At 34.1% G+C, this 144,179-nt stretch overlaps 8 protein-coding genes, 1 long non-coding RNA gene and 1 other non-coding gene across 28 annotated transcripts; 5 read left to right on the plus strand and 5 right to left on the minus strand.

The window, feature by feature from the left end:
• Nucleotides 1–29,536: 29,536 nt before the first annotated feature.
• LOC141661992 (ethylene-responsive transcription factor ERF113-like) lies at nt 29,537–31,561 on the minus strand. Its single transcript, XM_074469032.1, has 2 exons — nt 31,041–31,561; nt 29,537–30,226 (listed from the first exon to the last, which is right to left on the minus strand). The coding sequence occupies exons 1-2, from the start codon at nt 31,162–31,164 to the stop codon at nt 29,619–29,621; spliced, it is 732 nt and encodes a 243-aa protein (XP_074325133.1). The 5' UTR covers nt 31,165–31,561; the 3' UTR covers nt 29,537–29,618.
• A 1,310-nt stretch (nt 31,562–32,871) lies between these two features.
• LOC141661993 (uncharacterized) lies at nt 32,872–36,770 on the plus strand. Of its 9 annotated transcripts, none has more exons than XR_012550199.1 (7): nt 32,873–33,174; nt 33,978–34,209; nt 34,353–34,399; nt 34,492–34,553; nt 34,650–34,720; nt 34,835–34,968; nt 36,525–36,770. It is a non-coding gene; the product is annotated as an uncharacterized LOC141661993 (long non-coding RNA). The 9 variants fall into 9 exon arrangements; XR_012550198.1 differs by having other exon boundaries at nt 34,492–34,548; XR_012550194.1 differs by having other exon boundaries at nt 34,492–34,720.
• A 4,073-nt stretch (nt 36,771–40,843) lies between these two features.
• LOC141661994 (protein BONZAI 1-like) lies at nt 40,844–46,827 on the minus strand. Of its 4 annotated transcripts, none has more exons than XR_012550202.1 (16): nt 46,585–46,827; nt 45,916–45,963; nt 45,082–45,230; nt 44,948–44,996; nt 44,400–44,456; nt 43,812–44,000; nt 43,584–43,718; nt 43,289–43,350; nt 43,106–43,208; nt 42,911–43,025; nt 42,467–42,543; nt 42,231–42,368; nt 41,967–42,131; nt 41,657–41,770; nt 41,450–41,533; nt 40,844–41,339 (listed from the first exon to the last, which is right to left on the minus strand). XR_012550202.1 is itself a non-coding variant. In XM_074469035.1 (16 exons), the coding sequence occupies exons 1-16, from the start codon at nt 46,714–46,716 to the stop codon at nt 41,245–41,247; spliced, it is 1,725 nt and encodes a 574-aa protein (XP_074325136.1). In that variant the 5' UTR covers nt 46,717–46,825; the 3' UTR covers nt 40,844–41,244. The 4 variants fall into 4 exon arrangements, 2 of the variants coding, with proteins under 2 accessions (XP_074325136.1, XP_074325135.1); XR_012550201.1 differs by having other exon boundaries at nt 40,844–41,342; XM_074469035.1 differs by having other exon boundaries at nt 41,450–41,546; nt 46,585–46,825.
• Nucleotides 46,828–51,002: 4,175 nt separating this feature from the next.
• Nucleotides 51,003–51,075, plus strand: TRNAE-CUC (transfer RNA glutamic acid (anticodon CUC)). The gene has a single exon. It is a non-coding gene; the product is annotated as a tRNA-Glu (tRNA).
• An 88-nt stretch (nt 51,076–51,163) lies between these two features.
• Nucleotides 51,164–53,258, minus strand: LOC141661570 (protein MHF1 homolog). Its single transcript, XM_074468580.1, has 4 exons — nt 53,067–53,258; nt 52,911–52,982; nt 52,476–52,556; nt 51,164–51,433 (listed from the first exon to the last, which is right to left on the minus strand). The coding sequence occupies exons 1-4, from the start codon at nt 53,155–53,157 to the stop codon at nt 51,282–51,284; spliced, it is 396 nt and encodes a 131-aa protein (XP_074324681.1). The 5' UTR covers nt 53,158–53,258; the 3' UTR covers nt 51,164–51,281.
• Nucleotides 53,259–54,032: 774 nt separating this feature from the next.
• On the minus strand, nt 54,033–56,042 carry LOC141661995 (magnesium protoporphyrin IX methyltransferase, chloroplastic). The gene is made up of 2 exons (XM_074469036.1): nt 55,409–56,042; nt 54,033–54,710 (listed from the first exon to the last, which is right to left on the minus strand). The coding sequence occupies exons 1-2, from the start codon at nt 55,946–55,948 to the stop codon at nt 54,303–54,305; spliced, it is 948 nt and encodes a 315-aa protein (XP_074325137.1). The 5' UTR covers nt 55,949–56,042; the 3' UTR covers nt 54,033–54,302.
• A 689-nt stretch (nt 56,043–56,731) lies between these two features.
• LOC141659176 (uncharacterized) lies at nt 56,732–58,434 on the plus strand. The gene is made up of 2 exons (XM_074465946.1): nt 56,732–56,856; nt 57,969–58,434. Exons 1-2 carry the CDS (start codon nt 56,732–56,734, stop codon nt 58,432–58,434), a joined length of 591 nt encoding a protein of 196 aa, XP_074322047.1.
• A 10,310-nt stretch (nt 58,435–68,744) lies between these two features.
• LOC141661996 (uncharacterized) lies at nt 68,745–73,658 on the plus strand. Of its 7 annotated transcripts, XR_012550205.1 has the most exons (4): nt 68,745–71,341; nt 72,204–72,308; nt 72,459–72,522; nt 72,641–73,658. XR_012550205.1 is itself a non-coding variant. In XM_074469038.1 (2 exons), exon 1 carries the CDS (start codon nt 68,922–68,924, stop codon nt 71,298–71,300), a length of 2,379 nt encoding a protein of 792 aa, XP_074325139.1. In that variant the 5' UTR covers nt 68,745–68,921; the 3' UTR covers nt 71,301–71,341; nt 72,429–73,658. The 7 variants fall into 7 exon arrangements, 4 of the variants coding, with proteins under 4 accessions (XP_074325139.1, XP_074325140.1, XP_074325138.1 ...); XR_012550203.1 differs by having other exon boundaries at nt 72,459–73,658; XR_012550204.1 differs by lacking the exon at nt 72,204–72,308.
• Nucleotides 73,659–89,801: 16,143 nt separating this feature from the next.
• Nucleotides 89,802–95,057, plus strand: LOC141661999 (auxin response factor 2B-like). 2 transcript variants are annotated; one of them, XM_074469043.1, is made up of 15 exons: nt 89,802–90,267; nt 90,345–90,460; nt 90,748–90,843; nt 90,982–91,038; nt 91,134–91,289; nt 91,379–91,463; nt 91,546–91,636; nt 91,726–91,890; nt 92,126–92,245; nt 92,345–92,420; nt 92,500–92,671; nt 92,767–93,707; nt 93,793–93,983; nt 94,098–94,290; nt 94,399–95,057. In XM_074469043.1, exons 1-14 carry the CDS (start codon nt 90,162–90,164, stop codon nt 94,276–94,278), a joined length of 2,553 nt encoding a protein of 850 aa, XP_074325144.1. In that variant the 5' UTR covers nt 89,802–90,161; the 3' UTR covers nt 94,279–94,290; nt 94,399–95,057. The 2 variants fall into 2 exon arrangements, with proteins under 2 accessions (XP_074325144.1, XP_074325143.1); XM_074469042.1 differs by having other exon boundaries at nt 94,098–95,057.
• Nucleotides 95,058–96,652: 1,595 nt separating this feature from the next.
• Nucleotides 96,653–99,788, minus strand: LOC141662001 (transcription factor ICE1-like). Its single transcript, XM_074469046.1, has 4 exons — nt 98,451–99,788; nt 97,451–97,675; nt 97,150–97,320; nt 96,653–97,056 (listed from the first exon to the last, which is right to left on the minus strand). The coding sequence occupies exons 1-4, from the start codon at nt 99,549–99,551 to the stop codon at nt 96,973–96,975; spliced, it is 1,581 nt and encodes a 526-aa protein (XP_074325147.1). The 5' UTR covers nt 99,552–99,788; the 3' UTR covers nt 96,653–96,972.
• Nucleotides 99,789–144,179: the final 44,391 nt, after the last annotated feature.

A 144,179-nucleotide genomic window follows, 5' to 3' on the forward strand; every position in this document is an offset into this window, starting at 1 on the left:
TTCATCAGCTTTTAAATCAAATTTGGATAGCTGTTCAGGGTGAGTCTTAAGAACAAAACACTTGCATTCAGATACATGAAAATACTTCAGATTTGGCTTCTTTTTCTTCACCATCTCATATGGTGTCTTTCCATGCTTGTTAATGAGTGTTGCATTCTGAGTAAAACAAGCAGTCTGCACAGCTTCAGCCCAAAAATAGGTTGGTAGCTTTGCTTCATCAAGCATAGTTCGTGCAACTTCAATGAGAGTTCTATTCTTTCTTTCAACAACTCCATTTTGCTGTGGAGTTCCAGGAGCAGAAAATTCTTGCTTGATTCCATGGTCTTTGCAGAACTCTTCCATTGTCAAATTCTTGAACTCGGTGCCATTATCACTTCTTATGATCTTCACAGAATCTTTGACCAATTTATCCAGTTGCTTGACATGATCAATCCAGATAGATGCAGTTTCACTTTTTGTGTGCAAGAAATACACCCATGCGTATCTGGTGAACTCATCCACTATGACCATAGCATATTTCTTTTTTGCAATAGACATGACATTCACTGGACCAAATAGATCTACATGTAGTAGGTGATAAGGCTCAAGAATTGATGATTCAGTCTTGCTCTTGAATGAGGATTTTCTTTGTTTAGCCTTCTGACATGAATCACAAAGGCCATCAGGAGCAAATACTGATTTTGGCAGTCCTCTCACAAGATATTTCTTGACTAGTTCATTTATATTGTTGAAATTTAAATGAGGGAGTTTCTTGTGCCAACTCCAGCTTTCTTCAATTGATGCTCTACTCATCAGACAGATTGCAGAACTATCAGAAGTTGTTGAAATCTTGACTTCATAAATGTTACCATGCCTGTATCCTTTCAGAACAATTTTGCCTGTAGATTTGCTAACAACTTCACAATGTTCTTCAAAGAAATCCACATGATAACCTCTGTCACAGATTTGACTAACACTCAGCAGATTGTGTTTAAGTCCTGAGACCAGAGCTACTTCTTTAATGATGACATTCCCAATATTGATATTGCCATATCCCAGTGTTTTTCCAATGTTGCCATCTCCATAAGAAACACTTGGGACCAGCTTTCTCCACAAAGTCTGATAGTAGGGATTTATTTTCAGTCATATGTCCTGAGCATCCACTGTCCAGAACTAGGATGTTTTTCCTGCTGCCCTGCAATCACAAAGATCACTAATGATTAGTTTTAAGGACCCAGACTTGCTTGAATCATTTGGCCTTATTAAGTTTGTTAACATTTGCAGCGAATTTAGCATCAGAGTTTATGTTAACATTTTTCTTATCAGCAATTACACTAACAGACTTTGTATCAGAACTTACACTAGAAGGAATAATGTTAACTTTCCTTAAATAAGGTTTTATTTGATAATAACCACAGTACAAACTATGATATTCTTTACAAGTATAAATGGAATGCCATAAACTACCACAATGAAAACAAGGATTTTGTGGCCTATATTTAACAGACTAACTCTTAACTTCTGACTTTGAAGGTAAGGAGTTATGTTCTTATTCTTCCTGCAAAAAGAAACCAGATGGTTAGAACTTCCACAGTTTTGACATGTTTTTCTAGGAGCATTAGGAACAGGCTTATAATCATTGCTTTTATTTACACCTTTCTTTCCATTCCTATTTTTCCTAGGTGACTTTACCTTGTTTACATTCTTAACTTCTTTCAGCTTATGTTTAAGCTGCATCTTTGTCATTAAGCCTACGTTTACTTCAGTTGTCTTTTCCTGTTTTAGTTTATCAGAAGTTAATTCCTCTTTAACTTCTGATTTCTCAGTATCTGACTTTACAGTTACAAACTTAACAGGTTTTAGCTTTGGCTTTTGTTTAACAACTATAGGCTTAATTTCTACAGTTCCTTTATCATTCTTATCATCTCCATAACCTAAGCCCTCTTTCCAGTTTCCACTACTTAACAAATTCTGAGTTGTTCTGCCAGAGTTAGTCCAAGTCCTGATAATCTCTCTTTCCTTTTCTAACTCAGTTTTTAGAGATTCATTCATTTTAAGTACTTCATCCCTAACATAGAAAGCATCATCTCTATCTTTCTGAGTTTGATGGAACATGACTAACTCTTTTTCTAAATAATCATTCCTCTTTTTACAAGCAATATTTTCAGAAGTTAATCTTTCACATGTTAAAGTTTGATCTCTATAACTAATGAACATGGTTTTAAGATATCTTCTCAACTCATTAATATCATCAGTATGAAAGGCATAAGTAGTTTGAGGTACTTTTAACTCAGCAGCTTCAAAACTGCTATCAACATTTGCCATCAAGGCATAGTTCTCCTCACTTTCAGAATTTGAAGTGTCTGTCCAGCTTTTCTTCTTTGTGACAAGAGCCTTGCCTTTGTCACTCTTCACTTTCTTGCAATCAGAAGATATGTGGCCTTTCTCACCACAGTTGTAGCATTTGATATTTGTGTAATCTCCTCTGTCAGACTTCCCTCCTTTGCCTTCAGATTTTCTGAAACTCTTCTTATCAGAACTTGCACCTTTCCTGGAAAACCTCTTTCCCTTTCTGAATTTACTGTATGCAATCCTTGTGTTTCCTTTCACCATAAGAGCACACAGCTTCATCATCTCTTCATCAACATCCATCTCAGGCAAGCTTTCAGTTTCTGAGTCATCATCACTATCAGAACTTGATGACTCAGTATCAGAATTTGTGATGAGCGCTTTTCCCTTGCCTTTCCTTGAGGTAGCTGCTTTGGGGGATTCTTCTTCAGCCTTAAGAGCAACTGTCCTTGACTTTCCTCCTTTCCTCTTGCTTCTTTATTCCATCTCAAGTTCATGAGTCTTGAGCATCCCATAAATTTAATCAAGAGTTATTTCATCAAGATTATAGTTGTCTCTTATAATTATTGCCTTCAAATCCCAACTTTCAGGAAGAGCTAACAGGAATTTAAGGTTTGAATCTTCAAGATCATACTCCTTATCAACTAGTGACAAATCATTCAAGAGTTTGACAAATCTGTCATATAAATCAGTCAATGACTCATTAGGCTTTGAGTCAAAGTGTTCATACTCTTGAGTGAGTATTGTCTTCCTGTTCTTCTTAATTGAATCAGTTCCCTGGCACCTTATTTCCAAGGCATCCCATATCTCCTTTGCAGTCTTGCATTTAATTATCTTGTTTGACATTACATTACCAATGGCACTATGCAGCAAGTGTCGTACCTTAGCATCCTTAGCAATTGATGCGATATCTTCAGCAGTGTAATCACTCTTCTCCTTTGGTACAGTCTTTGCTGCTTCACCTGCAACTACAACAGCGAGTTTTGTTGGCTTGTGAGGTCCTTCATTGATTCTGTCAAGATATTCTGGATCTGTAGCTTCAAGAAACATAGTCATCCTCACCTTCCATATGGGATATTCAGATGGTTTTAGTATGGGAACTCTAATAGACTCATATCGACTATGGATTTGAGTCTTTGGGGGTTCTTCAGTTTTGGTGGGCTTGGTTGGAGTTTCTGCTTCAGACATGATTGTTTTTGGATCTTAAACTGTTTGTGTGTTAACAGATAGGCTCTGATACCACTTGTTAGGTCACACACACTGTAGAAGGGGGTTGAATACAGTGTTTATCACAATCAAATCGAATTAAAGAACTCAAGTAACAGAAAACAGACTTTATTAAACTCTGTTACGATGTAGAACTGTCCTCTCTCAGTGATGAACAAGTATCACGAGAGCTGCTAGGGTTACAATGAATAATATTTTTGATAATGATAACACTTATAGTGTAAACCCTATGTATGTGTTTATATACTACACAATTACAAGATAATTGCTAATTGATATAAAATATAATTCTGCTTCCTAAAATATATCAATCAGATATGTTTTCTTCCAAGTATTCTATTCTTCATAGAATTCCTTCTTCATGCATATCTCTTCTTACGTTTGTCTTGATCTTCTTTCCTTTCAATCAGCCGCCTTCCTTATCTGAAAGTTTCCTTTAAGTCCTGATATTATCTCCTGATAAATATCTCCTAAATCTTAAGTACTGATCACTTAAGTTCTGACATCAGTATAAGTGCTGATTTCAGTTAAGTACTGATTTGTCATGTTTAAGTAAGATCTGAAAACTAAACATAAATCATATTAGACATGACATGATCAAATATATCTAACAATAACAATATATATAATGTATATAAAATAAAAATAATATTATTTATTATCAGCGCTATTCGGTCTAGACCAGATTTTTTTTGAAAGGACCGGACCGAATCGATTTTTAATTGGCTCTATTTGGTCTGGACCGAATAGACTGAATTTACACAATTCGGTTTGACTTTTTTGGTTTCAGTTTGAATTTTCTCGGCCCTGGACATTGGAGCAGTAAATGGTTCAAACTAGGGTGTAAATTAGTCAAACCGTTGGTGAGCTACTCGAGTTCGACTCATAAAATATTCGAATTCGGCTCGGTAACAATCGAGTCGCACTCGAGCTCGAACTTTTCGAGTTGAGCTCGAGTTTCAAATTACTCGACTCGTAAGGTTCGCAAACTTTATCGAGCCTCTATTATTTTTCAAAATTTTAAATTACAATTATTTTTCTTATATAAATATTTAGTATTTTATTTATATTTTATATATTTAATCGAATCTAACTTGAGTCGAACCTATCATATTCTACGCTTTTGTTAATATTTCGTGAAATCTATTCGAGTTTTCGAGCCAAACTTAAGCGTATCAAACTTTTTATGAGCCGAGTTTTGAGCTTGAAATTAAAATTTCGGTCGAACTCGAGCTCATGCTCGAACTTTCTTAATCGAGCTCGAGCCGAGCCTAACTGTTTTCGACTCTACTCCTCGATTACAAACTCGGAAGAATCTTGTGGATATATCATTTGTTGACTGATAATCTTGAATATTTAACTTGTCTGTATTCTGTATTTGAGAGGCATATCGAGATCTCCCATTTGTTATGTAGAGAAGTGACATCTCGATAAGTATAATGACTTATCGAGGTCTCTGAGTTCTATAGGTATAATTGACTTGTCGAGATCTCTTGATATTTACATTTTACATGACTTGTCGATATGTCTGAGATCTCTACATGTAGAATTGACTTATTGATATCTCTAAGATCTCTATATACATTTGACTTGTCGATATCTCTGAGATTTCTAACGAGAAATTGACTTGTCGATATCTCCAATTCTTCACATTTTCATTTTGACTTGTCGATATCTATGAGTTCTCTACATGCGGAAATAACTTGTCAATATCTCCAATCTTCACATCTTCATTTGACTTGTCGATATCTCTGTTTGGTTTGAGATGGAGGGTTGAGAGGTGGTAGGTAACCCTGTGATTGGAATCACAGTTGAACTCACAGTAGAAACTGTGGTTGTGACAATGTGTTGTTCACTAAGAGTGGGAACCTCCATTTAAATAGGAGGGGATTTGACCAGGTTATTGTCATGTACCATGGCCTCAAACCTTTTTTCTTCTTTCAAAGAACTGGCACTTGAATGTGCTATACTTCTCTCCTCAATAGATGGATCATTAACAATTGGACTCCTAGCTTCAATTGACAAAGCAATTTTAGCCAGGGTTTTGAGGGAAGTTGTCCCTACTTGAGGAACCTCCAATTGAATTGGAGAGGATTTAGATAGCTCCCCCTCAGGAGTACTACCCTCAAACCTTTCAATATGTGAATATTGATTTGCACATGAAGTTGCATGTGGTACTACCACAGGGTGTTCAGTTAAAACTGATGAAACCCCTGTGTTTTTGTTGGTTTTATCAAGGTCTACCCCAGCTTGTATCCTTTCACCAACTAAAAGTGGTTTATGGGTGGTGAGCACAGTCTCTTGAACTATGTCACTTGATTTTGACAACACTTGAGATGTGGATTCAAGTGTTTCACTATAGGTAGGAGAAATTTGAGAAATAAGATTAGTGATTTGAGAATTGAGTATTGGCAGCTCCCGCTGCATAGATGAGGGAGTTTCAATAGATGTGATCTCAGTGAGTGTGCCAACCAAACTTCTACTTTCACCAACTTGAGAGTGCTCAAGTTGTGGGGCAGACTCTTTACAAGATGCACTAGGGAGTGTGCTTTGTTCAATAGAGACACCCTGTTGAGAGGATGCCCCTAGAGTATGTTTAGACCCCTCTTTTACAACTGCATCCTTTTGGGAGGATACAGAGGTAGCTAATTGAGTGGTCGACTCAAATTTTTTTTACATTCTTTGGCTTTTTGACCAAGGTAGACTCTGGTTGTGTTTGGTCATCACCTCTCTCATTCACAACAGTTAAGGGTGCCTGCTTTCTCTTCTTTTTGACAAGATTGAGTAGGGTGACTTGTCAAGATTTTTGTTGATGAGATATCTGTTTTGAGTGTAGCATGCAATGTTGACAACTTCTTCCCAAAAACCTGTTAGCAAATTGGCATCTTGCAGCATTGTTCTAGCAGCCTCAACTAGAGTTCTATTATTTCTTTCAACTACCCCATTTTGTTGAGGTGTCCTTGCTGCTGAGAATTCTTGAACAATACCCTTGTCTTTGCAGAATTCAGTCAAGATTGCATTTCTTAATTTTGTGCCATTGTCACTCCTCAATATTTTCACACAATTCTGATCTTCATCCTGCTTCTTAATTTTCTTGATGTGTTCAATAATGATGTGTGGAGTTCATCCTTTGAATACATAAACTCTACCCATGTATACCTTGAGTAGTCATCCACCATCACAAGTGCATATTTCTTTCTTGAAATTGATAAGACAATAACTGGTCCAAACAGGTCCATGTGAATAAGTTGCAAAGATGCACTTATGGAATTCATAGCTTTGCTTTTGTGACTACACCTTTTCATTTTGCCTCTTTGACAAGCCTCACAAACTTCATCTTGAGCAAACTCCGGATTTGGCATGTCTCTCACTAACTCCTTTTTCACTAGGGTATTAATAGCTTTGTAATTCAGGTGAGAGAGCTTCTTGTGCCACAACTTGCTTTTCTCAATACATGCCTTGGTGTAGAAGTAACATATTCCATCCTTATTTGCTGAGTATAAATATGGAGCAAACAAACTTCCCTTTCTTGCTCCTTTCAAAGCAACTTCACCAGTATTTTTGCTAATAATTGAGCATTCTCCTTTGTTAAATGAAACCTTAAATCCTCTATCTGTGAATTGACTGAGACTCAGGAGATTCACCTCAAGACCAGCTACCAGTGTTACATCTTTAATGACAACATTTCCAGAAACTAACTTGCCATATCCCATTGTGAATCCTTTGTTGTTGTCTCGAAAAGTCACTAATGGGTCAGCCATCTCCTCAAATTATTATAGCAGAGCCTTATCACCTGTCATATGCCTGGAGCATCCACTGTCTATGATACATATAATCTTCTTCACCTTTCCCTGCACACATGAGGATTAAGTGTGTTTAGCTACCCAAACAGTGTTGGGTACTTTTTTCATTTTAACAGAAGTTGTAGAAGTAGAATTTGATGATTCAGAAAGAACAGTGTTCAGTGACTGTATTTGCATTTTCCTTTTTAGTTGTAGATCCAATTTTAACTTCTTTGAGATCTACTCTCTGTTTATAACAGCTTGTCATCACTTTTATATTGCAAGGAATGCAATCAAATTTGTCACAGAAGGAATATGGATCTTCAGCCTTTGCTTCATTGTATTTGCATGCTCCTACTTTTGGCTCACTAACAACCTTTTTACAAAGGTGAGTATGATGACTTTTAGATCCACACTTTTGACATTGTTTCCCGGGAGCATCTGCAACAAATACAAAGTTTTTGCTCTTGTTTACTCCAATCTTCTTATTCATGTTCTTCTTTTTCTTTCCTGTATTCTCAGTCTTGATTTCTTTGATTAGTGTTTTAGAAACTTGGTTGACCATGGGCTTCTTCTTGATTTCAGCAGTAGGAGTGGTTTCTCCATTTTTCTTTTCAGTATCTTCATATGCAAGTTCTTGCTTGATGACCAACTCTTCTTCACTGAAATTGACTTCACATGCCTTAAACAAAGGTGCATCAACTTTTCTCAGCATAACCGAGATATCTTGATTTGCAATTGCTTTACCTTTGTTGCCTTCATTTTTCTTATTGTTGTTCAAGGCATCATATTCCAAACCAATAGCTATGTTAGCGCATGGTTTTTTCTCATGGTATTGTCCAACCAACTGAGATGCATTTCTGAAAGACTTCAGCTTCACCTCATTCTTCTCCAACTTTTCCCTCAATACAGCTTCTATTTCACTTGCACACTTGAGCTTGTTCTTCAAATATTCATTTTCTTGCTTGACAGTTTCAAGCTCAACAAGCTACACTTCCAAATCTTGCTTCTCAATCTCAAGCTTCTCATTTATCTTTGACAACCTACTCACTTCCTCAGTAGCTGCCACCATGCTTGTGTGGATATGAAACATCTCTATACTCATCTTTTCAACAGTTTCTTTTTATTGGCTTGTATTTAAATCAATGATAGTTAGAGTTGGTACCTCTGATTTTGATGAGGATGATTCTCCTTGCTCAAGAGTCATAAGTGCATAGTTTCCAAACTCTTCATTCTCATCTTCTTCATCAGTATCATCCCAACTCTTGCCTTCAGCTATGTAAGCATTTCCTTGCTGTTTCTTCAAGAGATCTTCATACTTTGCCTCCAATTCCAAATAGGCTTTATCCTTCTTCAATTTCTTTGGCTTCCTGCTCTCAGTAGCAAAGTGACCCAACTCATCACAGTTGAAGCACCTTAACTTTGATTTGTCAATAGATCCAGTCTTGTAACCACTTTTGCTAGCTGAGTTATATTGAGCTTTTGGTTTCCAATTATTGTTGTTGGAACACTGTCCCTTGTTCTTGAAAAATCTTGGCTTTTTGATCCTTATGTTAGAAAATTTTCTAGACAAATAAGCCATAGATTGGTCCATATCATCTAGCTCTTCAAGGGTGTAGAATTCATCTTCCCCCCCATCTCCAAAACAACTTGTTTATGAGGTCCTTTATTCTTTTGCTCCACAACATGAATAACTGGAGCTTGACCATCTTGTTCATTTTCACTTGCTTCACTGTCATTAACAACTAAGACATTGAAACCATCAACCATATGTCCTTGGTTTGCCTTTAATGACTTTATTTGCAATATTTCAAATTCATAAGTTTTCAAGATCCCATACAACACTTCCAGTGTCATTTTGCTCAAGTCTCTTCCTTCTCTAATAGCTGATATTTTCTGTTCAAGGTGGTCAAGAAGAGCTAACAAGAACTTTAGGTTAACCTCCTCACCTTCATAATATTTATCATGAAGTTGCAAGTCATTTATCAGTTTGTTAAACCTTTCAAAAACTTCGGTAATTCCTTCTTTAGGCTTTGCCATGAAACCCTCATACTGAGATACCAATATTCTCCTTTGATTTGATCTTAGTTCCTCTGTAACCTCACATAGAATCTCAATTTTTTCCCAGATCTGTTTGGCTGTGTCACAATTGACAATATTGTTGTACATAACATTGTCAAGTGACTCTATCAGAATTAGTTGCAGGCCACTATCCAGGGAGACTTTTTCCTTTTCAGATTCAGTATATTTTGAGGGGTCTTTAGGAGCATAATGAGTTGGGATGACCATGTCTCCATCAGTAGATTCCTCAACCCTTTCCATGAGAGTAAAAGGGCCATTCTTAAGAATACGAATATACAGTGGGTTTGTCATCCTTATGAACAACATCGTTTTCTTTTTCCAAAGTGTCAAGCAGGCCGCGTGGATTGGCCAGATCAAAGGCTGGTATCTTGATACTGCTTATCTTTTGTGCACTCATAGTTCCAAGATCTTTATCTGTTTACTTTCAGAATTTGCTCTAATACCACTTGTTAGCTATTGAGTACAACACAAAGGGGGGGGTGAATGTGTTTTATGGATTATTAGCCTTTTTAAACAATTTGGATATTAGGTGAACAAAACAGTTTCTAATTTGCAGAGATATTGTGTTAAACATAAACAAAACAACAAGCATAATATTTCAAAACATACTTAATTTGTATTAATTAAGTTTATCTTGCTACAAATTCCGTGTTCTTAAAAATATAAGAACTCAGCTTCTTCTTGAGAGAATACAAGAAATTGTGAATCTGTTTGTTAATCCTAAACTAAGGACCAGCGCATGCTTTGTACACTAGCAACACGGGTTTACAAGACTTACACTAAAATGTACTAAACTATTTGCTAAAGCAACCTTTTTCTATTTTCATTTCTAGCTTAGCAAATCTGTGCAGAATCTTGCAGGTCTGTGACCATCCTTTATCTAGTTAATCTTGGCCCTTGATCTTATGTTCTCCCAGCTACTTTGTAGACTTTTCAATCTAGTTGATAGATCATTTGTTGACTGATAATCTTGAATATTTAACTTGTCTGCATTCTGTATTTGAGAGGCATATCGAGATCTCCATTTTGTTTTGTAGATAAGTGACATCTCGATAAGTATAATGAACTATCGATATCTCTGAGTTCTCTATAGGTATAACTGACTTGTCGAGGTCTCTTGATCTTTACATGTTACATGACTTGTCGATATGTCTGAGATCTCTACATGTAGAATTGACTTGTCGATATCTCTGAGATCTCTATATACACTTGATTTGTCGATATCTCTGAGATCTCTAACAATAAATTGACTTGTCGATATCTCCAATTCTTCACGTCTTCATTTTGACTTGTCGATATCTCTGAGTTTTCTACATGAGAAAATGACTTGTCGATATCTCCAATCTTCACATCTTCATTTGACTTGTCGATATCTCTGAGACTTCTCTGTAAGCCATTTCGGACTTCTCGATAAGTCATTCTGGACTTCTCAAATTACTTCTCGATATTGTTTGATCTGTGACTTGGAACATTTTTCATAAAACAGTTTTATTCAACTCCAAGCTTCTTCACTTTTCTCTGAGGCATGATCATGGCTTGATCTTTTTCCAGAGTTTATTCCTTAGCTTGAATCTGTTTATGAAAAATACTCCAGTCTAATCTTCTAACCTTTTTACAGACTCAAGTAATACAATACAAAAAAAGATTTGATTATTAAACAACTAAATCTCAGGGTTGTCAATGTGACTTAGTTTTGTTATTGTATAGGCATGTCTTGTACAACAATTTGTCACTGAAATATTAGCTTATAAATCTTAGAACAAGTTCAATGGTGCCTTAAATTATTATGGTAAACTATAATTTGAGGTATTTTGAATAATTAGGTTATAGCAAGCTCAGTAGTGCCTTAAATTATTGGGTTAAACTGTGACGACTGAGAATTTTGTGATGTAATTAAGTGAATAAAGTATGTGTTATGTGATGTGATTATAATTATGTGACTAAGTGATGATTATTTGTCTAATCTGTATACTAGAGTTTATGAGCGTGGATAAAAAAACGTTCCAATTTAAAGAGTCAGCTTAAAAGATAAGCTGTGGTGTCGGGCCGTCAGGTAGAACGGAACCCGCCCTAATATGGAGTTAAAGAGTATAAAATGTGAATTATGTGTACTTGAATGAAATGAATGAGTAAATAAAGTATTTTGTCCTAAGTGACGTGTTGATTGGTAAAGACGTTGAGAAGCGTAATCGAAACGCTGAGCGTCGGGCCGTCAGGCTGAACGTGACCCGGTACGCGTAAAAGAGGATAAAGATTAAAGAGGGATAGATTCTATGATCAAACCTGAGTCGTTATGTGACTGTATATGTGTGATTGCTTGATTGAGTGCATGACTATGTGTTCTGTGTCAATTTTGTGAATTTTAAAGAAATTATGTGATTTAAATAAAGGTTTAATTAACCTTCGCGCATTTTTATAAAATCATTCGAGTAAGATAAAAATATGGGATTTGTTTTGTTATCTTCGTAATGGTCCTAGAGACTTGTGAGTCATATGTCATAGCCTATTTGTATATTCGAGGATTCAACTCAACTCAAATAAGAATGTAATAAGTAAATAGTGGATCGACCGTTAGAGAGATCTCGCAAAGTAATATCTGTCAAAGGATTTAGAAACAAGGTTCATCTACAGACTTGAGGAGTTAATTCACTGGAAGAAGTTCAAGAATTTGATCATGCCTCAGTGATATAAATCAAGATCGTGGATTTAATCAAGTGACAGAGATCTCGTCAGGGTATCATTAATTACAAGGATTTAATCTGAAGAAAATCAAAGCGTCAAAGTCAAGACATGAAGAAACGTCACGGAAGTTAGTCACTCATGAACCAGACAGTACATCGAGTGTCAACGTTGAAGTGGCAGAATTGATTCATAATTCTCAGTGATTTTCAGAAGATTGTCAGAAGAATGGATGTTGCTCAGGGTTAGTATTAATTCTCTATTAATTAATTAAGTCATATAATTTAATTAAGAAAATAAATTATATCTGCAAAGATTAATTTATTGATTAATTAAATTAATTGATTAATTAATTTAGAATTAATATTAAGGTTTTCAGAATTTTTATTTGGTTAAAATCTGTTTTAATTCTAAAAAGACAACTGATTGTACTAGTATGACAATCGGTATGACAATTGATAGTCATACCGAAAGTCATGCTAATTCAGTTGAGTGTCTTGATAGAATTATTACTTAGATTAAAATCACTTATTAATTCAGCAAGACAATTCATTTGAATTAATATGACAATCGGTATGACAATCAATAGTCATACCGAAAGTCTTGCTAGTTCATTTTGATTGTCTTGCTAGCTCTAAAGATTGTCACACCGAAAGTCTTACTGAGCAAAGGATTGTCATACCAGATCAATTTTCCATTCGGCTGTTTGATAAAAGAAGCAGAAGACCAAGTCATGAAACAGACACAGAAAACATCCAAGAACAAAAAGAAAGCAGCCGCCTTGAAACATTTTATTCTTCATCTGCAAATCATCAAGATTAAATTCTAGTTTGTTAATGTTAAATTCAACCACTAGAATTATTTATCTTGTTCTTGTGTAACAATCTAGCGGATCAAAATCCCTAGAACTTAATCTCAAATCGCGTTTAGCATTTGATTCTAATTATTGCAAAAATAGAAAAAGTTCATGTCTAATTTATTCTAGATTTCTGATAATTGATTTGAGATTAATACCTTGTAAATACAGTTGTTGTAACACCTTTCAAGTTTAATAATATTTTTATTTAACTTGAATTTTGTTTCACATTTTTTATTCCGCATTTAATTCGATTATTCGGTGTTGTTTGTATTCAACCCCCCCTTCTACAAACACATTGGGACCCAACAATTGGTATCAGAGCCTTCTGATTAACGAACAAATCAAGATCCTAGACTTTTGTGATTTTTCAACTCCTTGAATTTGTATTTATTCAAAAATTCATAATGACTTCACATAAAGTTGGAACCGTTAAAATTCCACAATTTGATAAAGAGAATTATATCATGTGGAAGAAGAAGATGCTATTATTTTTACAAGTTGCAAATCCCAAATATTCAAACTTGTTAAAGAAGGGTATAAAAACTCCGATGGTTATTGAACCGGAGGTAATAATAGATGGTGTGGTGACTACTAAAGCTAGAACCTATCCAAAAGAGCCCGAAGATTTTACTCCTGCTGAGAAGGAAGAAGCCTCCTTGGATGTCAGCCTTCAATTAATATTAATTGATTCCCTTGATCCCTTGATGAACAGACATGTGATGAACTGTAAAAATTCCAAACACATGTGGGAAACTATTGAGGTGATTAATGAAGGCACAGAGGAAGTTAGGGAGAACAAGTTGGAAATCCTAACCTCTGAATATGAACATTTCAAATCAAATCCAGGAGAAGGAATTACTGAAGTGTTTGAGAGGTACAATGCGTTGATCAACAACCTGAACATCAATGGAAAGTATTATTCAATCAGGGAGGTCAACAAAAAGTTCCTTTTAACACTGCCAGCTCATCTTGAACATAGAATCACTGCCATTAGAGAAGCTAGAGATCTGAGTGAGATTTCTTTGGACAGGCTCTATGGAGTGTTAAAAACCTATGAGTTGGAGCAGATTCAATAGAAGGAAGTCTACGGGAAGGATAGAATGGTCAGCACATCTACTGCACTTGTAGCTGAAGGTCAACAACAACAACAATCTCAACAGTTAGAAAGAATGGTACAGTTTTCCAAGGGTGAGGAAAATGAGTTAGTAGCAGAATATGATCCTCCTAGTACAAATCAATCAAGTGATGATTTTTATTCCTTGGAAGAGCTGGAGCAATTGGAAGATGAATCAATGGCCCAAATTGTCAAGAGATTCTCTAATGTCAGATTCAGGAGGAATCCCAAGCTTAAGTACAAGTCCAACTACAACAAATTCCAGAAAGGTGGATCTTCATCCTCTAACACCAGCAGTGGTGGGTACAAAACAGGGATGGTTGATCGAAGCACCATTAGATGCTATAACTGCAATGAGTTGGGACACTTTGCCACAGAATGTAGGAAGCCAAAGCAAGTAAGAAAGAACTCTGAAAGGGCTTATCTGGCAAAGGGAAGAAGCTGGGATGATACTGACAGTGAAGATGAAGATGAAGGAAATCTTGCTCTTATGGCTATTGATGGAAAAGCTTCATCGTCAAGAATAGAGGTAAAACTTTCTGATGCTGAAATGGTTTATCATCTAAGAGGTAACTTAGATTGTGCACGTCGTGATAATGAACTGTTAAGTTTACAGATCACAGACCTTGAGAAAGAGGTCAATGAATTAAGACTTGTGCACATTAATCAAGACAAATTAAAAGAACAAGTATCTTTTCTAGAGAATAGAGTTGACTGTTATAGAAAACTCGAAACTATTCTCAAAGACAAGATCACCGGTCTTGAGACTAAGGTTAGAGCCTACTTCAATTCTTGTTCGAAGGCTAAAGAGTTCTACAGTAAGCAAGCTGTTAATCAAACATCTGGAATAGGTTATGATTATAATGCTGCTATTGGAGAATTAGGCATAAACTCCCCTCCTCATGTCTGTGCTAAAGGGAGGGAAGTACCACATGTGCTTAAGGGTGTTGATGAACCCCTCTATAAAGCATCAATTGCTGAACCAGTTGATGCGACCTCTTCTGTTATTTAAGAAGAAATACGTGTTGAGGATCATGCTTATGAGAAGATTGTTTCCAAGTCAAGTGAGTCGAAAGTTCCAGTCAAAGTTGTGAAAGCAACTGAGACTAACTCAGACACACATGAGTTGGAAAACAACAATGCCATGTCTACCATGCATAAATTACCTGCTGTTAATCACTCTCATAAAGCATGTAGTGTTGCTAATTGTATGTCTTGTGCTTTTAATATGATGTATGCTTATTTTAATGGTAAGCATGTGTCTAATGATAAGACTACTCCTCGTCAGCATGTGAATAACAAGAAGCATGATAGGTCTAAGACTGCTAGTCCTTCTAAGGCTAGAAAGGAGACATTTGTGCCTAAGCTTAAACAGAAATTTGTTAAGGCTATTTACAAGGTCAAATGATCAGTCATTGAGGATGTTGAGACCATTAAAATTAAAAATGTTGTTTTGCCTGACAAAGGACAGTTCTACAAATATGCCGGGCCCAACCAAGTTTGGGTTCCGAAGAAGGTCTAATCCATTTGTAGTGCAGGGCATTAAACAGGTGTAACCGGTAGTGTGGATTCTTGACAGTGGATCATCAAGACATATGACCGGAGATAGAGCCCTGCTATCAAATGTGGATTGAGAAAGCTGGCCCCCTGGTTACCTTTGGAGATAACAGCAAAGGTTTATCCGAGGGATATGGCTGTTTGCAAGCTGGGAATGTTATCATTATAATTTTGTATATTGTGCTAGGTTATTATCAGAAAGCAGTATCTAACATATAGCACCAGTGACGAGACTTGAGAATATTACGACATATCAGACACCTGCTGCACATTACACTTGAAATTGTACTCTAGTAAGATGTGTACAAGTGTACTCCTGGTTGGTAAGTCAAAAGAGGAAGTCAATGCACCACAGTTCATGGACTTTGCAGCTGCAGATCTATTGGACTATGCAATTTCTTCTTCACAATCTCACTTCAGGTTGGTATGAACTAGTATACTGCTCAAGCAATCGTCAAGGACATGGTATGGCACTTTAACAGAAGTTATAATTTTATATGAATAAGTAGAGTCGTCATATTAATAACTATCTTATCACTAAGCACAATCATATTGTTTTATATGTGCAGTGGTATATTGTTAATGCAACATAACAATTAGTATCTAAAGTACTTGACAAGTATCGGTCAATGATATGTTGTTAACATTATGTTGCAGATATTTATAAGCTTTGGACATGAATGAGAATTACTTAGACTTTACCCTAAGTGATCAATGTTTTATCAAAAACTCATTCATATTGAAAAACAAAATCAAACTTCTTTCTACATTAGTGATTTCTTATTTCATGTAAAATCTTTTGAAATCACTATTGTAAATCATTTTCTCTCTATTACCATATGTTCTGTGTTACAGGTTCAGTCTCCAATGACTTTCTTTCATTGACAGTCATGAGGTTGAAAACCCATAACGTCTATCCCAGACTGTAAAGACAAACACAAAAACAGAACCAACCAACACTCTTTTACCACTAAAAAAGTAGTATGAATGAGCGTGAGGGAGATAGTGCCTAGTGCACCACATAAGGAAGGTTCTGTAGTCAACCCAGTAGCTCTGTCTCCTACATAGATGAGTAGTATTTAAACCGAGACAACTGCTAGCCCCCATACATCTTCTCAAAAAGATGTAATGGCTGAAAAGGCACAAAAACAGTTACTAGATTCATTCTCTCAACAGGGTGCGTCTATTGAATTTTGCCTGTCGGCCAAGGTATCCGATGTAGTGTCACCACTTCAAACATAATCAATTCTTGATGCACAAGGAGAGGTTACACACACAAAGGATGAGTTGACGGAAACAAGAGTTTCGACCATTTTAAGGTCAGATTCGATTGTTCAAGGTTCGTTAGTGGACCAATTGCCTTTACAGGTGTTAGGAGAGGATACTGATCCAAAAGCCATATGTCAGTGGTCAGTGTCTACCTCCCCAGGCTTAAATCCCCTGGATGCATCTGCGGATAGTGGATCTGACATAGGCGCAGATCGACAACTTGTTGACAATGATTCAGATATTACCTGATGAGTCACAAGGAAATGTCTTCACAGACATTAGAAGGGAACTTTGATCTTTATGCTAAATTCTTTGGATCATTGTTTACCTTCCCAGAATTCAAATCTGGAACCCTAAAAGGGAAACTAGCAACTTGTAGATTATGACTCAGATTCATCTGACGAGTTTAACAAGGATGGGGATTTGCGAACTCCCATTGCACCACCTGTGACCTCCTTAAGGATGGCTAAGGTGATTTTCCTTGCAGGTACAGCTGGATTATGGAGCTATGAGAGAAGAGTGATACACTTGTGAGAATGAGTGTAAACACGAGTGGAGAGAAGAGTGAAACTCATGTGAGGTACACTAAACACAATCACACACTCACAGTGAGGAAGAAAGAGAAACTACTTGTTATTTCTTTTCCAACCAAGTGAAATATGAGAACTCCTTCAGACGACGGCATACATTCCTTCTTTAAGGGGGAGATAAAAGCTTAAGTAATAGTGTGGAGGATTCCTCAACTAAGGGGGAGAAATAGCAGGGAGGAAGAAAAAGATCCTAAAAATGTACACTATACCACACCATTGTTGTTTGTAACTGCGGATCCTATTGTACGGGAGAGGTGGTAAACACAATGTGATTTTCTGATAAGGGAAGAAGCTGTTAAGGGAGTACCATTGGTTTTATCTGCGGATCCTATTGTACGGGAGAGGTGGTAAACGAAGGTGATCTTCTTTAATAAGTTGATTCTCATAGGGGGAGAAGCAAGAGAGATATGGGCTTCTCAACAGGAAATGTGGTTGTACAAATGAAGATGGAACTACTTGAAGATATGTTCAGTCTAGAGGAACATCTACTTGGAATCTGGAAAATGTTAAATCTAGTCCAGAACTTTTCTACTATTTACTTTGCATGTATGTTTATATCTTTTTCTTATTTGTTAGTTGAGTTATCCTCTAGGTATTTGTGTGTTATTGTCTAACAAACAAATAGGGGGAGATTGTAAGTCATATGTCATAGCCTATTTGTATATTCGAGGATTCAACTCAACTCAAATAAGAATGTAAAAAGTAAATAGTGGATCGACCGTCAGAGAGATCTCGCAAAGTAATATCTGTCAAAGGATTAATAAACAAGGTTCATCTACAGACTTGAGGAGTTAATTCACTGGAAGAAGTTCAAGAATTTGATCATGCCTCAGTGATATAAATCAAGATCGTGGATTTAATCAAGTGACAGAGATCTCGTCAGGGTATCATTAATTACAAGGATTTAATCTGAAGAAAATCAAAGCGTCAAAGTCAAGACATGAAGAAACGTCACGGAAGTTAGTCACTCATGAACCAGACAGTACATCGAGTGTCAACGTTGAAGTGGCGGAATTGATTCATAATTCTCAGTGATTTTCAGAAGATTGTCAGAAGAATGGATGTTGCTCAGGGTTAGTATTAATTCTCTATTAATTAATTAAGTCATATAATTTAATTAAGAAAATAAATTATATCTGCAAAGATTAATTTATTGATTAATTGAATTAATTGATTAATTAATTCAGAATTAATATTAAGGTTTTCAGAATTTTTATTTGGTTAAAATCTGTTTTAATTCTAAAAAGACAACTGATTGTACTAGTATGACAATCGGTATGACAATTGATAGTCATACCGAAAGTCATGCTAATTCAGTTGAGTGTCTTGATAGAATTATTACTTAGATAAAAACCACTTATTAATTCAGCAAGACAATTCATTTGAATTAATATGACAATCGGTATGACAATCAATAGTCATACCGAAAGTCTTGCTAGTTCATTTTGATTGTCTTGCTAGCTCTAAAGATTGTCACACCGAAAGTCTTACTGAGCAAATGATTGTCATACCAGATCAATTTTCCATTCGGTTGTTTGATAAAAGAAGCAGAAGACCAAGTCATTAAACAGACACAGAAAACATCCAAGAACAAAAAGAAAGCAGCCGCCTTGAAACATTTTATTCTTCATCTGCAAATCATCAAGATTAAATTCTAGTTTGTTAATGTTAAATTCAACCACTAGAATTATTTATCTTGTTCTTGTGTAACAATCTAGCGGATCAAAATCCCTAGAACTTAATCTCAAATCGCGTTTAGCATTTGATTCTAATTATTGCAAAAATAGAAAAAGTTCATGTCGAATTTATTCTAGATTTGTGATAATTGATTTGAGATTAATACCTTGTAATCGATACAGTTGTTGTAACACCTTTCAAGTTTAATAATATTTTTATTTAACTTGAATTTTGTTTCACATTTTTTATTCCGCATTTAATTCGATTATTCGGTGCTGTTTGTATTCAACCCCCCCCCCTTCTACAAACACATTGGGACCCAACAAGACTTTTTAAAAATGATGAGTGAATTTGATAGTTGATCTTTGCATTTTTAAATTGATTTTATGTGAAAAATGTATTTATTAAAGCAAATTTGCGAAATTCATATAAAATCAACCGTTCGCTCAAATTCTTATTATGAGTAATGGATAAAAACCTAATTTCGAGACCTACGTGTTAAAATTGTCATTTTCGATAATTCTCGACTTTCCGAGAGAGATATATTTTATATTTGAATTTTGTTGCATTTGAGTAAAAAGAGAAAGAATGTGTGAGCCAAAAAGGAATTAATAGATTACCATTTTGCCCTTGCTTTGGTGGAGTATAAAATCACCCCTCCCTCCCCCATTTTCTTTTTCTTTCCCGTGCACTCACTCTTTCCTCTCTTCTCTTTTCTTTCCTCTCTCTCTCGAACACTCTCTCTCACTCTCTCTTGGCTCTCTCATCTCTCACCTCTCTCACTTGCATGCAACCATCAAAACATACTCAAACACAAAGATATTGCTACCTTTAGTTGTTATTTTCGGTATACACTTCAATTCCTATTTGCATGTAAGTAATTATAAAAGTTTTGTTGATTAATCACTATGGTAGTGTTCAAGAAAAACCATTTCTTGATGCATAACCATGAGAGTGAATTCAAGCATGTTTGGAGGTCATAAACTCGAGAAGAGACCCGTTATGGGCTCTCTCAAGTTCGGCCACCACCGACCATGATTCGAAGGAGAGCCGGTGGCTTTTCCATGGTGTGATCATTTGATTTTAGCTTTGCATGTTATGATTTCTTGAAGATTTGAAAAAGGGTTTTGTTTCTTTGATGAAAATCGAGTGTGTGCTTGATAAAATGATTCCATTGATTGTGTTAGGAAGTAAATGAATATGTGCAAATGATTGTTGCTTAGAAAATCAAAAATTAAGGTTTGCATGTGGATTTTTGCTTCGGCTTTTTGCTAATTAAGAAGAGGAATTTGATTTTTGTGAGATAATCTTGGTAAATACTAAGTTTATATGGCATAAAAGTGATTGCATGTTAGTATTAAAGAAGATCAAGATATGCATGCCATTGATTTGTCCTTGAGATGTAAATTTGAGTTTTTGCCGAATGGGAATTTAGTTAAAAAGGGATTAATTTGATGAATAAGTGGATGCATGTTGTGATTTAGGTGAAATTCGATTGAGTTAAGGAATTTAGTTGGTGTACTTGATGAAAATGAAGTGTTTGATATAATGATGAGTTGAAATTGAATTGCATGCAAGCATGTATGTATGATTTGGTTCGAATTATTGTTGATAAAATGAGATGCTAGTTTAATTGTTGGATTATGCTATGATTAAGGATGCATGGTGTAATTTTGAGAAATTTGATTGTATATATATAATTATGGTTCGAATTTTTATGATTAAAAGAAAGGGGAATGATTCTTTAATGGTTTTTGAATGAGTTATGTGGTTATATGATTTAAAGTACGTATTTGATTGATTTTGTGTGATAAGGCCGAATAGGCCATAGGGATTAAGAGTCAAAAACTTGATTTTGATGATCACAAGGATGATTGAAAGTGTATAAATGAATATCTATGAATTTGTTTGCTTAATTGTAGTATGTGGTTCGAATTAAGGAACAAAGGAAAAAGGGAACTAAGTTGAATGATTTTAAAAGATATAAGTGATAGTTATGGACGTAAATGTTTGGTTGTGAATAAATCTTGTACTAGTACGAGTTATATTAGTGTGATTTGAGAAATAGCCAAGGTTAAGTGAGTATGCTTTGATTGTTAAGTATATAAGGGTATAAAAGCTACGAGAAAGGGATATGTTATATGCTATGTGCTTATAAGTATAAGTTATATTCGTATACTCGAGTCAAAGATATAATCGAGTTATCGTATAGAGTGATCGTTCCGGGAACGAGAGTTGAGAATCTGATTAAGATTTTGGTTTTATTGTAGATTCGGAGCATGAGGGCATTCAGGCTAGGAAAGGAAAGGATTTACTAGGTGGCAGTAGTTCAACCTTCAGGAAAGCAAATTCAGGCAAGTAACTCTGATTACTTGTGTAATTGGTTATAAAGAGAATGTTGTTCATACCATGTAGAGTATTGAACTGTTTAAGTATGAAACCCTCATTTTATGAAACCCTGATATTGATTTGAAGTACCCTTGTTCTTGATAACCTGTTATTGATAAGCCTATTGATTTCACCCTTTGATAATCTGTCTTTTCTGTTCAAGTTACCTATTAAGCCATGAATTATATTGAACCTTTTAATTATCTTTGTTAACCCTGTTTAATGATATCCTGTTTCTCTTGATCACCCTATTGATCCCTAAATCAATGTTGATCCTTCTAATTTAGTGCTTTGTTATCCTTGATACAGAATTCTTATGAATTGTTCCTTGCGTATCTTTGAATCACTCCCTGAACTTTGTTTCCTTAAAATCTGAATTAAAAATGAGTTTTGACTTGAAAAGTCCGAATGATTTCAAATGCTTGGTAATGATAAAATGAATTTTAGAAAACCTAATTATTTTTCCAACTCAAGGTTTTCCAAATGAATTCCTGATGGATTGGATTGGGACGTAAGAGGCTAGTGGGACTAGTCCAGTCATGGTAAGAGGCTAGCGGGGCTAGTCCAACTTAAGGCTGAAATTATGCCGATTGGTACCTTAAAGACCGGAATGGAGGTCGATACGGGCTGATCACCCGTATATAATGAAATGGAAAGATAAAGTGTTCCAATCAAGGGTTCTAATTGATTATTTAAAAGGGAACTGAAACTTTTGTTCAGTAAATTGATTTTGAAAATGAAAATGGTTTATATTGCCTTGAAAAGAGTTGATTATGTTATTGTGGAGCTTAAAGCTCGAAAACCCTGATTCTTGAAATTGTTGATCATATGATTGATTCAATATCTTAAAATACCGTTGCTTTCCTCTATCAAAAGATCTATTTTGATCCTGTAATGATTTGTGATGAATGTCAGCTTTCATCCTGCTTTGAGCCTTGTACCTTGAAAGCCCCATACTATTCTTCAGAAACTTTTCCTTAACCCAAAAAGATGGAAATCTGCCACCTAGATTAAATAAAGTAGAATGCCCTAGTTTGTTAAAGCATATTGTGATTCGATATTGTAGAACTGCTATATAGTTACTTGCTGAGTTTTATACTCATTTGTTTTGTCTTAATCTAACCATGACAATTAAGCAAGAAGATGGTCAGGCTTAGGCGCACTGCTCGTAAGAGCGTACCTGGTGGTCCCTACCGTGTTGAGGGCTTCCGGTTGCCAGAGCAGGTAGTGGTAATCATGAGTGAGCTCGCGCCTAGAAAGAAGTGTATAAAGATACAATGGGTTATCTGTCGGTTCCCAGCCGGAATCGATGTTGGTTATCTAATAATATTTTGGGTTTGTAAGTTATATTTTATGATTGGTAGTTGTGATCTTGTCTCATACTTTATCCTGTTGATTCTGTTAGTAGTTAATCGGGGTTTATGCATATTTAATTATTAGACTAGAGGTGTGTTGGTCCTCATTTTCAAACCCCGAGATTGAGGGCGTCACATAAACTATAATTTGAGTTTGAATAATTAGGTGCTCCAACAATGTCCTATACTCCTGGTGGTGCCTTAAAATACTAGAACATCCATCACATGGCTCATTTTTAAGGCACCACCCGGCATGCCTTATTTTAATTTTTTTAATAAAAAATTTACTTCCCTCTTTTTTACGCATATCTTCTCTTTCATCTTTTCCATTCCCTCCAAATATAATTTAAATATAATATTCTTTTAATGATAAGACACCACTATAAGCATTGTTGTTGGAGTGCATACATGAAAATATTGTTCTAAACTATTAGGACATCATATTTTATAATATTTTTAAGACATCTTTTAGGATAATCTTGAATTTGCTGTTGGTGGTAATTATCTTACCTTTAGTTAAGCCCGGCCCAGAACTGAAAAGCATAAAACATGCATGTCCAGGCCCAGCTGCTCGTACGAATTAAAATTTTATAAGGTTTGATCTCAGAATGTGTACCTACAAGTTTTTTTTATTTATTTTAATAGGTGAGTACCTACCAGTTGGTGTAAACGAACTTCATTTCACCAAATTTCGAATGATGCTAAAGATGAGCAGTGACGGATCTAGGAAGTTTTATGTCGGGGCACAAATTTTTTTATATACTCCCTCAGTATTAATTTATATGTCTAGTTTGACTTTTGCACGTAGTTTAAGGTGCATTGACCACATAATTCCGTTGATTATTTTTTAAATTTTCTTTTTGTGAATAAAAATTTAAGATTTTAATATTTATTTACAGAAAAAAGTTTAAAAAATAATCAACGGAACTATGCGGTCAATGCACCTTAAATTACGTGTAAAAGTCAAACTGGACAGATAAATTGGGACGAGAGTACAAATGTAAGAAGATGAAATCAAATGCACCCTCTTATTAACAAAGAAGCAGTTAATGTTTTAAATATACAATCATCACAATGAGACACTTCTAATATGGATTAACTCATCTACAGATATTGGGTCAAGGGGTATATGCAGATATTTATATTAAAAAAGGTAAAAAAAATAATAATAATATGGGATCATGTGCCCCAAGTGTCTTAAGGTAGATGCCTCTGAAGATGAGTACTTAAATTTTCATACAAATACTCGAATTTGAGAGATTCAGTCGATTTCTTACTTCCGCAAAATTGTATAAGATTTTACTTGTACTATATTTATATAAAAATAATTCTTAAACTCCCTTTCAAATTTCAGTAAATTAGGTAAAAGATAAGCATAATTTAAACGCTACGTCTAATAAAAATGACGTGATACACAATTGTCTACCACTCTAACAATATAATCTTGTAAATGTAGTTTTAATTATTCAACGGTATACCGTAACCAAATGCGTTCTTTTACTCCGCTTTATTAACTACTGTGTGAAAACACATGTCAAGAAACCATTTATTCTAAAATCTTAAGTTGTTAGTTGTTATTGTTAGAGAATGACACTATCCAGGATGTTATATTATTCTAACACTCCCCCTCACTCGAAAGCCTATTTATGGCTCGAAGAGTGGAACGCTTGGGAATCGAACCTTAGTTCTCCCGTCAGACTAAACTCTAATACCATATTGAGGAACCAGTTACTCCAAAATCTCAAAATGCTTGAGAATGACCCTATCCAGGATCTTATATTATTCTAAATGTGTACACAAGAGTCAAATTACATATAAAAAAATACAGAAATATGATTTATGGGTGTGGTGACTGGTGATACATTCTAGTTCCAACAAATATATACATGTTGCAGCCTGCATATCATGTATCGATAAACGATAAACTTAATGAGAAACTGAATACTTTTGAGGTGCATGTCGTCCTCTACTCTCTCTTTTTTTTCAACTGACGTGACCAGAACACGAGGACCGGAGACTCAACGAGTGCCGCAAAGATTGACATACAATTTTGACTTTGGGCAACCCCCTATAATGTTAGCTAACAGATAGCAGACTGTGAAAATAATTGAGGGGCCTAATTCAAGTAATTCAACTGCTACTTGCGACTACACCACCCTCGATCGCTTCTACAGATGAATCTGTTCTGTGCACACATATATAAACATATAGGAGTATATTATAATGCATAAGTATCTTAAGTTTGTTTGAATGTACTGAGATGGATATATAGACTCCCCAACCTAACATGTAGAGAGGGGGGCGACGCTGGGGTAGTGCGGGGACTCATCAATTTGATCTAGCTAGCCTGGCCTTTCTCATGCCATATATTAAATCACTAACCATATACTTCACTATATTACATATAGGGTTATATATTAAGTAGATAATAACCGTGTCTAACCAACTCAACAACTCAAGTAGGTTATTTATTCCAAATTTTATTTAAAGTGATTATCAATTAATTTAATTTGATCATTTTGATAAAGTCGAAAATTGAAATTACCCCAAATTGAAAAATGATAATATAGGATAATAGATCTCGTTTTGGGTTTCAATATGTTTACTAAAACTTTTTATTTGGTTCATGAAATTTGATAAAATAATGCTTTAATACTCCCTACTTAATTATTTTTGAGATTTTAAAGATTAAAAACGAGATTTCATTATGATTACGTGAGTAAATAACAAATTTTAATAATCATATTGACCCGGCCTCCCGTGTTAATATTTTCTGATTTTGGCTAATTTCAGTTTTCGACTTTAACATAATGGTCAAATTAAAAATAATTGATGATCACTTTAAATCAAATTTATAATGAGTGATCAATTTAATTTTTTTGAACACAATCAATCAACGACTCACAATCAATCAACGACTTGATATTTAACTCATTACATATATCACCTACATGCTACATTGCTGCACGCCGTCTAGAGTCTAGTCGTACCTGCATTGCTAGTAAATCAAATATTGAGATTTAATAATATAGTCTGCAATTCACATTTTATACTCGTTTATTTATAGTACCATATTCAATAATGGGATACATAAAAGAGGTTGATATCTTATTTTATCAATTTTTATCATCACAAATTAGTATGGCATGCCACCTCATTCGATTTCTTAATGACATTTTAACAATTTCGAACGGAATGCTAATAAATTAATTAAGTCAGGGTCAAATCACGGCGTTACACATGACGTAGCATCCCTCTTGACACCCTTCGTTTATATAAAATTTTTGTCATGTGGCACATAGATAATTTAGCTAAATATTTATTACATCATAGATATTCTAGCGAATGTGCAATATCTAACAGTAAGTCATATATAAAATGTTTTGCTAAGATGTTAATCAAATAATTGTAGTGTAACCCTATATTTCACATTAATATCATTATAATGATAGGGACTGACCCCTAAAATTGTCAAGTCTCTAGGTGGCCTCTCAAGTCTCAAGTAAACGAATTTGCGGGTGGACTTGACTAGGTCTATCAATTTTGAAGTTGTTGATAGTGAAACAAAGCATTTTTTGTTTGACTTTTGCAAAAACTTTAAACAACAAGAGGACGACCCATTCAAAACTTGTCTGTAAGTTGTTTTCAGTGCTTCTCTGCTTCATACAAATCGGCTGCTATTGCCTTACACTGTACGCATTCATAACAAAGGAGGATCATCCATAAATTACAAGATTTTATGTGCCCCTTCGTCCATTTCTATACAGTTTCTTTTTTGAGTAATGCTAGAGGCTAAAAAGAAAGTTACAAAAAATTGTCACAAAATGACATGGCATGGGTGATGTGACACAATGAAAAAATTCAATTGATCTATTAATGGCAGTCCATTTATATTTAGCCAACCAACATGTGACATGTGGTATTTGTAACTATTTTAATAACTCATTTTATACCTCTAACATTTTCCTTCTTTTTTTCACGTCACTCTCAATTTTATACATTTTAAAAATAGTAAAGTTTATAATATAAAATTTAACTACATTCACTTACGATCAATATTTTTTTCCAATATACTCATTTTATACATTAAATATTAATTGATTCTACCACTTCACTCATTTTCTTACTTTTTCAGTAAATTATATTTTTTCTAAATTTTCGTGTCAAACCCCTTGTACATCTTATACTGGCCCGCTAAACATATATATCGAATATGTTTGATTTGTTTGATTGATTTACGAGAGATATAGTGATATATCGGTATGTTTGGTTTGCATATACGGGGTATGTTTGGTTTGTTATGATTTGGACAATAACACAATATGAACTTTCGGAAAAATCATGCTAGAGCCAACCGACCAGCAAACTGCAGCCAACCAAATATTAATAAGGAGTCAAGTTCATGCATGTTTGTCACAGCCAAAATTTGTGACCCTTGAGTTCTTCTGTCCCTTATAAGCTTCGTCTGTCCTAAGCTTTTGATCCCCCTGCTAAACGCGCAAGTGTTAGAACGTGTTACATACACTGAAAACTATATATGTTTATCAAGTGTGAGATCCATAGAGATAGAGTATGTCCTGGTTTCAATATCTAGGCTCCAATAATTCACATATAAATAATCAGGTTAGTTTCAATTTTTTTTTTTCCTAATCAAAAGAATTCTAGATGTTTTATATACTAGCATAAATCGTGTGCGATGTACGGGTTCCCATTAATATTTTAAATTTTTATTTATTCAGTTATATTATATTTTTAAAATATTTATATAAATATATAATGATTATAAATTTATAATAAAAATAATAGAATAACATGTGGTCGTAATTTAGTAGAATAAATAGACTATTTCTAGTAGGTTAACAATTTAGTAGTTTAGCAGATATATAACACTATTATTTATATCTTTTTATAATAGGATAAGTTGTATTCGTAGTTTAGTAGGATAAGTATACTATATTTAGTAGTAGTTTAATAATTTAGTAGTTTATTAGATATATAACACTATTTATCTATTTTTGTAATAATCAAAATTAGGGAATTATCGTTGAACCAAATTATCTCTATTCCGGCTATTATAGTATAGTACAAATATATATATATAGGCCTTTACTCCATGAAGAACAATCTTATATGAAAAATCGTGGAGAACCATTGATTTTATTATAGAATTTCATCACAAATTGCAAAATTTTATTTCAAAAAATATAAAATTCGATGCTAATCTAGAATAATAATTATATTTGAATATAATAAAAAATTTAACAATTAAAATTAGATAAAATTACTTAATTTTAAATTTGATTTTACACTGGAATAATTTTTAATAAGTGTGATTCTACTGTGATTCTACTATATAACCAATTTAAACTTTTTCATTAATTTCAATGATTTTTTAAATAAAAAAATTGCGTAACTTCGATTTTTAACTTGATAATTAAAATATATAACTATATATGATGAAAAATAAAATAAAATATATATATATATATATCTATATAAGACAGTACTTCATAGAGTGCTATCCTATATATACATACATACATATATATATATGTATATGTACGTATATATAGCTAATATCTAGCTAGTAGGTCACTTCTATATGTTATAGCTCGCTCCGACACGCTTTGGCTCGTCATTTTAATCGTCTCAAAACGGCTCGTATCGGACTCGCAAAACTCAGCACAAACGGGTATGAGAGACTAGGCGTGCACGAGTTCAAGTTTCTGGAATCGTAGATCGGCACGGCTCGGCTCGCATGGACAGTACGGCACGACACGAACTCGTTCTGTCATATGGGTCGTTCACGAGTTCACACTTAGACGAACCGGCCCGCCAAAAACTCGGCACGACACACACGACACGCTCATGTGGCCACCTCAAGTTATAGCTACTATTACTTATATGGACCGGCCTTGATACACCCCATAGTCATAGCTATATAGATGTAGTTATTATCTCCGAGTACAACAATTAAAATGGAATTAACTTCACCATATATATATATATATATATACTAGTATATAACCTGTGCGATGCACGGTTGTTTTTATCATTATATATTTTAAATTCTAATTTTAATATGTTGTTGCCAGAATTCGAACCTAATACCTCTTAAATAATACTATTTTTTTTATAATTTTAATACGTTGCTGGAAGAATTTGAACCTTATACCTCTTAAATAATACTAATTTTTAAGAATAAATCTAACGGTTCTTGTCGATTTGATCTAACGACTCTAGATTGAGTGATCAATGACCAACAACCACCGACAACCAAACTTTTAATGTTTCGTCTTTAATATAATAGTATAAATATATGGTCATGATGTTAATCATATATATTACATGTAGAGTGCATGGTTACAGATTTTCCGTAATCTCAAATAATTGGTTGAAATACCGACTTATTATTTGTCGGCGAGTTTTTAAAAAATTGAATGATTTAATTTATGGGCGATTCATCGAATCTGTCTAATATTTTTGAAGAATTTATTGGTAATTTTTGAAAAATAGGTCGATTTCTATAACCATGCTAGAGTGCACAAAATATTATGAATAATCGTCTATCACACTCGAACCCATATTGAAAAAGGTGAAAAAATTGAAATACAAAACATGATCACCTGTTGAACATCGTTTAGCAAGGCAAATCTCTTAATAAATCTTTAATAAATAGGCCTGATTACACTCACGAATACCTTGATATGATTAAGGCGCAGAAGTTCCGGATCCAACAAACTGAAAATCATCCTCTTGTGATACAGAAGAAGCTGCATTGTTGGTAGTAGTAGTAGTAGTACTCGAGGAGCCAGTAGTACTACTAGTACTACTCGATGATGAAGAACATATAAAATTACCGTATGCGCGATCCTGATCATACACATTGCCATCATAAGGGTAATTAATAAAATTACTACTCAAAGGAGGAGGACCAAATGATAATATTGATGAGTTGTGCAGAGCTGGAGTAGGAGGATCTTCAGTTATTTGGAAACTATCATTTGTTAAATGGCTGAAATGTGTAGTTGTAGTTAGGGGAGGATGAGGAAGTAAAGTGAATTGGTGAGGTTCAACTCTTTCAGGGAAGTTGAGTTTAGCTTTGTTTCCTTTAAATCTGAGTGCAGCTTCATCATAAGCCATGGCTGCAGCTTCTGCAGTCTCGAAAGTCCCCAGCCAGACCCTAGCTGCCTTCACCGGATCACGTATCTCGGCTGCCCATTTTCCCCATGGTCTCTGTCTCACTCCTCTATAGTGTCTAATTCTCCTTTCTGTTTCCACCACCTGCTGCTTATCTCCATCTTCATAAGTAAGGATACCTAAAATGATATTGTTTACCAAGATCAATTATTTATTCTCTCTTTTTTTCGGATATAAGGCTTATGTTCTTCCAAACAAATCTGGAGTGTGGTAACTCAAGAGTATGGATCATATACCAAATATGTAAATTTTTGGAGACAGGAGGCAAACTTCTACATATATTGCCAATCAAGAACATCCTTTAAAGATCCAAAACTCAAACTTCATCAAGACTTAAATTAATAATGGTACTGTAAAAAAAACTTAAAATAATGAAGTGTATTAACTAGAAAGAATGTAAACAAATGTTTATATATATAGACTTTGAAAGGAACAATATATACAGTTGGAAAATGTTGAAGTCCATAGTTTATTCAAATAGATGAGATAACCCAAAATATTCAGAATCTTTGACTGGGTACTAATCACATAAAATAGCATTTGTCAGATACCCTTAATATTTTAATTAGGAGCTGTAAATTAACCCTCCCAGGACATCCGATAAAAAAGGAACGAAAAAACGAGAAGATTTAGGAAATAAGAGGCTATAATATCCAAATCTGAGCAAGATGGCATGCACAAATCTGAGAGGAGATGGAAACCCTAATTAGCTTTTGCTTCATCTGGAGTAAATATATGTATAACTTCTTATTACATCATATTTGTCTGCATTTATTATAACCTACATGTTCAATCTAAAAGATTGTGCTCGTTAAGATATCTGATAAATAAATTGTAAGTTGAAAAATGTATGTGCTTATGACTTCTGAGCAACTTATTATAAGTTGCAGGCTAAGATCACAACAACAAAAAAAGGAATTCACAATATTATACCTTGTTCATGCTCAAGTACTGGCTGATATTGTTGAATTTGTTGGGGGGACTCATCAGATAAGGCTGATGAGGAGTTACTTTGATCCTCTTTGTTTCCAATAACAGTGGAAAGAGCTGAAACCATGGCTGCAAGATCTTGTTGGGATCGAGATGAGTAGACAGGCAATATATGTTGATGAACATCATCATCTTTAGTCTTTTCAGACGATTCGTCATCTGAGGGAAGGGGCCTCTTGGGCCTCTTCCCATGCCTCGGATCCACCTTTTTAGATCTTTAATATATAGTATAACGATCAATGATTCAATCCAGCTAAATTAATATTATGGAGCAAGAGCTTTGTTAGCATTACAGGAGAAGAAGATAAGAAAATATATAAATGTCTAGATATATAGTCTTTAAGGTAGACCAGTTCAAAGGATCAGAATTTAGGGTTTACTACATCAAGTACTTTTTAAAATGGAGTGTCCGACTAAATTTAGTGAAATGTGAAGAGGATATAGTTCTATGAAGACTTTTTAGAGAGTTGCTTTAATAGCGATCGCAATTTGGTGAGCTGATTTTGGGTAATCTCACCCATCCTCCCATGCCATGTATCGTGTATAGCCTGCTGCCAGGACTTTTAAGACTTTAACTAAAATAACTATTTTTATTAGTTAAACATACTCCTCATATTCTCGCAAGACTTTAACTAAAATAACTAATTTTATTAGTTAAACATACCCGGTCAACATTATCTTTGACAAGATTCGAACTCTAGAGTTATACCTCTACATCAACAGTATCGCGTATTTTAGTTATATTTTCTAGCGTGCAGCTACTTTCTGCCAAAATTAAAAAGATAAAAAGGTGAGATGAGCGAGAGCTTACAAAATTCTGATATTTTAACGTAATGCACCGCTAAGGCTGTGATGCCCTCAATCTCGGGGTTAGAAAATGAGAACCCACACACCAATATACTAATACCATAATAGCAGAAAAATAATAAACCCCGATACTAACATGATCTAAACAAGATAAAGTATGAGACAAGATTACAACTATCAACCAGAATATAAATATTACAACCCAAATTATACTAAGTTCAATTTATTCGATCCCGACTTGGAATCGACAAATAACCCAAAAGTATCTGATTCAACTATTACATTTCCCACCATCGCTTGCTCACACAGCAACTACCTGATCTTGCATTTGAAATCCCTCAACTCGGTACGGACCGCCAGGAACACTCTTGCGAGCGGTGCGCCTAAGACTGACCATCTTCTCGCTTAACTGTCATGGTTAGATCAAAGCAAATAAATGAGCAAAAACGCTCAGTAAGTACCTATATAGCAGTTTTATATATTAACATAAACAACATTAAATGAGACATTCTATTTCTGGATAAAACTGAACTAGGTGGCGGTATTATTTTAACGACTAGGTAAAAGCATTGAAAAAGGTTCTGGGCTTTCAAGTTTCGAAGTTTGGGAGAAAGCTGACATTCATCACAAATCAATAACAGGGTTTTCAAGGAGTTTCTCATTTAGAAGGAAGCAATCATTCAGGTTTCGAGAGTCAATAACAACGTAAAGTGACAGGGTTCTCGATCGAATTACTTTAAGAAAGTTACTACTCATACTACCACATAAATGGTGTTTATCAACACTCAAAAATGATGTTGCCATCTAAAATTTTGCCTTATGTGGCCAAAAATTGAATAACGGAGTGTAAGGCAATATTAAAATCGAATGTTGGTCGTATGTGTTGCCTTAGATTTTCAATGCCAACACCTAAGTCGGTGTTGGCTTAGGCAAATGAAAAAATGTTAAAAAAAAAGAAGGGGAAAAAGCCCGCTCGAAGTGAAAAACAAAAGCCCACACAAATTAAAACTAAAAATGAAACCCAAACTCAATCCCCAGACAAAATTAATTTCGTTAATCATCTCTTACATCTATCTTCTCATCTCTTTCGCTGACACGCCCTTTAGTTCATCTCTCCGTTTAGCACAACTCCGCTCTAGTCGTCTCTCTTCCTCTCACACTCCGATCATCTTCTTACATATCTCCGGTCATATCTCCGGCCCTATCTGTTTACAGCTCTTGTCCTCTCTTTTTGTTGCTCCAGTCCTTTCCGTTCTACTACTAATTAAAGGTATGTTTGTTTCTCCGTCTAGTTAGTTCGTGGTAGTTTACAAGCCCTAATTATTTATTAAATTTGGGGGTTTTACAAACCCTGGCAATTGTGGGTGGGGGGGGGGGTTTCTAGTAATTAAGGATTTATGTATTTCCGATAATATTTAGATTATTTTTGACTTGTTGTGATTGCTGCCCAAAATTTCATGAAGAATTTTATTTTATTGGATGTATGATTTATTAGATAAATCTGTTTAGATATGTGTAATCGTGTTTTTTCTTGGTGTTTATGTTTAATTAAGATGGAATTAATATAGTTGAATGGGTGTATTCTGAGAAAGTGGAAGATAGTGATTTAGAGGGAAGTGGGAAGTTAGAGTACGGAAACTGTTAATTCTTTGTTTTGAGGTTTACAAGTAGATGAGTAGGAAGTATTACGATCAGTCATCTTTATAGCTGTAGGATTCAACTTTGTTGAATTTGTATGAGATGGATGTAGGAAGGAATGAATGTTATGAATATTTACACTCTGACCCCACAAATTTCATTACTTTCTTACCTAATTTTGTCCCATTCAACTGTATTAAAGCATTAGTTCTGGCATCGACCAGATTGAGTTCAACCGCTTGCTTGATGAAGTATATTTTGAGTTCGTTGCTTGGTTTTATGTGTGATGAAGTTAAATGTCTTGCCTTAAATAAATTTCAATGTTAATTTTTTTTATTGGGGCCATTCTTATCTTATTCCTCTGGTACTGATAACAATATTAACATTATTTTGGCGTGAAATTGTATCACTTATATTTGGTTTGTTAATATACAGAGCTAAGGACCGCACACTCATGACAACTGCAACTATAGCCACTGCGGCGGGTGCAGCTGCTCTCCTATATTATACTTTAAACAAGAAAGTTGAGACAATTATTGAAACAGAAGATGATGATGGCAATAGTATCCAAAGATGGAGAAATGCACGTTTAGGAATTGATAGAGTTTCCCGTAGACTTATTCAAGCCCCTGATTAGTTGAGTCCTTTCCGTTCTACTACTAATTTGGTATTTTTTTATCCTCATTTTATGCCATATATTTTATGCTATTTCTTCTTAGGCCTCCTTTTTTTGCCCTGTTTTTGTAATCAGCTATCTGAGATAGATGATAAATCTAGTTATAATAATAATTCAAGCCATCTTGTTTCAAGGTAATTTATAAGCCTGAGGAGAAGTGATAGCCATATATTTTAAACAGGTTATGAGTTTTTTCTTTTAACATCTATGTTCGTTCATAATTGTATCAAAGGTTATACCTCACAGTATATAACGTGTGTTGTGCTTTTGCAGACGCTTGACACAGGCTTTGCTAGAATTTAGGAAACCCTGTAGGAATTATCATAATTAGTTGAGTTATGTTCAAAGAATCTGCTCTTAAAGGATACCATTTAATTGAATTATGTACTCAACTTAACATTCCTTTGGTTTTTCTGCAAAACACATTACAGGGTGTATGGTATGCAATCCAACATTTCTGTTGTTCACACCAAGTGTTCTCCCTTTTTTGCTATTTTTGCAGGTAAGTCTTTGATCCAATTAGATCTTTCTTTCTCACTGTCCTGCATAAAATCTTTAATGTTATTAACTTAATAAAGGTTTGATGAACACATATTAAAAATTTGACCTTTTGAAGTTTGCATCTTTTCATGAAAGCTGAAAATGGTGATGTTGTTAAGTCTAAGATGGAAGATTATCAAGTGATTGAGCAGATTGGAAGGGGAGCTTTCGAAGCTGCTTTTCTTGTGCTCCATAAATTTGAAACAAGAAGTATAATTCTTCCCCTTTTCTATTGTGTGTCTTTTAATTTATTGTTATGAATGTATGTTTCTATATATGTAGGCAGTTTTCTTATTGCTCCGTTTCTATATGACAGTAATTCATCTGTTTGGTGGTATGTTAGAAAAGTGTAAAATATGTGCATAACAATGGTTCCACACTTCTCTAAGAGTGCAGAAGAATTGGTCTCACTGTTCCCCTGGTTAAAACTGTTCTCACCTACTTGGCTACATCACTGTCTATAAATATATGCACTATGCACTGTTAACTATTAACCATCCACCAAAGTAGCATTCTTTATGCTAAAATCTTGTAATTAATTTAGCAAACCACACATAATTCACTGCGGATGTAGTTTTATAGTCAAAAACTCATAATCACATCAAATAAAACCAAGCCCTGACATGCCCTAATTCATGTATAGCATAGATTTTCATAGTTTTGTGTTAATCATAATTGATTTTAACAATTTATAAAACATATTAAATAAAGTAATTATATGTCTGTTTACTTGTTACTTAGTAATTATAGTATGTATGATTACTTGTTACTTAAAACTTGACATTTAGTTTAGAATACTTCTTTGTTATATTTAATATTACTACTTATAAACAGAAAACAGACAAACATACAAAGTTGAGAAATTTGAGTTATTAATGATTCTCGTGGCCCTGTATATGCAACTCATTCAAATGTTCACGAGGAAATTCACAAGAAAACTATCAGGCAACCAATAAATTTACGACAAATCTAGAGATCATCTTGATTCTTGCATGTGTCTTCCCTGTGATAATTTGAATGTAGAATTCAAGTTACTGACAGTACTGTTACAGTAGCTGGCAAACACAATGATTTCAGCTTCCTCATTAACCTTACCACTACTCGTGCAACTGTAGTTTACTTTGCCTTTAGTCAGTGAGAATGTGAGATCCTTCAACACTGCTGCATTAGTTTTTAACAATATATCCAAGTCAAGTGACAGTTAATTTTCACTAAAATTTAGTCCCTCCGTCCCACTGAGATGTTTACGTTACTATTCGGCATGTATTTTGAGGCTTCTATAAAGTATAGTTTCATAATATTTTTTTAATTTTTTTTTTTGAATAAAAGTTTAAACATAAAACTTTTATTCAAAACAAAAATTAAAAAAATATATTATGAAACTATACTTTAAACGAGTATTGAAAAGCGTGCCAAAAAATAACGTAAACAATCCAGTGAGACGGAAGGAGTAATTACTAAGCATATATGTTGTAATTTTTTCTCTTGTCGTGTTTTAAGAATTTGAGGATTAGATGATTCTTCAACCATATAATAGTGGAATGGTTTATACTAAAATAGCATCACATTGCATGCATATAATTAACAAGCTAGCAAGAAAAGATAGGCTAACAGTATACTGTTTCTCAATTGTGTGTTATGTATTCTATAACATGTATTATTTTTGCTCCCCCGCTGCAATATCATAGTTATAATAACGAAGATGATGATTATCATTACTTTCGGTAATCTTGTCTACTTAATATTTTGGTTTGGGTTTTGGGCAGGGCTGCTTTTGAGAAAGAGATTGAAGGAATGTCGTCTACTCGTTTGGTGGGTTATATCTTCCTCCAGAACTTTACTGCCCTTTTTATCCGCTGAAGATCAATTGTAAAAGCTAGTTTCTAAAGCATGCAATTTTATTTAAGTAAAAAGTTTAGGTCGGAGTAGTTGGAATTGATATGACATGAAAATTTATGTTGGTATGACTCAAAGGTTCTTTATTCAATTATTTATTTTAAAAGTTTTTTAAATTGATTGAATTGCATATGGCCTGTGTGATGTTTGGATTAATTTAATTAATATTGTCACTAAAAATGTTGCCCTAGCCTGATAAGGTGTTGGGAAAAATTAATTAACTGCTGTTGCTATAACATGATAAGGTGTTAGCAAAAATGAAAAACGTTATTCTGTTGGTGTTGCTACATATGGAGAAAGATGTTGCAATAAGAATTATGACAACACCAAGATTGTGTTGTTATTGACCAGAGGGTGTTGCCATAGAGACAAAGCCAACACCAGTGTTGGTGCTGCTACTGAGTAAAAATTGTCATCGTAGGACCCTAAGGCAACATATTATGGATGTTGGCATAGTTTTCTAAAATGTGTTGGTATAACATCAAAGGTCACATGCAAATTTCCAACACCCTCAAATTTCACCAAAGTGTTGTCTTACGCCTTATGGCTACATTTTTCAGCATATTTAACAATTTTTTTGTATGTTGCTAAAGACCATTTATGTGGTAGTGTCATTCTGTTTCATTTCAAGTAGTTAAGCAAGTTGCTTTATCAAAGATATGTATTACCGTTTTTATAAAATATTACAGAACTCTTGATTGGAATATCCATCTTTTAAATATAATATGGGTGATCAGCCCGTACTGACCTCCATCCGGTCATTAAGGTACCTAAGGCAATATTTCAGCCTTATAGTGGACTAACCCCGCTAACCTCTTATATGACTGGACTAGTCCCACTAGTCTCTTACGTCTCTATTCAATCTTCAAGGAATTCATTTGGAAAACCTTTGTGTTGGAATACAAGAAAGTTTATCTGAATTCAGTTTTAATATTACCGATAAGTGAAATCATCTGGACTCTTTCAAGTCAAAAGTCATTCTTAAGTCTAATTTAAGAATTCAAGAAAAGTGAACAAATCGAAAGTAAACGGGGATCATAAGTTAAAGGTATTGATCGAACGTTGAACAAGTGTTTAAGTTCGCAATAAGGATAGTTCCAAAGCACGATACGTAACAAGGTATAAGGAATAACAGGGAATCTCGGTAAACAAGATATAACATGTGAAAAGTTCATAAAGCTCTCTTTAGGGTCAATGATTCATAAATTAACAAGGTACAGGGATATGGTAATAAGTTCTAGAAACAAGGGGTTACTGTTAGGTATCGTCATATAGATTTATAACGAGCTTATTCCAGGGAACAGTATTAGGGTTTCTCAAGAATCGATAACAAGTATAACAAAGAACTTTCATTCTATCATGGCATCAATAATATCCTCTCTATAACAATTCATAATAGAAGGCAGAGTTACTTGCCTCAAAAAGCTTTCCTGCTTAACGGAACCTGAGCTACTGCCACCCAAGATATCATTTCATTTACTAGCCTGAATGCCTATGTTATCCAAATCTACAATACAAAACAGAACCCTAATTAGGTACTTGATCAAATCCTGACGTTTCTCAGAACGTCTAACTTCTACCCCAATCGCATTAGACATTTATCTTATATACACATGCATCACACGTAGCACATAATAAGATATACCTCTATACTCTTTATATCACCCATTATCTCGATACTTAACACATAACAAGTAATCACGTAATCCTATGATTTTGACAACTCAATCTTATTAAATCATGTCGACTACATTTCTTATACATATCTATTTACTTACTTTTCAAAAGTCGGTCATGACGCAATCGTATCTACGCTTACTCTTAACATATCAATCAATCAAGTATACATAATTACATTTTAACACTTAACACGTAACATGCAACTCCATCTCTATATTCGAACTTAACTCCACATCTTGTAATCCCACATAACCGTGTTTCATCAAACCATTCGAACCGATTTCTCAAAAATTCAAACAAAACCAAGAATCCTAAGTCAAAACTTGAAATCTTTACTTAATCATGTTTGATTTATCAATATAACCAAACGAATTAACCTGCACAAGTCCAATTCATAATTTCCTTAAGACCGAATAAAATCCATGTTTTTAAATAAAAAATCTTAACTTAATCGTACTCAACTAATCACATATCAATTCACATTCATTCGAATCCAAATCCAAATTCGATTTCCAAATTAACCGATAAACCAATAAAGCATCAAAACAAACTTGTAAAATCAACATGCAACCATTCGGGGTCAACATGCATATTCTTAATCATAAACCGAATCCTAATTCAAACTGAATCTAAGGAACAAGTTCTTATCAATCAAGTTTATCACATATTTCGAACCAAAATCTTATAAAACTGAAAGTTACATTCGGATTTTCTAAATAAAATGACATGCAACAGTTAAAAATAGATTTTGCAGGGATTGTAGAACTCAGGCATAGCATCACTGTTCACCACCGACTCACCGGAGTTCATCGCCGGTGGCGGCGGTTCTCGGTGGTTCCGTCAAACTTGAGGGTTTCCTTACACAAAAACCACTGATTTCTTGCTAATAACCAACACTATTTCACTTTCTTTCATCAAAAATGAACCCACCATCAAACCCGAGCTTAAAACTCGAATAAGACTTTAAGGGTTCGAATTTCATCAACGCAGAATCGACATGCAACCCAAGAACTAGAATCTAGAAGCAAGAAGAGACTCATCCATGGTCTTAGATCAAGAATTGAGCAAAAACTAAGAGAGAACAAGGAAGAAAGAGATTACCGAGAGTGAGAGAGAAAAGAGAGTTCGAGAGAGAGAGAAACAACCGGGGTGAGGAAGAAAAAAAAAGAGGGGGAGTGGGGGTATATATAATTACCAAAAGGGCAATTTGGTAATTAGAAAATCAAATTCTGAATTTTCTTTTTCCTTTTCTAATTCTCTAATGCATTAAGTAATTTTGATAATATAAAATTATCTTACAAAATCCGAAAATGATACCACTCTTATTTATAAAATAAAGGATATGAAATTAGCTCTTCACTCGTATTTTTAAATAATTTTTTTTGAGCGAATAGATTATTTATTATGGATTTTACAAATAAATCTCCAATAATAGAAATACAATTCATATAACCATTTTAAAATATCAGAACATTCAAATAAATCCAACTATCATTTTTTAAAGTCCCTTGGACTATTTTAGAGATAATAAAACAAATCTCGCACCTTGATCATATTTTATTTATTTGATAAAAATATATAAGGACCATTAAATCCTTATTTAAATCAAATAACCCTTTTTGAAATCATTTAAAAAACTCGTGAATCACATATTCATACTCGTAAATAACATATATCCACGTAATAGTAGCCACCACAATTCGTATATATACACCTTAGCACATAATTCCTTTTTTAATTACTGATTTCGCGAGTACCAATTGCTCGATAGATCCACTAATAAGATAAATTTTCAAATATAGACTCAAATCACAGAAATACAAATGTATTCACATTTATCATAACTTACTATAATCCTCAGTTTTATTATTTTTAATCCTTCTCATATAATCCATCCTTTGAATAGCGGGTCCGTTCTACTATACGGTCCAACAATCACATCCTTTGAATAGCGGGTCCGTTCTACTTGACGATCCGACAATCACAGCTTAAGCTCTTAGTTTACTCATCAAACAGGAACGAAATATACTTTTTTTCCTGTATATATATAATACATCAGGGAGGGAGCCCTGGACTATTTGCACACATTTCATACAGTTTTGCAAACGTAGTATATATATACTTTTTTTTAGTACTGTTGCATATTTTAAGTTTTAACAACTTTAATCCAGAAAGAATAAAAGTAGACGGAGCATAAAACTTAAAATATCAGGTAGTTTGTATATTAGCAATGTTCTGAAAGTTGATATGTTTTTATAAGGCAGCCGGTAAGAATACAGCCTCTCTCAAATGGTCTCGTTCTATTTTTAAAATTCTCAAATATTTGAATTATTAAATAGACAAATACGCCTAGCATTTTTTAGAAGATTGGGTATTAGACTTGGTATCTCACTTTTAAACAAGGAAAATTTTATAAAATCTGCCAAATTTTCAAAGTTTCAAGATTTCAAATTTCTATCTTAATCTCACTCGCACTAGCTCTCAGATTGACCATGATCAAGTAAAACAATTAAAATCGAAAAGGTATATCCTCAAAACTTAGCAACTGATGCAGGATGCTTAATCAAAGTAATTGTACAAAGTCCATCAATGATTGAACATAACAGGCAAAAGGTTGTGCAAGGTAATTGTACAAAGTTAATCAAATGGATCATGTCCAAGGATAACTTGGATACAGATGTTGTGACTACAAAAACTAAACAAATTAATGTCGAAAAATGAAGCAGCCAGGAAGCAGTGCTCAACTTATGATGATCATCAAATATACTTCCCTCACAAATTTCTAAGTGTGTGTGAGCTTCGCAGTTCTTTCCCGTACCTTCTAGAAAACTTAAGGCTCACTTGTAGGTTATAACAAAAACCTGGATTACATTGGCAACACACGACCAAGATGAACGGGCTACCGTATGCTTAGGAGAAGGGTAAATTACTTTTCGTTCGCATGTAAGTCAAAAATTGGGAAGGTAAATCTGCTAGAAGCAATTGAACAAGAGAGAGTTCTCCGCCTGCTGACAACAGTCACCACCTAGTTAGTCAATCAGGTGCTACTGCGGTAGTCATAATACATAAATAGTTGCATTAATTCATTTAGCAGGCCAGCAAAAATAATACTTACTCTTTACATTCCTGAAAGGAAAAAAGTGCACCATATCACGAGATGCTACAAGACCGGTTGGACTTTCTATTCTTCCGCCTTTATCTGCATCAAAAATCTGTTCAATACAATTATGTTAATAGGAAAACAAAGCCACTGAAACTGGTGCTAACAATGAAGCAATAGGTGAAGGTATCTTGGTAGACAAGCACGAAGCAAATATAGTACCTCCATTTCCTTATAATCGGCTCCCCCAACCCCAACTATGAGAATTGACAAAGGAAGATCAGATGCCTTCACAAGGACTTCTTTTGTTTCTTGGAGATCTGTTATAACACCATCCTGAGCCACATTTAGAAAAAATAATTATTTACCAAGACTGTGAGGACTCTCACCAGTACAACCACAGGTACCGGTGACTGGGTCAGAACAGATACTTGAGTTCAGACTACTAAATAGATTGATCTTTGAACGTGAAAGCAAGTATGGACTCTGACATAAAAAAAATATTTAAGAATTCTTAATATTACCGACTTACCGTAATAATTAGTAAAACATAATACTTATGTTGGGTATTCTCAAGCGACTGACTAGCTATCAGCGAGGCAGCAGTAATTACGGGTCCAAATAGGGTAGGTCCTGCAAGTGAGACATTAAAAAGTGCACTTGTATAAGACTTCAGAATTCCTTGAATTCCTTCTACCTGTAGAAAAACATAGCCCACTGCAATTAATGTTTGGTAACAGAGATCAAAAAACAAGCAGGGATACTTGGAAACAGACAAGCTATATCAATTCTATACCTCACAGTAATTACTGCTTCCATTTAAGTTAAAGCAATGAGAAACAGGACCATCGATTGGCCTTGCTCCAAATCCCCACGCAGGAAACCGCTTCACTGAGTCATAGAATTGCAATACCTCTCCAACATCTGAAATTGTCTAAGGTATGTGGAACACAATTAATAACTGGTAAAAAGTTAGCTAGAAAACTATTCTTAAATAATAAAAATAATCAAAAAGCAAGCAGCTTTTCTCACTTTCTGGTATGCATTATGTCTTCCAGAAGGATCGATGTAATGCAAGGAATCTGGAAGTCGTGGATTGCCATTTGATGCTAGGAACAAGGAGCAGAAACTTTAAAGTATTAAGCCCAGTTAGTTATTAAGAAGTATAGAGCCTATCATAATGGACCAATCAGTAAGGAGGGGTAATAAACAGCTAAATTTCTATATTCTTAGATTGGAGATACTCATCACAGAGATTGGACTACCATTTTTATTTATTACATATAACACTTTGTGCATTGTGCATTGTTTTAGAAAACAAATTCTTATGCATCATAATTTACCCGCTAAATAAAGTACGATTGTACAAATACTCATGCATGGAATGCGGCACCAATTTTATTAGCAATATTTTGTAGCAGGTAATATTAATCTAGAATGGCAGCACTAATCAGACATGAGTTCAAAACTTAGTACCAGTGAAGTCGATGGCTACCATAAAGTTCAATTCCCATCCACCAGCAATATAATCCAAGAAAGTAGGTTGCACACTCTCAGAGATCTTATCCACGTATAACTGGCTTTTTAAAACCTAAGGTAAATGAAAAAATGATGAAGAAAATGCAATGACCGAAACTTATTTATGGTTAAAACCAGCAATACTTTTGGGACCTCGTTTTGATGATTGTTGCCGACATTGTTTGGAAAGTATAACTGCACCCCTTCCCCAGCACAATGCAGCTTCTCAATGTCTGCTATCGATCTCTCGGCTTTTCTGAATGGTATAAATAAGCAAATTAGTACATCATATGACAGAAATCCTAAAGCAAATAATTATGTCAGAGGCCCATTTACCCAATCAAATCGTGCCTCCCATTGCTATTATAGTTGAAGCATTCTATAAGCAAAGAAGTTTCCTGCATGAATAAAATTAAAAAATAAGGTGATAGTAATTGCAGAGCAAAATTGACTATATATAGAAAGGTTTCAACCTTATAAAATTAGTTGAAAGATTAAATAGTCAGTTTGTCGGGGCCTCGGGGGTGTTTCTATTTGTGCATGAGAAGAGTTAAAGTTGGGGGGTGGGGGTGTTAAAGTGATTCTTAACACAACTGGTAGGTACCCTCTACAAAAGGCACTTCCTTAATACCTTACTTCCAACTTGTTGAATGTTTAGAAATACAGGTTCCCAGACTGGGGTAAGATCATTGTTTAAAACTTCCGTTTTACAAATAGGGAGGGGGGCTCCATTATCCAAACATTTTGATATCACCACAAAAGGATCCTGGAAAAAGCAATACAAATCAAATCAATATTTCAAATTATCTTCAGCAACAATTTTGAATTTTTAACAACAAGAATAAAGATTAATTCATACGGTTCTTCCAAAGAGATCTTCACATTCCAAATCCAAACACCTCAACACCAACTCTGTAGTAATCTTTGAGTTGGCACATTCTTCAGCACAAATAGTGAGGTGACCAGACTTCCCACGATGGTTTGTTCTGATAGAATCTTCTATACACATAAGATCTATGGTTAATGACCTGCTTGATTTGGTAATTATCTACATCAAAACAAAAATAACAGAAATCATGTTTGTGACCCAACAGAACAGAAGCCTGTAATAGTGTTACTAATAGGACTTCAAAACTAAAACCAGGAAAAATTATAGTACATACAGTTTGTAGTCTACAGACAAATGACAGATCAAATGAAAGACTATAAAAATAAAAGCTAGTAGCTTTTTGATCATACTGCATGTAATATATCACAAAATGAGAATCGCGTATAATATTGAAACAATTGCATAAGCAACATGTTGAAAAATGAATAGCTAAGAAGTATTGACCCCGTTTAGAATCATGTCTATCATATAACTGACAACAAAACATTCCCTCAAATTAAATTTAAGATCTGGACAGAGGCACAATATTCAAGTGAGACTACTATCAGAGGTTAGTACCTCAGACAAGACACAAGTAGCCTCGCCAAGAAGTTGCAGTTCATCAAGTTTAAGCATCTGAAAAAAGCAAAACTTTCTGGATTTAATAAATGTCAAATTGACCACCGTAAGATATTATTAAAAAGTGATAAGAAATTTAATAGGAAATGAATGTGACACAACTACTGGCGACACCTTTTAACTTGAAGGTGTAAGTGAGTAAATGCAAAATAATTAAAAGTCACTTAATTGTTATTGCAGCATATAGTGCAACTGATATTCCCTCTACACTATAATAACTATGTTCCAAACCTACGGTTCTTATCAGTTGAGACGAGAAACCCTCTCTTCTCTATAACCTTAACTAGATTTCTAGAAAGAAAATCAAATATTGTCCATATTTCAAAAAACAACCGTACTTTATAAGGATTACATTCAAAACATCTTCAATAATGTCAACTTTCGATTTAGTTTTCTTCTTTTTTTTTGGCTAAATAACTTACCAACTTTTTTTAGCATATTATATTATTAGTCTCAGAAAATTCTGGAACCATCATCATGAAGTATACCTTGACTTCTAGATCCTGAAACTGTTCATCAACATTATACAGGTGAAACCTGTGATTTAAGAAAAACTCAAGTAAAGACAGGCTATTCAAATAGTATCTGCCTGACAGAATACAGTGAAGCATTAGTAACTTACACCAAAGTCTGAACCACCTCAAAATAATAGCTAATAATGTGCTTTGTGGTCCACTGAGGATTTTGTGATTTGGGTACTACTTCTGTTCGGCCAAGCTCTTGAAGTGTGCCATCACTTCCTTTTACATTAATAACTGCAACAGGATTACTCTATAAAAAAATTTAATTAAGAAGAGAAAAACTAGCAATTATGCAGAATTAGACCTCACAGGTGCTAAGAAATTCGGTACATCATAATAGAAACAGAGTATCGACTGTTAAGAATGCCTCTGGAATGTATACACTAAAAATGTTTCACAGAGCATAAGCCAATTTCATTGTAACTAATTTTGTGAGCGGAATGAAAATATTACATAAACCATGAAGAAAAAAAATGCACTCTCAGTTAATATTGCTAAATTTTGATCCACTTTTTGTCCACTGACAAAAAGATTCAAATAGCATCGACCTATTTATTTAGGTAATGAGTTAAGGAACATGACGGAAAAGAGTTCTAAAGCTACAAATTAGTTTCTAGTCATCAAAGAATTATTTCAACATAGCTGCCCTTTCAAACAATTTAATCACTCTCTCTGCTTGACATTGATTTGACTCTTACAAGATATAACCTAAGACATATATCAGAAATTAATTTAGAAATGTAAATAATTGAAGAATATCCAAAATGCATAGCGTTTAGAAATGTAAATAATTGAAGAATATCCAAAATGCATAAAGTTTACATCGGATTTGTAAACTACGCATACAGATCAAGAACTAGTAATCAACGAAAAATATCATTTCCATTTCTTTTTAAAACCATAGAAACATTTCACATAAAAAAGTACGGACACACCTCGGAAAGCGCACCAAGGTCACGCAAATTTGAAGCAGACAGCGATAACTGCACAACAATTTGAAACCAATAAAGTCTTTGCATCGACAAGTGACAGTAGTAAAACTTATTGCCAAACCTATCAAAAAGAGTTCCATCTTACTAGTACTAAATGTAAGATATAATATAAGAATTACAGTCGAGCTCAAACACAGTAACACTCATTGAGCTAGTATACTGTATAAGCCTAAAATCTCGCATTGCAACGCAACATCATGTATCTACTTGCAATAAGATTCATGACTATTTTGTAGATTATCGAAAATTCGCGATTCCGTTTATAGCTGGCATTACCAACAAAAATATCACTTAAATTAGAAGCTCGTTCTGATGTGCACATTACTCTAAAAATGCAATTTTATTAGCTTAGGACTATTACAAGCTTAACTAATTTAAATTTACTAATTTATTTAATCGTGCTGATTTTAAATACTTAAATTACTGCCTGTACTACCTCGGTCCCAAATTACTTGTCCACTTTTACTTTTATGTTTATTCATGAAAAGAAAATTTGAAAATTAATTAACCGACCTATGCGGTCGATGCACTTTAAACTACGTGCAAAAGATAAACGGGACAAGTAAACCAGGAAGTATTATTGATTCAAATAATGTAAGTTGAGTAAGTGACCTCGATCTGTGAAAATAAGCCACGGTATGAATTGACAGAGTGACTAGGACCACCGGCGTGTGTGGAGTGAGCAGCTGAGTTGCCGCCGATGGCTGGCCGTCGACGGTGGACGTCGGAGAAGCAATTTCCCATGGCTTTTTGTTGCCGGAAATGTCTCGTGTTTTTGTCTTATTTATGTAGGCAGCGAGATGTATGATTAGCAGTGTGCTGTCTTTGAATTTATACACACTCGAATGATTGAAATGAGATTTTACTCCTTCCATTTCCCTTTTTAAACTGTCCACTTTTAAAAACATTGAGAAATTATAACAATATTAATAAAAAAAAAATTATCGTAGTTAACTCAAGACCGCTATCCTTCGAATCATAAATTCTCCTCCCGTAGGATTCGAACATGTGACCAAAATGATAGTTATCCATTTTTTAACCAACTGAATCAACTCTGGCGGACTATTAAAAGTGTAAGTTGACAACTATTTTGAAACAAATTTTTTTTCCAAAAGTGTACTGTTATTTTGAAACAGAGTGAGTAGTATTTACGCTATTTTCGAGTTTTAAATATCGAGTTTACAAAAAATAAAGGATTCAGCTTTTATCAGTAATTTATGATTTTGTTTGTTTTGGTCAAAATAACACATATTTTTATTAAGTTAGCATTTTTATTAATATGGCTTATAGTTTGAATATATGTTCCAAAAAATTATCAGATTCAAGTCGTAATCGAAAAACACTTTAGAGTTTAGAGTTAACATAATTTGAATCTAACTAAAATAAACCAACTTCTTTTATATTTGTCCTTTTTCTTGCATGGCATCAGTGTTGTAAAAATCGGGAATCGAGGAAGATCGATCGAGCTACCGATTTAGGATTAATTGAAAATCGGGGATTAATGGGAAGGATTAATCGGAGTAAAAATCGGATGTATTATAATATTAAATAATATTTAATATATTATTATGATTATATTAGTTATTTATTAACAAATATATATTTATTATATCATGATTTTTATAATTATTCATTTTTAAATTAATATAGTATTTTAATTTTAATAAATAATTATATATACTGCAATAAAGAAAAAATCGTAAAAATAAATCGGATTTCAAAGATCGAATCGGTCGGATACTTTGTAGGGGATTAATCGGGGATTTTTTTAAAAATCGGAGATTTTTAGAACACTGCATGACATATGACATTTCATCTTCTTAATAATGTAATACCTCCGTCTCTCTCATTTCTTTACAGTTTTTTTTCACACATGCTTAAGACATATTTTAATGCAACTATAAAGTATACTTCCGTAATTTATTTTTAAAATTTTCTTTTTTTGCATAAAAGTTTGAACATTATATTTTTATGTAGAAGAAAAAAAAATTAAAAAAAAATTATACAACTATATTTAATAAAAGCATTAAAGTGTGTGTCGTATGTCGAGTCTCCGTCCCCAATGTAAAGAATTGAGGGGGACGGATAGAGCAAATAATTAACTTTGTCTTGAAAATTTGGATGCACATGTACAAGCGTTCTAACTTTAGGGAAGAAAAATGTGGAAATTGATGTGTTTTAGGAACATAATCTGTCATTTGCCTTCTTAATTAATTGCATGTTTGCCGCTGGGTAATTTTACTTAATTCGAAGTTAAGATAGTCATAAGTCATAACTCACACCGTTTGAATTAAAAGTTTGGTTGTTTATAATTGGATTTAGATCAATGGCGAATTGTGAACCGTATACTTTCGTAAATTGAGTAACAACTGTCAATTCGTTCGTTTCGTATACTTTCGTGTATCTTCGTATCGTGCACCTTCGTGTCTCATGTCATTAATATCTAACTCAAACACGAACCATTAAAGATTTGTTTTGTTTCCTTTTATGTTCGTGTACCTTCATTTCGTGTACGTTTCGTAACGTGTTTTGTGTAATTTAAAATTAATAATAAAAATAAAGATAAATATAGTGTATATTTAAATATTTTGTTTTCAGTAATCGAGTCTTAAGACAATACGTCATACAAACTCAAGTACACTCAAGTCTTGTGGAATTTAAATTTAGATTTATTTTGTATCTATTTTTTGTACAAATTATATGTAAAATATATTTATTCATATAATTATGACAAATATATTTATTTAACTTTTGTTTCGTGTCGTGTACCTAAGTTTAAACACAAAATCGACACTAGATTCATCCGTATACTTTTGTGTTCGTGTATCAAAAATGTCAACACAAACCCGTCATTTTCGTGTTGTGTTATCGTGTCGTGTACGAAATTGCTGGTTCTCCCTGAGTTAGTAATTATTTATAAATATATATAATTGCCTTTCAAAAAAATCCGGTGAGCTCTATTAAGATAATTTTTGTTAATGTAAATTTAAATATCTAAATATTTCTATTTACTTTATTACTTAGCTAGACAAATAATTAAATAATGATTTTTTTCGGTAACAATAGTTGACACCTATTAGTAGAGACAAGAGTGATACGGTATTACGGTTTGATTCGAATTCGACTAAAATTTAAATTATAAATAAAGTTATGTGGTTCTTAAAACTGAAAATCAAATACCGTTAGTGTGATTTCGGTTTTAGTTTAAAATGGTGTGATTTCGATTTGATAATAGGACTAAATTAAATTAGATTAATCAAAAAATGACAGTTGACCCCTATTAGTAGGGATGAAAGTGGTACAATTTTGGTTCGACTAAAAACTAAACTGTAATTAAAGTGTGTAATTTATAAAATTGAAAATTAATTACCAGTATGATATCGGTTTAAAAACCAAACTAAATTAAATTAGTTTAATAAACAATGTGTCTTTATAAAAAAAGTTAAGTACTCCCTCCGTCCCAAGATATAATTCTCTTTGACTTTTTATAAGTATTTTAAGATGTTAAAAGTCATAATTTAGCATATTTTTTTCTAAATTTTTTTTTCTTGAATTAAAATTTAATATATATATTTTTATTTCAAAAAAGAAAATTTAAAAAATAAATTTTGAAACTATCATTTTTATTCAACTTAAAACAGACGTAAAAAGGTGAAAAGGGCTAGAATTTTGGTAGGGAAAGAGTAACATTACTAATCCATCCTACTGGTTGGAGGCGTCTCGTTCGATTCTGCTCAATGGGATAGACTAGCTATGATCATCAAATCGCACAAATCACACAAACTGCTTGCACCGTTCGCATCGTACCGTAAAATGTGATTTTTAATATTTTGTGTTGCGGTGCAGTTTACGATTTGATATTTTAACATCGCAGTTCAAACTGCACCGCACCACACCACAATTTGATATATACATATTTATTTATAATAAATATGTATATATATAAGGGTTAGATTTTATGGAGTCCCGTATTTCATTGGAGTAATTGGAGTGCATATATGTTCTACATGTAAAATATAACTTAAATTGTTGCAAAACATATTATTTTTCTAATGATATTCTACAAATATCACAATTTTATTGAAAATCTTGCAGATTGCATAGATTTTACAAGTAGAATGTTGTAAAATATATTATTCTACAAAACATACTTAGTTTGCAGAACATAAATGTTCATGTTGCGGAACATACATATTATACTTGTAAATATATGAGATTTGCATGATTTTATTAAAGTAATGATATTTGTAAAACATGTTTTGTAAGATAACACGTTTTAGAAGATATTTTATTTGCAGAATATAGATGGACTTCGATGACTTCAATTAAAAAGTGGATTCCATAGAAATTTACTCATATATATATAATGTATATATAGATATATTTATATATTATAGATCCATTTCTTGTTTAATATAGTCTTGTGTTATAAATAATAATTTACATATTACAAATTACCAACATATTTTTATTTTTAATCAAAAATATATTAGTTTTAGTTTTCTTATTTGCTAATTTTTTATTATATATGTATGCAAATATTAATTTTTTTGAATAAATATATCGCACAAATCGCACTATATCACACCGTTTTTTTGTGATGTGCTTTATGCGATTTTTGACATTACGGGTGTGGGTGTGATTTGAAAATTTGATCAAATTTCATGTGCAATTTGAAGAAAAGATCACACCGCCCGCACCGCGATTACCCTACGATAGACTATTGATTATTGAATGAAGGCAAGTCAAACACTATAAAAGAAGTCAATTGAACGTAGAACTGCCCCCAAAGTCCAACTAGTTGTAGCGGGAAACAAAAATTATCAGAACATATTGCATAATCTAAAACTATGTAGAGATGGAGGTCAACGAGTACATTATCAACGACTCAACCCCCACCATTCTAAAGGAGCGTTAACTACACTACACTGCATTACACCTCACTCTACTCGTTTTTTCTTTTGCATCTGCTGAACAAATTATTGAGCGAAGCGATATGTTTTATTAATAGGGGATCTTCACAACATCAATCCGTTGTAGTCTAGTTGGTCAGGATACTCGGCTCTCACCCGAGAGACCCGGGTTCAAGTACCGGCAACGGAATATTTTTTGTCAAAAAATTATTCCTTGCCCAGTTGAGCAAAACCAGTTCTAGTGATAACAACTTGAATGTGTCTAAAAACCCTGTCAGTAAGTAAAGATGGTATCTACTTCATAAGTAAAAGCCAGAAATTTCTGATTTAATCATCAACCCAAAGAACAAATATATAAACCTTTTAAAAAGACCATCCTAAACTAAACTTCCTGAGCTAAGTATCATCAGGAATATGTAGTACAGATGAAGTGGCATTGTCATCCTTTCTTGATTTTTTCTTTCGCTTCTTCTCGGACTGAGGCTCTTTATCTTTTAGGTCGTTGCCGAAGGATCTCAGCAAGTCAGCAAGATGTTCATTCCGATGCGCTGAAACCAACCATGGAATATTAGATGTAGCACACTAACAATTAACTAATTCTCAGCTTTACACTCTTTTCAAGTGTTTGTTACTATTAATTAATTAAGAAATGCAAACAAGCAGGGATACGTGATGGAAGAGTTAAATCATAGTTTGACAACAATTGCAATTTAGACCCTATAGCTCTCTTAGATCAATTTCCTTTGATTCAGGAAACAGCCCCTAAGATTTGTATATAAATTAGTCTAAGTAATTATATCTAAAGAAACAGAGACATAGAATATTCCCATAAAACTTATTTATACCATATATAACAAGTTTGAACAATTATGATGATGCCAGAGAGCCCAAGAAGAAAAACTGAATATATGACAAACTCTAGGTTGCCACATTACTGTGCTATTAATTCCGACACTGAAAGCTATTTACTTCTTTCTTCGTGTCATCCTAATCAACTAACACAACTATTATCACAAATTCAACCAGATACTACTACCCGGACTTATGTCCTTATGAAGATCCACCACCCAAGTATAGTACATTCCCAGACAAGCCACGTCATGTCAACGTAGCCTACTAGCCTACCACCATAAGTCCATAACCTCAATTCCCCAGAAATCTAATTAGATGTATTTTGTAAGAGAAGAAAAAAAATCCAAACAAAATACAATATTATTTTCAACATCCCATCATACATCACAATTCAAAATCCATCATTGACGAACAGAGACATAACACGCAAGTAAGGTAATCCACTCTGACCCAACCATAAAACGTCCCCTGCCAGCTCTGCAGTAGCAACCAATTTTCACACAATTCACAAATCTAACCATTAGACGAAATTAAGAATATTTATCTATTAGAAATTCATCTGGATAATGATACGATACTAAGAGCTATAGAGACTGAAAAACATATAGTGACACTGATCTAAAAGCATTTACTTCATAAATATCATTAAATTATGCACTTCCAGAATTGGAACAAAATCTAGCAAGTTCGGCCTACATAATAAAACATTCAATTATTACTCTAATTCAGGAAGCTCACCGCAAAGAATGACATCTTTCATGTTGACAGTCTTCCGACCTCCATGTGCTGCAAATAATTCAAGGTCCTTCGCAACATTTTCTGTTTTTCGGAAAAATAAAAAGGCCTTCAGTACCTTAAACCAAACAATATCTACGCACCGTCATAAATTAAAATCATACTTCACTTACACTTTGCTTAAGTACCTTATCATGATACGTTTTACTGTTATATTACAAAATTAATGTTTCAACTAATAACTAGCCAATGCAACAAGTACTATAAAAGTTCCGATTTATAACTTTATACACAAATTAAATCTCATTCAAATAGATTGTTTCATCTCGACATTTAAAACATGGTTTACACTTTAGAGATCCAATAATATATCAATTAAATAAATTACTAAATCAAAATTCGAGAAATCGAGAAATGAAAGGGCAGAAAGGGAATTACCGGCATATTTGAAGGCCAAATCGGAGATACAGGCGATAATTGGTTCTGAAATCTCCATGTTGTTTTGGTTCGCTGTTTAAAAAACAAAAGAGGATTAAAAATTGAAGAAATTAAAATTAGGGTTTGTAACTGTGCGTATGTGTGTATGTTGCGAACCTTCGGCTTGCGCGATAGAGATAGTGGAGAGTCTGAATCTGTCTCTTAACAGATCGCTGGCCGCTGTTTCTGCCTCTTCGTGATTTTCCATTTCTCGATTCGTGGGTGGTTGTTTGTTTTAACCGGGCGGAGAGAGATGAGTTGAACAAAGGCGCGGGAAATGAAATGTAAGGACAGTTTTTCCGAATTCGGACTAACGTATTCGCGTAAATCAGGTGAGTATAATTTTTTTTAATATTTTAATGTGAAAACAGGAGGATATTATTGTAATTGTAGAAATAATTTAAAATTACATAAATATTAATTAGATCAAATAATAAGTTTGGTTTTAAATTCTTTCTAAACTCATTCATGTTTTAAAAAATTAAAATGAAAATTTATATGCAAAATAATCAAATTTATTCAAATTTGATATGAACAAATATAACTTTCATTGGTTCCGTAAAATTAAAAGGAAAATGTTATTTTCAGATTAATTTTTTAACTTTTAGAGCAAAAAAATGGTGAAAAAACAAAACTGCCCCGTAAATGCACATAAACAACCCTTGGAAAAAATCAATACGATGGCAATTTGATCTTTTCGCATTTTTTTTGCTCTGCAAATAAAAAATCGGTTCTGGAAGTAACATTTCCCAAAAAAACGGTAAACATGCACCTATTAAACCGTCGAGAATGTTGGACTGTTGGCCATCACAGCTATTCTTGTAAACTTAATTTCATTTTCAAGTCAGGGACATGCTCAAAACCCAAAACCATCAATTTTAACTTGGCTTCCTCAGTTTTGAGTAAAAATTTAACATGCGCCTGTGATAATCACACTAGGATGATATTTACTTGATCTTCTTTTCTCCCAGACATCTACTTGTTCTGCCTAATCAACAAAAATACTTATAAAAATCCAGCATCACTGCTGAAATCAATACACATCTATGTACAATGTTTGGTTATGCTGTCAAATTCCACTAATAAGCAGCAACAAAGTAATGAATTTGAATTATCAAATGATAAATACAATCGGGACAGAAGTTTCAGTGAATCGTCAGCAAAAGCCGTACAAGATTCTGAAAATATTATAGATACATGACAGCGAATCTGATATACACTGTAGGTACATGCGGTGATGCAGAGGGTGTAAGCACATATACATAAACAGCGAGCTCTACAAGTTTTAGTGGAATTTCTAGATTATATGAAGATGGACTAGTGGTTTCGGTTTCAACATTTCATCTGCTCTTACTATGCCGGGACAGCCTCAACAATCCTTGAAAAATAAAAGTTAGTGGTAGTTAGACCTCTCTTGCTTATTCTCCATCCAACCTTTCGCAATGCCCTCTCTACGTCTGCCTCTGCATGAAGATATGCCCTTGTTGCCTTGGAAGGGCCTGGAAATAACTCCCCAATCCGCTTCAGTGTATCATAGTAAAACGTCTTTGGAGCAAAACTCAAAATTAAACGACTCTCGGCCAATGAGGCAAGATGGGCAATCATCCCATCTGCTTTATTTTGAGGGTAATGTATCAAAACATCTAGACATACCACTGTATGATACTTCCCATCTAAGCTCTCTAGATCCTTTACCTCAAACTTCGGGAGAACAGGTGCTGGTGATAGTTTGCCCTCACCACTTAGAAGCTCCTCTCTTGCCTGCGTCAAGTTTAAAGAGATTACAGTCTATGTGCACCAAATGCATAATGCCAAGCTATCTCCACTTAAATCAAACACTTTATATTGTCATTAATCTAATCGATTGAATTGCTATTCTATTTATAAGTATGATAATCATTCCACAGAAAAATACAAAATGTCAACGAAACTACAATCTATAATTTAAAATTCCAGTAATCGGTTTAGCTACTCAACCATCATGATAACATTAAAATGTTTATCAATTCCATTCATTCAAACTCAACATCAGTACACAAATACGAAGCATTGATCATAACAAATTGCTAATAATGCTATTGTCATACAATATACAATGAAACCAGAGACAACTTTACAGAAATTCTTGTGCATATATACAACACAATCCTAGTCAATAAAATTTAACACATCATTTAAAAATTATCATACACTACCTACACGTCCCTTCATATTCAAACTTATTTAGCCTGCAAATTCATACTACTATCTATCATTGAAACAGAGAATTCGATAATCTGCAAATTCATAATATTATCTCTACCCGAGTCCCTCCCTAAAACCGAGCTCTGATACCCGAGTCCCTCCCTAAAACCGAACTCTGATATCATGTTAAGTAACCGGTCCGTCTAAAACCTTAAGGTAGCAGAGGAAGGTTCGAACATGACCTTATACAATGTACAAATACAAATAACAAGCACCTGTTTCTCGGCCTCAGCAACCATAGCAGCCGAAATGTCGCTAGCCGAAACAACAGCCCCTTCCTTAGCCAACGGAATCGAAAGACACCCAGTCCCACACCCCGCATCACAAACCGTGACACCGCTCAAACCACCATCATCTTTCAGCATTTTCATAACACTTTCCACAGTTTTCGCGTGTCCAATTCTAATATCCAGTTGCACTTTATTAACCTCATCAGTATCTCCATATATCTTCTTCCACCTATCAAACCCATTGTTGTTAAAATACTCTCGGACCACTTCCTTGTCGCCGCCGCCGACTTCCTCGGCTTGCAGTTGGCGGCGTTTCTCAGGGTCGGTGAGAGTCAGGGCGGCGGCAATGGCGGCGACGGAGCTGGTTCCAATGACGGCGATTGCGGCGGTGTCGAGGGTTTCGAGTTGGGGGGAAATGGCGGAGACTGATAAGGGCTTTCGGGTCGGGTTGGGGAGAGTGGGGAATGGGCTGGGCTTTTTGAAGTGGAGTGGAGTGTGGGAGAATAGGGCTGAGGAGAAGGCCATTTTGTGACGGTAAGGTGGAGGAGATTGTGGGCTGGGAGAATGATACGGTGGCTGGTTGTGTAATGAAGGATTTTTGGATAGGATATCTCACCCTGTATTCTTGTGGGTCCATTTTGCAATTTAGCACTAGTTTTAACTTTTAGGTTATGAAATTGATTAAAACTTGGAAGGTGTATGTATTAGATGGAAAAATGCTTGAGATCATAAAGTTGTATCCAAAAATTTCCCCAAATCTGTCACATGGATTGGTAACCTTCCTAATAATAAAATGGGATTCGGCGTGCATTAATATGCGCCCACGAATTAAAATAAGTCATGTGTCAGCCACATCATTTGGTAAAAATTTTGGAGAAGATATTTGGGAAACCTAGTACTACTCGTAGAACATATGCACCATTAGCCCTTTAATTCATGAATTCATGGATTAAATCGGTGAAATTGATTACTATTCATTAAAAATCAACTATTTTGGCCATTTTTATGTACTCATACAACTTAATCAATTCATGGGTTACTATTTATCAAATAAATAATTATATTTTTTTATCATAAATTTATATTCATCTCTATTATTTAATGGCCCCGCAAATAATTTTAGTTATAAATCGTCGAATAAGTTCAAATTTTTTGATAAGATTGTGTATAAATTTAGATTTTTGATAATGTTTTTGTTCAATCATGTAATGACACATGTGTTGATCTAAATCTATGGATAAAAAAATTGTCTATAAATAAAATCATGATATTCTGAATATATTTATTAAAATGAACGCATTAAAAAAAATGTTGGATCAAATGCAACAATACAATGAAGAAGAGTCTGAAATCATGAATTTCATGGTGATCGAAGTGGCAATGGTGATGGACTTCATGGATATTTCAGATGAACCGCAAGGACGCGGCTCACGGCCAGGGAAATCTCCCAATGACTATCGAAAGGAAAAAATCTCATAAAAAATTACTTCGTTGATCGTCCAATTTTTAGTGAATATGACTTCCGTCGGATGTGTAGAATGCGCCCTCATGTTTTCAATCGCATTATGACAGCTCTTTGTACTCAGGATTCTTATTGGCATCAAAAAGAGGATGTAACTGGATTATTGGGGTTGCTACCCTAACACAAAATGACTGATGTATTACGAATGTTAGCTTACGGCGCTGCAGCTGATCAATGTGTCGAAATATGTAGAATGAGAAAATCACCAACACTTGAGTGCATGAAAAATTTTTGTCAACAAATGGAAGGACTATTTGGTGAAGAGTATGGTGCATGTCACAGCGGCACGGGCATGTCATGATGTCAATTAGCCAAACATGCCTTTTCATGATTCAGCATGCCTTTTTACTAATTTTTTTTATTTTTTAATAATTATTTTAATATTAGAAATATCAAGAAATAACAAATATAATTTTAAAATATTTACATATATTTTAATATCTAAAAAGTTACTAATGTAAATGAGTATTATGATGGTATTTGGTTGTTACTGTCAACTAACTTAATTTTATATTAAAGTCCAATTTATATTAGTATAATAATTATTTATTAAATTTTATTATATTTAATTGATAAATGACTTGTCATTTGGGCATGTCTTTTGGCAAAAAAACATGTCTTCGGGGTGTCTCGTGACAGATACCCTAGTGAGGAGTACCTTTGTGCTCCAACACCTACATATTTAAGAAGGCTTCTAGTTAGGGGCGAGCGAAGAGGATTTCCAGGTGTGATTGAAAGTATATATTGTATGCACCGGGAGTGAAAAAATTGTCCAAGTGGGTGGGTCGGGGATTATAATGGCCAAAAAGGACGCCTGACTATCATTTTAGAAGCCGCGCTTCTTATGACACTTGGGTGGCACGCTTTTTTCGGTGTGCCTGGAGCTCAAAATGATATTAATGTTCTAGGTCAGTCTCCCGTGTTTGATAAAGTTATCGCATGAAATAGTCCAACGGTAGTGTTTCATGTGAATGGCAAGAGATACAACAATGCTATTTATCTTGTTGATGGGATTTATCCCAGGTATTCAACTTTTGTAAAAATCATATCAAATCATGCCACTCAATCACAAAAATTGTTTGCTAAGAAACATGAGGCATATCGCAAAGATATAGATAGGTGTTTTGGTATCTTGCAATCTCGATGGGCTATTCTTCGTCATGGTGCTCGGATGCATAAGTGTTCCACACTTCGAAGTATCATGATGACTTGCATTATATTGCATAACATGATAGTTGAGGATGAATTTGTGGAGAATGAATTTTTAGAGTTGGTAGAAGAAGATCTAATGAATCCATCAGCATCGCAGGTTTATGATGGGCCAGTAGATTGTAATGGAGTTAGAATTCCTTTTACACCAGTTCAGAGAGACGGAAGAAATCAACAAGCATTTTGGGATCGTATTGAGAACTTTGAATCAGCTTATGTTCATACAATACTCCAAAATGATTTGGTAGAGCACAACTGGGCAATGGAAGCTAATGAATAATTATAAATGTCAATTTATTATCTCTTAAAATGAACGAATTGACAATTCAAACAAATTTATTTTACTGAATTTAAATGCAGCGAACATAATTAAATTTAAAAAATAAATTACAAGAAAATGGGATAATGATCATATGTCGATATTTCAAGATTCAACAACTTGACGTCTGAAAACATATTAGAGAAGCTCTAAGTCACGAGGGCTTTGTCTAGTTTGATTTCAATCCAATTTTCGTTCTATGTCCACATTCCTAGGTATAAGGATATCATGTTAACTCCACATCATCTAAATTACACTCCTCATGAACATTTTGGAAGCCTTGTAATAACCAATTAGGGTACAGACGACCTCATTTGTTATCCTCGTGCCTTAAAACATTATTTATCATGTAACCCACGAGACACCAGGGAAATAACGAAATACCTTTCAAACTCCGAATCAAATTCCATGTTTCTTGACCTCGAGCACGGTCTGACTCACCGTAAATGTGTGTCAAGCAAAATAGGCTCATTTTTTACATTAACAATGACATCTATGTGATTTCTAATATAAAACAACACTTGCACTTTCTCCTAATTGCGCCACAACAGAGCAATACCTCCACTATGACCCTGAACATTGATAGCAATTGCTCCTTCAAAATCAGAAGTCTTCTTAACAATCTCAACCACTTCTTGATTGCACAACGTCTCACATAAAAACATCAGTTGGGGTTTCTTTTGGAGAATAACCTCCTTTAGGAATTCAACGGCAGCGGGGTCATAATCTCACAAAAATTCCAACTAATTGTACTCATAATTCTCAACTTACTCCTGTACCTGAGCCCGATAACAAGGTTTTGGATCGTCATCATTCGTGTTGGTTTCATGTTCCATGTTGTTCATGTTTTCTTCATTTGAGCCCATACATAATTCAGTACTTCCAGCTGGTCCAATTTGTTGGATAAGCTCATTTCCTGTCTTTCATTTTTTATTATCCACAATAACTACTCCCTTTGTAAGGGGATTTTCTTTGTTTACGTCTACTGAAATATCTTCTTGATTTTCGTTGTTATCACTGGCTTGCAGATTATGTGGATTTTGTTGTTCTTCTTTCTTTACATCACTTGAAATTACGGTCGTCGTATTCAATCAGTATCATCTTTTATTCTTCCATCTCATAACCATCTGAAGCTTACAAGCTTGGTTTGTTTTTTAATAAGAGCTCTCATTCATGCATCGTATGGTTTAACAATATAGTCTTCTAGCGTGTCAAACAAACTGCTGATTTTTTTCCCTGAATGCCCGATTAATCCAGATATGAAATATAAAAGTAGGAACATTTTCATATTTTCCTCATTTTCATTCTTCTCTTCATATATTTTATGATGTCTATTATAACCTTTATTTGCATATATTCTCTCCAAACTTTATTGAAATTTCTTGAACACGATTCGACGTAGTCTCCCACATAATTTTCAACCTTTTTTAGAACCCTTTATACATGAACCCTGAACGCATATCGTATACTTGACCCAAAAATCCAATTTATTAAGACTTACTTCTTTTAATGTCCAATTCATGGTAGAACTAAAAATATATAAATTAACATCAGTTTCTTTAATATTTTATCCTTTCACAGGCCTGCATAGAGATGCTAATGTGTGATGCATTGTCATGAAATTCATTATACTTTCTTTGATAAATCTCCCAGCCAGACATAAATGATTGTCAAAACCTCTAAACATTCACTCTCTTCCATCCATTTTCTTCTTCAAACGCAGTACCTTCGTCCTCCAAAATAACGTTATTCATCGCATGAATATTATTTTATATTGACCCCATTGACAGCATCAGAGAAATGTTGGAGCAAATATTTACTTAAGAATGATAAACTTTCAAATTTTCAAATCATGTCAATAGACAAAACTTATGTCATACCACGAGAACTACTTAGCAAGTGTGGTACTAGTATTTCTATTCAAATGATCCATATCACATGATCAACATAATCATTTAATATTTATATAATTTTAATGATCAAAATAGTACTCCGTTAAGATTATTGAATGTATATTGGTTGTGTTTTGGTCGATAAATAGTACTCTCCCCCTCCACGTATTCACAATCACCCTCTTCTCATTCTCATTCGTCATCTGTCAATTCATCATTCAATTTGGTCTTCTGGGGTTGTGAATTTATGTCATTTCTTTAGTGATGTGCTAATATTGGACGAATACTTTAGCAATTAACAGATATAGACCTGGCGGCGCTTTTCGATTGGTACAAACATTACTCTTCTCTCCGCCCGTTAGTTCGTAAATTCATTATGACGTCGTCTCGTGTAATAACCCCAATTTTTGGAATTTTTGTAACCATTATGAATAGTGATTTTGCTGAATAAGAAAACTTTTCATGCCACACTTTGTAGAGGTTCTTTTATTGTTATTCTGAGATCTTATTAGTACTCTATATGGTATATAAGTGTATGTAAAGATCGTCAGAATCCAAATTCAAACACTTTGATTTTTCCCGAAAATCCACCATATACCGAAAGAATTGAGTATAAGGTAACAGGATAAAAAGGATTTAAATTCAAGGATTATAAGAGAGGATCATAAAAGGAATATAGTAAATTGAGAAAGGTTAAGGGAACCCAAGTAATAAGATCCCGGGTATGATCCCTCAAACGATAAACGAAAATGAAAGTTAAGCGAACCGTATAACAGATCAGCGATCATTAGCCAAGTAATTAGGAGTTAATCAAAGAGGTTAGTGATGATGTCATCACACCAATAAGAAGGAGACAAGTGTGGGAAGATGACATAGAAGGATGACATAAGCATGACCAAAAGAGAAGGAATTGTTGGTTGATTATAAGCCACACAAATTTTACCATGGTTAAAAGGTTAATTAACTAAACAGAAGGATATCAACCAAGCCTTTTTATGCACAAAGATCAATAAAACAAAGCAAGCTTCTCCCCCCCCCTTCCATCTTCTTCACTTCGAATTTTTCACCAAAACGGTGAATTAAAAATTCAAAACACAAGCTATACTCCATGGAAAATTATAAGGTTTGTTTCTTTGGATCCTATATTTCATAACTAAGGAGAGCAAGTAGTTTGAGTGCTTGAATCAAAGGTTTTCTATCCCAAACAAATCATTTTAGTAGAGGGTGAATGGTGTTTTCAAGAACTTGAAAATTTTGATCTTGTGTTTTTGTTTAGATAAAGCTTTAGTAAGGATTTTCCAAGGTTGTTTCAAGCTCATTACTTACTCCTACTCACAAGAAAGGTATAATTTCTTAACCTAGCATTATTATTGAATGTTAAGAGCTTATTATGATTAGTATAGTTCATGAGAGGCATGATTATTGAATATTTAGAGATTGGTTGGTTTTGTAATGTTTTTGGAGTTGTAAATCTTGATGATTAGTTAATGAACTTAAGTAATCTCTTAGTTCATGACTGAGAAGTAGTATAAATTGGAAATATTGAGTTGTTTGGGCTGTTGTAGTAAAGAATGGATGAAGTTTGGTTGTAGTGGTGATTGTGGGTTGAATTGTGAATTGATTGGATCGGTTTAAATTTGGTAATCGCGTAAACATAGCCGTCGTAATGCCCGATTTACTTTAGACTGTTTTTGTTCTTAACATCAGGACCCGAGAACTCACTGTTAGGTTTTGACCATTGCCATGATTAGATAGTTCATGTTACGAGATTCATTTTTATATGTGGTTCGCTTGAATCCGATGTACGGTTTAGGAGAAACGACCGTTTTAAGTAACGGCGTTTCGCGACCGAACCATTACCACTCGCCTTACTTTGAAACCTTGGTTAAGGTCCTTAAATGACTAATTGGAGTATGAAACAATTATTTAAAGTGGATTAGGCAGTTGGTAGGGTACTCGCGAAATAATCGCCTTAAAATTCTTAATGGTTAATTTATTAAAAATGGTGGAGCCAAGGGTACTCGAACGACTTATGTGATTCGTTAAGCGTAGAAGTGACCATAAGCGAACGTTAAGGTTCAATTGGTTAAAGTCTAGTTTCTTAAGCGACCGGGGTTTAATTCCGACTTATGTTGTTGTTCATAGGTTATCGGACTCACTCTAAGCTTAAGTCTATCCGGGAACACTCAGGCAAGTTTTCTACCCGTTATACTGTTGTTGTGATGTATATATGTATATGCATTATCTTGTGATAGATGCATGATTGTTATTAGCAAATCTTGCGATATATTGGAGTATGTTGATATGGTATATATGCATGCTTTTTTCGTAATCTTGATATCTAATTGTTGATTCAAATGCTTATAAGTTGCATAATACCTATGCCAGAGATAAGCAGTAGTTGCGTATACCCTTAGTACAGGGGACCCAAAGGCGAACATTTTCTAAAACCGGGAGTCGATGTTCCCGAGTATAACATATATATATATAGATATAGATATAGTTTTCAAAACTATTAATCGAATAAGGTTTATTCGATAAATTTATTTTTATTAATGAATATTACTTTGAATATTCATTCGAGTACTTATGACTCAGTTTATTTTATTTAATGAATATTATCTTGAATATTCATTCGAGGACTTATGACTCTATTATTCTATTTAATGAATATTATTTTGAATATTCATTCGAGGACTTATGACTCCGCTTCTTTACTAAATAATATTCCTTATTTTATTAAAGAATAATGTTTCGATAATCAAACTTATTTTCGATTATTCAAATAAAGATCGTACTTCGTATAAGTATACCTTTGGTTATTTATTATTCATTTCAAGTATAAGTTTTTAAAAATTCTACTTCAATTATTTTTATAAAGATTATCCTTATGGGAATATTATTTAAATAATAATATTCAGATATTTTCTAATATACCGGGACTGATTTATTTTATTAAATCAGCATTACTCCAAACATTCTTAAAAATATTTTCGAGTCTTCAAAATGATTTTCTAAAAGTTAGAGCGGATCGCAAAACTCATTTTTATATTTAAGATCTTCCTTTCGAAGGGGATTTAAATACTCGCTCAAAACCTGAGGGATCCGGCTCAGTGGTGTATTTTACATTCGCAACGAGGTTGCTGTTTTGAGAAAACATCTTGATTACTTGCCCAACGTTCGGGAAGTAAGTCCATCTATTGAGTCGGCATAAGCAACATGGGCTCAGTGGGCGTCCATGAAAGTGTAAGTGGTTGGGTGTCAGTCCATCAACGCGTAAGAGGCCGGGTGGCGGTCCAGCACAAGGTCCTAATGAGGCCAGGGTGATGACCGGTGGGGGATTCATCCATCTACTAGTAGAAAAGGTTACTTATTGGTATCTTTCCTTGATCAACAAGATATCGGGTTTATGACAAGGTTTTCTTCTTTCCAAATTCATTGGGTATTACAACTCTGATCATACTTTACATGACAGAGGTTTTTAGGAAATGTATGAGAGATATATATAGATATATATATATCGGGACTTAATGAAGTATCTCGTAACTTCATTTCTTTTGAATGATATTTCAAAAATTGAATCTATTCAAATCTTATCTTGTAGTCTCATCTATGTGATGAACTTTTGAAACTGATTATACCTTGAACGGTGATAGTTCAAGTAGTATTCGGAAAAGATATAAGTATATTGGAGTATCTCGTAACTTCACCTTTTCAACTTATATCTGGTTAATGATTATCTTATGCATGACAAAGATTTTCAGAAAAACGTTGAGACAAGGTTAGATATATGAGATCACCTTGCAACGATATTTTTATACAGTTATAAACTGGAACTCTGTGTATATTATACATGTCAGAGGATTTCAAAGATTGTGAAAAGTATATATATATATATACTGAATATTTTGCGACTTGGTCGCATTAAGATATCAACTTGGTTCAATTCCTCTTGACCAAGACTTTCATGAGTGCTATGAGAATGCTCATATATTGTTTTTCATTATACATATTATTTCGGTGGGCTTGTTGTTCACCCTTACTTTCTTCTTTCATCACACAACAACAGATAGACAAGATGAATAGGACCAAGCTCCCAATTCGTGAGCGGATAGGAAACGTTCCGTAGTTTCCTGTAGGCGTTGATGCCGTTGTGGCTGAGGTAGGAATTATCAATAGGCTAGACTTTCAACTTATGATGTGCCAGACTTATGTATATTATGAATTGTAATAATGGCAAAAAATATGTAAATTTATTCAGAAACCCTTTTGAGGTGTAATGACTTATAATTGTGGAATAAAATGACTTGTGTTATTTTTTGTATTCATCTCTGAGACTATAACTTGTGGTGTGTATGTGTATATTGTGGGGTCACAGTATGCAGTAGTTGGTTGACTGTTAAGATTAAGTATTGATAAGGGAAATGGAACTCGTGACAACCCGAATCCCCGACTCCGGATTTGGGGGTGTTACATCTCGTGTACTCATGGTTGGCTGTGGCAATGCTGGTCAGGCATGGTAGCGGTACTTTCTTTTTTTAGTTGTTAAAATGTAATATCCGTGTGAAAGGACCCCACGACAAATGTATGACAAGTCGAGTTCTAAATTTTAATTATTAATATTTTATTGAGTTCTTGTTTGTGAGTTTTGCTTGGTCAATTTATTATTGAGTATTCATTTAGCATTGCGAGATTCTTAATGGTTTTTGCATCTTTTCCCGGTTTATTATTAAAAATGTTTTATGCCTTAGTTCTATATAATTATCTTGATTCTTGTTTTCGTCCATTTTTCATGTTGTCCGTTCAAGTCATTGATTGTTATTGTCTTTTGCGCTCTTGGCCTAGTTCATATTACTCGGTGATGGGATTTGAGATGAGTCCAATATGTCTGTATTTTATTATTAATTGTATATGTGAAAATTTGTTGATAGTTTGTAAACCTGTTATAATTATAAAAGAGGTGGTGGTGGTGCATAGACGATAACCATTGGCATACATGTTAACATACTTAAATAATTTTAGGCATGATTTACGTTTTAGTTTTTATAAAATTCAATGTTTTTTAATTTTATTTACTATGAGTTATTGTTTACATGATTTATGCATGATTTTGACTGTAATTGATTCCAACTAGTAGTAATAATTCATATTTTTGAGAGTATTTGATTCCTTATTCACATCAGTAATCATTAATATGCATGAGTTGTTTTTTTTAATCACAATTTGCAATATTTCATATTTGGATCATTAGTGTCTTAATTGAAGGCTTTCATTTGTATCTCTAATGGGTTTATTAGTGCCTTGGACTTTTATTTGTACTTTTTGTGGGTGGCATTTTCGTGACAAAATTTTTGATCTTTTAGAGGAAATAATATGTCAATTTGTTTTGACTTATTTATGTCTAACGAAAGATTTTCTTTGGTTAGATTTTATTTATTTTTTTCTTTTCTTTTTTAATAATTTATTGAATATACTTTTGTTATTTGGGTATATTTTTTATGTATTCCACTTGTCTTGTTTTCAGAATGTTAAAAAGAGTTTTAATGGCTATTTCTATTATCAAACATTTAAAGTACAATCATTTTATCCAGGGAGCACGAATCCGGAAATTTTTCGGAATATACTAGTATTGTTCATAGTTTATGTATTAATTGTAAATTGTTATGGCACTCTTTTTCCCCTTGAATTTTTTTCATAGGGTTTTACTCTTGCGGGGTTTTAAAGAAGCCTTTTATGAGTTATCTTTTGAACATTTAAAGGTGATAAGTTTCCAGAATTACTTGCTTACTCTTCGGTTAGATGATAAATTTTAAATGAATGAAAGAAACTCTGTTTGTTCGGATCGGTACGAAATACCCCTACTTGTTCATCTTATCTTATTAATAAAACTACCATAATAACCCCTGAAAGGCACGGGACATTTTTTAGAGTTTTTTTATGCATCATGCAATTATAATATTCTTAGTTATTTTCTCATTTGTAAATGTTGTACAATGTCTAAGTATATAAAATACAAATTGATTGTTTATCAATGTATATTATTTTCATACAAGACATTACCAAATTACACAACGTTTCTAATATAGTTTATTAAGTAATATATATATATATATTCTTGTTTGTATTGTAAATTTTGTATTTAATAAATGAATACAAATGGGGTAATCAGTGTACGTTTAAAATGAAACGATTAAACTTAATCTGTTGAATGCCCTTAATATATTTACAAAGAAAAAGCTAAAAATTAATATATATGTTGAATACAGAGTTGACCAAAATTTTCGAATTTTAACATATATGTACTGGTGTATATTATTACCGAGCTCACTACTAACTTACAATTAACTTACTTAATTTAAAAAGATTAAAAATACCAATTTGAAGTTAGAATAACTTGCAATCATAATATACAATAATGTAAAATTTACACTACTGTTAATATAAAAGTTAATTTTAATGAAAAATGTTAGTTTTTGAAATTCAACGTATGTATGTATGGAAAAATGTTAGTTTTTTTTATCTAAAATACTGTTACCAAAGTAAGATTAAGTTATATGTGTGTGTGTCAGCATGTAAATTATTGTATGTTACATTTCTTATTAAATTACGATGATTTCAATTATTTATATGCTAAATATCTGATTTATATACATGTATATTCATTATTAACATCTAGTGAGACAATTGATTACTTAAATAACATGCATTTATAGTTATTCAAAAATTAAAATTATGTAATAAATAAATTGCAATAATTTATATATGGTATTCACATTATCACTGACAAACAGTCCATATCTATTTTTTACGCAACCGAGTATCAATCATGGTTGTAACATAAAAATAAATTATACATTGTAAAGACTTATTATTGACATTCATGATTATTTTGAAGAATTCGAAGGAAAAATTGTAATTATATTTTTATTTAAACTGTTTTTAAGTTTCTTTTATTACTGCTCTAATATTTCTTCATTTAATAATTTGATAACATTATATATTATTCTCTCAAAATTAAATATTTTTTAATTCGATAAAGTTTTATAAATGTTAGTTGAACTCGTACGTGTGAATCCCTATGATATGATTTCTTTCCGGACAAAAAATAAAATAAAAAGCAATTTCATTTTTCATTTCGGGTAAGAAAACATTTTCGGTACCAGCCCTAATCTGCATTCCTTCACCAAGCTGAGATTTTTCAATTTCAATCCCAAACTCCCCGAGCACACTCTAATAAAATAATGCATTTCTTTAAATTATTGAACAATATATATATATATATATATATATTTATTTAAATTGTATAAAATGCATTGAATCAAATGTTACAATATTGTACAAATATAACTTTATTTGAATAATTCAAAATATTAAAATAATTCACAACATTTGTACAATATTATCCTGATCAATGAATATTACTTATCCAAAAGAATTCTTTTTAAAAAACTAGTTTTTTTAACTGAAAAATGAAAAATAAATCGATTTAATATATCGTAGTTTTAACAAATCTCATAATATCTCATATCAAATTTCGAATATTTTTAAACTCGGGACAAGTCCCAAAAACAATAATGCGTTAACAGTGAAGTTAGTAATTTTAATACAAATAATCAATTGACTTGATCTTATAAACACCTCAAACACATTAATTTATATTAACATATGATATTAAAAAATTTCACATTATTGGTAAGATATTCTCGTCGAGCTTGTAATTTAAATTTACTAAATGTAGAATGTAATAATGTTTTTCGGTCGGGTCATGTATTCAACTTTCGAGTATTTTTTAAATAAAGGGTCAAGTTCTGATTTCAAATTCGAAATAAACTAAAATGCATTGACTCATTATAATTCGAACTTACCTAAATATGTAATACCAATATAGATTATTTATATATAAGCGATTTCATTTTCAATATTTTCTTTAAAAATTATATATGTACATTTTAATTACTTTTTATAATAATAAAATATGTTAAAAATATATGAGATATATTTTTGAACTAAAAAAAGATTAATAAATAAGATAATAATCCATTTATGTACTATGCTTAACTTTATATCTGGAATTCAATTCTTTAAAATTAACTGTACAAATATTTAAAGTAACTATCCTTTTTTTGCGAAATTGAAGTAACTAACTTTAAAGTTAAATAAAATATTCATTTAGCACACTTATATATGATATATATGATAAAAAATATATGTGACAATATGGTGTAACTCTGAATCTCCATGATATGATTTCTTTCCGGACAAAAAATAAAATAAAAAGCAATTTCATTTTTCATCTCGGGTAAAAAAACATTTTCGGTACCAGCCCTAATCTGCATTCCTTCACCAAGCTGAGATTTTTCAATTTCAATCCCAATCAACAAAAATCACCAATGGTTAAAAGTTAAAACATAGAGAGAGATTAGAGAGAGAGAGATTAGAGAGAGAGAGGAGAGAGAGAGAGGGAGAGGGAGAGAGAGAGAGAGAGGAGAGAGAGGGGGGGAGAGAGAGAGAGAGGAGAGAGAGGGGGAGAGAGAGAGAGAGACTGAGCAACCACCAATGGAAAAAGAAAAAACAGTAATGGAAGAAGAAGCAATCCGTCTCAAAACCCTAGCCGAGCAATCCTACATCTCCGGCGACCTCAACTCCGCTCTCAAACTCGCCAAAAAATCTCTCCGTCTCTGCGCTAACCTAGACGGCGTTTCCGACTTAATCACCGCCTTCAAAATCCTCCGTTCCGGCGCTTCCACATCCACCGTCGACGCCTCTCCTGACTGGTACAAAATTCTCCAAATTGAGCCTTTTTCTCATATTAATACTATTAAGAAACAGTATAAGAAGCTCGCTTTGATTTTGCATCCTGATAAGAATCCTTTTGCCGCTCCCGAGGAAGCGTTTAAGTTAGTTGGAGATGCGTTTAGAGTTTTGTCGGATAAGATTAGGAGGAAGGAGTATGATGTGAAGTTGAGAATTGCGTTGCAGGAGAAGGAGGTTGTGGAGTTGGGGAAGGGGGATGTGGAGGTGTTTTGGACTGCTTGTTCGACGTGTCAGTTGTTGCATCAGTTTGAGAGGAAGTATTTGGGGCATAGTTTGATGTGTCCTAGTTGTAAGAAGAGTTTTAAGGCCGTTGAGTTTTCCGATAATATAGATAATAATAATATAATTGATGAAAATAAAGTCGTTGAGAATAATGTGGATAATAGTAATGATGATAACAATAAAGGCGTTGATAATAATATGGAGAATGTTGTTGGTGATGGCGGTGATGTTGAAAGGATGAGGACCGGGAGGAGTGGTGTTGGGGATTCGGAAGTTAGGCAAAAGATGAGTAGTGTTGGGGAGATTTTGAAGAGGGGGGAGGGTGAGAGGATTGAGAGGGACGAGGTTGTGGAGGAGATAGGGGGATTGGATAGTGCGGTGTTGAGTGGGGATGGGAAGGGGAGTTTGGTGAGTGGTGGTGGGAGTGTGAATGAGGGATTGAGGTCGAAGAGAGTGAGGAAGCCAAGGGATTTGGATAAGCTGGATGGATGGAGTAGTTTTGGGAGTGTGGTGTCGGGGAGGTTGAAGGCAAAGAGGGCGAAAATTGGGGTAGATGAAATGATGACTATTGCGGAGATGCAAACGTTAGCAAAGAAGAAGGGTGGTGAGAAGAATTTGAAGCTCAATGAGAAGGAGAAAGAGAAAGATAAAGAGAAGGTGAAGGAAAGGAAGGAAACATCTGACGTAAGTATTGGAGGGAGTTTGGAAACTGAGAAAAAGAGTTTGTCGAAGAAGGGAACTCAAAGTAAAGCATCCACAAGTGGAGGTAAGGAGATAATTACAGGGGAAGATTTGGATATCGTTGAATCTGGGGAAGAGAGATCAGAAAGATGTTCTCGGAAAGGAGAGAAGGTGAAAGAGAGGAAGGAGACATCTGAGTTAACAAATGGTAGGAATTTGGAATATGGGAAGAAGAGTTCATCAAAGAATGGAACCTCTAGTAGGGTATCGTCAAGGAATGGAATGTTAAGTAGGGCATCCAAAAGTGTGCATCTGGATATATTGACAACGGAAGAGTTGGATCTCTATGATTTTGATGAAGATGGAACAGAAATTATTATTCGAAAAGGAGAGAAGGTAAAAAATAGAAAGGAGGCGTCTAAGTTGACTGATGGTGGGAACTTGAATTCAGGAAAAAAGAGTTTATCAAAGAATGGAACCTCAAGTAGTGCACCAAAAAGTGGACATATGGAAATAATGACAGTGGAAGATTCAGATTTCTATGATTTTGATAAAGATAGGGCAGAAAGAAGTTTCCGGAAAGGCCAAGTGTGGGCTATTTTTGACGATGATGATGGAATGCCAAGGCAGTATGCACTGATAGATGATGTAGTTTCAGTGAATCCATTTGAAGTAAGATTGAGCTGGCTAGATCTTCAACATGATGAGGATGTATTGGCCAGCTGGGAGAAGCTTGGATTTCGTATTTGCTGTGGGAGGTTTAAAGTTTCTAGGAAGATTTCGGTGAATCTATTGAATATATTTTCACATGTTGTGGATTGTGACAGAGTGGCAAAAGAGTTGTATAGGATTTATCCAAAGAAGGGGTCAGTTTGGGCGCTTTATAATGAAAAAGCTATAGATTCTGAAGGGAGGAATTTGGTGGATAAGGATAGACGTTGCTACGATATTGCTGTATTTTTGACCAGTTACAGTGAGGTACACGGGTTGAGCATGGGATATCTTGAGAAGGTTGATGGTCTCAAGTCAGTTTTTAAAAGGAAAGACATCGGGGGACATGCTATTAAATGGCTTGAAAAAGATGATATCCGGTTATTTTCACATCAAATTCCTGCAAGGAAACTATCAGGGGAAGAAGTCTCAATTCCTGCTAAAGACTGTTGGGAGCTTGATCCTGCCTCAGTTCCTCCTGAGTTGCTTGCTATTAGTTGGGGTTGATAGTGTTTCCTTGTTCTAGGGAATCCAATCCTTAATTTAGTGTGAGTTTCTCTGACCTGATACGAAATGTGGATGAATTTGTGCAAGTGCAACATGTATTTTTAGAGTGATTGTTATATTTTATAAAAGAGAAACTTCAGTTTTCACAAGTGAATTACAAGTTCAGGAAGCACTTGTTTAAAAAAGGCCAAACATATTCTGTTCCATTCTGAAGTAGGGTTTGCAATGATAATATGTAAGAAGTTACTTATTTGAATGAGCTAAAATAGATATTTAAGTTAATAGACCTTCAGCTTTGTAAGTATTCATTTTCTACTTCATGAAAATTGATCTATATTTTTCTTTCTTGCTATTTGATTAAATATATAGTAAATGATTAGTCATGGTGAAATTTTAACTACATTGAAAGTTACTGAAACTCAACAAGTGCAAATTTTGGTACACCAATCCTAGAGTTGCATCTCGAGGAGAGGTTTACCTGTCTTTAATGCTCTAGTCCTAGATATTTCATTTTGTTTCTATTCCTTTTGTTTGTCCATATATCTATGTCTCTTTAACTGGTCACTCTGAAGAGCGGTAGCACTTTGTGATGAAACTATATTTTTGATTGGACAGACTTTTTAGTCCGAAGGCAAGAACTTATGAAGTATGTCATATGGTAATAGCTTTCTTTCTTGATCAGACTAGAAGAAAGCATACTTGTGAATTGTGATGAGTACATATGTGCATACACATTTATGTAGCTATACTTGTACTTATCTGTATCTCCTATATGCCTATGCTAATTACATGAAGTCCGGAGTTGTTCATTTGCTGCAAAGACTTTTGTATGTCAGTATGTGTATTTTTTTGTTTATACTTGAGCCTCTAGAAGTTTTTTGTTTATACTTGAGCCTCTTGCAGGTCATTTGATATTGTTGTGATCCCTATAAAGAGATATTTTTGTAGACTGTGACTTATGATCAATAAATAGCACCGGGAACTGAATATCTTTCTAGTTTCATTGAGGTGATTAATCTCTTAAACAGGGTAAAGTGTCAATAACTTCCATGCGCGAAGATGGAATAGAAGTTTCATAGTTTGGTTCATCTGTCATCTATGCTTATTAACTTTTTATTTTCTCTCAAGGTCAATTACAGAAATTTAAATACTAAGCAGATATACCTCCATTGAGGATCCTTACCCAGAGAAGAGGCTTTTCCTTTCTGTTCTTCGTTCCAAGGTTTTTTTTTGGTTCTTATCTCCGGTTGTTGCTCCATGATATAGTTTTCACTATGATCTAAAGAAGTAGAGCTTATATTGATGTTCCTTCATAAGGAGAGTAGGGTTCAAATATGCAGGCAGAATGGAGCTTTAATTGAATGAGATTCAGGACTGTCTCATCTAGGTGGTGCCGTGGTGAGGATGGGTGAGGTCTAAACACTGTTTTGTTCATTGTGTTTTGGCAGCATATTACACTCTAGACTTTTAGAGATGGAGGACTTCAGATTGAAGAGATCATATCTGTTGAATTAGTTAGGTTTGGTACTTTTGAATATTAACTGAAGACCCAAACGTTACAGAGATGGAAGAATTGTAGAGTGGAGAGATCATAAATCATATCTGCTGAATCACATTTCTGTTATGTTACTTCTGTATTTGGTAGAGCTTATGCTTACCCTGGAAGTGGAAAAAATATCTAGGAACCCACAAAAACTTTAAATTGTCAGCAAAGATCCGATAATCCTCTCCGAGGGCGGTTTATGATATAAACAAACAGAAGCACATTGCTACAATTTTTAAGTGTTACCATAAGGCACACTGGTTGAGCACCGGATGATCGACTGTTTCAAGTTAGTTTTCCAGAGGAAAGACAATCGGGGTCCATGCAATGAAATGGCCTGGAGTGGATGACATCCAATTGTTTTTCGCTTTATAAACCACTGAGGAAAGCTTTCAGGGGAGGCCGCCTCTGTTCCTGCCAAAGATTGTTGGGAGCTTGTTCCTGCCTCGCTTCCTCCTGGGATGCTACTATTGTTTTGGGTAAGCTGGGTAGGTACTCTATAGTTCTTGGCAATTTAATTAGGGAAATTGGTTTTCAATGACATGATAAGAAATATTGATGAATATGTGCAGCATGACTTTTGAAGTGATTGATTGTTATATTGTTTTGGAAAAGAAACTTTACTCTTTCACATTTAAATAGTTACTCAATAGTCCATGAATTAGAAGGGAAACTTTACTCTTTCACATTTAAGTAGGTACTCAATAGTCCATGAATCACTTATCTGTGTGGACAAAACATTGTTGGACAATTAATGTCGAATACCATCTGCTTCAGAAGCATATAAATGAAAGTCGATTGTTTGTTTTCGACAACCTTCTTGCTGTTCAGTTTGAATTTGATATTGCAATCGACTAATTTTGGAGGAACTACAACTACCCCGAAACTTTAGTAGTACAAATTCTGGTATTTACCAATCCCATAGTTGCTTCACATGTGTTGGAAGAATATCTCCGTAGTACTCCCTCCGTCCCTTGCAATTGTTTACATTTTTTAGATAGTGTCCGACACGTATTTTAAGGTGCATATAAAGTATAGTTCTGTAATTTTTTTTTATGCACTTTAAAATGCGTGTCGGACATTTCCCCAGAAATGTAAACAATTGGAAGGGACCGAGGGAGTATCTAGTTTCAACTTGCAGCTAGCTATTCTCAGCACCTATCCATGTTCATGTCTAGTCTATGTTACTCGGACTCTGCTAGAAATGTCTAGTTTATGTTACTCGGACTCTGCTAGAAATGTCCGATATGGATAAGTGTCCAAGTATCGGACTCGGCTATATTTTGAAAGGTATACATGTTTTTAGCCTGAAATAAGTATCCAAGTCCGAATATCCACGTCCAAGTATCGAGTGTCCGACACAGGTACTCGAAAATAAAATGAAGAGCACAAGTAATAGCAGGTAGTTAGTTGATGACAACTTAAAGCCCGTTTTTCTTCATCTTTATCCTTGGGCTGCATTGCAAATTATTTAATCATCCATCCTTGATTTAAGCTTTGTCAATATTATTATTACCTCACATTTGAAAGGCAATATTTATAGTTGGGAATTGGGTATACGTTCATAGTAACGGATACATGTAATTTTATAAATTTGTATAGGAGTAAAAAATGTTCATTTCCACCTCATTTATGATGTATTATTGCAACTTATACCCAGGTGACAAACAATTTCACCATATCATTAAATGGTTCTTTTTTAAAAAATTAATATCAAAATAACACATATCATATTTTTATTCGCTGATAGAGTATATATACACATATTCCGAAATAGATCCAAAATTTATTCACAAATAACACATCATATTTTTATTCGCTGAACTCACGTAAATGTACGAGGATTCATTTCATTTGAGGGAGAATGACCAATAATATATCATATATTGACATATCATAATTCGAGAACCATTTTGAGAACGATTAGAGGGCAAGCATTTCTCTTTTTGTAATGCTCAAGGGTTGAAGGGGTTTCTCGTGAAATGCTTGTTAACTTAAAATTGTGCAATGAAATGTTTTTGTGGCACACCCTTCTTTTGCCATGTATATATATACTCGCTCTTTATTTGCAGTTACGTAAAATTAGAAAACTATCTTAAATTATTAAGTTCCAAAGGCTGGTAAAACTAACTTCACTTCATTAAATCTCTATGGCTGGTTTGATTTGACAAAGAACGAAGTCAGTCTCATCACACATAATTTACCTGAAATGACAAGGGAATCTTCTTGATGTTTAACTTCTGTAGCATAGTGCTTTTGTAATAAAAGAAAAATAAAATCACAACATTTCAACATGAGAATGACGTTGGGATTACCTCATGAAATATGTTTGAGTTTCACAATAAAATCATATAATAATTGATAATTGTGTGTACATATTTGGTTAAATATTTATTTACTTTCCATGGTTATTATACATGCAATTTTTCTCTTTTCTTTATTTAAATATGTGTAATTGTACCTATGACATGACATGCATCATAATTTTATTAAAATTTTAATATCACCTCACTAAAGCTTTATGAGATAATATAACTTTCATTAAAAAAATGGACATTTTTTACTCACTCATTTTCGATCAACAAAAAATGGTTGGAAATGGAAGCTTATAATCGACCGAACCAACCGACTAGGTCGTAAATAATACCATAACCAACTGACAGTGGTCGTTTATGAAATCATTAGGGCCCAGTATTCACGTCAGTGTCATTTTCGACTAACAACATGGAAAGTGATAACCGATCATTATTTTCGGTCGGATGTCAGTCGATAATAGCTTTTATAATTGACTGAAAGGTTACTTATGATTACGTTTTAACTGACCACTCTTATCGGTCGATTGTGGTCGATTTCGACCTTATTTCCGACTGCGTAAACTCATTTCTGATCAAATTTGATGGTTAGAAGTGTACAATTTTCTTGCCGTATTTATTCTCTTTCAATATTTAAAAATTCGAATATTAGGTTAGTTTTAGACGAAAACAAACACTTGCATAAATCGTCAAGGCAACACAGTAATGTACCATTTTCCTAAAAAAAACGTAATTTACCATGGCTTTCAAATTTACTAATCATACTAGTCTAATGAAAAGTGGTTAGCCTACCAAAACTTGTACTATGAAGTATTGTTAATACTCTCGTACATTTTTTGTTATCATTTTTATTTTTATATTATTTTAAAAATTGGAACTTACATATTAAAAGAAAATAGATGTATTTTTAAATATTATCATTTTTTAATTTTTCTAACTATAAATATCTCATTGATAGTCTAAAACTTAATGGTACTCCTATTTATTAACCTAAGTTAGGTTAAAGACGGTGGATTTACTTGTTAATGACAATGGCTTTAAAAGTCTAAACATCACTGTTTCATTATTTATAACATGTCGGTCGCTACAGCAGCAGCCAGCACTTCACTCTTTACTTATTTTTAGTATTAATTAATTGCTAATCATCTCTTACACAACTAAATTCACATTTGTTATTTTTGGCTTTTTGTCTCGACTTGCACGTCTTTCTCAAGCCTAAATACCTAATTAAATTAACAATGGTACCAAGAAAATGCCCTCCACCTCCGGAAAGAACAATGGTGATTTTTTTAGCCTGATTTTTTTTTTGAGTTCGATTGATAACAAATCAACTTAAATTTAAGAAAAAATTAAGATCTTTTCCCTAAGGAATAGATAATTACATATTGCTCAATGCTGGTGTGATAATAACGATACATATATTTTTTTTGCGAAATAGAGGGGGTTTACGACAATTAATCAATGAACGAAATTTTTTTTGGTATTGATAAGTCCCATGCGAAGAAAATCATGGGTTGGGGTATTGTATCATTATTTATCGTTGTCTCGCTTACTGATACTTAATTTTATGGATCATTGGTTACCTAGCACACACATATTTGTGCACATACAAGCCGGGGATCTTTTGAGAAAAATTATTTGGAATGATAGTAAGGTTGCGTATTCTAAACCCTCCCCAGACCCAGACACTACCATAAGCGGTATTATTAGGTATAATTGATAGATTGATAGTATTTTTCTTAGAGTTAATTTAACTTTATGCATCTATTCGGTTTTAGTTTAGAGTTAATTTAACTTTATGCTTTAAATTCGGTTTTAGTTTATTACGAGATGTGTTAATAACTTTAATTATACGTGTTGTGCATCACTTCGGTTTTATACTCTTACAATTGCCCCTCATTAGTCAATTTTCGGTCATTTTAACCGTTAAGATAGAGGTAAAATGGATATGTTATTTATAATATATTTAAATAATACTCCCATCGTCCCATAATATATGACCTAGTTTGATTAGCACGGTTTTGAAGAAATTAATACTTGACTTTAATGTGAACCACAAAAATGAGTTATTGGGTGTTAAAATAAATATATTATATGAATGTGTGGTTGTGATATTCTTAAATGAATACTATAAATGGAAAATTCATTCTTTTTGGGACGTTCAAAAAAGGAAAGTGGCTCATATAAAATGGGACAGAGGGAGTATATATTTAAGGGCTTATAATATATTTCAGCGCGAGATAGTTCAAGTGGTTAAGGGCTTATATCTTGTCGTCCCAGGTTCTGGGTTCGATTCTCGCTCACCCCCGAGATTTGTTAGGACATATACTCAATTGTAAGACATATAAGCCAAATTAGTCAAAAAATATTATATATATTTAAAAAATTCAAAAAAGTTGTAAAATAAAAAGTAAAAATTTTAGTTAAACAAATTAGTGTCTCATTCAAGGGTTTGTTTATTTCAAGTAAATCAAGGGGCTTCCACTGGTTTTTTCCGGTGGAAAGCCCCAATCCTTCATTCTCTTTTGTCCTTATTAATTTCCCTTCAATAAAACCCAATTTTTTGGGTGTTTGCGTGTCTCTCCTTTTGGAGTGTGTGTTTTGTCTCTCCTTTTGGAGTGTTTTGTTATGTTTTTGTTTAATTATGATTGGGTTTATTTCATGTTGAATCGGTTGAGAACGAGTTTATTGATATTCTTGGTGGTCTGCAAAGCCTGCGTCGAATCTGGAGCGGTGTTAATTATTGCAAGAGCTCACCTTTCACAACCAAAGATTGTTCATCTTTCACGTGTTTACACTTTCGGCATGTCTATAGCTGGTATCCGGCATGTAGATAGCTGGGGTGTTTTCGGCATGTTTATAGCCGGTGTCCGGCAAGTAGATAGCTGTGGTGTCGTTTTTCCAATCTCAGTGATTGGTGTTTTTGAACATTGGGCTAACAATGGTTTTTATGTGATATGGTCAATTGCGATGTTGCTATTTTCAGAGATGTTGGCACAATTTGGATTGCTCGGGATGTCTTTTATTTCGTTTTTAATTTCAAGAATTTTTAAATTCTATGTGTTAAACGATCAGGAAACAAATCATCTAATTGTTTTTAGTATGATATTTGTTTTACCACCTGGTTGTATCGACAGTTGGGGGTTTGTCCCGACTGTATTATATTGAAGTTAATGAAAGTTTTCTGCATTTGTCAAAAAAAAAAATTAGTGTCTCATTCCAATAAGCTGAGCTAAACAAATTTATCGTTTAGTAATATCCTACAAGAGTATAAATAAGTGCCGTCTAAATAAAGAAAAATGCATTGACATTTGACTCATCTACAAAATACATTTGTTTTTTTGAAGTAGACGGCGAAGCATAGTCATTGTAAAATGAACAAGTTAAGGCTCCGAATAAATAATGAAATAATTAAACACATCTTTAGACATAAAGAGATGGTGCTTAATTTTAAAAATCAAAGGTGTGACATATTACATTATGTCTCATTCTATATTTAAATATATCCTGCCTCGTATTTGTGGTGTTTAGGCCCATGTTTTTGAGTTTTTGTCTTCCATATAGGATACAAACACATGTAAAATTATTTAATTAAAATTTAAAAGTCGTTATCACATTTCATTCAAATTCGATTTAATTATTTTATTTTTGAGATTGATTGGTTCTGTATTGTTATTGGTCAGTTATATTTCTTGTAAGGGAATTATATTACTTCCTCCGTCCCATAATATATTTCCTATATTGACTTTTTGTACCGTTCATTTTAAGCGATTGACTACTAATTTACATCTAATCTATAAGATCAAACATAGTAATGAATGATCTTGTTGGATTCGTATTTATGAGTATTTTAATACAATGAAGTTTTAATATTTAAAACTAATACGAAATTAAAGATATTAACAATCAAAAGTGTGCATTGGCAAACGTGTCCAACACAAAGAGAAAACGTTTTTAGGTACGGAGGGAGTATATGCCTTTTGCACTAACGGTAACTATGAGAACTGATAATTTTCGTAATTAAAATTGATTATTTTATAAAAATTTAAAAATTTTGATTTACACGAAATCATTAATTTACCGAATTCGAAATTTCAGTTTTTTTAAAAAAACACTAATTTCAATTACAGAAAATACCAGTTTTCACGATTTTTATTGGAGCGTGACCCTATATTATATTATTATATTATAGTTTAACTCTTGCTTGAAGGCACTATAAACTTACTTGAACACCTGTTATAAACGTTATATGTAATAGATATAGGTGCACCAACTTTGAATTGAACAGGTAAAGGTCAATGACTAACAAGATTATATTGTTCGTCAAAAAATTTGGAATTGAGGAACTCATGTAAAATGTGACATCTCTAAATTTGTGCACAGTATCTTTTTGACTATGTTATAGAAATTGGCTGATTTTTCAAAAATCACCGATAAATCGCTTAAAAATCGTTCAAAAATATTTGTCCGATTTGACCGATTTCCGATAAATCGCTGATAAATGATCCGATATTTTAAAAATCGTCAGATAAATCGCAAATCGCTACATCAACCGAATAATCCCGATTTCCGAAACCTGTAACACTGGTTTTTGACAATATATATTATCCCCGAAATTCGAATTTGTAATGTGAACGTATAATTACGGATTAATATAGATGTGCGACATAAGGCGTACGAGAGAATTTACTAAAAATGTATTGTTAAATTTTATAAAATTGTCACTAATTTTACCTTAAAAGCTCTGTTATTGTAATAGGTTGGTTTGTCGAACAATGGTTGATAATTTATCAATAAATCGATAAAAAATAATTGATTAATTTGATAAATCGTCTATATATCATTCGACTTTTTAAAATTATCTGATAAACTATAAAATGGTAATATAACATAAACGATTAATTCCGATTTATAAAATCTGTAACCGGGTTTACAAGTAACAATCAAGCTTTGGAAAAAACTATAATATTAATTATTATATTCAACCTGGTCTGGTTTTAAACCCCTCTAGTTCCGTCGTAGCAGATACTTTGTGCTCTGGTGCAGGAAATTACAAGAAAATGTAGATTAATGACAATGATGTAAAAAAAAAATTGTTTAAAGACATGTGATCTAAGATGTTAGACAAAACGAAATCATGCGAGATTTATTTAACATTAAAATTCATATCAGATTGTACAATAATAATTTTATATGTTTCATACTGTGTTTTGCAACCTCCGGAATTTAACAAATAATTTCGGTCTACAAGCATTTTTCTAAAAAACAAAATTAGATTGATTATATATTCGTTAATTAAAATATTCATAGAAAGCAAAATACATACACAATTAAAATAGTAATCATTCCGTCCGAATGAATTCCTAACATTTGAAATAAAATGTTCGACACACATTTTAAATTTATTATTTACTATATTTACATAAATCATTTTAAAAACTTTTTTTGCTGAAATAAAAATTAAATGTCAATTTTCTATATAAAAAAAACTTAAAAACAAGTTAAGGAATTGTACTAGATAAAATTCTTGAAATACGTGTCGAACTCTCAATTTTAAATGTTAAGAATCTACCGAAATGGAGGAAGTATATGACACGTATAATATATTATACATCAAATTACATAATCTCGATATATGAAATGTTCACGTATTTGAGACCAAATTACGTCCTAACAAATCTGTCACATAATTCTATGTAATGAATATTTTTCACCGACAGAGTTGCCCCCTGTATGAGTTCATAACCAAAGGTGACTAAACGAGCTGTCCGAACGAATCCTGCCGAATTTTAGGCGGGCCGATTCAGCAATACAGGACTCGTGAACGGCACGCTTAACTAGATGAGCTGTGCCGGACTCGTGCCGATTCAAGAAATGAGAGCCCGTGAACGGCTCGCGGTTTAGACGAGTCAAACGAGTTATAGAATTGTACTAGTTGCATGCTGCGATTTATTAAAGCAAGGAGCCCGGGCCGTGCCGAGTTGGCGAGCCGAGGCGAGCTGCATCATTATTTTATATTTACCAATTTCCATTTCCTGTCCACACAATTCAGTCCATCAGCCATCAATTCAATATAATAATGTTTATAATTAATTATTTTAATAAAAAGAACAATGAATCATGTGATGATTTACACTGTTGCTGTCTTGCTGATATTCAAGAAGTGATGATTTAATTTAGTTAGTTGATTACTAACACAGGCCAGGCGGTTCACGGGCCGAATAACAATTAAGCCAGACTCTTATTCGTTTACAAATTACATGGGCCGATTCGCGTGTCGTGCCGGTCCGTTCGCGGTTTTAACAATCCTGATTCGTGTTCGGTTCGCCTCTACAGGCGGTTAGTGCAGAATAATTAACCGGCACGCAACGAGCCGAGTCAAGCGAGTTTTAGGCGAGCCGGTTCACGTGCGTGCCGAGCCAAATCGGCCGTCTGGCCACCTCTACTCATAATTGATTTTTTATAGCAATGAACGGTTGACACACGCACGTAATTATTTGCGATTGTTGTTATAAATTACTGTTTTGTTGGAAAAAGTACTACTTAAAAATGTGTTGTTGTGAAATCAGATCAGATGGCCGTATTTTGATGTAAAAAATTTTAAAAAAAATAAAATTGATAAGGTTTGATGGTAAAATAAACATTTATTTTTTGCAACAATTAAAAAACAGGTTTTTTTAGAGGCATAAGGTACTTACTTTCCGACAACAATTTTTAGGCAAAAAATATTTTTAAAAAATGAGCTTTTAAATTTTATCAAAAAAGTTTTTAACTGTTAAGCAAAAAACTGTTGTTTATACCTATGATAGAATATTAAACACAATTCAACACTCTTTATCAAACAAATCATCATGTACGATTTTATAATGTCTAATACCAAATACGGTTTAAATTTAACTCTTTAGTGAGCGAATTACGACATTGCAACATCTTCAAGATTACACGAATAGCATGCAGTGAAGAATATATATTCATTGTTCACACTTCACAATTTCTGCAATTAGAAAGGGAATCGAAGCCTTGATCATGTGAAATACAAGGCAGCGTTCATTTTTTTTCTATGTAAACAAAATCAACTACCTCTTCTTTTTTTATTGTAGATGATATTCCCTTCCCATGTTTGTCCTTTGAAAGCCAAATTGGGAAACCATTCAAGAAAAAGCTTATTCTATTAAAAATCCCTCCTATTCTTCTCTCTTTAATGAATTTTAGGGGTATATTGAATTGAGATTTTAAAGAATTTTTTTCATTAATGAAATCTAGGTGTATTCAATTGGATTTTAAAAAATGTATCATAATTTTATGGTATTCAACTAGGATTTTAAACTATGATACAAAATCTGGTGGTATTTAATCAGAATTTTAATTTATGTTTAAAAATCTGATGGTACAGTATTCAACTGAGATTATTTAAACTATTAAAATCTGATGGTAATCACAGACGGATTTTTTTGGACTTCATAAAATGATCAATTTTGTGAGATTGTTCAAATGTGTTTTATGGTTTTTGAAATCCCATCATAATTCATCAGATTTTGAAGAATTGACTTTAAATCCTAAAAACTAATCATCAACTTTACGATATTTTATCAAGAATTCGCGTAAAATCGAAATCAGATATAATTCATAAAAATCCACGAATTATATATAATGCAAAAAAATTATAGTTCAATACTCCCCTATTAGTTTGAGAATTTTTTCAAAAAAATCCAAGTATTTTCAAAAATGCGTTGCAATTTATATATGTAACATGAAATACAATACTTGCAATCTCATACGCCACTTGTAGCAATTTCCTCTGCAATGTCTAGCAGGGGAAGAAGTTTATAAATAAGTTTTAAAATATAGATATTTTTGATAATTTCTTTTTAATTTTTGTTTTGTAAGCAGGGGAAGAATTATTGAGTACAAGTGGTTGGTTTGTCTAGCAAAAATTGGACAAAGAATAAAGCTGTGTAGGAAGCAATTTGGGAAAAGTACGGTCCTCCCAAGTACTGCACGAACTGTTTATTTCAATCCTCCGACTAGGGCTCTAAAAAAATTCGTAAAATCCGATATTCGTCCGAAAAATTCGCATCCATATCCGATAAAAAGTGAATATTATTCGTATCCGATAAAAAGCGGATATTATCTCTATCTGAATTCGGGATATTCGAATCCGAAACTAAATACATATATGATATTTAAATTATATAAATATTTAATTATATTTAATTTAAAATTTATTTTTTTTAGTTATAGTGTATGTAAATGTATTAAATAATACGTTTATACAAATTTTATATAATTGTACACATACTTTATACATATGTAAATATATTATTTGTATTTAATCGTAGAAAATGTTTTATAATCATCATCAAAATGGTAGAGGTAACAAAAAAATTCAAAAAATCCGATATCCGTCTGAAATATCCGCATTCGTATCCGGAAAAAAGCGAATATTATCCGTCTCCGAAATAAAGCGAATATTATCCGTATTCGAATACAATAATTGCGGATGCGGATACGGATATAGGTATATCTATATCCGAATTATTCGTTTGACAACCCTATCTCCAACTTTGACGAGGAGGTGTTTAGTGCTTATTTGCAAATCCTTAACCACTCTTTTCCTCCTCGAATCTCCTTCCCTCCTTTATAATCTTCTCTTTATTCACAAAAATTGACAAAAAAAGCTTATATGGCTCTATTGCATATTTGGATGGAGTGTTCTAAAAAATGGTAATCGGACTTAATAGATGAATATATTTATTAATTAATCAGGTCATTCACCGGAACTAATCACCATTTTTTTTGTTCAATTTTTTTTGCACGCATTTTGAGGTGTATATTAAATATAATTCCATAATTTATTTCTTAAATTTTCTTTTTCTGAATAAAATTTAGTATTTGAATTTTTATCCAGAAAAAAGTTATATATAGAACTATGTTTTATTTACACCTTAAAGTGCATACAAAATTAATATGGACAAAAAAATTGAGTATTATATTATTATATATAAATATTAATATATGTAATTACTTTATTATTTTGATTATACATTTATTATTTATATTTATTAAAAAAATATAATATTATTATAAATAAATATAATTTATAAGATCTAACTTATGGGTTGAGTTTAATTTGAAATAAAAATTAAAAAAATTATTATTTAAATCTTAAAAATAATAATTATATATACGAGAATAATATTTTTCTTAAATGGTCAAAGTATCCCACTAGTGCACTAGTGCTCCGTGCTCCAAACATAAAGTGGGTTAGTAAAAGAAAACAATAAGTGTGCATAGCATACATTAAAATACACATTATCCGAATGTATGCGTGTAAGTCCCTCTAATTAAAGTACTTATCCTTAAACCCCTTCATGATGACCAATAATTGCCGTATTAAACTAGTAATATCTCAACTCTCAAGTATATCATGTTGCTAAAAGTAATTAAGTACTCTTAAACCAATTATGTTGAAGGCAAAGGCAGTGCAGCTGGCATTGTCTTTCTCGTCGCTTGATTCTTTGTGTGCCCTATTCTCCACCCAAACTCCTCTTTAGTTTAGCATCATTGTTCACAAATTATTGAGAGTATACAAATATTATGTTTGTGTTACATGTTTAGTATAGATTTTGTTAATATATTAAAATTTATATATGTTTTATAATTATTTTATTATTATTATTAATATATGTATATATATATTATAATTAATAATTTTAATATGTTACTGCTGAAATTTGAACATTAAACCCCTTATGTAATATTTTTTAATATCCAACGATTTTTAGAACTTTGATATGAAATTTCTAATGTTTCCGGATTGAATGATCAGAGTATTAACGACCAAATTTTTAATGTTCCGTCTTTAATGTAATAGTATGGGTTAATTTTTTAGGAAATGAAATTGTTAACTAAATTATGGGAAAATTATAAGAAATATACTATTTTTATAATTTTTTTTGGTGTTTTTACTATTTTCTAAAAATATTTGTAAAATGCGGGGTGCAATAAAAAGCGAAGTAACTTTTTTATATTTATATATGCATCGAGGTTGAGAAGAGTTGAAAAATTGTATTTATGCGAAAAAATTGAAAAATCTTTAAATTTTGCAATTTGTTGTGTGTCCGGATACAACATTGGTCATGATAATTAGAATTATTTTAAAAATTAAAAAAAATATTCACGTAGATGATAATATTTTAGAGATATATTTATGAACTTATAATAAATTAGCCAAGTCAACTTAATTTTTAAAATAATGTATTGCAAAACATTGACCAAGCACTAGTTTCATGGCTTTGAGATTTTTTATCCATTAGAAATATTAACAAAAATACACATTTTTAAGTAGATAATTGTATACAATGGATTGAAAAATAAAATTTGATAGTTATGTATCTAATTTTATCTAATATATATATATATATATATTATAATTGACAGATACCTGCTTGTGAGTGAAGTATTCAGTACAATATATTTTTACAATACTTATTTGTTAATACACATTTGTTAGTTGGATATGTAAATTTAAAATTAATTATCCATTTCGAAAATTGATATTTATGTCAAAAATGGACATTTTTAACTCTTTTTTTTTCTAGTTTCCAGGGATGACAATGACATATTGACATGTTCATAATATTTTTTAACGATTTTATTAAAAAAACACAATAAATATAATTCTCCGTTCAAGGAAAAGGTGCCACGATATCGACTGAACAGCGAGCCTAGGCCTACGTTTCCGTTTAAAAGTAGGGTGTATGTCACAGCGGCACCGCTATAGCAATATGGGTATGCAATGACCTCAATTAGCCGGACATGGTTTTTCGTGATTTGGTATGCCTTTTTACTAATTTTTTTAATTTTTAAATAATTATTTTAATATTAGAAATATTCAGAAATAAGAAGTATAATCTAAAATATTTATATATATTTAAATTTCTAAAAAGTTATTAATGTAAATGAGTATTATGATGGTATTCGGTTTATTATTATCAACTAACTTTAATTTTATATTCAAGTTTACTGTATATTAGTATAACAATCATATTTTAAATTTTATTATATTTAATTGATAAATGAAATGACATTTGAACATGTATTTTGACAAAAATAATCTGGTGACAGGTACCATATTTAAAAGGTGCGCACCACTTGACCCTGTTTGGTTCCCTCTTTAGCAGAGCTTTCGGTCATCACCAACCAACCATCCATATCTTATCCCACTCTTGTATTTTATATTTTTATTATTGCAAAATTTTCTGCATTTGAGTTGCAAAAAAAAAAAAATGGTATCGGTCTCCCGTATGCGGTTATCACAAATAAAACATAGTACATTTCCTATAGAAAATGGGGTAAGCTCCGTAAAGTGTATCGAGTCGAGTCTAGTCGAGTCAAACACTTTCAGGCTTGATTCGAGTTTGATTAAAAATGTTCTCGACTTTGACCGAGACTTAATTTTCAAACTTGAAATTCGACTTGTAAAAAAATTTAATAGACTCGAGTTCGGTTCGAAAACTCGATTCGATTTCACTAAAATTAGCAAAAACTAGAAATATGAGCGTTCGACTCGAGTTCAATTTGATTAAATATATAAATTATAAAAAATATTAAATATTTATATTAAACATAATTAAAAATGGTAAATATTAGATAAGGTTTGCGAATCTTACGAGCCGAGTAATTTGAAACTCGGGCTCAGCTAGATAATTAATTCTAATATAATAAATTTAATAAAAAAGTTCATATTATACAGGCTACGGGCGTAGGTCCAGAATCGTTATATAAATTTAAATAATAATTAAATTTTATTATATATTTTAATTATTTAATTTAAAGCAATAACAAGACCTTTTTCTTTTAAATCATTGAAAATTAATGAAATATTTAGTGATTCTCTGGTAGACTCGTTTTAATCTAAAACTATTCTACAATGGAATAACATTGAATTATTTTTTTGTTCAAATTTTAAGTGTTCAACTTTCTATCATTGTCATGTATGATTGGTATTCTATGTTAACATCAAATTTTATAATTTTGGAAATAAAATTAGCATAAATACAAAATTAGTAATTAAAAGATCTTTTGTGGTATCAGCTCTGTCACCGCTTCTCCTGCAACAAAAAACTTGGGTGAAGAATTCAGTGTTATTTAATAAGTTCACATGATTAAATCAAATGCATTCAAAAATAATTTCAACTGTTTTTCGAAATAAATCGATAAAAGAAGTTACACTTGATTACAAAAAGTATTTATTGTTTTTTTAAATAAACTATCACAATATATTTTTAAAAAGATGATATTTAAATTATTTCATATCCTATACAAATTCCTAAAAGAAACAGAAGCATACGGGGAGTTTTTATCAAAAATAAACTTTTTTTGACCGTGATCATAAATTACCTTCATAATGAAAGTATTTATAAGTTGAAGATTAATATAAATATGTGCAATACGAGAAATAAAAGTGACTACGACGGTCATTACTGACCTTCAAAACTATGAGAAAAGGGCTTAAATATTATAATGAGCGAAAATCTTATGATATAGTTAAGTCTCATGTGAAGAAAATTATGGATCAATATATTGTCCTGTTTACTTTTACGTATTTTTATATATCATTTTATATCACTTTATAACTAGAACACACATATATGTGTACACACGAGCTAGTTTTTTTTTTAGAAAATAGACTCTTCATTATTTAGTATGAGGGTCAGGCTACGTCAGTATACTCTCCCCATACATGCCAAATACAGGGCATATTTTAATTAAAAGGAGTTAAAAGGTGTTTTTGCATTGGAAAAATTGTTGAGTTGCGACCACAAGCAGTAACGAGTCTTTCACTGGCGACAAAAGTGATTCAAGTGCAATTCTGAGTTAATTTTTGCTCTCATTTCTTATCAGTTGCACCTACTAAGTCAAGACCTACTATGGTACTTGGATTTTGAGTTGTGCTCCTTCTAAGCAATGAGGTGGCCATGGTGATTCCTACTACAAGTTAGTGATCACTTTGATTTAGTTTTTGTAAAGCGCTTTAACCCTTAAAATGTCTCGTCTTCAAGTCTTTACTCCGAATCTTCGTATAAACCATATATCCTTCATATTCAGATACGAATTCTCATTTAACAATCCTTCTCATGATAATACTAAGATTCATTTCACGAACAACTGACGCATGGTGCGACTGGTCTGACTCACAGACGATTAACATCGATTCAGGTCTTCATATTGTATTCCTGATTACATTGTAAACCTTGCAACAATTTTATCGCTTCGAACACTATTTATCGATAAATAGTTGTATTTTCATTGGAATTCTTACGGTACTCAAACAACGTCTTCATTACTACTACAATTTTGAATACTTCATTTACTGTTCTTCACTGACGCTTAAACATATAAATGAACTCATTTTAGTGAGTATAACTTCAAGATTGCAGCTGCCTTCTTTAACTTTAACCTTCTGTCTATACATTATCTTCAATTCTTTATAATCCCATACTACGAACACTGTACATCTTAAAACAATGATAATACACTGAAATCTTATCGTGACATCATCATAATGAAATTTTCAACCCTTTTAAAACCTTGAAAGCTTCAAACCGTATTCTTGACTGGTGCATAAATATATTAATGAATTTTTTTTGAGTGACCTGTATATATAATTCAAAACTTTTTATAATATTTTGATCCTTTGTATTTATCCTGTTTTTTCCTCATGTCTTGTATATACGTAATATTATTTACCTGTCATATTTTAGCATTGAGTTATCACGTATACTCTTCATACAACTTCTCAATCTCACCAACATTCTTTAATTTTCAATGAACTCAATTCAAATTCAAAAGATGATACATACTATCAATTAAATAGCGAGGTAATAAGTAAAAAAATCATGTTCAAATATATAATTCTAACAATATATAAATTAATACATTTTTATTATCATAAAAATAATTCCATTACATTATCATAAAATATGATTTTAAGATTGTTTGTTTTTTCCTAAAACTTAAATTAAATAAAAAAATGTGATGTTTCCCCACTAGGCCACCACAATAAAAATTTATTTTATGTTTATTCATGCCTTACAAATTTCAATGATATGGGATCCATGTATTCTTTTTATCTTAATCTACATATTTATGCAACTTACCAAAAAAAAGAAGAAAACAATCGATCAAGCTAAAATATTGACTTTATTTTAGGCAAATAAATAACTAAAAAAATAAAAAAAGAACCTAACCAAGCAAGAGGGTTAAAAAGTAACCATGGTTAAGTAAGCAAGCAGTACAAAAAAGGAGGGTACGTGGGGGGTACCACCTAAACCTCCACCATTACCTCTTCCATCCAAGTCTGCCCATTCATAGCGCGACAATCACACTTCCCAATCAAATTACAACACCTTTCTCACTGCCCCGACAGACACAACTAACGGACACTCTAACGCCGTTTACACTCTCTTTCCTTTATTGTCTCTCCCGGACACACTCGCTTTCCATATGTTTGTTACGCTTACCGGGAGTACCCGGTTGTTAAAGATAATGTCACCGGGTGTGTCAGGTTGTACACGGAGTTAGATATTGACCGCGGTTGAAATGATTACTTAAGGACCTGCTTTTCCCTGTTTTTGACCCCCATCCCATAACCTACCCTCTCTCTCTCTCTCTCTCTCTCTCTCTCTCTCTCGTTCATTCAACTCCTCTCTCTCTCTCAGTAACCCTCTCTCATCTCTCTCATCATTCAACTCCTCTCTCTCTCAGTAACCCTCTCTCATCTCTCTCTCTCGTTCATTCAATTCCTCTCTCATCTCTCTCTGAGTAACCCTCTCTCATCTCTCTCTCGCGTTCATTCAATTCCTTTCTCTTTGAGTAACCCTCTCTCCTCTCATCTCTCTCTCTCACATACAAACAGAGAGATTTGTGTGTATAGGCAGGGTTTAAGTAGAGCAACAACTATTTGATAATGTTATGAGAGATCTGTGTTCATCGTGAATCAAAATGACGAGTACCGAAGTGTTAAGCAAAGCAACTAATAATCCACGCGGAGCGAGCTTGTATAATGATCGAAACGACGGCGTAGCGGCGGCGTCCGGCGGCAGAAAAGGTAAATTCCGGCTGTTTTCCGGCGACTGAGATAGAGATCTGATTGCTTACATGTTTGTTCGTGTATATTATGTGTAGTTGATGCTGTTACTGCTTTATATACGGAGCTTTGGAAGGCTTGTGCTGGTCCGCTTGTTACTGTGCCTCGTGAAAATGAGCTTGTGTATTATTTTCCCCAAGGTCACATTGAACAGGTTTAATTTCTATTTTTGCTATTATTTATTTTTTAATTTTTTCTATATGTGTGTGTATTAAAGTTGTTGCTACTTTTAAGTGTAGTTTTATTATGATTTTTATGTTTGTTAATTTAATTAACTGTTACTTTTAGATTTTTATGACTTCGATTTTTATAGTAACAGAAATATAGATTTGGAGTGTTAAGTTTTGAAATTAATATTTTATTTATTGTTAAAGGAGTTTGTATGATTAACATGTTTGCCTTTGTTATTTAGTGTGTTAATTTGAGATTTGGTTTGAGTAGGTGGAAGCTTCAACTAATCAGGTGGCAGAGCAGCAGATGCCGGTGTATAATCTTCCGTCCAAGATATTATGCCGTGTTGTTAATGTTAACTTAAAGGTAATTGAGAAGTTGTTGGGTTTTGTAATTATAGGACTACATGTATGCATTTTAGAATGATGATTATTTAAGTCGTCGGTGAGGTATGTGGTTTGTGGCGTTACTAAGATGTAATGTGTTCTTAATGTGTTTAATCAGGCTGAGCCAGACACGGATGAGGTGTTTGCACAAGTGACTTTAATGCCTGAGCCAAATGTATGTTTTAAAGTGGCTGCAAGATGTACTTATTTTTTGAGAATTATGCGCTTCAATTTAAGTTAATATTTGTATGTGTACTTGTGTGCTGCCAGCAAGATGAGAATATGGCGAGGAAGGATCCCGTGCCTCCACCACCGCCTCATTTTAATGTGCATTCCTTTTGCAAAACCCTCACTGCATCTGATACAAGCACTCATGGAGGGTTCTCGGTGTTGAGACGGCATGCTGATGAATGCTTACCCCCTCTGGTTAGCATGCTAATCAGACATTAGTTGGAAATTCTTTGTTAAATCCTTGGATTTTGTCATTTTTACCTCTGATATATATGTTTGTACAGGACATGACACGACAACCCCCAACACAAGAGTTGGCGGCGAAAGATTTACATGGGAATGAGTGGCGTTTTAGACATATATTTCGGGGTATGATATGACTATACAGGACAATGTGTAATATTATATCAATTATTTATCCATGAATAACCAAAGTGCTAGAAAATTTTAGGTCAACCGAGGAGACACTTGCTTCAGAGTGGCTGGAGCGTCTTTGTTAGCTCTAAAAGGCTGGTTGCTGGTGATGCTTTCATTTTCCTCAGGTTTGCAAAACTGTTTATGTGTTCCAGAATCAGGTTTTTTTATTTAAGTTTGTTATTATTTACTGAAATGAGGAAAGTTGTACTTGTAGGGGTGAGAATGGGGATCTTCGTGTTGGTGTGAGACGTGCTCTAAGACAGCTGTCTAATGTTCCATCATCAGTAATATCAAGTCATAGCATGCATCTCGGGGTCCTTGCAACAGCTTGGCATGCAATCCAGACGGGGACAATGTTCACAGTTTATTACAAGCCCAGGTAAGTGATGTGATATATAATCATGGTGCAGTTAAACTTTCACAATTTTATTAAATTTTAGAACTGAGTTAATATTAAAAGTGCAAGTTATAGAAGTTCATGATAATTTTTGATTTTATCATGTGCTATGGTGATCTTGTTTATTTGTGATATCTTTAACTGACTTGTTTTGGTCGAACTATTAACATTTATCTTTGTATAGAAGTATCAACCTTACTTTCTGTTACACTGACAGGACCAGCCCTTCAGAGTTTATTGTTCCTTATGATCAATATATGGAGTCTGTTAAAAACAACTATTCAATTGGAATGAGATTTAAAATGAGATTTGAAGGAGAAGAAGCTCCAGAGCAGAGGTAGGGTCAAGCATCTTTGCATCACACAAAGTGATCTTATTCTCATCTAATTAATTTACCCCTTAAGAATATTTTACATGTACTTTTTTCGTTTTGCAGATTTACTGGAACCATAGTCGGAACTGAAGAGACTGATCCCAAAAGCTGGCCAGGATCTATGTGGAGATTTCTTAAAGTATGCACATATCTTACGAATTTATGTTTTAATTTTTCTCTTGCATTGCAAGTAAACAAACTTTTTATTCTGTTCTAAGGTGCGTTGGGATGAAACTTCCAGTATTCCTCGGCCAGACACAGTTTCTCCTTGGAAAATTGAGCCTGCTCTTTCTCCTCCAGCACTAAATCCACTCCCAGTGCCAAGACAAAAGAGACCTCGATCAAACTTGCTGCCCTACTCTCCAGACTCATCTGTTCTCACGAGGGAAGGTATGTGTATTTCTACATCGTGCAATACTCTTTAATAATATTTATAAAGTTCAATTATGGCTATGGCTTCCTAAAATATCTACCTAATGTTTTAGGCTCATCAAAAGTAGCCGCAGATCCTTTGCCTTCAGTTGGGTTTTCAAGGGTTTTGCAAGTTCAAGAAATATCAACCTTGGGGGGCAATTTTGCTGAGAGTATTGAGTCTAACTTATCTGATAAGCAAGTGGCGTGGCCACATTCCGCAGATGATGAGAAGATTGATGTTGTCCCTGCTTCGCAAAGATTTAGGTCTGACAAATGTTCACCTTTAGGAAGGGGTGAATCATCCTTCACAGATCTGCTATCAGGTTTTGGAAGCCAAACTAATTCTTCCCATGATGTGGTTATTCCTTCTAATATTCAAACGACAACTACTGCGAACTCAAATAGACTTAAATTGCATGATGAAGAAGGCAGTTTTAACTTTGTTTCAAGCCGATGGCCAGTGATGTCATCCAGTCTTTCACTGAACCTAGGTTCTGGCTCTAATGGCCACTTGCAAGGTAGTGATGCTTATCAGACACCACGGGATGCTAGATATGGTAATTATAACAATTGTCTCATGCAACATGGCCAGACGGGTGACCAAAATCAAGGGTTGATGCCTCCACCGCAATCATATTATCATCAGATACCTGTTCATTCAAGAGAGCCTATGACAAATTCCTCGCCAATAGACCACGAGGCAGTCAAGCCTAAAGATGGAAACTATAAGCTCTTTGGTATACCACTAGTGAGCAGAACTGTTACAACGGAGCCATCAGCGGCACAGAGAAATACTATGATAGAGGCAGCAGGGGATATGCATCTAGGATTGCAACCACACCGGTCAATTATCTTTGATTCTGAGAAATGGTCTGAACAATTGAAGGGAGCAAAAGTGGCAAATGATTTAAATGCCAATGATGAACAGGAGAAACCTCTCCATTCCTGCCAGCCAACCACTAAAGATGGTCAAAGCAAAGTTCCTGGAAGTTCAACAAGGAGCTGTACTAAGGTAACAGCTTTTTAAATACATATTTTTTTTCACTTCTACTGCATCTAGATTGTTTGCTTTTGAGGCTTACAAAAGTTAGTTTCAGGTTCATAAGCAGGGCATTGCCCTTGGTCGATCTGTGGACCTTGCCAAGTTTAACAACTATGATGAGCTGATTGCTGAATTGGACCAATTGTTCGAGTTCGGTGGGGAACTGAAGGCTTGCAGAAGAAATTGGTTGGTAGTCTATACCGATGACGAGGGTGATATGATGCTTGTTGGAGATGATCCATGGCAGTAAGGATTCTGTTTATTGTTTTTTGGTCGCAATATGTTTGTTGTGTACCATGGGAGCTATGCTTTCTTGTTTGATCGATAATTTTCATGCTTGCATTTTCTTTCCAAATGCAGGGAATTTTGTGGCATGGTCCGTAAAATATACATTTATACCAGAGACGAGATTCAACGAATGAATCCAGGAACCCTGAATCCAAAGGGAGAGGAAAGTTCTTCAGTGGCTGCAGAAGGGTTAGATGCAGCAGACGCGAAGAATTTACTGCCTTCATTTAATTATGAAGAATTGGATGTTTGAGTCTATATCTAGGTATGTCCTGGCATGTTAAATTATAACCTTGTGGTTTCCACTTGGTACTTTTCCAACTCTTTAAATTGAATGTACACTTACGGGGGGTGGGGGGAGTTTATTTTATAGGCGGTGTCGGCCAGTAGAAAGGCTCTTTATAGCTATTGGAGTAGGGACATTGGAATTCTAGATTTGCAGAGCTTTTGTTTGGATGAATTCTGGTGCAGGTGAAAGTTTTGGTACTCCAAAATTTTGGAAGGTTTTTGAAGCTGCTGTTATATGGGTTCGTTAATACCATATAATTAATTTGTGGTGTACCACAATTCGAAGTATAGCTTACTGATAACTTGCCTTGTGCGACCTCTTGTACAGCCCTCCCTACTATGCATATAATTATGAAGATATTAGTTGCGTTATTATTATATTTTTGATAATTAATCACACACGCACACGCCAGGAGTCGAAATCGTGACCCCCACAAGAGGACATGAGTTCAACCACTGCACCAACATTTTGTCACTTTGTTGGCATTAGTTGCGTTATTGGATGTGACTTGAGCAGAATTTTGTATATATATAAAAAAACATACTTCCATATTTGGCAGTACTTTCCAAGGGAGATCTGTTGCTTAATCACTGTATTAGTTTCTTAGGGCCCATTTCATTTAGCTGAGTTATACTCTGAAGATTCCTTTTTGTTCGACCCGTGTTACTTCATTTAACAGAATCTTGTACTAGAAATGCCAGAGGAGGCCGCATTGAATATTATGTAGTTGGTTTATATATTTATTTATGCTTGAATTTGTGAATGATATTGCTACAAGAAATTCTTTTATAAAGAAATTCGCGAGGAAACAGTCAAGTCATTGATTTTAAACTGAAAGGAATACAAGTTCCCTACAATTATGTGTAAAGAAAAATAATATAAAGTTCACTATTTCGTATTGGTTAAAATATTACTCTATCTCATATTATGTGTCATATTTTATTTTATACAAGTCAAATTTATCAATTTTTGACTAATGATTAAATATTACTCGTATATTATTTCAAAAAATTAAAAATTATAGATTAAACTAGATTAAATCTACTTTCCGGTGATGTATTTTTTTTTATTTTGTTCAATTATAAATTATTAATAAATTTTAGTCAAACTTAAGTTAATTTGACTGACACAAATTTAAAGAAGACACGTAATATAAGATGGAGGGAGTATAATAGATTGTTGGATATGAAGGATGAAAAATTTTAAATTTTAAAAATAAGGAAGTGCTATATATATATAATATTAAATGTGGTAGGTGCAGGAAGAGATATAGATAACATTACTTGAAATTGTATCCAATTCTTTACAAGTTGCCGTCCCATATTTTGATCTTGCTACTTGCTGCAGTTTGAACTTATCACAACATCAGTTCCCTAGTTCCTTGACCAGCCTTTTTTTTTTTGGCTTCCCCTCCTGTTCCGTTATAGATGTAAGGTATGACAACGGGTTTTTCAACTAGCCTTGCTCACATTTATTTTTCTTTTGTCAAGCAACAATAGGAAGACTACTACATTCTAGTTCAATATTCTCATATGAGAAACGTCAAAGTTCCGAGGGATCTTTTCTTGGAGTAAGAAACATGGTAATATTCAAAGAGAAATGCCAGGTTCCCCATTTTTTTCCCCAAATGGTGACGCGTCATATAATACATATATACTCTCTCCGTCCCTAAAAATATTTCCTACTTGTGTTGAACACGTTTGTCTAATGCACACTTTTTATTTCTAATATCTTTAATTCTGTATTAGTATTAAATATAAAAATTCATTATAATAAAATACTTATAAATACGAATTTAACAAGATCACTCGTAAATTGACGGTCATTCGTTTACAATAAACAGTAACAAAAGTCAAAATTGAAAACTTATTATGGGACAGAGGCCCGAGCACTCCTTCGGTCCCAATAGATTCTATACGTTCACTATTTGCACGCATTTCGAATCTTTTAAAATGTATAGTTTCATAATATTTTAAAAAAAAAAAAATTGACTAAAAGTTTAACCATAAAACTTTTATTCAGAAAAAAAATTCAAAAAATATATTATGGAGTTATGTTTTAAAAAAGTATCGAAAAACGTGCCAAAACATTATGTATAAAATTCAATGGGACAAAGGGAGTATATTATAAGACTCCGCGTGAATAAATATACGTCCACAAAATCAAAAACTGTCACGTGTTAGCCACGTCATTTGTTAAATATTTGGGAAATATTTTTTGCAACCTACTGTATTCAAAGTACAATAATAGTCCAGTTCAAATATCCGTGAAGATAGATTCGGATGTGCCGTGAGTTAGAAGGTCCTTTCCTTGAATGCAAGTAACTTCAATCAGCATCTAAAAAATTTTCACTAAGGTAATCTACAACCAAATTCCCATAGCATAGATAATAGTTCAAACTTCAAACCAAGAAATTTTTCAGATTAAAGTTACAAGCATAATTCAGTTCTTTGTAAATCTGGTACATTATGCAACTTGGAAGAAAGAGTGAAACATAGACTGAATGCTAAAATAAACTGAACAAAAATTAACTGAACTAGAGAATCTAGGTGGTGTTAAAACTATGATCTCTTGGCTGGATGGTGCCATCTGAAACCAACTTTATCCCTGCATGCATCAAGAGCTTTCGAGTTTATCGTTTCTGCTACAAGGGTACATCTAGGCCAGACCATGGTAGCCAGCTGAATCCAAGAGTACTGCTTTGATTTGATCCGGATGTACGTCTTGCCCTTCCTTGCATTGCTGAAAATAAAAGACAAAACCATTTAAAAGTCAATTTTTTTTGTAGGAACTGAGGGAATTAAATGTCCTAGAGCAAATTCTTTTAAATATTACCTCAGCACGGAAAATATCCAAGGCAAATCCGTTGAAGCAGCTAATGACAGCTTGTTGGATATCTAGCCCAAGAGTATCCAGAGCTCTCATTGTTGAGAGCAAGAGACCTGGCCTTCGGTTACAGAACATGTGGATATTCACAGCTCTCCCTTCTCTCAGCCTTACTTCAACCTAACAAATTAGAAAGGGAACATGTATTACAGATTACAGTAGTCCACTTTTTGGACTTGGATCCAAGTTGTAGAGATCATCGTAGATACAAATACAACAAGAGTTATACTGAAGAAAGAATAATGTTTACCCTTGCAGGCTGTCCAGTTGGGCTCGGCAACGAGCTTGGACAAAGTTCTTCCTTGATATGGTGTGGTATGGTAGGCGCAGTAGGTGTCAAAGGATAAAAGCTTGTGGACTGTGTCACTGAAGAGCTGGACGGAGTCGCCTCTAGTTCATTGTGCAGGTCACTGATTTTCTGCAAAAGTTCCTTCAAGTACTCTATTGCATCCCCAAGAATTGAGGCCCTATCCATCTAATCACAGAGGAAACATGTAGCTCGTAATCATCATTAACATAATATAACTTCATGTTAGGAAATTTATGACCAAATTATAAATCACATTAGAGAATTATCCAGATAGCTTTCCGTTATAGAAGTGGCTTAAGCGTTTAGCGTGATAGTGATAGTGTTATTGAGAAATACAGCAGCCTACAGATATCACTGGTATAGTTGTGAAGTTTTTGTTATCCTGTATATCTATTACAGACCAAGGTGCAAACTTTGTTGAGTAGAGTTAAATCTAAAGTTAAATCTTGATCAGATACTACCCGTGGGGTTTACCAAGTGCGCGCACCCGAAGGGTAGCGGCTGTGGGTTCCCTACGATTAAAAAAAAAAAGAAAAATTGTTTTTTACTTGGGCAAAAAATTGACAGGACCAGCTGAAATATCAATATCAATGTGCATCTTTATTACAACTAGCTAGAGAGAAAAAATATCAGTCTTCTATATATACATTGTATTTCAGTTTGCTGACATTGGTCTAAAGTTGTGGTAAATTATATATCCACCACCCACACTTCCCGTGAGTAAATTTAATGCTATCATTTAGCTTTGATTCACATACACTTAGAACATTCAACAATGTCATGCAACATATTCAAAAAAACAAGGTCATGCAACATGCTTCCAATAAAACAAAAAGAAACTAAACTAAAAGCAAGAAAAACAATTAAATCATTCCCAAAAGTTGAAACATAATCACACAACAATGTAATTCACGAGAAATAGATTTGCAGAAATTCTTACCTTGCTGATATTCGGAACAACAGACCTCAGCATGTAAAGCCTATCATTGAGCTTCTTCCTACGACGCCTTTCCGCCATTAAATTCTTAGCCGGAAGTCCTTTCTTCTTCCCTTTCTGATCCCCATTAGTCACAGTACTATTCCCATTGGAACTATTCCCACCATTTTTCTCACTCTCATCCAGCTTAGTATTCTCCGTAAACTCATCAGAATCATAATTCAAACCTGACCCATCAAAGCTAACATTATCCAAATCATCCCCAAAACTACTCTTCCTCTTCTTGTCATTGATTCCACTCATTATCCTCTTCCCATCATACCCTCCAAGACCACCTAAAAACCCCAAATTACCCCCACCATCTCCCAAATTCTTTCTCTGAGCAGCTCTTTTTTGAAACAAAGTAGGTTGTGCTCCAACAGAAGCAAAATTATCAAGTGGTTTCAACAACTTAGACCTATTCAAGAACAAATTAGAATTCCCACTCCCATTATTCCCTATCTCAAACCCTTGAAACCCTTGAGACCCAAAACCACTACCACCATTTTCAGTCAATTGAAGCAACTGTGTTGTCGAAAAATGAGCCTCAGAACTCAAATTTGAAGTATCCACATGAGGGTTTTGAGAATTCAAGTTATTAAAATCAGTTAAAATCCCACTCCCCCTAGCTAATGAACTCAAATTTTGGTTTTCAAGAAACACATTCTCAGAACACAAACCAAAATTAGTACCCTCCAAAGTATTCAAGATTAAATTACTAGTAGGCTTAGGTGGTAAAAAGTAATTTACCTGATGAGATGGGTCAAGATTGTTGAAAGCTGAAGATGGTGAGCAAGAAGATGAAGAATCAAGTGGTTGTAGTAAAAAAGTACTAGTATCAACTTCATTGAAATTTGAAGTGAAACTCATGTTGTTATTGTTGTTTGGTAAGTACCAATCTTCTTCACCACCTTCAAGCATTGATTTGAATGAAGACATTGAACCCAACTCATCTCTAGTACTCACCAACCCACCATTGTTGTTGTTGGTGCCATTGTTGTTGTTGCTCCATGAAGCCTCATTCTCTTTTCTGCCCTCCATCCACACCACACTGTTTGATAACATCACCCTCTCTCTCCCCTCCTCTCTCTCTCTCTCTCAATCTCTCTCTCCCCTCCTCTCTCTCTCTTATCTATCTCTTAATCTCTCTCTCTTTGAATCTCTCTGTGTTTTGGAGTAGAATGGGAGTGAATGAGTGAATATATATAGAAAGAGATTTAGAGGGAGAGAATGAAAGGGACGTTAAAGAAAGAGAAATTGGGAAGAAAGGCGTTGCAGAAAGATAAGGGAATAGCTTTTTATGATAGCTTTACACACACACTTTTTATTGTAGTGCAATAAAACGTTACTTAAACACACACTAACACACACATTCTACGAGGGCCGAGCAAAACCGAACCGAAACTGAAAAACAGAACCGAACCGTGCTAATTCGGTTCGGTTCGGTTCGGTCCTAAATTTTTCAGAAATTCGGTTTATTCGGTCCGGACCGAATATACCGAATAAAAATTTGGTTCGGTTCGGTTCGGTTGTTTTCACAAATATTTCGGTCCGAATAAACCAAATCATAAATAATATAATTTTATATTATATATATTTTACATATATTTTAAAAATTATAATCAAATTTTTAATTTGTAATTATATTTATGGAGTATTAGAACTCTCCGGTCCATAATATAACTTCGGTACGGTTCGGTCCAAGAAAAAATGACTATTCAGTTTTTCGATTTATTCGATTCGATCCGATTTAGTTTTGGACCGAACCGACCGAATGTTCACCCCTACATTCTACTTATATCTATGTAGCGTAAGTGAGTTGTGTAATTACATTACCGCAACATATGGAACTTTGTTTATGTTTTCATGGCTTTATGTTAACATACACGTAATGTTAACTAAGTTGGACACTCAAAGTCTCGTTTTTTGGTGATTAGTGGCGTCTGTATTTTTGGATTTTTGTTAATTATTGTAAATCATTATTTGCGGTTTGCTGATCAAAACATTTATTACATTTATTTTAGTGTTGGGTATTCATAAAGCTTCCTACTTTCATAATGGGGGTGCTTGTTTCAGTTACATTTTTTTTAAACACTTAATAAAAAATACTATATTTTTTATATTTTTATGTGATTTTAATATTTTCTGATTTTTTTGTAAAAAATACGGAATCAACCAAAATCAAACCGACATGCAACTAGTTGAATCGAGTATTTTGGTTGCGTTGCAGAAACTCGTCGAATGTTGATTCCGGTTGATTCCAGTTGTAAAAAAACATATTTTTGTAAAATAAATTTGGAAAATAGTATTTTTGAAAATAAAAAGGTATTTTAGCAAAAAAAAATTATAAAATGATAATATTTTTGGAAAAAATATTTTTGGACTTAGATATTTTTTAAAAAAATCCTTAAATTTTTACATTAACTTGAAATTGAATATAAAATATTGAATATGCTAAGTTTTTAAAATTTTGTACTTAACCAGTTGAGCTACCGGATGAGGAGTTACCGGTGCTAATGAAAAATATTAAAGTTTGGTGTAAAAAAGTTTGGTGTAAAAATTATTTATAATTTAAAATTGATGAATAGTTGAATTTTGTGAACCTTATAAACTGTATAGTAGATTTGATTTGAGCCTTCGTGGTTCATTAGCAGAAAAGACAATACAGTTCATAATATTTATTTATTTAATTATTTGTACTATAAGCGCGAATTATTATTATTACAGTGTAGTGGGTCCCATGAACAGCGTTACAAAATACAAACAGCACCACTCTTGTTATTTTCTTTATCAGCCCAGAAACTCTAGATGTATGACGTCATGGGCTTGTTTTCTGAAGTTTTAAAATGTACAAATTTGTACAAATAACTGATCCTCGATTCTTCTTTTAACATTAAATATGTCTTTTCTAAATTTCCTTGACTTAATTTTACACAACGATTACGAATCAATTATGTATAGCTCGTGTAAGAATCTGTTTTGAATTAGGTACTGAACTGCTTCACTTGTAACAGGCTTGTACTGTACCTAAAAATGGAAGAAAGAAGGAAAAAATGATTCCCGAAAAAGTATTGGTGCAGTGGCAGAACTCGTGTCCTTCTCTCGCGAGTTCATGAGTCCAGTACTTGTATGTGCGTATGTGATTAACTATATAAAAAAAATGATTCTATATTTTCCGTATCAGTCTAATTCTACTATTTTTAACTATGATTTCATGTATTTACCGGACAAAATATGTTTAAACAGTTTGAAAAACCAAACATGACTCTATATTTACGATGTTTCCCTCATTACATTAATTCTAAAATTTTTATTAATGATTGCATGTAATTATCGGACAAGTTACATTTACAAAAATTATGTTTACGCTTTATCCCTCTTTACGTTACTTTCTTCACGAGATATGTAACTCGGAAATTATGTTTACGTTGCTTCTTTCCTTACGTTATTTTCTTTAATTATCATATATTATTTCGCTGAAAACAAGATAAACGCAGAGAGACGGATCCTCTAAGGAGCAAGAGAGGTCATCCAACACCCCTTAAATGAACCGAGCCGGACTGAATTCAAATTTTTTCGTGAATAGTTTTATAAGCCGATGACCTTGTAAATATTATACTATTCTAATATATGATTATTTGTTATTTAGCTTATATGTGTTCATTTAGTTAGAAATAATTTCTGAGCCTGCTTATATTAAAACCTGGATCCGTCACTGAATAAATATGCGAGTAAAACAATTATAAACAAAATTTAAGAGTTAAGAAATATCAACTATGATGATTTTAAAATTTCTACATATATATATATATATATATATATATATATATATAAAATATTGATAGTAGGACAGAAGAAGTAAATTGGGGGTGAGTTGTGGACAGTAAACAAATTAAGCAGAGATGAGAGTGAAGGCGAGCATCTCGTGAGAAGATTTAGACTTCACCGCGCCCACTGTCGAGCCTCATTAATGACTCTCTTTTGTGGGCCCAGGCCCATCCTACTTGTTTTGTTTGCCCTCAACGGCTCCCACTACTTATTACCCCCCCCTCCTTGGACCTGTCGTTCTGTAGTACGTTGGTTTTTTTTGTTAGTTAGCTCAGGTACAATGGAGGATAGAGAGGGGAGGGAGTATATTGTGAGAAAATTCTGATTAAAATTTAGGTGCTAATAATTAAACCAAGTTGTAGCAACTAACTATGAAGATACAGGGTTGTAAATGAGTCGATATGTTCACGAACAGTTTGGTATTTGGTTTGAAAAAAATCGTAAGCTCACTTGATTGTGATCCAAAGTTCGTGAATAATATTTATGAGTTGTTCGTTAAAATATAGTTCGTGACTTGTTCGTGAACATGTTCGCGAATAATTTTTCTTTAATGAGTCGATACACAAACAAAAAATTTAATTCGATAAAGATTCGAGTTTGAATTCGATATATTTTTAACGAGCTTATACATGAGCACTATATAAATATATATGAGAATAAGTTTACTTGAGCTTAATAAAGCTACTTTTTTAGAAGTAGTGTTTTAGGCATTAAAATAACTCCCAAAAAAACTGTGATACATGTAGTGTTTTAATTAGTGGACACATATTAACCATATTAACACATATAAAATAATTTACATTTATGAGAAAATAAAAATCGATGCCTCATGTTTTGAAAAAAAAATTGGGATATATTTTTCGGGACCTCTAAAATTACATTTTTTTTAAATCAAAGTAATATTAGGTTGTGGAGGACGATATTTCCGGTATTTTATATTAGTATTTTAACGACCTTTATCCGGAATGTATTTATGGGTTGAAGTTTTTATATTAATAGAGTTATGTATATTTATTATATATGTGCAAAAAAAATTGTTACGAAATGATGTGACGTGGCTGATGTGGTATTATGGATAATTTAATTGATGATATTTTTGTGAATGGAGGGAGTTTATTTTCAATTAGCAAATAAAAATCTTGCATGTTTCAATTTTTAACTATTTTGGGAATGTATTTTTCATACTAGTTTTTCATTTTTTTAACTATGTTAGGAACCAATTTTGTGGCCATAGTATTTTCCTTGTTTGTATGCTAAGACTCTCGCTTACTCAAAAAAAAAATTATGTGTTGAAAAGTGAATTATTGGCGTCCATATTTGACACATTAATTTATTTTCCCTGATCACCATAAATTATAATAATATCAAAAAGTTTAGGATTGTTTGTCCATTTAAATAAGTGCCGCTGAAAAGTGCTATTATAAAATTTAAATTTTATTTTTCATAATATTTTTAGTATGTGCACATTTTTCTGTAAAATATTAACAAATAATTTTCAGTAATATATAATAGTGAAATTAGCACCTACCCGCAAAACCATTTTTTAAAAATTAGGAGTGTAAATTAGGAGAAGATTCTCTGTCTTCCCGGAGAACGGTTCTCTGTCTTTTAAATTAGGCATGTAAGTGAACTAAACTGTTCGTGAGTTACTTGAGCTCGACTCTTAAAATATTCTAATTCAGCTCGGTAATAATCGAGTCGAGCTCGAACTCGAGCTATTCGAATTCTTTACCGAGCCGAACTCGAATTTCAAATTATTCGGCTCACAGGGTTCGCGAGTCCTATCGAGCATTTTCTTATTTTTAAATTTTTTTAATATAAATATTTTTTTATATATACATTTTTTTATATTTTATATATTTAATCAAATCGAACTCAGCTGAACCGATCATATTTCTAATTTTTATCAATATTTGATAAAATCGAATCGAGCATTCGAGTTGTACTCGAACTTATCGAACTTTTTAAAAGCCGAGTTTCGAGTTTGAAAGTTATGGCTCGGTCAAGTTCGAGACCAAACAATATTAATCGAGTTCGAGCCGAGCCTCACAGTGTTCGACTCGAGTACACTATATTTTAAACAAAAACGCTTCTCAGAAGATAAATTATATATTTAACTAAACAATTTTTAAAGTATTTTCTAAAAAAAACTCTTCGATTTCCATTTTGTCTAGATATTTTGGTAACTCGTTTTTAAGTGATAGAGTTAATTCATAAATTTTAAGTGATGGAGTTAAATGTTTATATTTTTATCATTAATATGCTTCTATAAATAAGCTTCTAGTAAATATATGTTTATATGTTGTCCGACTTGGGGCGCACCAACCCAAAGTGATGTGATCACATTTTAACTTTTTTTTTTGTATTGAAATATTAAATATGTATTTGTAGTGAGAAATTAAACTTTTAAAAGGTTTGTGTTCAAATTCAAAATATTTTGAAATAAATACAAACAAAGACTCAAAATTTTTTGGAACATGATTCATAGTTTATTCTGGACTACGGGGATTAGTGATTGCGGGCCTAGATTTATGAACCCACCGTCCTAGTTTCTTTAAGTAAGTAGTTGGGCTATTCATAATATGGGCCACGCCCAAATCGCAAGACATCGGAAAAATATATAATCATTTATAATTGTCCGGCGTACGGTAAAATATGAATCATTAGAAAGAAATGGCAGAGTTCTCCGAATTGTTACCGAAACGGTTTTTAAATGATAATGTCTTATTATATTATTGGTCAATAATTTATAAATGAAATAGACTCATTGTTATATATGAGTGTATCACTAATAACAAACTCCGCGTGTCATTTGGGAACTTAACATTCATTACCGCATATGTAATATTACTCAATGTAATAATTCGAATCAAATTCCGAGTCTTTTCGTAAACTGGGTCAAGTCTCGATTCCGAGTCCGAAATAAGCCGAAACCTACTGTCCCAAATGCAACCAACTTGAGTAACGACTAGCCCACACAACATGCCCCAAAAGATTATGATTTGTTGGTACACATATTAGTAGTATTATGCCTTATAAACTGAACAGAATTCTCAAATCTTCTCGATATGGGACTGGGGTGTTACACTCATCAATATATCTATCTCCCTTATTTACTTTACATGATATCTAAAATTTAAAATTTGTCAAAATCAAGATGGATGTGTGAGTTCAATTCGAACCATAAAAAAAGTATTCCCAAGTATATTTTTTCCACTCTCTAAGTGTGAACTTATGTTTAGACTACGAGCGATGAGAGAGCGAGGATGATTTATACTTAAACCGCAAATTAATCTATACATGAGATTTGATAAAAAAAATTAAACCGAATATGCACCATGTAACATGTAAATCATATAAACGGTCAAACGCGCTTGCTATACAGTCTTTAACATCATGTTGGTATGATATTTTTTGATGTCTCTTGACAAGTTGGTATACTCGTGAATAAAATCGAAGATAATTATTTTCATTTACCGCTCTATTTTGTTACTAGCAAAAAAGGAGGTGTTCAAAGAGCCCAACCGTGAAACCACTTCATAAAATCTAATTTTAAATTTTTTTTGTGCAACTGCGGTCGAAGTTGAGTTTTTGATAACCAACTAGCTCTATAACCCGTGCAATGCACGAGCATGCTCTAAATTGGGCGAATCGATGTTATTTTAGTTATACTTGTTGATAATATTTCATGTTGTCCCCCCTCCGAATGATGATAGATTTATTTGTGTATACGAGTAGATTTTTATTTTGATGGCATGTGTGCAATATTATTTATCTACAATTGACGTATAGACCTGTAGTGGCATTTCTTGTTTTCCACCGTTAAGGACGATCTATGGAAGTTTTTTAGAAATTTTAATAATTGCCTAAATTACTGCACGATATAGTTGTTTGTTTACATAAAATTTTATTTTATAATTGTTATTTGAATTTTAGTATTCTTAAATTTTAATTTCCGACCTCAGTAACTCTTTCCCCTCTTTCGAAAAATATTAATAAATCCACATCTCTCAACATACTAGGCGCTTCCGGGTTGTATTTCATATGTAAACTTTACCAAGATTATTTATTTTAGTTAATATTATTCGTTCACGCCATGATGACGCCGTAAAATACCAATATAAACCAACATTATCATATATTTTAAGAATTATAAAGAGCATAAGTTAAAGGTTTTTTTGCATAAATTCACGTATACATATACATATATATGTGTATATATATTATATACATATATATATGTGTGTGTGTCTATCTGAAAGTCCTTAATTTATTTATTTTGTGTAAATATAAGAATATAATACTTAAAGTATGACATGGTTAGATATAAATATTTATTCAGTTAGAGGTATAAATGGTTGCGATGCACATAATCATATTTAATATATAAATTTCTCTAGTTGATTTGTTTTTAATATTTAATTCGCAAATGTTTATAGTAGACCTAAATATTAGTGTTAATGTGATAAATATGGTATATGACAGTCAACTGTGTGATTAAAGGTCAATGGTAGGCTGTGATAATATCATTAAGATTAATGACGAATAATAATATTTTTTAAAAATAAATTTTATTATAATTTAAATGTACTATCACTTTTTATAAATAACATGATTTTGTACTAAGTTTCTCATGTATTAATATTGTTTATTTTGTTATAATGATAATAATAATAATAATTTTTATTTTTATAATTATTACTATAATAATAATTATTATTATTATTATTAGAATTTTTAATATATATGTTTTATAGACCTGCTATTCAAATTAAATATTTTTTATTTTTAATGAAATTTAAAATTATTATTATTACTATTAATATTTATTTTTACTTTATATTTAAAATTCACTTATTTATATTATTAATTTGATAATTAATAATGTATGTATTCTCGGTTTTAGAATTTAACTTACGTTAAAAATAAGTACAATTTTATTGTTTGTAGACAAAAAAAAATCATTAACCAAAAGGGAAATTTCACTTGAAGATCAAGTTTTTAATTTTCGGAGCAAATAAAAATGACAAGACAATACCACCCCATGCCAAATAGAAAAACAAACCGAGAGTAATATAATATTTTTATTATATTACTCTGATAATTAAGAACGTGCTCTGAATATATAACATCTCTAACTAATATGTTTGGATGCATGAATATATTTATGTACGTATGTATGTATGTATGCATGTATTTCTATAACAATTAGTTATAAATATATATATATATATATATATATATATATATATTAAGTATGCAATAATTAATCGATATTGGTGAATCAATTATGGGATAACTTATGTATTATATGATGCATGCATGTATCTTTACAATAATTAGTTATAATATATATATATACATATATAAGTATGCAACAACTAATCAATATTAGTTAGTCAATGATGAGATAACTTATATATTATATTAATTCTTATGCAAGGGTTATCATTTAAATTTTTTTATACTATTTTTTTTAATAGAGTATGTAAATTTTATGAAGAAATAATTTTTAATGACTTGCATATTAATGATATTTTAATTGAGGTAATAAAAATTACATGAATGATCTGTATTAATTATATAATAACGAATGAGCATTAATGGTTAAAACAAATAATCTATGGATATCAATTACTGTATTTATGATTAAATTTGCTCAGCGAACCCCCCTGTTGCTGTATTACATATATAATAGATAATAGATGTGGGTTAGTGCGAATTATGATTTTAATATTAGTAAAATAATTATATAATTATCTTCTTGATCACAGGTTCAAATCCCACGAGAGGATAATTTATGATTATGTCTCATGAGCCAGAGCTTGTCGCTTAAATGCGGTTTATCTTGGTTCACGTGGTTTGCAGGCTATTGCGTAAGCCCGTGGGGTTTACCCAGTGCGCACCAGAAGGGTAGCGGCTGCGGGTTTCCTACGATAAAAAAATATTGCGTTAATAGATTTTAAGCAAGTCGCCAATAGTGAAAAAAAATTTAAGGATTGGGTTTTATATGACCTTTAAAAAAATGGATTTTTTGATGTACGCTTGGTCGACATTTTTGAAAAAGTAGACCGATTCGGAATTCCTATATATTACTCATTTCAAGTATGAGTTTTAAAACTTCTACTTCAATTATTTTTATAGAGGTATGTTTTATTTGAAAAAGTAGACCGGTTCAGAATTCCTATATATTACTTATTTTTATAGAGGTATATTCATGGAAAGTTTGAGACATATTTTATATATGTTCTTGATATGATTTCCGGAAGCTAACACTTGGAGGTTGTTCCTTGACATGAGAACTTAAACTTTTATATTTGGATCTAAGACATTTTCTTAGTGAAATCCATGAATATATTGAGACAAAGTTGTTTGTTTGAAATGAGTTATGGCGATTTTATCCCACATTGATATTGTAAAGAAAGATATTGAGTTTATATAGCATATTGTGTTAGTGTTGTTTACAACTACTAGTATAAGTGGAATGCTTATGTGGCCTAGTGCCAGTGGGAACTCTTATATTTTTTTCTATTACAAGTTTAATTATTTATATTGATTATTTAATATTTAATTATTAATATTAAATATATTGAGTAAGGATTATTTTAATCATACTCTGAATATTTTTTTTAATATTAATATTAATTAATCAGGATAAAATATAAATAATAAAGAAAACCCATTTTGTTTACCTTTTTCTGTTTTGTTACTTGAGATTAGAGATGCACAAAAGGCCCATCGGGCCGGGCTTTGACCGGGCCTTAAAAAGCCTGGGCTTTAACCGGGTCGGGCTTTTCAGGTTTTGCCTTTGACCGGGCCGGGCCGGGCCGGGCTTTCCGAAAATATCAGAGCCCGTTTGGGCCCTCGAGGGGGGCCTAACCGGGCTTTTTTCGGGCCGGATCAGATTGGGCCGGACTTTTTTATAATTTAAATCGGATCGAGTATTATTAGAGATTCCGAAGAATATATATGTTAGCAACTAGATCATCGTAAAAATGTATTAGTTTACATGAAATATTTTATGAAAACATTACTTTGTTGAAAACATTTAAGTTCGACAAAAAATAAACATGTTTATAGAATAATATGTTTTATCATTTTTATGATAACAATGATATCCAAATATATATAGTGTATTTATTATATCTTCTTTCCTTATTTATGGAACAAAGTATATAAATAATATTATTAATCACAAATATGTAAATATATATGTGTTTAAAATATTATTTATATTTATAGTAAATGTGAATTATAAATATATAAGAAAATATATTAGAATAATCAGATTACCACATCGAGTAAAATTAGAGAAGAACAACTTGAGATGCCTATATATTGAGAGGTATACTTGAGATAAAAAAAGATAAGTCTCAGTGCCTACCTCGTAAACATATCTGAGTTGCATAGGTTTTTTATGGGCAAACTGAGGTGCTAGTCGCGGTTGATCTCTGTTGTATCTGTTGCCAGATTGATCTGTTGTTGTTTTATCCTGGAAGCGATATTGCTGCATCTCATCACAGCGTAAGTGGGAGGCAATAATCTCTTCAAGAACAGTCAAGTCCTCTTGAAGGGTTTCGCGGTTCAGCTGTTGTGTTCATAGTTCTTTTAGACTTGATAAAGCTTCTGTGAGGGCTAAGTGTTCTAGTCAATCTATCTTTGTCAATTCAGTTACTAATTTATCTTGTTGTTTTGCCTTTTTGTTTTGTTTCGTTATTTGATTTAATTGCATATTCTTGCTATACCTGATTATATAACTGTCTCATTGTTGCACGTAGTGTAGAATTATACCCAACAATCTTGAAGAGATTATTTGTTATATTGTGTAATTAGCAAGATGGTTAACGAAACTGCTGATGTTCCTAAAATTGTTGATATTGGTTCTGGTTCTGGTGTTACTGCTACCATTGATTGGACCACGTATCGTTTTCCCCAGCCTATTGATTTATCTGGTATGCCTGATAAATTCAGTGGTGGAGGTTTTTTTTCTCGTTGGCTGAAAAAGATGAGGCTCTGGTTAACGGTGAAGGGTCTATGGCCAGTAGTACCGTATGATCATCCTGTGTTGGATCAAGAGAAGGTTGAATCTGTTAAGGCTTATATGCTTTATGGGTTGAGAAGGATGGGGTGGCTAGGGCAGCCATTTTGACAGCTGTAGCGAACACCTTGTTCGATATTTATTCATCAGATGCCTGTACTGTTAAGCTCTTATAAGATAAGCTGGATCAAACCCATAATACTGATTCTCAAGGACTTGAGAAGTATTATGTGGCTAGGTTTCTTGACTTCAAACTGGTGGATGGAAAATCCATGACTGAACAGGTTCATGAGTTTGATGTTAGTCCCTTAACAATATAGCAAGAATTACAGAAGGGGGGTTGAATGGAATTCTTGAAATAAAAATGTTCAACTCGATTATAGATATATTTGTTTTGATTAGCACAATGCGGAATGTGAATTTAATTGAATCAAAACATAAGTAATTAAAAACAAGAGTCTTTAAAAACTTTCTGGTGGATTTAAACAATTCCACCAGAGATATATATAATATATCGAGAGGACTCTGTGTGCAGAAATGCTCACAGCTGCTTATAAATGGAACTACTGAGAATACAGGAAATGCTAAGGATTCTGCTTACAAAGATTTCTCTATTTTTGTGTTTCTCAGCTATCTCAGTTATTTTTCTATTTGCTACTCTCTTGGTTTATATAATACCAATATTACAAAGTCAAAAAGACTGAACAAATATAAAATCTAACAGTCTTAAGCTTTGCTGCTTTTCGTCCTCTATTACCCAGTTAATGGGCTTCCATAGTGTGTTTGTATACATCTCGACGGTTGTGTGTCAGCTTTCACTGTTCAACTGCTGTTTGAATTCTTCATATGATCATCCGTCGACTTTCAGAACATCCGTTGATGATTTAATTGATCATCTGTCGACTGCTATATTAAACATCCGTTGATAGTCATTTGATCATCCGTCGATGGCTTTGTTAATCATCCGTCGGTAGCTATTTTGGCACTTGACTCTATATCACTTATGCAGAATTACAAGACATCATTTATGTACAATTAATCAACCTATTCTGCATATCTATTTAAAATAACATGACTTATATGCTACTACAGATTCTATACAAAGGTGCATACATAACTGTGCTACAAACTTATTATTACATAAGCTACTCACTCGATGGATAATAAGTTAATTATCCGTCGGGACTATAATGAGTTATCCGTCGGGACTATAATTCTTATCCGTCGAGTGCTACATAATTTCACTAAGTAAAATCTACTTAGATGTTTTATTTATGAAATCATCAAGTACACAACATATGCACAACAATCTCCCCCAATTTATGTCTACTGGAATTGTAGCCATAAATTAAGAGATACTTGATGATAACAAAACATCCTGAACACATATCTTTAAAGATAAGTAGATAAAACTGAAAGTGCTTCAATTAATTAAAATGAACAAGGTTTGGCTCACAGCCAATTCAAGATGCTCCTCTAGCCTGAGCAGATTTTTCTAGTTCCTTGAAGGTCTGGATCTTCTTCCAAGCTTTCTGTTATTTTCTTCAATTTGATTCTGGAGTTGCCTGTGGAATTCTAGTTCATCAGATTATGAGAGATCTAGCTTTTCTTGCATTTCCAAGAGAGTCTCATTGCTAGAGATACTCAATTGGTCTTCTAATCTGAAGAATCTTCTTACACCCTTGTCATCCATGAATTCCATCAGCCAGTAGGGCCTTAGATGCACTCTTCTCCCTGTGTATGGGATGATTAGAGTCTTTGGGAGTGCATCTTTAGCTCTAACACTCCTCAGCTCTTCAATCTTCTTCAATACTAGTCTTCTTGCAGTTACATTGAACCCAAAGTTTTTCTTGAAGGATGAATAGACTTTAATCAGCACAGCTTGGCTTTCTTGAAGAATCCTGTGAAGTGGCCACTGAATCTCCCTTCCTCCTTTGTACTTGAACACCAACCTTTTAGGTAGGTTTTTGTATGCATCAATTACCCTTACTTCATCCAGTTCATCCAGATAAAGATTTAGATCTGAAAATTCTTTGATGTCACACAAGTACAAGTAGTCTCCCCTGTTGGCTTTGGGTTGAGCTTTAACTACTGATTTGGACTTGAGAGGTGACAGCTTCATTTTCTTGACTGCCCTTGACTTTGTCCTTTTTGGCTTGCTAAGGATTGGTAAGCTGAAGTCAGGAATTGGTATTTTATCCCACTCTATTGGCTCATCCTTTGGCACAATAGGTTCATCATGTATGTTCCTGTAGGGATCCACCACCCGTATGTCTTCAAATACCACTAAGGGCTTTGATGCTTGAGTTGTAGCTGGAGTGGATTCCTTAGGAAATTGATCTTCCAATTCCTTGCAACAACATCCAGTTTCCTTTTTGTTCTTCTAGCCAATTATTTCTTCCTTGGGGATTTCTTCTGTTCTTCAATTTTCTTCTTTGATTCAGCAGCTTCAGATGGTTGAGAGGGAATTTGTTGAAAAGAGTTTACAGCCTGTAGCTTGGCCAAGATAACAATATGTTCTTTCTTTTGTTTAGACTTCTTTGCATCTAGAGCAGCTTGCCTCTTTTCCTGCTTTAATCTGGCTTTTTCTTCTTTCTTTGCTTGAGCAAATTATGGATGTCCAGCTACCACACAGATTTCCTTTCCATTTCTGAATATCTTAGCAATTCTCCTTTTTGAAGCTGAATCAGCTGGATCTTTATAGAAGACAATAGATCTTGACAGAAGCTTCTTTTCATCAGGCTTGGGTGTCTCATACACAGTGTCCATAGGGTTCTTCCAAGATGATTTTGGATAATTTGCCCTTGGTTTAAGAATTGTTTCAGCCTTTGTAGACTTGATGCAGGAAGATTGTCCTTTTTTCAGATAGTTCATGCTCATCTCATTCACACTGATTGGCTTGACATGAGAGTGATGGATGGCTGACTGAACTGGCTCCTTGACTAGTTCAAACTTTTTCTGTATCTCCTCATCAATCTTATTCCAGTTGATCAAACTCAACTTTCCTTTTTCAGCAACTTTCAAATTTGTTGTTGCTGCTTTAATTAGATCTATACCATCTGCAACTGTTGGCTTGGAGACTGTAATTGAAGGTACAATTACTTTGCTGATTTGTACTTGAAGTTTCTCCCCCTCAGTTGGTCCTTTCTCCCCCTTACTTGATTCTCTCTCCCCCTTTTTGTTATCATCAAGTTGAGGAGTTAGGCCTTGTGCTTTAGCCAGTTGCATGAGAAGATTTGTCCGAGTCTGTTGATTTTGAAGAAGAATAGCCACTGAATTCTCAATAACTTGAACTCTGTTTTCCAGCTTAGCTAGATTCTTTTCAGAATCTGATTCTCTCCTCAATCTTAGTAATAGATCTTGCATGGTACCATATGGCATTACTGAATCCAGCTTCTCAGAATTGTATGTCTTCAAGTCAGCTATATCTCTTTTTAGTTCATCCACACTCATATTCTGTCTTAAGTGCTGGATCTTCATGAGATGTAGAGAGTCTAGGTGAGCTTGAAGAATAGCCTTGGTACCAGCATCTGAAGTTTCCTGAAGGGCCTTTTGAATAGCCATCACTTGCTTGACCAAAGACACATCAAATTGTCCTGCTGTAAATTCTTTTGTCCATGCCCATTCAGGTAAATTTAAAACAGAACTTGGGCCTTCATCTCCCCCTAACTTCATGCTTCCATCCAAAGAAACAGAGTCATCATCATTAGAATTTACTCCAAATTCTTCAGATGGTTCACCAGCTTGAGAAGGCATCCTATTGACAGCAGCTTTATCTCTTTGAAGAGATTCTGAGGTGTGTACTAGATTCAAGGTCTGTTCTGCCTCCACATTGCCCTGAGCAGCCAACAATTGATAGGCTGACACAGGATGAGTAAAAATGTCAGCATCCAAGAAAATGTTATCAATTTCAGCTTTGTAATGTTGCTGAAATTGTCTTCCCTTTTCAGCATCATCCACAATCATTGACTCACTAGCAATGGCTGGATCCACCCTTATTTCTCCTGTACCTACCTTTCTCTCATAATCTCTCTTTTGTTGTATCAGGGTCTCACCCTGGCTCCCCACCCTCATACCCTCACATTCACCTACTAAGGTGGGACTCCTCTCACTCACTTTTGCCAATCCTGAATAAATGGATTACTGAGATTCACTCTTTTCCTCTCCTTTTGCCTGGGAGCAACCCAGCCTCACACTCAATGCACTCTCCTCTCTTAGTCCTAAGAGTGACTGTATTACCACTAAATCTTCTGCACTAGAAATAATTGAAGTTTGAAGTTGTGCAGAGACACTCGACGGATAAGTGATATCCATCGGGTGAGTGGTAAAGCTATCCGACGGATAACTGCTGTTAAGCTTATCCGTCGGGATACAATCACTACTCGACGGATGAGCAATATCCATCGAGAGAGTAGAAATGAATGAGGTGGGAAGAGAAACTATTGTTGACTCTGTGTTGATTGAAGTTATTTGAGGCACAGATGTCACAATAGTATCTGAAAGAATTGACAAGTGAGCCAACAAATCATCTAAAAGATGATGCTCACTTGCACTAGATTTTGGCTTCCCCAACAGAGTTAAAGAATGGGAATTAGGAATTGAAGTGTTTATCATATCCACTTCCAGAGAGTTTGTTGGTGAGTATGGTGTTTCAGAGGCTTCTATTATAAGAGAGTTTGGCTGTGACTCCACATTTATTGGAGCCACATCAAACTGAATTTGAGAAAGTGCAGGGACTGTGTCTTTAGCAACAGTTTGCACAGTGTGTGTGCCCTGTGCATCCCCAATGGTTTTGGATTTCTTCTTTCTTGTGTAAGTTTGGGGTGAGCTTGTGTCCCTAACCCTTTTGGCCTGTGCTCTTGGATGAGAGCTATGTTCAGTAGCCACATCCTTTTGGGAGGATGCAGCTAGAAGTGAGCTTTTGTCATTCTGATTGCTAAATACCCTTATTGACCAAAGCAGTGAAGTTGTTCTTCTCATAAATGAACCCAGTCTGAGACATAATCTTTACTACAGGTGCCATTATTAGAGAGTGAAAGCTTGAAGAGAAAGAGGATATTTGCTCGAGAGAGAATAAAATAAAAGCAGTTGAATTTGAGAATGATAAAAGAAAATAATTGGAATGAAATAAGCTTTTATACTATCTTAAAAACAACGGATGAAAATAATAAATAAAAGTAAATTACCCAATAGAAATTGCCTAAAATAGCCATTTAAAAATAAACTGTAAAAATTCCACCCATTATCCGTCGTGTAATACTTACAAACTGTAAGTATACTCGATGGATAATGTTCAGGAAATTAACGGTTAAGATTTAGACACTTCAACGGATGAGAATAAACTGTTATCCGTCGAGTTTTAAAAGGTTCCAGAAAAGTAATTGATTTTTATTTGCAAATAGTATATCGACGGATGACTCAACTCGATGGATAATGGTCATCCGTCAAGATGCAAATTTTGACTTAGCCAAAATTTCATCCATTACTAAAAATCAGCTAAATTTTTGGCTACTTTTCAACTTGCAAAATAACTCAGATAAATTCAAGAGTAATTAAGCATACCTAACTCACTTACCAACCTAGAAAAGGTGGATTCATCCAGTGGCTTGGTAAAGATATATGCAAGTTGCTTCTCACTTGGAACAAAATGTAACTCTACAGTACCATTCATTACATGTTCCCTTATGAAATGGTACTTGATGTCTATGTGCTTTGTCCATGAATGTTGCACTGGGTTTTCAGTGATGGCAATTGCACTTGTGTTATCACAGAAAATAGGAATCCTCTCAACTTGCAAACCATAGTCTAGCAATTGATTTTTCATCCATAAAATCCGTGCACAGCAACTGCCAGCAGCAATATATTCAGCTTCAGCTGTAGAAGTAGAAACTGAATTTTGCTTTTTACTGAACCAGGACACAAGCTTGTTTCCTAGAAATTGACAAGTTCTTGTTGTGCTTTTTCTGTCAATTCTGCAACCTGCATAATCTGCATCTGAATAACCAGTTAGATCAAAACCAGAATCTCTAGGATACCAAATGCCAAGTTTTGGTGTTCCCTTGAGATATCTGAAAATTCTCTTAATAGCTATCAAGTGAGACTCTCTAGGATCAGCCTGAAATTTAGCACATAAACATGTAGCAAATATTATATCTGGCCTACTAGCTATTAAGTACAGAAGTGAGCCAACCATGCCTCTATAGCTTGAAATATCCACAGACTTTTCAGTAGTGTTTAGTTCAAGCTTAGTTGCAGTGGTCATGGGAGTTTTTGCAGATGTGCAATCCATTAGATCAAACTTCTTTAAAAGATCAAAAATATATTTAGTTTGACTAATGAATATTCCATCACTAACTTGCTTAACTTGTAAACCAAGAAAGTAAGTTAGTTCTCCCATCATACTCATTTCATACTTACTTTGCATCAGGTTGGCAAACTTTTTATAAAGTTTCTCATCTGTAGAGCCAAAAATAATATCATCTACATAAATTTGAACAAGTATGCTGGAGCCATTAACATTTCTGAAAAATAAAGTTTTATCTACAGTACCTCTTGTGAAGCGATTTTCTAAAAGGAATTTTGATAAAGTGTCATACCAGGCTCTAGGTGCTTGCTTCAGTCCATAAAGTGCTTTCAGTAGATAATAGACATACTCTGGAAAATTTGGATCTTCAAAGCCAGGAGGTTGACTAACATACACTTTTTCTGTTGGGAACCACGGACTTAGGGTGTTACTATGTTTTACGATAAAGATTACGAAAAGAGGATTACCTTGTTAATGGTTGATTTCACGCTCTTCTATTGTATTCCCAAATTCCCATGAGCGAAGTGTGGCCTCCGTCTTCTCAAGTTATCCTCTCTTCTTGCTCCTTGGTGGCTACAATATGTTTTCACACAATTTCAAGCAAGAAGAGAATAAGAATATATATAGGCTACAATAGGGACCATGGATAATTAGGTTGGGCCTTCTAATTACATCTTGAGCCTAGCCCAATGTAATTAAATATTAATTCAATCCACTAAAGAATTAATATTTGCACTACCTTTCCTAATACCGTAATTTAATTAATTCAGTTCCAATATTATTTGCTTATTAAATTCCCCATGTTTAAAATATCATATGTCCATTAATTAAATAAATTACTGATGATTTATTTAATTAATATCTTTTATCCTTGATCATCCACTCAACCTTTATTTAATTATGCCAGAATAAATTCCACCTGCAGGGTTTCACATAATTAAATCTTTTTGAGCTTTCAAGGGGACATCATTATCCCGAATATTATCAGGACATGGATTCCTTCAATAAATGATATCCACCATGTATATAATTCCATCACCAAAAATATAATGATATAATTCAAAAGAATTATTTCATATATAAATCAAAGCATGTAAATAATATACACGTGTCAATTACTATTTCCGGATTAAGAACCTAAACATTAATAATAACATAAAAATCTTAGTTCTCCTTCTTAATCAGTATTAAGGGAACAATTCTAAATTTGATCTTGTTCAATATACACAAAGTATACTAGTATTATTTATTAGTCAATATAAACTAATCTAAATAATACTATAGCCATACCAGTGGATTGTCCAACACCACATGTGTTGTGAACCTTATTATATTATATAACCGTATTTAACAATCTAATATTCTGTATCCCATTTGATACTAGATTGTTCACAATATATAATATTAGACAACATGTAAACATTCAAATGATTCTCAAATAAACTGGCCAGAAATAAATGTATATACTTCAAATAAATATTTTCAGTATACACTAACATCTTCCTCCAAATCTCCATTCAGAAAGGCACTTTTGACATCCATTTGATAGACCTTGAAATTGGCATGGGCTGCATAGGCTAAGAAGATTCTGATGGCTTCAAGTCTTGCAATAGGAGCAAATGTTTCATTAAAATCTATTCCTTCTTGCTGGCGATAGCCTTTAACAACCAATCTGGCTTTGTTCCCTACTACTATGCCATTTTTATCCATCTTGTTTCTGAATACCCATTTGGTGTCTATTGGATTCTTTCCTTTAGGCTTGGGTACCAGCTTCCAAACTTTATTCCTTTTAAATTGGTTTAGCTCCTCCTGCATAGCTAAAATCCAATCAGGATCTAACAACGCTTCTTCTACCTTCTTTGGTTCTTCCTTTGACAGAAAACTGTTGTATAAACATTCTTCCTGAGTTGCTCTTCTTGTTTGAACTCTAGAAGAAACATCACCAATTATCAGTTCAAAGGGGTGATCTTTTGTCAATTTCCTTGGTTGAGGTAGATTAGCTCTAGATGAAGAGACCTCAATGTTGTCTTGATGTGTGATTGAGTTTTGATTGCTAGAAACTCCCCCTGAGTTTGTGGATCTTTGATTTGAGAAAGGGGTACTTTCTATGGGTGATCTGCCTCGACTTCCTGCTCCTTTTGATAACCCGACGGATGTTGAGTTTTGAGTACCGACGGATGAGGCAGGTTGTCTACCGATGGATAACACAGATTGCCTTCCGACAGATGAAGCATTTTATAACTCGGCGGATGTTGAGTTTTGTGCTTCATTGGTGGTAGATTTGTCTGCATTATCCTTAGACACTGTTTCTTGATCACTCTCATCATCACTTTCATCACTGACCATCTCAACATTGTCGAATTTGAGGCTCTCATGGTAATCTCCATCTTTCAATTCTTCAATCTTTTTATCATCAAACACAACATGTATAGATTCCACAACAATGTCGGTTCTTAGATTGTAGACTCTATATGCTTTACCAACAGCATATCCAACAAAAATTCCTTCATCTGCTTTAGCATCAAACTTCCCATTTTGATCAGTTTGATTTCTCAGAATATAGCATTTACAGCCAAAGACATGAAGAAAGTTTAGAGTTGGCTTCTTGTTCTTGAACAATTGATAAGGAGTCATGCATCTTGCTTGATTAATCATAGAGATGTTCTGAGTGTAGCATGTAGTGTTTACAGCTTCAGCCCAGAAATATGTTGGTAATTTTGATTCTTCAAGCATTGTCCTTGCAGCTTCAATAAGAGATATGTTCTTTCTTTCCACTACTCCATTCTGTTGTGAAGTCCTTGCTGCTGAAAACTCATGCAAGTTCCCATTTTCCTCACAAAATGCTCTCATGACATAGTTCTTGAACTCAGTTCCATTGTCACTCCTGATTCTTCTAACTTTGAAATCAGGATGATTGTTAACTTGCCTTATGTGATTGATGATGATTTCACTAGCCTCATCTTTAGACTTTAGGAAATATGTCCAAAAGAACTTTGAGAAATCATCTACAATTACTAGGCAAAATCTTTTCTTTGAAATTGATAATACATTGACTGGTCCAAACAAATCCATGTGAAGCAGTTGCAGAGGCTCTTCAATTGCTGAATCAAGTTTCTTCCTGAATGATGCTTTGATCTGCTTCCCTTTTTGGCAGGCATCACACAGTCCATCCTTTGTAAACTTCACTAGAGGAATGCCTCTTACTAGTTCTTTCTTTACCAGCTCATTCATGGTCTTGAAGTTTAAATGGGATAGCTTCTTGTGCCATAGCCAACTTTCATCTTGACTTGCTTTACTGATAAGACAAGTTACAGATTCTGCTTTAGTTGAGTTGAAGTCAGCTAGGTACACATTTCCTCTTCTTACACCAGTGAGAACCATTTTGTTGTTTTGATTGTTAGTCATAACACAGGCTTCTTTGTTGAAGGTTACTGAGTTGCCTTTGTCACAAAGCTAGCTGATACTCAACAGGTTGTGTTTGAGACCATCCACTAAGGCAACCTCTTCAATGATGACATTGTCCTTTGAAATCAAGCCATATCCCACAGTATAACCTTTGCTGTCATCTCCAAAAGTAATACTTGGGCCAGCTCTCTCCTTAAACTCTGTGAGCAGGGTGGAATCACCAGTCATGTGTCTTGAACAACCACTATTCAAGTACCAAAGATTCTTTATGTTTCCCTACACACATCAAAATCAAATCAAGTTGATTTTGGTACCCAAGTTTCCTTGGGTCCTGCCTTGTTAGCTTTCTTCTTCTGTTTCTTAGGTCTTAACTCATTTGACTTAGGAATTTCAGATTTTTCCTTAGTCATTTGGGTTGGGCCTTTGAAACCATTTAATGCAACAGAATTATCATGCATATTATGGCTAACAGGAAATGACATGTTCGGTGCAAACATGTTATTCCAGTAAGGCATGCTAAATGGCATTTGAGGCATATTGTATGCAACATAATATGGATTAGGTGCAAATGGCATATTAGCAAGCTGTGCATTCATGTTTTGTGTAGGCATAGCATTAACAGGCATCGCATTCATGTTAGGAAATTGAGGCTGAACAGACATGGGAGTAGGCATGGCAGATTTGCAATTAACAGACAAATGATTTACACTACCACACTTGACACAGATTTTTCTAGGGGCATATTTATCAGGTGTGTAGTTATTGTGTTTGTTAATCCCTACTTTACCATTCCTATTGTTTTTCTTTTTAGTATCTATTTTTACCTCTATTTTCTCAAGTCTGTCACTTAGCTGTTTGACAGTCATGTGACCAACATTAGCCTTTTTCCCTTTCTTAGCTTGACTTGACTCTCCTGAAACAAAGTTCTTGAAAACAGACCCATACTTATCATTTAGCTTGATTAATTTGGCTTTGCTAATGGGTTTGCTTACAGCCGACGGATGAGGATTTTTATCATTCGACGGATAACACTTTTTGTTATTCGACGGATAGTCCTCATCATCCGTCGAGTCTACATCTGTCAGCAACCCGTCTACCAAAATAGGTTCTCGTTTCTCTTTATTCTTTTTCCAGGCTTCATCACAGAAAGACTCAATTCCTTGAACTTTGGTGATTTGAGCATGAACATCCCTGGATGTTTTCCATGCTTTAATCACCTTTTGTTCACGCTCGAGCTGCTTCTTCAAAATTTCTTCCTTTTTCAAGGACTCAGTTAATTCCTCCTTGGCAATCTTACACTCAATTTTTAGTTTCTCAAATTCAACAAACTGAGACTCAAGCACATTATTCCTCTCACTTAAAAACAAGTTGTTTTCTTTAATTTTAGCATTTTCTTTAGTGAGAGACTTAAGTGTAACACGCAAATGATACAATTCTGTAGACATGTCATTTATTGCATCATTACACTCAGCTTTAGATAAATGTGCAAGGTTTGTAGTGATTACCTGATTGCTTGAGGAACTTGTCTCTGTTTCATCAGACTTGGCCATAAGAGCTAGATTGACATAGCTGACATCTTCATCTTCATCCAAACCATCAGCTGCCCAGTCATTCTCTTGTGTAATAAAAGCCCTTTCCTTTTGTTTGAGTAGATCAAAGTATTTTTGCTTATAATCCACAGACTCAAACCTTTTCTTACTGGAATCTGACTTTCTACACTCATTTGCAAAATGCCCTGCCAAGCCACATTTGAAATATTTGAATTTTGACTTATCCACCATGCTTCTATTTGGCTTGGCTGCTCCAAAGTTCTTCTTGAACTTGAGCTTGGAAAATCTTCTTGAAAGAAATGCTAGGTGCTCATCAATATCCTCCATGTCATCTTGGCTCAATGAATCTTCACTTTCTGCAGCTAGCCCCTTACCCTTATTCTCACTGACCTTTGAAGTTGATTCTACAGCTTCCATCTTCACTTCCTTCTCCTTTTCCAGATCAGCAACTAGTGCAATAGATCCTCCTTTCTTCTTTCCTCTCTCCATTCTTTCATCCCGCTCTATCTCAAGCTCATAGGTCTTCAGAATGCCATATAGTCTCTCCAAAGTAAACTCCTTATAATCTTGTGAGTTTCTCAATGAGACTGTCATTGGTTTCCATTCCTTTGGAAGAGATCTGAGAAATTTTAGATTGGAGTCTTTAGTCTGATAGACTCTTCCATGCAACTTAAAGAGCATTTAGTAGTTTTTGGAATCTACTAAAAATGTCAGTGAGTGACTCACTTTCTTCATTGTGAAAATGCTCATATTGCTGAATCAGGAGCTGCATTTTATTTTCTCTTACTTGCTCAGTGCCATCATAAATTATCTGTATTGTGTCCCAAACTTCATTGGCAGTTTTGCAGTTGATGATGTTATCAAACATATATGCATCAACACCATTGAACAAAATGTTCATGGCCTTTTTATCTTTCCTGACTTGTTCAATGTCAGGATCAGACCATTCATGCCTTGGCTTTGGAACAGATGGCTCGTTTCCTGTTGCAGCTCTCATTGGAACATGAGGGCCTCTTTCTATGCAGTCCACATAGGCCTCATCTTGAGAAAGCATATGACGATGCATATTTACCTTCCAATGATGGTAATTATCTTTATCAAGAAAAGGAATCTAGACTCCAACATCTTTCTTGTTCATCTTGCTGAATTGTTTTGATCTTTAAACTCTTTGTAGATTAAGAGCTTGCTCTGATACCAATTGTTAGTCCCTTAACAATATAGCAAGAATTACAGAAGGGGGGTTGAATGGAATTCTTGAACTTTTTTCTTGAAATAAAAATGTTCAACTCGATTATAGATATATTTGTTTTGATTAGCACAATGCGGAATGTGAACTTAATTGAATCAAAACATAAGTAATTAAAAACAAGAGTCTTTAAAAACTTTCTGGAGGATTTAAACAATTCCACCAGAGATATATATAATATATCGAGAGGACTCTGTGTGCAGAAATGCTCACAGCTGCTTACAAATGGAACTACTGAGAATACAGGAAATGCTAAGGATTCTGCTTACAAAGATTTCTCTATTTTTGTGTTTCTCAGCTATCTCAGTTATTTTTCTATTTGCTACTCTCTTGGTTTATATAATACCAAGATTACAAAGTTAAAAAGACTGAACAAATATAAAATCTAATAGTCTTAAGCTTTGCTGCTTTTCGTCCTCTATTACCCAGTTAATGGGCTTCCACAGTGTGTTTGTATACATCTCGACGGCTGTGTGTCAGCTTTCACTGTTCAACTGCTGTTTGAATTCTTCATATGATCATCTGTCGACTTTCAGAACATCCGTTGATGATTTAATTGATCATCCGTCGACTGCTATATTAAACATCCGTTGATAGTCATTTGATCATCCGTCGATGGCTTTATTAATCATCCGTCGATAGCTATTTTGGCACTTGACTCTATATCACTTATGCAGAATTACAAGACATCATTTATGTACTATTAATCAACCTATTCTGCATATCTAGTTAAAATCAACATGACTTATATGCTACTACATAACTGTGCTACAAACTTATTATTACAAAGGTGCATACATAACTGTGCTACAAACTTATTATTACATAAGCTACTCACTCGATGGATAATAAGTTAATTATCCGTCGGGACTATAATGAGTTATCCGTCAGGACTATAATTCTTATATGTCGAGTGCTACATAATTTCACTAAGTAAAATCTACTTAGATGTTTTGTTTATGAAATCATCAAGTACACAACATATGCACAACATTTGAGATGTTGGTTCATGCTTTGGGTGAGTCTGGTATGGTCTTGCCTGAGAAGTTTCGAGTTATGTATGTGATTGAAAAGCTCCCTAAGTCTGGGGAAGAGTTTGCTCTCTCCCTGAAAAGACAGAAAGGAGAGATTACATGGACTAACTTGATGTTGGACATCTCTGTACAGGAACAACACAAGTCCAAACAAGGACATGTGATGCCTGCTGAACATGGGAGCTCGAAGGTGAATGTAGTGACTGTAGGACATAAAAGAAAGGTAGTTACTAAGAAGGCTAACACTAAACCTGACAAGAACAAGGCTAAGAAACCAAAGGCAAATAAATCATGTTGGTCTTGTGGACAAGTTGGTCATTGGAGCAAGGACTGTCCTAATAAGAAAGTTAAGAAAGTTGGAGTGGTAGCTCAAGCAAATACTATGCTTGGACTTGGAACCACGAGTGGGCCTGTAGCTAACAAGGTTATTGGTGAGGTTATTGCCTCTGGAACCGACAACGGGTATGTTACTTACAACCATGTACTACTTTCCATTTATCTGTCACATGAGTGGTTGATTGATATTGAAGCTAATGTACATATTTGTACTGATATTAGCTTGTTTGTATCTTATCAACAGAGTCAATGAGTGACAGTGACGACGGGGAATGCTAGTGCTGCACAAGTGCTTAGAATAGGAAACGTGGACCTGAAGTTTACTTCTGGGCGTATTATGTCTCTTACTAGAGTGCATCATGTTCCCTCTATTCGTAGAAATATAATAAGTGGAAGTTATTTAGTTAAGAATGACTTTGAACTTTCTTTGAAATAAATTAAAGTGGTGATTACTCACACTGATTAATTTTTTGGCAAGGGTTATGTTAGGTCACACACACACTGTAGAGGGGGTGAATACAGTGTATAGTACACTCAAATCGAACTTTAAGAACTTAAGTAACAGAAAACAAACTTTATTGAAACAATAAACTATGTTACAGTATGGAACTGTTACCTCTCAGTGATGAACAAATATCACGAGAGCTGCTAGGGTTACAATGAATAATCTTCTCTAATAATGATAACACTTATAGTGTAAACCCTATGTCTGTGTTTATATACTACACAGTTACAAGATAATCGCTAATTGATATGGAATATAATTTTGCTTCCTAAAATATATCAATCAGATATCTTTTCTTCCAAGTATTCCATTCTTTACAGAATTCCTTCTTCATGCATATCTCTTCTTATGTTTATCTTGATCTTCTTTCCTTTAATCAGCTACTGTCCTTATCTGATTGTCCTTCAGCACTTAAGTTCTGATATCTATCTTCTGATGATTATCTCCTGATAACATACGTACTGATATCCTTAAATCCTGACTTCCAGTATAAGTATTGATCAACAGTTAAGTACTGATTTATCCTGTTCAAGTAAGATCTGAAAGCTAAACATAAAACATATTAGCCATGACATTATCAAATATATCTAACAATCTCCCCCAACTTGTAAATTAACATAATATACAAGTTTAACAGATATTTGATGATGTCAAAAACATTAAGTACAAATGCATGAGAATTAGACTAGATAACTACAACTTACAGTCCTTAAAGCTTTTACCAATTTCAACTTCTGATAACAACTTCAGTCTGTATAAATATCAGTATTTAAGCAGTTGTAGATCTTCGACTTGGCTTCATCATTTTCTGATCTCTCTGATGTCAGGAGTTGTTCTGAGATAGTTCTTCAACAAACATTTCTCAGCATATCTTAGTTCATCAATCATTCTCCTTTTCACATCTTTAAGCTCTGGAGTATCTTCACCAGTTTGAAAGATTGCAGCTCTGAGATCATTGATCTTTGCTTTTCTCAACTCCTGATCTAGTCTTATGACATAAGCTTTGTCAGACTCCAGATTGAATTCAAGTCCCTTAATACCAAGATATGTTCTGATCTGTGCAGTATTAGGCTTCATATCAACAATATCACCATTGTGATCTCTGTACTTTGGAACATATATGCTGTCAGACTTAACAGAATAAAGCCTTTTCTGTCTCTGAATCTGTTCTTTTAAGTAGTTTGCAGCAGTCTCTGTTATTCTGTCATCCACTTGAAGTAAGAAAAGTACATGCTCCAATTCTTCAAAATACTTCAATGGAATGACATTTTGTCTTATATGATAAACCCTACCATCTGTCATGAAATATAACATGATGTATTCTTTCAAGTAGGTATGGTAAACCATCTGTACAGATTCCAGTTGATTCAATCACTCAGGAGTTGCTCCAATACCTGGTTCACTCAAGGAAGTTGGATCATTGGTAGTGTTGTGTACTCTTCTTTCATCAGCACTTCCCAATCCAGTTTTATCTCTAGCTTCCTTTCCAGTAACTACTCTTGCTTCAAAACCACTTGCAGTAGTCTTCAAAGATTGAGTCTGTTTTGCTTTAGTGAATCCTGGTAAGAGTGTCTTTGATCTATTTTCTGATATCAAGTTAACTTGAGCTCTGTTAGAGGTTACTTGCTTCTTCTGAATATCAGAACTTACAATTTCTTGACTCTGAACAACTTGAGCCATGTCAGAGGTTGTTTTAAGAACTTTTCTTGAAGTCAGAGCAAGATCATCCTTTTCATCAGTAATTTCTTCTTCCTCAGGAGGTACATAAACCTTGATAGGTTCACCAACCTTTTCTTTACCCTTGGATCTTGGATCTATCTGTGGTTGTGATCTAGTCAACGTTGCTTCAGTATGTGTCATTTCTTTGATCACAATGCCTTTGAGTTTTGGAAGTGAATTTTTACCAGAAGCTTCAGATTTAGATGTGACTTTCTCTGATTTAAGTCTAGCTTCTTCTTCCTTTAAACTTTCCAAGTCCATTCCTGGATTTTCTTGAAGAAATAACTGTCTTGACATTTCCTCATCAAGATCTAGAAGTTCATCAGAACTTATCCTTTTACCAGCAGCAGAACTTATTCTTTTCCTAGTATCAGAACTTGTCTTGTGACTAGCTTGTCTTGATGTAAACCTTCTACCTTGACTATGACCGCTACCCATTCCAGAATATCCTTGATCATCATTTCCATCATCCTTTCCTTGCAGTGTCTTGTTAGTGTTGCATTTAGACTTAATTACCTTCTCCCCTTTTTTGGCATCAGCAGGTAGTAAAAGAGAGATAAGTAATTCCACTGAGGATTGGATTTCAGTAAGTTGCGATTGCTGAGAAGCTTGATTTGTCAGAATGTCATCAATCTGAGCTTGTTGTTTCTCTTGAGTTTTTTCAATATAAGCAATCCTGTCAATGGTAGGTTGAAAGAACTTTTTCTTATCAATTTTCCAAACTTGTTCTTATTTGAGAAAGTTCTCCTGAATCTTGTGTAGCTCTGCATGAGTAGTTGAATGAAGACCTTGTAGATGTTTAGTACTCAATGCAGTGACTCTAAGCTGGGTTTTTAAATCATCAGAATTTAACATTTCATCAGCTTTAGTCAAGTGCTCAGCAAGATGTATTGCAGTTGGAACACATGAAACTGAGTTCCATTCCTTAGTCCACTCCTGACCTGCAGGAGTTTCACTCCAAGGTACTGCTGCAGCCCCGGTAACAAACTTCTTTACCAGTTCAGACTTAGGAAGAGTCTGTTGAGGAGTATGTCCTGAAGGACCTGCTTCATCAGCATCTAAAGTTGGAGCAGCATCACCAGTATCTCCAGCATTTGCAGTATCAGAACTTAAAGAATCAGTATCTTCTGATAAGACAACAGTGTGAGTAGCAATGGAGGCTTCAGCATCCTCTAATTGCTGATCTGATACTAAGTTCTGATCAACAGTCATATCCTGATGCTCACCTAAAGTCTGATCATCAGCATCTTGATGTAGAGAAGGTGTTGTTGATAACTCTGGAGTTTGAACAGCATCAGTAACAGGTGTTGTGGAAGGATTATTTGCTGTTGGAGCTTCTAAGAGAAATACTTCAGACACAACCAAGTGTTGAACATCAATATCAGCACTTATGCCTGGATCAACAAGAGACACAGATGGTGAGTTAGCCTTGTCAGATACTCTTCCTGAGATGGAGTTGATGGAGAAGAAGTGACTGGAGCAAATTCCTTGTCTTGTGAGATCAGAGATTCCTGATCCCCTTCCTTAGCTGCTTCCTCTTCATCATCTGAAACTGGCCTTTGTGCCCTCTGTTTCTTGTACTTCCTTGTTGATTTGGATTCCTTGGGAGTTTCAGGAACTGTCATTCGTCTAAGCCTCTTGAGAAGCCTAGAACTTTCAATTTCAGAATCCTTCTGAGAAAGCTCTTTCTCAGCTTCAGATATAACAGGTTCTCTAGCAGGAACCGGTTCCTCAGAATCAGATTCATCTCTGAATGCAATCCTCCTTCTCTTTTGAGGTGTTTGAGGAACATTCTTTGTCCTCTTTGGCTTGGAAGATGAAGATTTCACAGTAGGTGCTGAAGATGAAGGTTGAGCAGTCTGTGAAGTGGAGAGATAGGATTTGAGATATGTTCTGAGGGTAGGATGAGTAGAATGAGAGGTAGGTACTGAGGTTGATGGATTTTGGGTGTTTGGAGTTGGTTGGACATCAGAGTAAACAGATCTATAAGTATCAGGATCAGCATTTACCAGGATCTGTTTTACAGACTTAGGAATCTGTAATGGTCTAACCACTTTTTTCTTAGTATCAGCATTTACCAGGTCATTAAAGTATCGTTTTGCAACCATAAAAGGTGGGGTTTGAGTGCTGACTAAATGAGGTTCATCAGTACAATAAGTGTAAATAAGTTGACAGAATCTAGCAAAATAAATAATATCTCGATCCTCTGTCATCCTATCCCCAATAAAACCAATTATTCCAGTTGCAAAATCAAAATGAGTTTGATGAATAATAGCATACCCTATGTGCTGACTCAGAATTGGGATAACATCAAAATTTGAACATATGTTCCCAAAAGCTTTGGTGATGCAATCAAAGAAGAAACTCCATTCTCTTCTGATATTAGCCCGTTTCAACTGTCCAAGTTTCGTCAGACTCTTTTCATATCCCAATTCAGCCATTAACTCCCGAAGGGCTGAGTCCTCTGGAATTGAGAAAGTACAATCTTCTGGAAGATGTAAAGCCCTGCGTACTGTACCAGGAGTGACTACAAAGGATGAATCACCCACTTGGAAGATAATACTGGGAGTTCCACGTTGACCACCATCATCAAAAAGTCCAGTCCTCCAAAACCTCAGAACTTGTTGGCTTGAAAAGAATTCAGGCTGTGTTAATGCATACCCAACCTCACTATGTGCAAGAAGATCTTGCACAAAGTGCAATTCAGATGGAGCTTCAGTGTGATCAAGAACTGCAGCATAGTTGTTGGGGACAAACTTAGCTCCATCAATGATTAAATCCTTTGGTGCCATGTGAAAAAAAATGAGATTCAAGTATGCCTGTTAGGTGTTTGAGATAATGTTTGTATGAAAACCAACGTGAGAAATAAAGAGAAAGAGAGTAAAAGTAAGGAGAGAGATAAAATATGAAGAAAATAAAAGATTAAAGAAATCTTCTCTCTATTGTACTTATACTCTGAACAAAAATGTTACCGTTGGACACCTGTCAGACATGCAGTAATAACGGACAGTTACTGGGCTCGAGAAAACAGGAATCATTACTTACCAATTTGCCTAATTTCAAGGAAAAAAAACCGTTCCATTTATCAAGAGAAACAGTTTTAATTCAAAATTTAAACCGTTAGCACTGATTGAATTATTTTTCACTGCATCATGAATATTCTGAAAATACATCACATGAAAATGACCAAGATAAATTAGATAAGTAAGTGCTGAAAATGAATCAAAACTTAATATAAAACAAAATTTATATGGTCATCAGAATATCAATCAGGATTTATCAACACAAGATAAAATAACTCAGAGACAAAATCTTGAAGTAAAAAAAAACTTTCATTAATATATCAAGACAATACATTTATGAAATGGAAATTACATCAATACTTATACAAGATTTTCCCTAAGCTTCTAAACCTAACATAAACAGCCTTAGTCCTAGCTAAGAAGCCTGACAAAGCTGATGATGAAGAAAAACAGGAAGAAGACGAGATTAAGTCATCTTCTTCTTCCTACTCTCGACAAACAGAATGGCGAGTCGGATGATTCGCTCTTGCTGGCGGAGACGATGAAGATGAAGTTCTCTTCGAACGGCCACCAGATCACGTTTGATAACCTCTGGAAATTGAATCCAGCGATTGTGAGGAATGTTGGTGATAGGGTAAGGAGTTGGAATTCCATTCAAAAAGACATGAACAGTCTCATCACCATAATTGTAGAACCAGCCAAATTCAGCCATTTGTGATGATAAGTGAAAAATGAGAGTGAGTTTGTGATAAAAGTGTGATGGGAAGGCTGATGTGAAGTGGTTGCTTATATAGGCAAGAGAATGCCAGGAGAGGCAAAGAAATTGAATGCTGACAGATAGAATTAATTCTACCTCGTCTCCCTAGACTTTGAAAAAGAATAACATTCATTGGAAAGAGGAATCATGGTTTAAAACGCACAAGAAACAAGAAACAATGGACTGTTCAAGTACGAATACCAGTAATCCTAATCATAGTGACTATTAATCTTCCACTTCAACATATTCTAGTTCGAACTGAGACCGTTATCAAATTTTATTCACAGATAAGCCAAGTAAAGGATTAGACTGAGAAATCAGAACTTAGACCTATACCAGAACTTAACAGTCATCTGAACATAATTTCTTAACTCGAAAAAAGGAATGCCCATCTTAGTAAATCCTCATACAAGTTCTTAGTTATAGACTTCAGAACTTAATCATCAGAACGTGTAACTAGAACTTATCCTCAGAATTTGTGCAAAAATGACATAATGACTGTTTATCTAAAATAACATAGACCACCACATAAATTTTCATCATTCAGATGGAGTGATTAGTGTGCGCATTAAGCTAAATAACAGACAAAGAGTAAAGTCTGATTCACTTCAGTACATCTTAGAAATAAGGCATAACTAAAATTTTGCTAAAGAGCTGTCATTGTCCTGAAACCTTGTTATTCCTAGTGGACTAATAATGAGATTTACAGAAGGGGGGGTTGAATGTAAATCTCAAAACTTTTTCAAGTTTTGAGCAGTTTTAAAGGTTTTGTGTTCAAGATAAACAAGTGTGTGAATTGCTTTAAGCTAATACAGACAGATATATATTCAAGCACTAATGTAAAGAACACAACAGACCTTAAAAACTTTTCTGGTGGATTTGTTGTTCCACCAGAGAAGGTATTTCAGAAAATCTGTGATTCAAGATGTTGATCACAGCTGCGTCCTATTACAAACTAGATAATTTTTCTCTCAAGATTTTTCTAAACAGCACTGGAAAAAATTCTTATCTAATTACTAGCTGCTACTTGGTTTATATATCACCAAGTGTACAAGTGAAGACAAAGATAAAAATAAAATAAGTTCTTCACTTGTTTCTTCTCCATATCACTCAAGTACTTTGTTGACTATTGCCTCTTTGTACTAGAGTAGAACGGCTGCTTTTTCTGATGTTCCTGAAATTAGGCTTCCACATTTCAGTTATCTCTGTCAACCCCTGTGCCTCTGTCTGCTGTTACAACTACCACTTATCAACTGCTATTTAACAGAACATCCGTTGAAGCCTTCATCCGTTGATGGCTTTATCCGTTGATGTGTTAGCAGTTGAAGCTCTATCCGTTGAAGCTTTAGAGACATCCGTTGAAGCTTTGTTTCTCATCCGTTGAAGGTCTTTAAGACATCTGTTGATACCACTTCATTTATACAAAATTACAAGGCATGAAATATTTACAATTGGCCTTCCTATTTGTATATCTTCTAGTAGTTAACATGACTTATATTTTCTCTCAACTTCTAAGAATTATATCTTAAATACAGAGATTGAAATGTGCTACAACACTAGACTTATTTCTAAGTAAAGCTGCACCATCAACGGATAGCCAAAGTGGTCTTATCCGTTGAGGCTACAAACACTAAACTTCTACTTAAGTGTTTTGTTAAACATATCATCAAACTAATGCACATATATTCCTAACAATCTCCCCCTATTTATGTCTATAAGAATTGTAGACATAAATTCAGGGTTAACTTGATGATAACAAAACACTTAACAAATATATGAATTGAAACTAAGTAGAAATTTAAAAGTGCTGCAAAAGTGTATGTACTAGGAGGTAATTGAAGATTTACAGAATTTCCAAGGGTGCTCCTCTAGTCTGAGCAAATCATCTTTTTCTTCTTTGTTCCCTTGTTTTCTTTCCTAGCCCTTTGTCATTTTCCTCAATTTGGAGTTGGAGTTGTCTGTAGAATTCAGCTTCATCTTCATCACTGATATCCAACTTAGATTGCATTTCCTTGAGAGTTTCATTGCTGGCAATCTTGAGTTGGTCTTCAAGTCTGAAAAATCTTCAGACTCCTTTATCATCTCTAAATTCCATCAACCAATGAGGTGATTTGTGGATTGTAATTCCCCTTTCTTGAATAAGTAAAGTTCTGGGCAAAGCATTGGGCTCCCTCCAAGTTTTCCTTATGTTGGCAATCTTGTTGAGAATTTCAGTCTTGGCAGTCCTGGTAAAGCCAGAATCCTTTTGTATGGCTGAAAAGACTCTGATCAAGGTAGAGTAGCCTTCATTCAGAATCCTGTAGAGAGGCCATGTTCTTTCCCCAGCTCTTTTGTATCTGAACACCAATCTCTCTGGTAGCTGTCTGTAGGCAGCTATTCCCCTTACATCCTCCAGCTCATCCAGATAGAGTTCAATGTCTGAAATTTCTTTTATGTCACAGATGTGAACATAATCATCTTTAGAAATGGGTGGCTTAGGCTTAGGTTTTTGTTTTTGAGTGAATTTCTTAGAGGTTAGGGGAGGTGTAGATTTGGATTTTCTTTTCTGTTTCTTTGGTAGTGGAAGAGTGGTTAAAAAGGTAGGCAATTTGATGGTGTCCCAATCAATAGGTTCCTCTTTTGGGATGATTAGTTCACCATGGATGTTTATAGTGGGATCAGCAACACAAGGTTCAGGTATGGAAGGTAGTGGTTTAGATATTGATTTAGTTTCTTCAGTGTTATCTTCACTCCTTCTATGTGCCTTGGCCTTTCTTCTGTTTCCCTTCTGCCATTCCTCTCTTTCCTCCATACTCTCACCAAATATACTCCCAAAAACCTCATCTAGGTTTGCAATCTTGTCTTCACCCCTGACTTCAATTCCTTTCTCTCCTTCAACTTGACTTGACTTTAGCTGTTGTTCAAGCTTTGCTTGTGCTCTTTTGTCAGCCTTGAGTTTTTCAGCTTCTTTCTTCAACCTTTTGGTTTCTTCCCTCTTGGCCTTTGGAAATTTGGGATGTCCTTGCATCACACAGATACTCTTTCCCTTTCTAAAGATAATGGCCATTTTCATTCTTTCAACTATGTCCTTGGTCTCCTTGTACTTTATGATGTTAGCACCCAAAACTTTGTCTTCATCAGGCTTTGGAAGAGGAAAGTCCACTTCTTTCATCTGAGCAAAGTCTAGGGGGTTCTTTGTGGAGTCCTTGCTGAATCTAGTGTTGGGCTTGAGAACCATAGGTTTTAGATTCTTGAAAGAAGTCTCTCCAACCTTATTCCTCCTTTCTGGCTTGTGCTCCATAATGATTGGTTCAACCTTTGTGCTATGTTTCACAGATATTGATTTATCTTGTGTTGAGCCAAACACTTGTTGCACCCTTTCATCAATTCTCCTCCTTTGCTCTTTCACTTGAATTTCAACTGCTGCTAGCTGGATTAGGTCAATTCCATCAGGCTTTCCTTTGATTTGCATAATTGGAGAAGTAGTGATGGCAGGAACTAGCACTTTAGATATCTGAATTTTTGTAGATGGCTCTCCTTCCCCTTCCCTTTTTCTCTCCCCCTTTTTGTTATCATCAAGGAGAGGGGTCAAGCCTTGTGCCTTTGCCAGCTGCATAAGTAGACTTGTTTGAGATTGTTGGTTGTGAAGAATGCTGGCCACAGAATTTTCAATAACTTGGACTCTGTCTTCTAACTTAGCCAGCCTCTTTTCAGTATTTGAATCCTTTTTCAATCTCAACAATAAGTCCTTCATTGTACCATAGGGCATGACTGAATCCAATTTTTCTGAATTGTAGGATTTCAAGTCAGCAATATCCTTCTTGAGTTCATCCACACTCAGATTCTGTCTTACTTGCTGCAACTTCATGAGATGCAGTGAGTCCAGGTGAGCTGTAAGGATTGCCTTGGTACCAGCATGTGAAGTTTTCTGAATGGCCTGTTGGATAGTACTAATTTGTTTGACTAAGGAGACATTGAATTGCCCTGTTGTAGACTCCTTTGTCAAGGCCCATTCAGGTAAATTTGGAATAGAACTGGGGCTTTCATCTCCCCCTAAGTTCATGCTTCCATCAAAAGAAACAGAGTCATCATCATCAGAATTTACTCCAAATTCCTCAGATGGCTCACCAGCTGTAGAAGGCATCTTGTTAATAGCAGCTTTATCCCTTTGAAGAGATTCTGTTGTATGTACTAGATGTAGTGTCTTTTCTGCCTCATTGCCCTGAGCAGCCAACAACTGATAGGCTGACATAGGATGAGTAAAAGTGTCAGCATCCAAGGAAATGTTATCAATTACAGCTTTGTAATGTTGCTGAAATTGTCTTTCCTTTTCAGCATCATCCACAATCATTGACTCACTAGCAATGGCTGGATCCACCCTTATATCTGCTGTACCTGCCTTTCTCTCTTTTTCTCTATATTCTTGCATCAGGGGCTCCCCCTGGCTCACACTCCTCACTTCCTCACCTTCACCTACTAAGGTGGTACTCCTCTCACTTACTTTTGCCATGCTGGAAGAAATAGCATGCATATTTGAGCTCTCAATCTCTCCTTTTGCCTGGGTGCAACCCAGCCTCTCACTCAAATTGTCACTCCCTTCCCTCAGTCCTAAAAGTGATTGTACAGTAATCATGTCTTCTACACTTGGAATTGTTTCAGTTGTGTGTGTAGAGAGTATCAACGGATATGGAATAGCCGTTGAAGGTGACACTGATGGTATCAACGGATAACTGCTGTTAAGCTTATCCGTTGAAGAACAACCACTTGTCAACGGATGAGTGATATCCGTTGAAGAAGGAAAAGAAGTAGAAATTGAAAGTGATATAACTGTTGAATCTGTGTGGATTGATTTGAGTTTTGGTGACACAGATCCTTCAATTACATCTAAAAGAATTTGCGGGTGATCCAACAAATCATCTAAAAGATGATGATCACCTGTATTTGAGTGGGGCTCCTCCCTGAGTTGTAAAGAGGGAGAATCAGGAATTGATGGGAATAACATATCCACATCCAGAGATGGTGATGAAGTGTGTAGTGATTGATGTGTGTTAATTGTGAGAGAATGGGGCTGTGACTCCACATTTGTTGGAGCCACATCAAACTGAGTTTGAGAAGGCATAGATACAGATGGATGTATCTGTGCAGTGTGTGCACCCTGTGTAGAAGATTGGGTTCTAGCCCTCTTTCTTCTAATAAAAGCTTTTGTTGGTGAGTGTTTGGCTTCTGTGTCCCTCCCTCGTTTGTTCTGTGTTCCTGGTTGGGAACTATTTTCAATAGTTACATCCTTTTGAGAGAATGCAGCTAGGGATGTGCTAGTAACCTTTTCAACCACCACAGCTTTTTGATAAACTGTGGCTTGGCTAGCTTGGGAAACACTTATCTCTCCTTCCTTATCCTGGGGGTTTCTTTGATGTTCACCCCTCCCCTCACCACTCACACCCTGTTCACTCCCCTCAGGGTTAAGGGTAGGTGTTACAACTATTGTCTTTTGAGAAACAACAGAGGTGGTTTTCTTTGTCTTTGATTTTGAAAGTTTAGTTTTGGTGACCTTGGTAGGAATCTGTTGGGGCATTGTCACAGATTCCATGGGCACACTAGAAGATAAAGAAATAGAGGGGTTGGAAGAAGTAGGAGTTGTAGAAACAATTACCTCACTTACCTGAGGTGCATCCATGATTGGTAAATATACCAATGGTACACTGCTGTTGAGATCCATTCTCAATAAATCTGCAAGAACTCTTTTCTCTTGTGCCCAGCACTTGAGTTTATTATTCTCATTGGTTATGACCAAACCTTCAGCAACATGGTTAGCCAATAACATAAAGAATCTAGCATAATAGATGTTATTAGGTCTATTAGCTTTGTTACCTAATCTAGTACCCAATTCTAGCATAACATAATTGCTAAAGTTAAAATACCTATTAGAAACAAGCATATAGAGCATATTAACAAGAGATGAAGTTATGGCATCAAAATTACTAATTTTCCCAGAGAAAACCTTGATAAAGGCATCCCCAAGAAAACTCCATTCTTTCCTAAGGCCTTTTCTTTTAATACTCCCTAAACTAGCAGAGTTAAGAGAATAACCTATGGAATCTAACATGCTGGATACATCATTATCAGTGTATGGTGTCATGGTATTGTTCTCAGGCAATTTAAAACATGCTAGTAAATCATCACAGTTAACACAGTGATTTTTACCTTTGAGAGTGAAAGAGATGGTCATATCTATGGAGTTGAACTCAGCAGTTGTCCAAATCTCCTCAACTACTTCACAGTAAATCGTTGGGGCTTCCAGCATTGCATAGCTAAGTTTACAGTTTTTGATGAAGTCCATCATTTTGTGATAATCTGAGTGGGCTTCATTCTTTGCTACCAAAGCTATGAAATTGTTCTTCTCATAGATGAACCCAGTTTGAGACATAATTTTTACTACTGGTGCCATTGTTGTAAGTAGAAATTGCAGAGAATAACTTGAAGGTTTTGCAGAGAGTAAATGGTAAAAGCTTTGAAGTTTCAAGAAAGCGTAAAGTAAAAAATGAAAAATCAGAAGGGCTTATAAACTTTCTCAAATTAAAAAGCATAAATAAAAGATTAATCAATAAATATATGTAAGTGAGTTTCAGCCGTTTAAGAATAAACTGTAAGTATTCTAAAAACTACCTTTAAAACAAATACATACAGCTGTATGTATGAGTATCAACGGTTAAGAAAATAGAATCAACGGCTGTAAGACACCTGAATCGACTGATGTGACATTTCAACGGATGAAGTAAATTGTCATCCGTTGAAAAGTACTACAGTTTTATCCGTTGACGGATAAAAATTCCAGAAATGTATATGTCTTTCAACGGATAATGAACATCCGTTGATGGAACAATTTTGACTTTCAACGGATAAGAAATACCCGTTGATGGAATAATCTGTGTTAAGAAGTCAAATTTGTTCTAGCAACCAATACATTTCAGGCTTCAATTCAAATTGCAATAAGGACATAAATTTTATGAGTAATTAAGCATACCTAGCTCACTTACCAATCTTGTGAATGTTGATTCATCAAGTGGCTTGGTAAATATGTCTGCAATTTGTTGTTCACTTGGAACAAAATGTAGTTCCACTGTACCATTCATGACATGCTCCCTGATGAAGTGGTACTTGATATCAATGTGCTTGGTCCTTGAGTGCTGCACAGGATTCTCTGTTATGGCTATGGCACTTGTGTTGTCACAAAAGATAGGAATTTTTTCAACATGAAGTCCATAATCAAGGAGTTGATTCCTCATCCATAACACTTGAGAGCAGCAACTTCCAGCAGCAATGTATTCAGCCTCAGTTGTAGAAGTAGAGACTGAATTTTGCTTTTTGCTAAACCATGATACAAGCTTGTTTCCCAGGAATTGGCAGGAGCCTGTTATACTTTTCCTGTCTATTTTGCAACCTGCATAGTCTGCATCTGAATAACCAATTAGATCAAAGCCAGATTCTCTAGGATACTAAATACCTAAATTTGGTGTACCCTTGAGATATCTGAAAATCCTCTTGATAGCAATTAAGTGAGACTCCCTAGGATCATCTTGAAATCTAGCACACAGACATGTAGCAAACATTATATCTGGTCTGCTAGCAGTTAAATATAAAAGTGAACCAACCATGCCTCTATAACTTGTAATGTCCACAGACCTTTCAGTCTTATTTAATTCAAGTTTGGTGACACTGGCCATGGGAGTTTTTTGCAGATGAACATTCCATTAAGTCAAACTTCTTTAAAAGATCATGAATATATTTGGTTTGACTAATGAAAATTCCATCACTAACTTGTTTAACTTGTAAACCAAGAAAATATGTTAGTTCTCCCATCAGGCTCATTTTATAATTACTTTGAATTAGCTTAGCAAACTTTTTGCAAAGTTTATTATCTTTAGAACCAAATATTATGTCATCTACATAAATTTGAACAAGTATACTAGAGCCATTAACATTCCTAAAGAAGAGAGTTTTATCAACAGTACCTCTAGTGAAGTGATTCTCCAAAAGGAATTTTGATAGGGTTTCATACCAGGCTCTAGGTACTTGCTTCAGTCCATAGAGTGCTTTCAACAGATAATACACATAGTCTGGAAAATTTGGATCTTCAAACCCTGGAGGTTGACTTACATAGACTTCTTCCTCCAATTTCCCATTTAGAAATGCACTCTTGACATCCATTTGATAGACTTTGAAATTGGCATGGGCTGCATAAGCTAGAAAAATTCTGATGGCTTCAAGTCTTGCAACAGGAGCATATGTTTCATCAAAATCTATTCCCTCTTGTTGAGAATAGCCTTTAGCAACCAATCTGGCTTTATTCCTTATGACAATGCCATTTTCATCCATCTTGTTTCTGAATACCCATTTTGTGTCAATAGGACTCTTGTTCTTTGGTTTGGGTACCAGCTTCCAAACTTTGTTTCTCTCAAATTGGTTCAGCTCTTCCTGCATAGCTAATATCCAATCTGGATCCAATAAAGCTTCTTCCACTTTCTTAGGTTCCTCCTGAGATAGAAAACTACTATACAGACATTCATCTTGAGTAGCTTTTCTTGTTTGCACTTTAGATGATGCATCACCAATGATCAGTTCAAAGGGATGATTCTTGGTCCATTTCCTTTGAGGTGGAAGATGTGCTCTAGATGAGGTGGCCTCAGTATTGTCATGATGTGAGACAGAGTGTTGATTAGTTGAAACTCCCCCTGAGTTGTTGATTCTTTGCAGGGAATTTGGAGTTCTATCAACTGATGATGTAAATCGATTATCCGTTGATGATCTATGATCAACGGATGCTTCATTTTGTACTTCAACGGATGATGCACTATGTCTTTCAACGGATACTGCATTGCCTCTATCAACGGGTGCAGAATTTTGTGCATTATCCAAGGGCATATTTTGAATCCCTTTTGAAGTGTCATCTCCATCAATCTCCTCTTCACTATCATCACAATATATCTCAATGTTGTCAAATTTGAGTCTCTCATTGTGTCCCTCATCTGCTAGTCCATCAATCTTTTTATCATCAAACACAACATGCACAGATTCCATAACAATGTTGGTTCTTAGATTGTAGACCCTATAAGATTTTCTAGCTGAGTAACCAATAAATATCCCTTCATCAGCCTTTGCATCAAACTTCCCTTTATGGTCAGATTGATTCCTCAGTATAAAGCATTTACATCCAAAGACATGAAGAAAGTTTAGAGTTGGTTTTCTTCTCTTGAACAACTGATAAGGAGTCATGCCTTTAGCTTGATTGATCAAAGAAATATTCTGAGTGTAGCAGGCACAATTAACAGCTTCAGCCCAGAAATATGTTGGTAACTTTGATTCTTCAAGCATTGTTCTGGAAGCCTCAATCAAAGATCTGTTCTTTCTTTCAACTACCCCATTTTGCTGAGGTGTTCTTGGAGCTGAGAACTCATGCATGATTCCATTTTCTTCACAGAACAGCCTTATTGACAAATTCTTGAACTCAGTTCCATTGTCACTCCTGATATTCCTAACCTTCAAGTCAGGATGATTATTGACTTGCCTGATGTGATTGATAATGATTTCACTTGCTTCATCCTTTGATCCAAGAAAATAGACCCATGAAAACTTTGAGAAATCATCTACAATCACTAAGCAATATCTTTTTCTTGCAATTGACAATACATTGACTGGTCCAAACAAATCCATATGCAGCAGCTGTAATGGTTCATCAATTGTTGTTTCAAGCTTCTTTTTGAATGATGCTTTCCTTTGTTTGCCTTTCTGACAAGCATCACACAAACCATCCCTTGAGAATTCAACTAGAGGAATTCCTCTAACTAAGTCCTTTTTGACTAGATCATTCATTGTCTTGAAATTCAAATGGGATAACTTCTTGTGCCATAGCCAACTCTCAACTGAACTTGCTTTGCTGAAGAGATAAGTAATAGATTCTGCATCTGTAGAGTTGAAGTCAGCTAAGTACACATTCCCTTTTCTAACTCCAGTTAGAACCACTTTGTTGTCTTTCTTGCTGCTGACAACACAGGCTTCTGAATTGAAGGAAATTGTATTCCCTCTATCACATAGTTGACTGATACTCAGTAAGTTGTGCTTGAGACCATCAACTAATGCAACTTCATCAATGATGACATTCCTTGTTGAAATCAAGCCATATCCCATAGTAAACCCATTGCTGTCATCTCCAAAGGTTATGCTAGGGCCAGCTCTCTCCTTAAACTCAGTGAGCAGGGAGAAATCTCCTGTCATGTGTCTTGAACAGCCACTGTCCAAGTACCATAGATTTCTTCTTTTTCCCTGCACACCATAAAATCAATCAAGTTGATTTTGGTACCCAAGTTTCCTTGGGTCCATTCCTGTTAGTCTTTCTCCTAGACTTCATTCCTCCTGCATCTTTAGACTTAGGTAACTTTGAGTCAACCTTGATCTTAGATGTAGTTGGTTGAGGTGTAGGGTTAGTCACAGAATCATTTAGCACATTTGGAATTTGATAAGGCATGGATTGTGCAAGCATGTTATTCCACATTGGCATATTGTATGGCATTTGAGGCATACTAAATGCAGCAAGATAAGGATTGTTAAAATATGGCATGTTTGCAAAATGTGCATAAGGATTCTGTTGAGACATAACATGCATAGCATGCAGAGGTGATGCAGACATATTAGGCATGGAAGAGGATACAGGTATGGGAGTTTTCTTAATAGATTTGCAATTAGCAGATAGATGATTAACACTACTACAATGCACACAGCTTTTTTTAGGAGCATACTTATCAGGTGTGTAATTGTTATGTTTGTTAACTCCTACCTTCCCATTTCTATTAGATTTCCTTTTAGTTTCCTTTTTATCCTCAACCACTTTGAGCCTATTCTTTAACTGTTCTAAGGTCATGTGCCATATATTCACCTTACTGAAATCTTTGGATGTGCTTGCTTTTCCTTTGACAAAGTTCTTGGAAGTTGAACCAAATATTTTGTTGAGTTTCTTTAGATTTTCACTTTTAGAAACATCTGCCTGTTTTAATTGAGGAACCTTCAACGGATGCTCCTTTTCTTCTTTCAACGGATAACTTTCATCATCCGTCGATTCCACATCCGTTGACAGCCCATCAATTAATTCCAGTTTCTTTTTATTTTTATCCCAGGCAGTCTCACAGAATGATTCAATTCCTTGGACCTTGGAAATTTGAGCACTAACATCCCTAGATGTCTTCCAGGCTTTAATCACCTCTTGCTCTCTCTCTCTAATTGATTGGAAAGTATTTCTACTTTCTTAACAGATTCAGCTAGTTCATTTTCAACAGATATACAATATAGCTTGGTTTTCTCTAGGTCAATCAACTTATCTTCTAACACAGCATTTCTATTACTTAAAAACAGATTGTTCTCTTTAATCCTACTATTTTCTTTAGCAAGAGATTTAAGAGACACACGCAAATGATACAATTCAGTAGACATGTCATTAAAAGCATCATTGCACTCTTCTTTAGTAAGCTGTGTTAAATCAGTAGTGATTACCTGGTTGCTTGATGAACTAACTTCATTTTCCTCAGAATCAGCCATGAGAGCCAAGTTGACATATTCCACATCTTCATCCTCTTCTTCTCCATCAGCTGCCCAGTCTTTTTCTTGAGTAATGAAAGCCCTCTCCTTTTGCTTGAGCAGATCAAAATATTTCTTTTTGTAATGTACTTGGTCAAATTTCTTCTTTTCAGAAGTTGGCTTTCTGCACTCACTTGCAAAGTGTCCACTTATACCACAATTGAAACACTTGAACTTGGATTTGTCCACCATGTTCTTATGAGGTTTAGTGGCTCTAGTGTTTTTCCTAAATTTCATCTTTGCAAATCTCCTGGACAGAAATGCAAGATGCTCATCAATACCATCAGAGTCATCTTGGCTGGAGTTGTCTTCATTCTCAGCAACTTGCTCCTTACCCTTGCTTGATTCTGATTTGCTTGTGCCATCTTTGGAGTTTAATGTAGATCTCACAGTTTCTTGTCTGCATTCTTTCTCATTTTCAGCTACTAAGGCAACTGAACCTCCTTTCCTTCTTCCCTTCTCCAATACCTCATCCTGTTCCAGCTCTAGTTCATAAGTCTTCAAGATTCCATATAATCTTTCAAGAGTGAAGTCCTTATAATCTTGAGAGTTTCTCAAGGAGACAGTCATGGGTTTCCATTCCTTTGGCAAGGATCTTAAAAATTTAAGATTTGAATCCTTCACCTGGTACACTCTACCATACAGCTTCAGTCCATTCAACGGCTTTTGGAATCTATTGAATGTGTCATTTAAAGATTCATTTTCTTCAAAATGAAAATACTCATACTGTTGAATGAGAAGCTGCATTTTGTTTTCTTTTACTTGTTCTGTACCTTCACACAGTAGCTGAACTGTGTCCCAAACCTCTTTGGCAGTTGTGCAATTTATCACATTATCAAACATATCCTTGTCAAGACCATTAAACAAAATGTTCATAGCCTTCTTATCCTTGTGGACTTCTTCTGTGTCTTTCATTGTCCATTCTGCTCTAGGTTTTGGAATGGATTGACCAACAGCAATTATGGCTGTAGCAACTGTGGCTACTTTGTGGGGAATGTGAGGACCATTCTCAATGCAGTTTACATAACCTTCATCTTGGGAGAGTAGATGAAGGTGCATTTTCACCTTCCAATGGTGATAACTGTCTTTGTCAAGAACTGGGATTTTTACTTCAATATCCTTCTTACTCATCTTTGTTAGTTTCCAAGATCTTTAAACTCTTTGTGTGTCAAGAGCTTGCTCTGATACCAATTGTTATTCCTAGTGGACTAACAATGAGATTTACAGAAGGGGGGGTTGAATGTAAATCTCAAAACTTTTTCAAGTTTTGAGCAGTTTTAAAGGTTTTGTGTTCAAGATAAACAAGTGTGTGAATTGCTTTAAGCTAATACAGACATATATATATTCAAGCACTAATGTAAAGAACACAACAGACCTTAAAAACTTTTCTGGTGGATTTGTTGTTCCACTAGAGATGGTATTTCAGAAAATCTGTGATTCAAGATGTTGATCACAGCTGCGTCCTAGTACAAACTAGATAATTTTTCTCTCAAGATTTTTCTAAACAGCACTGGAAAAAATTCTTATCTAATTACTAGCTGCTACTTGGTTTATATATCACCAAGTGTACAAGTGAAGACAAAGATAAAAATAAAATAAGTTCTCCACTTGTTTCTTCTCCATATCACTCAAGTACTTTGTTGACTATTGCCTCTTTATACTAGAGTAGAACGGCTGCTTTTTCTGATGTTCCTGAAATTAGGCTTCCACATTTCAGTTATCTTTGTCAACCCATTTGCCTCTGTCTGCTGTTACAAGTACCACTTATCAACTGCTATTTAACAGAACATCCGTTGAAGCCTTCATCCGTTGATGGCTTTATCCGTTGATGTGTTAGCAGTTGAAGCTCTATCCGTTGAAGCTTTAGAGACATCTGTTGAAGCTTTGTTTCTCATCCGTTGAAGGTCTTTAAGACATCCGTTGATACCACTTCATTTATACAAAATTACAAGGCATGAAATATTTACAATTGGCCTTCCTATTTGCATATCTTCTAGTAGTCAACATGACTTATATTTTCTCTCAACTTCTAAGAATTATATCTTAAATACAGAGATTGAAATGTGCTACAACACTAGACTTATTTCTAAGTAAAGCTGCACCATCAATGGATAGCCAAAGTGGTCTTATCCGTTGAGGCTACAAACACTAAACTTCTACTTAAGTATTTTGTTAAACATATCATCAAACTAATGCACATATATTCCTAACAAACCTACTGATGAATGAGTTCATGCTTGAGTCCACCTCAACTGTTTTGTGCTAATTTTATGCATCTTTTGAAATTCTATTTTACAGTGGCTTCTCAGTGTAAGTGAGTCACGACTGTTTATCAGAATTTATGCTA

This window comes from Apium graveolens, chromosome 5 (assembly GCF_009905375.1).
Source record: "Apium graveolens cultivar Ventura chromosome 5, ASM990537v1, whole genome shotgun sequence".
NCBI classification, from domain to species: domain Eukaryota; kingdom Viridiplantae; phylum Streptophyta; class Magnoliopsida; order Apiales; family Apiaceae; genus Apium; species Apium graveolens.

Excerpts from the sequence above, each read along its gene's own strand:
- LOC141661999 (XM_074469042.1), top strand. The coding sequence starts at position 90,162 with ATGACGAGTACCGAAGTGTTAAGCAAAGCAACTAATAATCCACGCGGA. Across the intron at positions 90,268-90,344 it reads GGCGTCCGGCGGCAGAAAAG|TTGATGCTGTTACTGCTTTA; the intron begins GTAAATTCCGGC and ends TATTATGTGTAG. Across the intron at positions 92,421-92,499 it reads CTATGTGGAGATTTCTTAAA|GTGCGTTGGGATGAAACTTC; the intron begins GTATGCACATAT and ends TTCTGTTCTAAG.
- LOC141659176 (XM_074465946.1), top strand. The coding sequence starts at position 56,732 with ATGTTGGATCAAATGCAACAATACAATGAAGAAGAGTCTGAAATCATG. Across the intron at positions 56,857-57,968 it reads CCGCAAGGACGCGGCTCACG|GTATTCAACTTTTGTAAAAA; the intron begins GCCAGGGAAATC and ends GATTTATCCCAG.
- LOC141661996 (XM_074469038.1), top strand. The coding sequence starts at position 68,922 with ATGGAAAAAGAAAAAACAGTAATGGAAGAAGAAGCAATCCGTCTCAAA.
- LOC141661994 (XM_074469034.1), bottom strand. The coding sequence starts at position 46,716 with ATGGGAAATTGCTTCTCCGACGTCCACCGTCGACGGCCAGCCATCGGC. Across the intron at positions 43,026-43,105 it reads GCAACAATCATCAAAACGAG|GTTTTAAAAAGCCAGTTATA; the intron begins GTCCCAAAAGTA and ends CATTTACCTTAG. Across the intron at positions 42,369-42,466 it reads GACATAATGCATACCAGAAA|ACAATTTCAGATGTTGGAGA; the intron begins GTGAGAAAAGCT and ends CACATACCTTAG.
- LOC141661995 (XM_074469036.1), bottom strand. The coding sequence starts at position 55,948 with ATGGCCTTCTCCTCAGCCCTATTCTCCCACACTCCACTCCACTTCAAA. Across the intron at positions 54,711-55,408 it reads TTGCTGAGGCCGAGAAACAG|GCAAGAGAGGAGCTTCTAAG; the intron begins GTGCTTGTTATT and ends AACTTGACGCAG.
- LOC141661992 (XM_074469032.1), bottom strand. The coding sequence starts at position 31,164 with ATGGTTTCAGCTCTTTCCACTGTTATTGGAAACAAAGAGGATCAAAGT. Across the intron at positions 30,227-31,040 it reads AGTACTTGAGCATGAACAAG|GTATCCTTACTTATGAAGAT; the intron begins GTATAATATTGT and ends ATATCATTTTAG.
- LOC141661570 (XM_074468580.1), bottom strand. The coding sequence starts at position 53,157 with ATGGAAAATCACGAAGAGGCAGAAACAGCGGCCAGCGATCTGTTAAGA. Across the intron at positions 52,983-53,066 it reads CTCTATCGCGCAAGCCGAAG|CGAACCAAAACAACATGGAG; the intron begins GTTCGCAACATA and ends TTTTTTAAACAG. Across the intron at positions 52,557-52,910 it reads TTTGGCCTTCAAATATGCCG|AAAATGTTGCGAAGGACCTT; the intron begins GTAATTCCCTTT and ends TCCGAAAAACAG.
- LOC141662001 (XM_074469046.1), bottom strand. The coding sequence starts at position 99,551 with ATGTTATCAAACAGTGTGGTGTGGATGGAGGGCAGAAAAGAGAATGAG. Across the intron at positions 97,321-97,450 it reads CAACTGGACAGCCTGCAAGG|GTTGAAGTAAGGCTGAGAGA; the intron begins GTAAACATTATT and ends CTAATTTGTTAG. Across the intron at positions 97,057-97,149 it reads TGGATATTTTCCGTGCTGAG|CAATGCAAGGAAGGGCAAGA; the intron begins GTAATATTTAAA and ends TTTTATTTTCAG.